At 34.5% G+C, this 144,179-nt stretch overlaps 1 protein-coding gene across 1 annotated transcript; it reads right to left on the bottom strand.

Annotated features, from left to right (window-relative positions):
• Window positions 1-5,261: 5,261 nt before the first annotated feature.
• Window positions 5,262-100,024, bottom strand: FSIP2 (fibrous sheath interacting protein 2). The gene is made up of 24 exons (XM_069469919.1): window positions 99,926-100,024; window positions 99,484-99,609; window positions 95,709-95,870; window positions 94,891-94,980; window positions 93,431-93,570; window positions 92,134-92,275; window positions 91,525-91,635; window positions 89,548-89,668; window positions 87,163-87,249; window positions 77,402-77,520; window positions 75,182-75,227; window positions 70,951-71,057; window positions 68,487-68,550; window positions 55,470-55,527; window positions 53,528-53,564; window positions 41,407-50,353; window positions 32,692-39,591; window positions 30,044-32,628; window positions 26,988-27,470; window positions 25,648-25,748; window positions 14,377-14,423; window positions 10,799-10,842; window positions 6,809-6,878; window positions 5,262-5,398 (listed from the first exon to the last, which is right to left on the bottom strand). The coding sequence occupies exons 1-24, from the start codon at window positions 100,022-100,024 to the stop codon at window positions 5,262-5,264; spliced, it is 20,823 nt and encodes a 6,940-aa protein (XP_069326020.1).
• Between the last annotated feature and the right edge of the window lie 44,155 nt (window positions 100,025-144,179).

Genomic DNA, 144,179 nt, shown 5'->3' on the forward strand with positions numbered 1-144,179 from the left:
CACTTGATCATGGTGTATAATTTTTTTGAGGTGCTGCTGGATTTGGTTTGCTAGTATTTTGTTGAAGATTTTTGCATCTTTGTGCATAGCCAAGATATACAATCAACTAAGTGTCCATCAACAGATGAATGAAGAAAACATGGTATAAATACAAAATGAAATATTATTCAGCCATTAAAGGAATAAAATTTTGTCATTTGTGGCAACATGGATGAGCCTGAAGGACATCTTAAGTGAAATAAGTGAGGCCCAGAAAGAGAAGTACACACGTTCTCACTTATATGTGGAGCGTAAAAAAGTCAACTCCTCAAAACAGAAAGTTAAATGATGGTTATTAGAGGCTGGGATGTGGTAAAATTTACATCTAGTAAATTTTTCATTTCAGTTATTGTATTTTTCAGCTCCAGAACTTCTTTGTGTTTCCTTTTTTTTATTATTGTGGTAACAGATACATTACATAAAATTTACCGTTTTAACCAGTTTAAGTGTATAATTCAGTAGTATTAAGTACATTCATAATGTTGTGTCATTATCACCTCTACCCATTTCCAGAACTTATTTAATCATTCCAAACAGAAACACTGTACCCATCAAATATTAACTTCCCATTCCTCTCTCTCCCCAGATCCTGCTGATGTCTATTCTACTTTCTTTTTCTATGAATTTGACTATTCTGTGTACCTTGTACAAGTGGAACCATACAGCATGTGTACTTTAGTGTCTGCCTTTTCACTTAGTATAACGTTTTCAAGGTTTATCCATGTTACAGCATATATTAGGATTTCATTTCTTTTTAAGGAGGAATAATATTCTATTGCATGCATACCATATTTGCTTATCCATTTATCTACTGATGGAAATTTGGGTTGATTCCACCTTTGGTTTTGTGAATAATGTTGCTATAAAAATTGGTGTACAAGTATCTCTTTGAGTCCTTGCATTCAGTTATCCTGGGTATACACTTAGAAAAGGAATTAACAAATCATGTGGTAATTCTATGTTAAATTTTTTGAGGAACCACCAAAATTTTCCACAGTGTATGTTTACTTTTTTTAATAATTCCTATCTTTTAATGAATGTTTTCATTTTGTTTATACATTGTTTCGCTGATTTCCTTTAGTCTTTTTCTATATTTTCCTTTAGCACTTTGAGTATATTTAAAAGCTGTTCTATAGTCTTTGTATAATTTTAATAGTCTAAAGTATAAAATTGCTTAGGAATGGCTTCTAGCTATTTATTTTGTACCTCTAAATGGGCCATACTTTCCTGCTTTTTGTATTCCTTGTGATTTTGTTTTGTTGTTGTTAAAAAGCAAGCATAAGGATATTATGTGGTAATTCTGGAAACCAGATCTCCCCCTTTCCTAGATGGCATTGTTGATTTTTCATTGTTGAAGGCTGTCGTAAGTCTATTTGTTTAGTGAAAGTGCCAGACTAGTTTTTTAAAGACTGTGTTCCTTACCTTGTATGATCACTAAAGTTTCCATTCCTGATGTTCAGTTAGAGTTTTGACAGAAATTTTCTTGAATATCAGGATTTAAATTACAAAATAAAACAAAACAAGGAAACTTACTAAAAATGCATCTCCCAATCTGTGTTGATTGGCCTGTGCCAGGACTCCACTTAAATTCTTAGTTAGGAGGCCGGGCATGGTGGCTCACGCCTGTAATCCTAGCACTCTGGGAGGCTGAGGCGGGAGGATCGTTTGAGCTCAGGAGTTTGAGACCAGCCTGAGCAAGAGTGAGACCCCATCTCTACTAAAAAAATAGAAAGAAATTAGCTGGACAACTAAAAATATATAGAAAAAATTAGCCGGGCATGGTGGTGCATGCCTGTAGTCCCAGCTACTCGGGAGACTGAAGCAGAAGGATTGCTTAAGGCCAGGAGTTTGAGGCCTTGAGCTAGGTGAGCTAGGCTGATGCCATGGTACTCTAGCCCAGGCAACGGAATGAGAATCTGTCTCAAATAAATAAATAAATTCTTATTTAGGCTTGAACTGAGCCAAAGGGTCAACCTGAGGTGAAATCTTGGGGTACGTCAATTATTTTCTGAATATAAGTCTTCCCTTGTGCATATGCATGGCTTTCTAGGTTCCTTCACATGGGAAATTTTAAACATTTTAATTTCTTAAAGAACTCCCCAGCTTTTGTTCCCAGGCTTTTTGCATCTATTTCATGTTTCTATCATAATCTTTTGTCTCAGAAATCCGCAGGCCGTTATTTGGCTTGCAGTGTTTTTGATCAACGTCCACTGCTTTTCAAGTCTGAATTCCCAGTTAGTCAAAATAGAGACTCATTCCTTGTGTCAGTGTTCATGTAGCCCTCAGACAGTTTAGAAGAGACAAATACAATAATTTTCCAATAGGATCTTTTCTGCTCTCTTGAAAAGGCCCCACACTGAGAATACAGACTCCTTTCTTCAAGACTGCTGCTGTGCGGAGAAGAGGGCTGGGAAAGGGCAAGTAAAAATACCACCAATATTTCCTATAATTTGCAATTAACCTTTTCTTGATTCAGTGTTTGCTTCATTTCTATAAACCTTTGACTGTTTTCCAGAGTTCTGGAAAAGTTGGTTTTGACAATTTTTGCTTATTTGCTAATGTTTCTGTAACTTGGAACTTCCCACTTCATTTTGCTGCAATGAAACTGAGATTTTGTTTGTTTGGTTTTACAAAAATGACTACCCAAGTGTTCTGATATTACATCTGTATCCATTTTGATTGACTATTCCCAAAGTAAGAAAGAATTTTTAACTAGAAATTTACCTTCATATTCAATCTTGATCTAACTCTTCTTTTAACACAAGGTATATTTTAGCAGCATGCTCACATGCTTTTTCAGCAGTAGTTTCAATAAACAATAAGCAAATCACTAAAGAGATCAACATTCGAATTTTATGAACCAAGTTTGTGTAATGTAATTTGAACCTTTACTAGTAAAGGTCATTATTTTTAGGCAATAATCTCTATCCTTCATATCTTAATAAACTTATTCATAGGTTCCAAATTATCATAGTTCAGAGGTGAGCATGGGATAAGTATGTCCTGTCATCTGGCTTTGAGTAATCTAAGAATGGCTTTTACATTTTAAAGTTAGAAAACAATTCAAAAGAGTAATAATATATTGTGATATGTGAAAACTAAATGAAATTCAAATTTTAATACCCATAAATAAGGTTTTACTGGATCACATCCACATTCATTTATGGGTTGTCTGCAGCTGCTTTTGTACTAAAATAACATAATGGAGTAGTTTTGACAAAGATCATGGGCCCTACAAACCTAAAATGTTTACTATCTAGCCTTTCACATAAAAAGTTTTCCAACCTCCTTTTCAGTGCCACATAAAAAGAATCAATAGCTAAAGATGTAATTTCAGTACTTTATGAATTTAGAAATCTTTTTTCTTTATCATTAGTCTTTAGTTAAAGACTAATATTACTTCTAGAAATTTCAGCTACTACCTATTTGATCAGATAATATGCATTTTTTTCAATAAAGTCTTTGATACTTTTAGCATATTCACTCCAGTTTAGAGTATTTCTCACTAGTTTAGTTGAGAATAAGAACAATCTTTCATCTAACACATTACATCTAACACAAAATCCTTTTGGTTCTTCCTGGGACTTAAATTTATCAACAATATTGACCATTTTTTCCAAAATTTTGAGAACTTCAAGGACTAATTCTGAACTTGATACTTCCTCCTCTGCTTGAGTTGGAGAAAATACGAAACTTCCTTCACCATTAGAAAACCTCTTATTTAGGAAAGTACATCACTCTGATATATTAAATCTTTAAATCCATAAGCATATGAACCAGACTGCTTTAAATTTTTACAGTGAAATCTTCTGTTATGTTGAAACAGCTTATAATAAGCATGTGATACCTAAGTCTTAGAAACACTAGCGATTTGGATAACATCTGTAATGATACTTTCAACAACACTCTCAACTAATGCACACTCATGTAGAGTTAGTTCTCCTGAAAATAATTCTGAACTGAATTTCTGGCTATTTCCCAGCAACTATCATTTTTTAAAAGGTCTGCATCCATATGTTACACAATTTCATATGATTTTTGAGATTAACTATTAATAATTTTAAGAGATTATTATAGATTAAACCATCAATTGAATAACTTCATTATCATTAATAAGTAAAAATTTGACTAAATACTCACTTTTTCATTAGAGCTACCTGTCATAACTACACTGATTAACTTCATTAAAAGGAGTTCAATTTTGTAAAAAAATTTTTTTTCAGATGTTTCTGCCTTAGCATTGGCCACTGTTAAGGAAATTTTAGATAAATGAGAAGATACAGCCTCTAAAAGTTCATGAGTAAACTTTTGAACAATGATATGTGACATTCTTTGCTGGCTATTTGGTCTACCTTTTGGATCTTTTTATTAATAACAACATCCTTGGATTCCAGAGGCAAACATGCCGAAGTTGGAACAATATCACAAAGCAGCAAGATAAGCTGATACTGAAATTTTCTTTTATCATTGACCTAGCTAGCCATCTTGCTGAATTTTCTCCATTTTTTTTATACAAATGGAGTCTTCATGTCTATATTCATATAAAATATTTATATGAAAGATTTAATAATTTTATTGACCAGTGATTTTTGATTGATAATATTTTATCATAAAAGTACTTTATTTGAAAGGGTTTATTTTTTCAGTTACAAGGGCCATTTCATGCATATATCATATTATATTCATAGTTATTATTCACTTTCAGTTAGGACTCTATCTATAGTTGTATCTTTTGCCTGAAAGATATTTTAATGAACTCATGAAACTTACCTGCAGGTGGGAACTACTGATTTTCTTTATCTGATATAAATACTTTTAATTGAACATCTAAATATGTAGTTAAGTGTGAATGAATCTGTTTCATAGTCTGATTTTCAGCCTGATTTTCTTCTCAATTTGATAACATCTCAGTAATAACATCCTCTAAACATTGAACAAAAAAAATTCATGTTCATTTTCTAGTGGGTGCTGTGAGTTATCTGGTTTACTAATTATACTTTTAGTCACATACTCTCATGGCACCCAGGTAATACTAATTATTAACATCTTCTTATACCAAAATTCTTACCAAAAGCATTTATTAAACTCTTCATTACCCTTTTATATTTCTTTTGCTCTTATTTTCAGTAGTATAAGAATCATCTTATAGGACATTGTGTTATGTTTTAAAAACCATTTTATTTATAAGAGAAGTAAGCATACTTGTATCGGGTAAAGGAACTTCAGTGTTTATCCTGGTGAGGTGGTGAAGAAGATTTAGAAATGTTGGTATTAGATCTGGAAAACACCTTTGACAGAGCTGAAGATACCTTTGCTAGCATTTTAGATCCTTGTTTGGAGGCATTGGCCTTGGGAGTTTCTGTGGACAAAGCAAAAAATAATGTGGACTTTTATTAGACATTTTAATCGAGGCAGTCATACTATAGTATTGATGGTTTAAAATTCAAAAATTGACATTTATAAAATAATTTATAGGATTTAAAAATCATTCACAAAGTTTTTTTTTTTTTTTTTTTTTTTTATTTGATCATTCCAACACTCCTAGGAAACAGGAAGAATGATGTCTTCATTTTTGGACATCGAAGTTGGTGAGGTCAAATACTTTGTTTAAGGTCATATAATTAAAAAGTGGCCAGGCTGGGAATGGGGTCCAGGCTTTCGGACTCTCATGTCATCATTATGTCCACTGCAACATAATGCTTCTCTGGTCAAGTGTGCAAAGTCCACCTCTCTTTTTCCAGCACAAAACTCTATGAACATGCCTAATGAGCTAAATGAGAAAGTAACTTTCAACTCTATACAATGAGGATGACTGTTTAAGAATTCTCAAGTGAAAATAGGAATATATTAAAAACACTGTAACTTCTCATCTGCTTTTAGTAAATTTTCCACCGACTGATCCCAAGTAATTATTTTTGTCATGTGAAACAGGACTGTATAGATAATAAAAGAGTCTCTATCTGGATTTTTTTGCATCACTTATTCAGCACTGGAGGCTCATTATCTCAGCTTAACAAAAGGATTATTTTATATGTAAAGACAGAAATAAATATGTATTTTTCTGATACTTCATGATAGGTTGTGATTTGATATGAAAACATACAACACACTAAAAACTCCATTTTCTTAATTATAGCACATAACATTTAAAAGTCTGGAATTTTCATATAGAACTTCTATATCCAGCTTCTCTTGAAAAATTGGAAGACTTCTCAACAATCTAGCATGCCAGTGATTGGAGCCAGAGTAGCAGTTCCTTCCTTCAGATGGAATATGCCATCTCTAGTGAGCCATAAACCCTGGCTCAACCTGCTGTTCTTGTTTTAGTACCTACCTTGCTCCTATAACCATTTGAGTGTGTGAACTATGATGATGCTGAATAAGCTTAGGCTTTGAAATCAGGCAGATCTGTGTTTGAATCACAGCTCTGCAGCTTACTAGCTGTGAGGTGACCTTGGATAATTTACTGTCATTTTTCCCCTTAACAATTTTTACTTTTCTCTTTAATAAAATATAGATAGATGGTGCCAAATAAATGTTAGTTACATTATCCACTGTCCCTTTGGTGTGAAGTTAAATCAAGAGAACTACATAATACACTGCAAATTGATATTTATATAAATAGCAAGAATATTATTTCAATCCCATGTTGATAATATGTAAGGGAAGAGCCACTCTTTCCAGGAGGGTAATCAAAAATTCTAAGTTTAATATGATGTAATTGAGAGCTTTATTATACTAATTGTTAAAAGGATAGTATATGTTGTACCTGAATTGACTTCATTTGAGGAAGACGCATTGCCAGGAATATCCTTGGTTCCTTCAAAGATGGTGATAAACTGCCAAGGCAAATTAAAATACTAACTTAGTCTTTCATTGGACACTAAACATTAGATATTCCTAGAAATCCTCAAGGGATAAAGCACAACCATAATAGCATCTTACAATAAAAATATCTGTGCTCTGTAGTCTCAAATAATTGTTACATGACACTTAGGCTCATGATTTTTTGCCAAGTATGATGTCTTGGCTTGACTACTAAATGATGGTCAAAGGCTCAGCTATGTTAACTGACAAAACATGTCAGCTCTATCTGCCCATCCCTCCGTTGACTGAATTGGGATAAGTTACAAATGCTTTTCTGAGAGTAGATATAATAATAAGGGGAGAAGGAAAAAGAATGTTCACTTCATAACCCTTAATTTCCTGTTATGGAAATCTTAGCCATTGTTGACAGTGCTGAGAACATGGCTCAGATATTGGCTTTACTCTGTAGACTTTTATCACTTCTTTGAATGCAGGAGCAGCAGTTGTTCCAGAAAGGTATAAAATAGCATGAGACAGGTAGTTGGGCTTCAGTGTTGCTGTTCTAATATCATCAGCTTAAAAAGAAAGTGAAAAATCAGTGAGGTGGGGCCTATACACATGTAACATGAGAGAAATGTGTTGTGTATAGATCATGTAAAGAGCAACAGACACTATTATAAGAGTTTTACCATAGTTCCTCCAAGAGGACTTGAGGGAGCTTATGTATTAAGCTCTTGCAAACAAGATACCTGAGAAATAAAGTAGAACAGAGACAATCGAAATAGTGGTTCTCAATCTTGGCTATACAATATAGTAATCTGTGAAAGGATATTTTTTTAAAGTAAGAATCCCTGGGGCCCATAACAAGGTTGGGGCAGATATTGATTTTTTTTTTAAATGCCCCACAAAATGCTAATGTGGGAGAATTAGGGCTGAGAATCCCTGATCTAAAAGCAAAGTGCAGATTCTACCATGTGTCAGGGATGAGTAAGTAGATATACAGTCGACCATCCATATCTGTGAGTTCTGTACCCATGGATTCAGCCAGCCAATGATCAAAAAAATTTTTTAACATAGATAGCTGCATCTGTACTGAACAGGTACAAACTTTTTGTTCTTGTTATTATTCCCTGAGCAAGGCAGTATAACAACTATTTACACAGCATTTACATTGTATTATATATAGGTAATCTAGAGATGATTTAAAGTATATGGGAGGATATGCCTAGGTTATATGCAAATACTATGCCATGTATTCTACATTATATAGGGGACCTAATATCTGTGGAGATTCCTGGAGCCAAGGCCCCACAGATAACAGGGGGATGACTACTTAAATTCTGCTGAGAACGTGTATCTTTTTGTGAGATTCAAGAATCTACTTCAGAATGGAACATTGTTATAATCATGGCTTTAAAGTTTTTACCTGAAAATTTCAAAATCTTGGCTACATTGGGGTTGGCATCTCTTGCCCTTTTCCTTGAAAGTTGTAGCTATTGTGTTTATTCTTTGTATGTTGAGTAACTTTGGATACTATCCCAGGCATTTTAGACAAATTATAAGATTCTCAGTCTCATTAGAATCCTCTAGAAAAGGTTGATATTTTTGTTTATTTAAGTAGGCAGTCAACCCACTTATGTTCAGACAGCACATCCTACCCTGCCTTCTATGGTTGTGGTTCCAGTGTAATTTCAGTTTTCAAAGTCTTTGTAGTGTTGAGTATCCTTATGTCTGCACTATCATTAAGACTATAGTTCAAGTTCTTAAGGGCTTTTGTCTATGTAACTTCGGATCAGTTCAACACATGTACAGCTCAGAGAAGACTTCATAAACAGATTTAGCTATCTCTTTTTCAAGATTCCTCCTCTCTGTGATTTCTCTCAGTGTCTCTGATTCTCAGCAGCCCCCTTTTCTGGTTCTATGGCTAAAATGCTGTGGCTCTTGCCTCCCTGTGTGTGCTGTCTCAAACTTCTCATGACTACATCCACCTCCAGGGTAAAGTGGCAAGAGAAAGCAGAGAAAAAAATAACAGGTTCTATCAATACACTTTTTTTTTTTTTTTTTTTGAGACAGAGTCTCACTCTGTTGCCCGGGCTAGAGTGAGTGCCCTGGCGTCAGTCTAGCTCACAGCAACCTCAAACTCCTGGGCTTAAGCGATCCTACTGCCTCAGCCTCCCGAGTAGCTGGGACTACAGGCATGCGCCACCATGCCCGGCTAATTTTTTGTATATATATATTTTTTAGTTGTCCATATAATTTCTTTCTATTTTTAGTAGAGACGGGGTCTCACTCTTGCTCAGGCTGGTCTTGAACTCCTGACCTCGAGCGATCCACCCGCCTCGGCCTCCCAGAGTGCTAGGATTACAGGCGTGAGCCACCACGCCCGGCCTATCAATACACTTTTAAGGCTACTGGGGACCCTTTTCCTATTTCCTCTGGTCAGAGAGACTTTTCTTTCAGAATTTTCGGTGGTGCCTCAGCAGCCTCTGCTGCCACTGCCATGCCGCTTCATGACTAAAAGTTGCCATGAGGCAGGGCCTGCAGGGGGAAAAGTGGTGGGAAATAAAGTGGAGACTCCCCCCTACAATCTCTATCCCACAGGAACCTCCTTTCCAACTAAGGTCAGAAAGCAATGATTTCTTTTGGAGCTTTATTCTATGCATTCCACCTATGCAATTTCAGGATAAGAGCCATCTTGAGTTTAAGCCAGGAAATATTGGAAGAAAAAATGCCCAAGAAACTCCCAGTGGTTTTGGTTGTTCTTTGAGTTTTGATTTCCCTGCCCAAATCCCTGCTATTATTTATTTTCCAGAATCCTCAGCAGCTGTGCAGAGTTTTTAGTTGTAATCAGTGAGAGAGAGAGGGTGGAGCGTGCTTATTCCATACCTCACTTGGTACTGGATTAGATAACAACTTTAACCATAGTTTTACCATGGAAAATGTAGCAAATGAGAAAATGACAAAGAGTGGAAAGGGTTCAGATTAGTCAGAAATTCCACTTGACACAAGGAGTTAATAGATCCCAGACTAGGGCCTCAGTGTCTCCTGTTTATTGCCATTATAATTTTACTTTTTGGAAAATATGATCTAAGTGAAGTCTAAGATTGTTAAATAGATATTTCATATTCATCAGTGAGGATTAAGTTGAGTGGGAAACTAATCCAGGATCTTTGGAAATTTGACAAAAATTAACTTAATCATGAGTTATAGGATTTTAAGAATTGGTTCTGAAAATTGTGCATATCGAGATACTGAGAAATGATTGGATAATTGATGGATTGTGTGTATGTAGAGGTGGGAAGACCTGTTTGAAGGGTGATTAAATTGAACCAAGAAAGAAATAATGTAATAAAAAGCAGAAGAGGATCTGTAGCTTTATTCCTCACTGGAAACTTTATAAAAAGGATTAAAGAAAAGGAAATGTCCTGGGCCCACACTGGGGAGTAGGTAGGCTTTTTAGGAAGCTGTCTGTAAAGGCTCAGCCTTTAGGAATACAGAGAAGTAGGTGGAATCAGCACTTATTTCCTGTGAGCCATGCTCCTCTATCTTTGAAGTTCCTGTTCTCTCTCTACCTCCCCAAGACCCTCACTTGGGTCTACCCTCTCTAGGCAGGGCCAAGTGACTCCTTCCCTCTAGGCTTTTCTCCAGAGACTGAAGGAACAGAGCCAATAAATGGAATTGTACTTAGGTGCTAGAAAGAATCAGTGGCTTACTCTGTGAACTTAAACAAGGAATACTAATTTAACCCAAAGGTCAGAATTTTGATTAAGAGATTTTCGTGTACCAGAGATAGGCGTCAGCTTGGGGGAGGGATCTGGGTGTGAAAGAAATGTGAACAGGTAATGCTTCCTGACGTCCCACAAATCATACCATACAGTCCCTGATTGGACTTTGAAAACTGGGTTATTCTCCACTAGACCTCAATGTATATTGGGCTCTTAAAAATATTTACCTTAATACTGCTTACATTCTCTGGATTTCGTTTCTGAGAATTTTCTGTGGGGGAAAAAAAGGAAAATAGTCTTTTTCTGACTCATATATATTTGTTGACACAAATTTGATCTTATCACTTTTATTTCACCTAAGAATCATAGACTTTAAGCATATAGAAGACATTATTATTTTTAATGTATAGGCAATGGGAACAAGACCAAAATAGGTGAGAGCCCTAGAATGCTGGAGCATGTCTTAGCCATTCACTTAAGAACTATGAGAGATGGAGTGTAATTTAGTAGGAGAGGCAGGCTCTGCAACTTAATAGCTACATGTCTACCCACAAGCATTCAACCTCTATGAGCATGTTTGTTTACCTGTAAAATGGGGGTTTACCCTATAGATGATTCCTAAGGGCCCTTTCAGCTCTAATATTCTTTGTACATGCCTAATTAAAAGCAGATAATTGGAATAAAGTGGAAGGTGATAGTATTATTAAATAGTAACTCCTGATAAGAATCAAGAGAGCTTTGATTAATACCCAGAGGAAATTTTGTGGAGTTGCTATAGAACTAGAAGTTTCCCAAGTTCCAGAGGAGGTCAATATACTAGTGAAAGAAATTCAGGCAAGGAGGTAGCAATGTCACTGTGAAGGAAGCTTCACAAAGACTCACTGCTAGGGAGGCAGCTAACTGCTAGAAAATCATAAAATCTGTGTTTGAGTCTTACTTTCACCACTTAGAGCTGTGTGAATATTGAGAAATCATATCTGACTTCTCTGACTCTCAGTTTCCTCATACGTACGTAGAATGGGGATGAGACTATTTTCCCTGTCTCACAAGGGGACACAATGGAATACTATATATTTAAGACATGTGCATTTTATACACATGTACTTATCAAGAGACAACACAAGCAATCACTCTCTGAATTACTTTTTGGGCCAACGTAGGTCCTACAAAATTTTTTTTAAAAAGTAGTAATAAAACCTCCTTTAACTCAAGAGTGATGGAATTATCTGACAAAATTGGCAAAATTTCATTGTTAGTTGAAAATATTTCTAAAGTATCTGAATCTACTTTATATAGCACATAATTGAAGAGACTTTTGCTTTTAAATGACTGAGGACTTTTGGGTTTACTTACTATCAGGGCCATTATTCTAAACACCAGTTTTAAACTTCTGGGCTACATGGGCAACAAACTTCCAGGAAAATCTAGAAAGTTGTTTTGATGAAAAGACACAGAAGAATTCCTGATATTTAAGGGGCTGAGATATTTAGAGATTTAAGTTACTTGAGATTTTATTGTATACTTTGTGAAACTAGAAATTTATATGTCCAGCCTTGACCTCTCCATTTAATTCTAGTCTGAAATATCCAATTGCTTATGTGACATCTCAACTTAAATTTATAATGAATACCTCAATCTCAACATAACCAAAAGAGAATTCTTGTGTTCCTCCATACCCTTAGTTCCTCCCACAGTCTCTCCTAACTTACTAAATGCTTCCATCTACTATCTGCCATGTACTGTTTTAGGCTCTTGGGGATACAGTTGCAAACACACATAAATCTCCACCTTCGTGGAGCTTACATTCTAGAGAGACAGTAAAAAAAAAAAATAATTAAAATATACTATCTTTCTTATAAGTGCTGGCGAGAAAAAGCAAAGAAGTGGAATAGGTAGTGCCAGGATGGGAATTAAGTTGCAATTTCAGAGAGTGTGATCAGAGAAAGTGACATTTGAGCAAAGATCTGAAGGTAAGGAATGAGCAATGCAGAGATAGGAAAAGAGTACTATAGGAGAGTCAAAAACTTCAAAGGCCCTGAATGCCTAAAATGTTTAAGGAACAGCAAGAAGGTTAGTAAGAACAAGGAAGAGTGAACCAGATAGAAACAGAGGAGCTCAGAGAGGTAATTGGGAGTTAGGGTGATGCTCCGATGATGCAGGGTTTAGTAAACCATTGCAATGACTTTGGATTTGGTCCTAAATGAGGTAGAGCTGCAGTCATGTGTTCCTTAGCAATAGGATACATTCTGAGAAATGCCTCAGACAATTTCACCATTGTGAAAACATCATAGCATGCACTTACACACACAAAAATGGTATAATCTACTACACCCTTAGGCTATATGATATGGCTTATTGCTTTTAGGCTATGAACCTGCATAGCATTTTATTGCACTGAATACCTCAGAGAATTGGTCTTTTGGTGGGACATTGTAGCATGGTGGTATGTATTTGTGTATCTAAACATATCTAAACACAGAGAAGGTACAGTAGAAATATAATATTATAATCTTATGGGACCACTGTCATACATGTGTCTCATCCTTGACCAAAACGTCATTATGCAACACATGATTGTACTTATCAATATTTGAAATTATCTTGTTTATGTCCTTATCCTTGGGATGAGACTTCCACCCCAAGTTAAAATGTAAATTTCATGAAAGCAAGGACTTTGCCAGTCTTGTTCACACATGGGATCTCAAAGTACAAAGGAGGTACTGAACAAATCTTTTGAATGAATGAATGAATAAATAAATGATTGAATTGGACAGCTGTGATATTACTAAAGGATATAAGAACTAAGCATGATCACTGCATCAAAGTTGGATAAAACATAACAAAACACTAAATTTAGGGGCAGGAGACTTGGGATGCAGACTAGACTCTGTTTTTGACAATGTTGTACAAGTCACTACCTTACTCTCAGCTTGAGTTTCATCATCTATAAAATGAGGAGAATTGTATTAAGTAGTTTTTGTCAAAGTCTATGAATCCAAAATTCAGACATCAGACTAGTGATTATTGTGACACCTACTGGTTAGAGTATGTTTGTAGAATTCTAGCATACTTAACTGCTATTCTTCAGATTATCTTAATAAAAATGATTTTCACTTCCAAATTAAGAGAGTATGTTTCTTGTGTTGGTTTCTTGTTTTAAATAATCACAATACCTGCGGTTTGACTTCAAAACTACTTTATAGTAAACATGACACTCTACCTCTTACACATGCTGTCATTGTCAGAACCACATTGGTTCTCTGAGGTCTCAACAAATAGGGAACCTAAAAGTCCTACAAATGTTCTAAGGAGTCAGTACTAATAGAAATTAAAAAAAAAAAAAAAAGAAAGAAAGTGAAGTCTATCCTGGCCATATTTTAAGGCGAGCAAATAAATTTAGCTTTAAAATCCTTTTTGCACGTTAGTAGGGTTAAGCTATGACATAAATTAAGCATAACCCTTGAAAGAAATTATTAAATTCTAATAGCATGAGTTCTGACACAGATATACATCCTATTTTGTGGATATTTCTCATAGGAGCATGGTAAATGTAAATTCATCATATCACACCATATACTTGATGCCAAAATAATTAGTGAAATCTTAACAGCAATTTAGACAAGGCAAAGTATTTGGCTAATTTTAACACCTGAGTGAGGTAATACTGGCACTTTCCAAAAGTAGATAAACTCATAGGAAAAAAAAAAACAATATTAGCTTCAAGTTTGATAACCAAAGAAGATATTAAAGTAGTAAATAAAGTTGCCTTTTGAATACTCTCTAATTTAAGAAAAAAGTATCCAACCTTCTAATATTTTAGCACTTGCATCTGGGTTATAATCTTCAGCCTCACTAAAACAAAAGAAAAGAACATCATTTTCAATGTATTTAATAAAGGAAGAAATTAAAGGTTATGCAAAAGAACAATCAGTCATTTCTCACAGGGAAGTAAACCTGGAATAGCATATCACTGAGACAAGTCAAATGAAAGTGATTTCTAAATTTACTTTTTCCCTCATTTTTAAAATTATGGTTTTTATATACACATATATATAAAATTTACCATCTCAATTACTTTTAAGTGTAAAGTTCTGTGACATTAAGTACATTCACATCATTGTGTAACCATCACCACCTCCATTTCCAGAACCTTTTCATCTTCCCCAATTTAAACTCTATGCTACTTAATCACTAGCACCCCATTTCCCTCTCTCCCTAACTCATGAAAACCACTATTCTACTTTCTTCTCTATGAATTTGACTACTTTAGGGACCTTATATGAGACACAATATTTGTCCTTTTGTAACTGACATTTCAATTAGCATATCTTCAAGGTTCATGCATGTCAGAATTTTCTTCCTTTTTAAGCCTGAATAACATAGTCCATGAATGCCTATCAAACATTTTATTTAGCTATTCATCTATTGGTGGATACCTGGGTTGCTTCCACCATTTGTCAATGATGAATAATGTGGGGCAGCAGGTGTACACACATCTGTTTTAGTCCCTGCTTTCAATTATTTTGGGCATATACCCAGAAATGGAATTTCGGGATCATAGGGTAATTCTATGTTTAATTTTTGAGAAACCACCATACTGTTTTCCACAGTGGCTACACCATTTTAAATTTCTAGCATAAATTCACTGGAGTTCCAATTTCTCTACACCCTTACCAACTCATTTTCTTCTTTCCTTTCTCTCTTTCTCCTTTCTCCTTTCCTTTCTTTCTCCCCTCCCTTGTCTTCCCATCGTCTACAGTTCCCTTTCTTCTGATAGCTATTCTAATAGGGTTAAAGTAGCATCTCATGATTTTGATATTCATTTCCCTAATGATTAGTGATATGGAACATAATTTTGTGTGCTTACCTATTAGCTATTTGTATATATTCTTTGGAGAACTGTCTATTTAAGTCCTTTGCACATTTTTAATTGGGTCATCTTTATTGTTGAGTCATAGAAGTTCTTTATATATTCTGGATATTAATCCCCTATCAGGTATATGATTTGCAAGTATTTTCTCCCATTCCATGGGTTGAACTTTCACTTTCTTGATAATGTCCTTTGAAGTACAAAAGTTTCTAATTTTGATGAAGTACAATTTATTTGTATTTTTCTTTTCTTGTCTGTGCTTTTGTTGTCATAATCATACATCATTGCCCAATCCAATGTCATGAAGCTTTTCTCTTATGTCTTTATATAAGAGTCGTATGTAAAGTTATAGCTCTCATAATTAGATCTCTGATCCATTTTGAATTAATTTTTGTGCGTAGTGTTCAACTTCATGTTTTTTGCATGTGGATATCTATTTTTCCCAGCACCATTTGTTCTAAAGGCTATCCTTTTCCCATGAAATGGTCTTGACACCATTGTCAAAAGTCATTTGACCATATATGCAAGGGTTTATTTCTGGATTCTCTATTCTTTTTCTTTGCTCTCTAAGTGTGTCTTTATGATAGTATCATACCGTTTGATTACTGTGGCTTTGTAGTAAGTTTTGAAATCAGGAAGTGAGAGACCTCCAGCTTTGCTCTTTTTAAAAATTGTTTTGGCTACTAGGGGTTCCTTGAGCTTCCAATGAACTCTAGGATAGATTTTTCTATTTCTGCAAAAACATTCTACCAACCCAGGAGCATAGGATGTTTTTCTATTTGTTTGCATCGTCTTTGATTTCCATCATCAGTGTTTTGTAGTTCTTGTGGAGATGTTTCACCTCATTGGTTAAGTATTTTCCTAGGTATTTTATTTTCTTTGTCTCTGTTATAAATGACATTGAGTCCTTGATTTGACTCTCAGCTTGACTGTTATTAGTATACAGAAATACAAATAATTTGTGTACATTGATTTTGCAATATGAGACTTTGCTGGATTTATTTATCAATTCTAAGAGTCCTATTGGTGGAGTCTTTAGGGTTTTCTAGATATAAGATCAGATCATCAAGGAACAGGGACAGTTTGACCTCCTCTTTCCTGATTTGGATTTTATTTATTTATTTATTTATTTTATTTGAGACAGAGTCTCACTCTGTTGCCCTGGGTAAAGTGCAATGGTGTCACTGTAGCTCACTGCAATCTCCAACTCCTGGGCTAAAGTGATCCTCCTGCCTCAGCCTCCTGAGAAGCTAGGACTAGAGCCATATGCTATGACACCCAGCTATTTTTTTTCTATTTTTTGTAGAAATGGGGTCTTGCTCTTGCTCAGGCTAGTCTCGAACTCCTGAGCTTAGGCAGTCCTCCCACCTCAGCCTCCCAGAGTGCTAGGATTACAGGTGTGAGCCACCACACCCCACACCTGGATATCCTTCATTTTTTTCTCTTGCCTGATTGCTCTGTCTAGGACTTCTAGTACTGCATTGAATAGAAGTGGTGACAGTGGGCACCCTTGTCTTGTTCTGGCTCTTGGAGGAAATACTTTCAACTTTCCCCCGTTTAGTATGATGTTGGCTGTATGGCTGTCATATATGGCTTTTGTATTTTTGAGGTATGTTTCTTCTATGCCTAATTTGTTGAGGGTTTTTATCAAGAAAGGGTGTTAGATTTTATCAAATGCTTTTCTGCATCTATTGAAATGATCACAGAGTCTTTGTTTTTGCTTCTGTTTATGTGGTGAATCATGTTTTTTGATTTGCATATGTTAAACCATCCTTGCACTTCTGGGATGAAACCCACTGATCATGTTGGATTATTTTTTCATGCGCTGTTGAATTCAGTTTGCTAGTATTTTGTTTAGGATTTTTGCATCTATGTTCATAAGGTATACTAGTCTATAGTTTTCTTTTGAGGGGGGGTCCTTTTCTGGTTTGGGTATCAAGGTGATGCTGGCTTTGTGGAATGAGTTAAGGATGATTCCTTCCTTCTCAATGTTATGGAATAATTTCTGTAGGATAAGTACCAGTTTTCTTTGTAGGTCTCATATAATTTAGCTGTGAATCTGTCTGGTTCAGGGCTTTACCTTATTGGTAGATTTTTTATTATTGTTTTAATCTTGCTGTTTGTTATTGGCCTGTTCAGGATTTCTGTTTCTTCCTGATTCAAGCTTGGGAGGTTGTGTGTTTCCAGGAATTTAGTCATTTCCTCTATGTTTTCTAGTTTGTATGCATAGAGATTTACATAGGATTCATGGATGATATTTTGTATTTCTGTGTTATCATTTGTAATGTCTCCTTTCTCATTTCCAATTGAGCTTATTTGGGTCCCTTCTCTTCTATTTCAGGTAAATCTAGCTAGACATTTATTGATTGTATCTTTTCAGAGAGCCAGCTTTTTGTTTTGTTAATACTTTGTATAATTTTTTTTTTTTTTTTTTGGCTTCCATTTCATTTAGTTCTACTCTGAGCTTTGTTATTTCTTTCCTTCTGCTAGCTTTGGGTATGACTTGTTATTTTTGTAGATCCTTGAGGTGTGACAGTGGCTTGTTAATTTGTTATCTTTCTGTCTTTTTGATGTAAGCATTTAAGATTATGAATTTTCTTCTCAACACTGCTTTAGCTTCATCCATAGATTTTGGATGCTTGTGTCATGATTGACATTCAGTTTGAAAAATGTTTTAATTTACATCTTAATTTCATCATTGACCCAAGGAACATTCAGCAGAGGCTGTTTAACTTCCATGACTTTGTGTGGATTTAAGAGTATCTCTTGGAATTGATTTCTAGTTTTAGTCTACTGTAGTCTAAGATACATGAAATGATTTTGATTTTTCTGAATGTACTGAGACTTATTTTGTGGGCTAACATATGATCTATCTTGGAAAATTTCTCATGTGCTAGTGAAAAGAATGTATATTCTTCAGTTTTTGGGTAGAATGTTCTATAGATGTCTGTGAGGTTCATTCGCTCTAGAGTCCTGTTTGAGTCCAGTGTTTCTTTGTTGATCATCTGCCTCAGTAATCTGTCCAGTTCTATTAGAAGAGTGTTAAAGTCTCCAGCAATTATGGTTTTGCTGTTTATTTCTTTGATTAGATGTAGTAGCATTTTATTTTTGAATCTGGGAACTCCTGTGTTAGGTGCATATATATTTAGGATTGTTATATCTTATTGCTGAATTGCTCTTCTTATCATCATGACCATCTTTGTCTTTTTTTTTTTTTACCACTATTAATTATAAGTTTATTTTATCTGATATAAGAATAGCTACTCCTGCTCAGTTTTGGTTTCCATTCACATGGAATATTTTTTTCCTTCCCTTTACCTTATGAATTAAATGGGTTTATTGGAAACAGTACAAGATTGGAGTGTATTTTTTCATCCATTCAGCCAGCCTGTATCTTTTAAAAGGAGTACTAAAACTGTTTACATTTAATGTTAGTATTGATTTGTGAGATACTGTTCTGTTCATCATGTTGAATGATACATAGTTGCTTTGTTTTCTCCTTTGTGTTACTATTTTGGAAAGGTTGAGAGCTTTAACTTTTGGGTGTTTTTACATTGGTCAGTATTCATTGTTCTTTTCCATGTATAGAGAGCACTTTTAAGCATTTCCTGTAGGGCAGGTCCAGTGGTGACAAATTCCCTTAATGTTTACTTGTCTGGAGAAGACTTTCTCCTTCATTTAAGAAACTTAGTTTTGCAGGATACAAAATTCTTGACTGGTAGGTATTCTGTTTAAGAAAACTAAAAACAGGACCTCAATCCCTTCTGGCTTTGAAGTTCTCTGCTGAGCGGTCTGCTGTTAGTCTGATTGATTTTCCTTTGTAACTCATGTTTTACTTTCCTCTCACAGCTTGTAGGATTTTCTCCTTCACTTTGACTTTGGTCAGGCTGATGCATATGTGTCTTGGTGATCTATTTGCTATGAATCTTCCAGATATTTGATGACCATCTTATATGTGGATATCTAAATCTCTAGCAATATCAGGGAAGTTTTCCTCTATTATTCCCTTAAATAGATTTTCCATTGGTTTTTCTTCTTCTCCTTCAGAGATAACTATAATTCTCATATTTGTTTTCTTTGCATAATCTCATATTTCCCTCAGTGATCATTCTTCTTTGTCCAAACTTTCTTCTATGGTTTTTTACTGACTGCGTTACTTTGAAATCCTTGTCTTCAGGCTCTGAAATTCTTTCTTTTGCTTGGTCTAATCTGTTGTTAAAGCTTTCTGATGTATTTTAAAATTCCCGAAATGACTCTTTCATTTCTTTAAGTTTTATTATCTTTTTTTAATGTTATCTATTCCTTAAGTAAATTTTTTGTTCATGTCCTGAATTATTGTTTTGGTTTATTTGAGATGGTTTTCTACAGTCTTCTCAATTCCATTCATCTTACTTGCCATCCACAATCTGAATTCCATATCTGTCGTTTCAAAATTTCCTTTTGGTTGTAGTTCATTACTGGAGAGCTATTGTAATCCTTTGTGGGTGTTGAGACAGCTTGTTTCTTCATGTTTGTGGAGTTTTTGTACTGGTGACTTCTCATTTGGTGCCACTTCTCTCAGCTCAAAGTAGGTAGCAAATATGGTACACATGTTCTCCTCTACTGAGACTTCTGTTGCTCAGTGAAGATAGATATGGGTCTCTGAATATAGTGCTTGGATCCTCTTCTGGAAGCTTGACCATGCAGGATAAGGGCTGATGCACTGTGAGCCTTTAACACTGCTGCTCTGCTGCATCTCCCCTGTTCCTTTGGGTTTATCATTTGCCCACTATGGCAGGGCTGGGCCCTTGTGCTTGGTGCACACAAGAGGTAAAACTGGCCAGTGCGATGAGGTGTGCGTGGGGATGCAGGAGGTCCACTGGGCATCGTGCACATGGGTGCAGGCCTGGAAAGCCGAGGTGCCAGTTGTGTGGGCTGGGTGAGGTCTGAGCAGGGTGCAACACAGGGTGAAGCAGGTGCTCAGAGTGTAGCAGCTCCACAAGTCCAAGGAGCATCGGGCGGAGTGGCCCCTGGTGCACAACAGACTGGAATGTCTCACCCCCTGTTTGAGGTGGAATGGGACCCCTGGACAGATTAGACCCATGGGGCAGGGTGCCTACTCAAGATGGAGCAGGTCTGTGGGAAACAATGCTCAGCTCAGAGTCTGGGATAGCCATGCACCAAGGGATATGAGTGGGGCAGGGCATGCTTAAGGTGCAACACCCAGGGTGCCTGTGTAGAATGGTGTGGGTCAGTAGCGTGCAGACCACTCAGATCCAAAGGTCTCAGCTGCACTGGTCATTGTCCCATATGAGGCCTTTCAGGCAGCAGTGGCAGTGGTAGTGGCAGTGGTCCTGCTATCTCAGCAGTGCGTCCTGAGGGCAACAGGTACATACTCTGCCTGGGTCCCACAGGAAGTGCAATTGAGCATGATAGTCCAGATCACAGCAGCAGGTGCAGAGCTCTTAGTCTCCTGGTTTGCTTAGGGTCCCAGTGGCACTGGTGGGGCTGGAGTATACGTCACCTGCCCATGAGGCACATGTGAGTGCTAGGATTTCCCACCCTCTCCCTGCCTGGCAGGTTCAAGCAGGAGGCTGCAGTCACAGATCTGGCCTCAGGGCAAAAGTAGAATTCCAAGGTTGGGATATTACAATGGTGCCAGCCACAGTGCCCAGGGCTCGCAAGCTGCACCAGAGGCCTGCTGCAGTGGAGGGGTCCTCCCACTGCTCTGGTTGCAGTATCCTCAGGGAAAGCATGGGGTCTGGGCTTTTTTCCTCCTTCCCTTTCCCATATGTGTACACTATCCCTAAGTACTTCCAGTTGTGCTGAGCAGCTTTCCCCAATTCCATCTTCTTCACTTCACTCCCGCCTTCTCTCTGTGGATTCTCAGTGCTCTTGATCAGACAATTAATCCAAAGGTGGGCATCTATCCCCCATTTTCAATCCTCTCCATTGGAATGGCATTATGCAAAGAGCTTCTAGTCCACAATCTTGCTACTTTTTCCAATTTTTTCTTCTTTTTTAATGAAGAATTAACAACTAAAAATTTTCCTCTTAATAGTCCTTTTGCTGTATCCCACAATTTTTGTTAAGTTTTGTTTTCACTTTCATTTATCTCAAATATTTTCAAATTTCCCTTGTGATTTCTTCTTTGATCCATTAGTTAAGAGTGTGTAAATTTTCACATATTTGCAGATGTTTTGGTTTTTCCTTCTGCTATTGATTTCTAGTTTCATTCCATTGTGATTGGGAAAGATACTTTGTATGCATTCAAACTTCTTAAAACTATTAAGACTCATTTTGTGGCCTAAGATATGGTCTATCCTGGAGAAGTGTTCTGTGTGCACTTGAGAAAACTATGTATTCTGCTATTGCTGGGTGGAGTGTACTGTGTATGTCTGTTAGGTTCAATTAGTCTATAGTGTTATTCAGATACTCTATTACCTTACCAACATTCTGTCTGGTTTGTTCTCTCCATTTTGAAAGTGGTCTATTGAAGTCCCCTACTATTTTTGTAGTGCTATCTATTTCCCTCTTCAATTCTGTCAGTAGTTATTTTATACAGTTTGGAGCTTTGATGTTTGGTGCTTACAGATGCTCCTCAACTCATGATGGGATTATGTTTCAAAAACCCATAGTAAATTGAAAATATCATACGTTGAAAATGTATTTAATTCACCTAACCTACGAAACATCACAGTTTAACCAAGCTACCTTAAATGTGTTCACAACACTTACATTAGCTTACAGGTAGGCCAAATCATCCAATATAAAGGTTATTTTATAATAAATTGTTTAATATCTTATGTACTGTATTGAATTCTGTACTGAATATGCCTTGCTTTCACACCACAATAACATCAAAAAATCACAAGTAAAATTATTGTTAAGCTGGAGACTGTCTATATATGTTTATAGTTGTTATATCTTCTTGGTGAGTTTTACCATTTAGTCATTATATAGTGTCCTTCTTTTTTTCTTGTAACAGTTTTTCACTTAAAGTTTGCTTTGTCTGATATCAGTACAGCTGCCCTTGCCCTCTTTTCATGCCATTTGCATGGGGTACCTTTTTCCATTCTTTCACTTCCAATGTGTATGTGTCTTTAGATCTAAAGTGAGTACCTTGTAGCTAATATATAGTTGAATCCTGCTTTTTAAATCTATTTTGTCATTCTACATCTTTTGATTTAAGTGTTTAATCCATTAACACTTCAATTAACTACTGATAGGGAAGAACTTTCCTTTGCCATTTTGTTATTTGTTTTATGTGTCTTGTAGCTTTTTTGTCCCTCATTTCCTCCACTACTATCTTCCTTTGTATTTAGTTGATGTTTTTAGTGACACATTTTGATTTCCTTCTTATTTCCTTTTATGTATATTTTATAAATTGTTTCTTTGTGGTTACCACAAGGATTACATATAATATCCTAAAGTTAAAATCTTTCTTAAATTGGTAACAAGTTACCTTAATTGCTTAATTGCTACTTCTTTACACATCTGCCCCCTACCCACTTTATGTTCCTGATATCCGAAATTGTGTCTTACATATTCTGTACCCATCCACACAGATAATCTATATTTTATACATTTGTCTTTTAAATCCTATATAAAGTAAAAAGTGAAGTTGTGAACGAAATTCTGAAAATACTGGGTTTTATATTTTCCATGTATTTACATTTACTTGAGAAATTTATATTTTCATATAGCTTTGAGTTACTATCTAGCATCCTTTCATTTTTCTTTTGAACTTGAAAAAAACTTTCTTCAGTGTTTCTAGTCAGATAGTTCTATTGTTAATGAACTCCCTTAGATTTTTCTTTTCTTTTCTGTTTTGTATGTGTGTTGGAATATCTTACTATTTCCTCATTGATGACACATTTTTGTTGGATGTAGAGGTCTTGTTTGACATTATCATTTTTCTTTCAGCCCTTGAAATATATCATCTCACTGCCTCTTGGCCAGCAAGGTTTTTGTTGAAATATCCACTAATAATCTCATTGAGATTCCTTATATATAATGAGTTATTTTTTTCTTTCTGCTTTTAAGATTCTCTCTTTGTCTTTTGACTGTTTTATAATTATATGTGTCCCTTGGTGTGGTACTTTTGTTTTTATTTTACTTGGAGTTCATTAAGCTTATGTATCCATATGTTTCTTCAAATTTAGGAAATTATCAGCAATTATTTCCTCAAATAATCTCTCTCCTCGTTTCTTAATCTCTTCTTCTGGGGTTCATCTAATGTTTATATTGGTCTGCTTGAGGGTGTCCCAAAAGTCCCTTACGCTCTGTTCACTTTTCACTCAGTCTTTTTTCCTTTTTGGTCCTTAGACTTAATAATTTCAAATGACTTGTGTTTAAGTTCACTGATTCTTTCTTCTGTCTAAGTTTGCTGTTAAAACTCTCCAGTGAATTTTTAAATTCAGTTATATTTTACAGCTCCAGAATTTCTGTTGAGTTCTTTTTTAAAAATCATTTCTATCTGTTTGTTGATGTTCTCATTTTGTTGATATATATATTTTTTCCCAATTTCATTAGTTTTTGTGCTTTCCTAAAATTCTTGAACATATTTAAGGCAGTTGTTTTGAAGTCTTTGCCATGTATGTTCAATTGATATACTTATTTAGGTACATTATCTGGAGATTAATCTTGTTCTTTTGAATGAGCCATATTTCTCTAGTTTTCTTGAACTGCTTTTAAATGATTTAACTTCACAATGGGTCTCTCCCTGCTCCTTCTCAGGGCCTTAGATATTCTGTTGTATTCTTCTTCCCATAATCTCTTTCCCAAGGTGTTTGTGGGTCTGCAGTCCCCCTATAGTTTTCATGCATTGTGGCACCTATCAACTATCTTCTGTGGTTTCCAGGCTTAGATCCAATCTATGCCACCATTTCCTATATCTGAGCTCCTAGTCAGATCAGACAAAAACAATTTCCTCAGGAAGCACATAGATAACCCAGAACACTGCAACCGAGTTCTACTCTGCTCCTTCCACCACAATGGAAGAAACTGGGAATTGGACTCCTTTATCCCTACTGTGATGTACCATGCTGGGAAGAGTTCGGGTACATGAACAAGTTAAAATCCACAGATTTTTTTTTTTTTTAATTTTTTATGTGGCTTTTCCTTGATTGAGTGTTCATTTGGTTGTTGCAGATCTTTGGTTTCCAAAGCTCTTTTTTTATATAAAGTGGATTTAGTCCATTTGTAGTTGTTTATTTTTTGTTTACATAGAAAACAAGGACCTGGTATCTATCATCATGCTCTGAATTTATTTTTATTTAGTATTATCTGTGCCCCTTTCTACTTCACTGATATAAACAGTAGAGGGGTACCTTCATTACTAGTTATGTATGTTATTAATAAAAGAAATAATATGCAGGAGAAAAGGGGCAATGGTGGGCCAGAAAGAGATGTTCCAAGACACTGTCATGTCAAAAAAATAACAATTCCAGCATGCTGAGTAGGAAAAAATATATAAACAACTTTTTCTCTGTATACCCAGTGCTTCTCCCCAGATAATAATGTACCTCTTCCATGTTATAAATGTTTTTATAAACTTAATAACAATTTTAGATGTTTTAACTATTCTTGATAGAGTTATTAATCAGATCTTAAGGCTACAGTACATTTTGCTCCTCTCTGTCCCATATAACTGCCATACAGTTCATATTTTGCTCCTATAGTCCCCCAAACTTAGATTGTCTTCTGCTCATGTTAATGCTATTCATTCTTAAAGCCCCACAACAAACTCTTTAGCTTTCTAGAATTCATCTCTGAATGCTCCAACTTATATTTCTTCCTCTCTTCTGTATATTCTTTTTACAGGCAGTAGACGTTAGAACATTTGGCTTATTTAAGAGAGACAGCTCTTAAGGCAGGAAGCGTTTTGTTCTGATAGTGCATATTCTTTTGCTGACCCAATGCCTATCTCTCAGGTTAAAAAGTATCCTAATCCATTAGCAAATACTTGATCCAAGATATGATTGCACTACAAACAGGTCTCAAAACAAAGGTGTAGAGGCCAGGTAACTAAAAATGGGGAGCTGGTAGCAAAAGGAGGCTTAGGAATTTTCCACAGTGGGAAGCCAAGGGAGGGCAGAATAAGAAGTGAGTAAAGGTCTGAAGCTGAATATTTGCTCCATTAAGTTTTACCAGGGACCCCATTCTTCCTATAAGCTCTACTTTCATCTCAGATTTCTACATTTGTATTGCCTTAATTTTATGTACCTGGTATATGGACTGAGGTCTTCTTGGTTGTATGAAGATGAACTCATAATTCTGTGTATTAAGTAATGTGTAGGTTCAGCAACAAGATTCCTTTCTTCTTCCTGAAAGTGAAAATCAGGTATTATACAAAGTAGAGTTTAATATGTACTTTCTCATTTTTTGGCATTATTTTGAAGTCTAATGTACACTTTAAGAAAACGTTTTAGAGATTACTTAAAAGGTGGTTGCATCCTATAATTTTAAGTAAAATGTCTCTTCCAATATAATTCTCTTGAAATGGCTTAGTGAGGATGATCTAAATTATGATATTGGATTTTGAGTAGATTTTAAACAAATCTAGAACAATGTTTAAAGAATATAATTTTCCATTTCTAAACTTTAAAAATACTTTTAGTCATGTTTTTCTGGGCTCAAAAGAAAAAAGAACAGAGATTCAATTCAACTCTGGTCAATTAGGAAGCTTGCCAGGTAAATTATCTTAACAAGTACTTTGATCTATTTGTTGGGAATCGTGTTCTTCTGAATTGACCAGAGGTATGTCTCTGTTCTTTTCTCTGGTTCATGTCAGCTTTTGTATTAACCTAGGAATCTCATCAAATGAATAATCAAAAGAATTATTTCATCAGGAAATTCTAAATCGTATATTCTCCAAAAACATGTCATGATATAGATATTTGGACAGGAAAAACTCCAAAGGCTCACTGAGGCCCAGACCATCATTTAAAAGTTTGGAATCAGTAACAAGAGCTCTGCACCATGATGATAGTGGAGTTTATGAGCTAATTATAGGGTGATAATTAAAATTTTTAATTAATTTGTTAAGTTTGGATAAGTTGGCTAAAACACTTTTAAGAAAAAAGTGGGCTATGTGACTTGCCCAAAGGTCCCTTAGCTATTGAGTCAGAGTCAGGATTCAAACCCAGAAGAATCTAAACTTCTATGGATCTTTTTTCACTTCCACCTACCTCAGCCAATCTTCTTGTCCTGTTCTACTGGCATGTGGCTCTCCACACAAAATTTCAATTAGTACTTACCAGCCAAAAAAACAAAAGGACTGGAATCTGTTGTTTTCAATAATTAGCTTACATTTTTCTTAACAGGTTTCCATTTTCTTTTTTCCTTGGACTTCCAATTAATCTAGGTTTCTTTCCATTATCTGCTTTCCCAAAGTTGAGTGTCATGGCTGTATCTGTTAATTATTTCCCTTATACTGTAAATATCACCAGGTTTGGGAGGAGATAATTCATTTTAGTATTCTTTTGTGTCTCACCAAGGTACATTCTTGGACCAAATTTGTGAAGCTCTCTACCTTTTCATTGACAGCCATTCTACTCACTTACCTTATGCTCTGGCTTTTTCTCCGAAGAGACTGTTTCCGGTGTGGTTTCTCTTCCAGCCATGTCAAGCTCAGCAGCAGCTCTTTTAACATGTGTCTCATCAAATTCTATTATCTGATTTGAAATTGGTTCAATACTTTCAATATTTGCACTGGATGTAGGCTGACAACATTTACTTAGTGACAAGAATTTTTTCAGGCTGCTTGTGCTTAGCGTTGGCTTAGGAGGAACTTTGCTTTCCACTGGCTTCTTGAATTCTTTCTCTTTATTTTTGAATGAGTCTTCTTGTGCAAAAACTTCTCCTAAAACTATTTCATCTTCATCAGAATTTAATTCCTCTTTTATGTCTTCATCCAAATTCACTTGATCAATATCATGAGCTACTAAACGAATAATAAGATCTTTTTTGCTTTGAACATCTTTTAAAAGCTCCACCTTGGTAATATCAGGCTTTCTTATATTCTGAAATGAATTTCTGCAAACAGCCTGAAATTAAAAATACAAATATTTTTTAAAAATGCCTCAATCACTTTTCTTGTTGCTCTAGTGCGATATAGCAATTTTGTTATGATTTCTAATTTCAATTTAAGTATTATCCTCAAATGTCACTTATTTGTATATTAGCAATATTTTTAAATGAAGAAATAAATAGAAATCTTAAGAAATATTTGCTGTTGTCCATCATTTCTTTACATTCAAATATATTAATTGAACATAACTTACTCCAAAAATCAGAGGAAGTTCTAATAGAGTTTCTTTTTTGCCTAAACTTTACATTTTGTCCAAAAATAAGTTAATAACTTTCTATTTTTGTCATTTATCTTGAAAGTTTTGTGACAGAAGTAGACATAATAATCTATTTTTCTAAAATCCTAGGTAAGGAATTATAGAGAAATCTGAATATACATATTTATAAGAAAAAAAAAGAAATTGTCTGATTTTGATTTTTAAAAGTAATGAATAGCCAAAATTTTGGTCTTAAATTTTTACTGCCTGTTCTTCCACTACTGATGTTCTGGACATATTTTCCAAAAGATTCTTCATTTCCTTTCATTTCCTCTGTCAAACTGCAATTTCATTGACAATGTTAAAAACAGATTAAAAAAAGATACTTATAATTAAATAAAATAATAGTCCCATTTCTATAACTTTTGACCATGTCACAAAACCTCAAAATTGATTTAATTTAATAATCTTATAACTCAAACTACCTTTGTAAAATTGTAAGCAAGGTTTTCAGATAATGGCCTTAAAGGAATATTTGTAAAAACAAAATATTAGAAGAACTTATTTAAAAAATTAAAACAATCAACTTTGAGTATCTGTGCTAGCAGAGGAAAACAATGGTTTAGAATATCCAAAATCATTTATATGGCTTTGGGGTTTGTTACTGCATGTGGTTTCAACATGCACATGTCTAGGGTGCTAAGAATATATGGTACTTCGAAACAGAGAATTGAACCTTGAGATACAGCCAACAAGAGTCTAGGGTATCTGACCTAATCTTCTGTTTTTCTGTCTCTTCTCTGTTCCTTTGCTGAAAATAGGCAACATTAGTACACAGATTGGTGCAAATCATATGCCTTAACTGAGTTCCCTATGTCTGCTTCTTTATTGTTTTATTTTTGGGATGGCTTTTCCTTCCTTTAAGAGGACAAAGGCATTTGTTTTGGTTTAAATATTCTCTTACTGTTTTTTGTGGTATATAAATGACTCAAGTAAAGAAAGCTGGTAACTAGGGATAAGATTTTTGATAGACAATTCCATAGATAGTTAAAAAATGATTTGGGGTAATGTTATTCTATAGTCTGTTCACAGAAATATTACTCCCAAGGGATTACTTATATATGAATGGAAACTACCAAGTATTGCTAATATAATGATGAGAATCCAGATAGAAGAAGAAATTTTGGAGCTGAAAGGGACCATCATCAGTTCCAAAACACTAAGGGTAAAGGTAAATAAAGGATTCCCAGACCACGATAGTCTCGGTATTTGCATTTAAAAACATAATGCATTAATTAACGTATTTGCCAATCTCGAGACTTAATTCAACGGGCAGCAGAAGAGTGTTGGAAAAGACTCACTCTGAGCTTATGCTCCAAGGGAAATGGTTCTATTAATATAAAACTTTGTTCAGTGTCCAGGCTACACAGGCTACAGACTACATCCTTAAGCAAACTCAGCCATCTTTATAAATGCACATCATCACAAAAGGGGCTTTGATAAAAATCAGAATGTCTGATGGATCAGTTTAACTCTATCTATTGGCAAACAAATCTTTTGTCCTCAATAGTATTAATAGTTTTATGGGCATTTTGAATTCCCGATTAGTTTAATATATTTGGGGCCCAAGTATGGGGCTACAGGGCAGTGGTAGGTGTACAGCAAGAGGAAACAGGTTCATAAAACAGCAGCATTAGAGCAGCTAAGTCCAGAACAAGGCAGAGGAAAGAAACTGGGTGCATCTTGAGAGTGCAGGGCAAATGGGAAAGACTAATATAATTAAAGTGAAATAATAAGGACAAATGCAATCTAAGAGTTTGCTGTCTAATGTTTGCTGATGAATGTTGCTTTTAGAAAAAAAGAGTACTACTGTAGAGCCTTAAATTTGAGAATTAAAACTATATTAGATAGTTCTATACATCCTGATATTCTATTAGCTGTTCCTTTTGAACTCTTGTAGATATTCATAATGAATAACTAAAGAAATTACACAAAATTGTTTCTTCTGAATTTTCAAATGACAATTATAACTTCCATCAGTCTGCTTTTACTGTAAAGGGTATGTTCTTATATTCTCATTCTTCAAAAAAATGTTAGTTCAAATGAGTTGTCTTGGACAAACTAGCCTGAGAATTTTAGAGTGAGCCACAGAACTGATACGGCAAGACCCAGTAAATCACATGATTAGATGGATGAACTGGTACAACCAATTCTATTGCACTGGGCAACAACAACAACAAAATGCCTTCTCATATACCTGTTTGAGGAAAGAAATCACAGAACAACCATGTCTCACTCTTCATTCATTTTTCTGCCATTACCTTTGCACTTACCTCTAAGGGTTTTACATCCAGTCGTCCAGACTTATCCAATGAGGTACGTCTTTCTTTCTTTCTCTGTCCTACATTATGTGAATCTGAGGTGGAATAATTTTTACCACTTATTGAGGCTTTTCTCAGTTGTGCTATGCTATGACCAGTTGTTTTTAAACACTCCCCCTTAAGTTTCTCAAGAGAATGAGTTTTTACAGAAATGACTGCTAAGTGTTCTGAAACAATCTTTGGATCTATTTTAATCGGTTTTTTCCCAACATATGGAACTATTTCAAATGAATATTCCTCTTCAGATAAATCTTGATCTGATTCTTCTTTGTCTAAGTCAGGGACCATATTATCAGAGTGTTCTTGTGCCTTTTGAACAATTCTGTTAATGTCTAGCTCTCCAAAGTTAGCAGCATTTGGACTTTTTGAACTAAATGCTTCTGCATCTAATGGAAAATTTGAAACTCCATCAATAATTAAACCAGCCACTTTTTTAGGGAAGACTTTGTTTGTATCTTTTATATTATAATAAAGTTCTTTGTCAGTTCCGGATTGCTGTAGGACAGCACTATAAACAGAATCAACAACTTGAGAAATCATTTCTATACTTTCTGGATTTAAAAAGTGTTTTTCAGGATAAGCTTTGACAAGACTAATGTTACTTCTGGAAATTTCAGCTGTTACAGATTTTGTCAGTTGAGATGCAAGTTTATTTAACTCAGGCTTTGATAAGTTTTTTTCATCTTTGCTTGAGGCACTTGGCAACTTTACTAGTTTAGCCAAGAACAAGGCCAATGCTTCCTCTAAAAACTTGGCATCTAATGTAGAATCTTTTCTAGATGAAGAATTTTCCTGGAACTTAAATTTATCAATAATTTTGACCACTTTTTCCATAACTTTGACAGCTTCCAGAACTAATTCTGTACTTGATACTTCTTCCTCTACTTGAGGTTGAAATTCAGAATTAGAAATTTCTTTCACCATTAAAAATCCTATTATATCAGAGAGGGCATTGCTCTTACCCATTAAATCTTTGAATACAGAAGTAGGAGAGCCAGAGTGCTTTAAAATACTGGTATAAACAGAATTAACTACTTTTTCAATAGTTGCATTGTCAGTTACAGGTACAGCAGGTGATTCTTTGGCCGATGCTACAAGTTTAATCTTACTTTTGGAGATAAATTCTTGGATTGAATTTAATATTTTTGAGGTTATTTTTTCCATCTCAGTTTCTAGGGACTTGGTTCTTTCCTTATGCAATTTTGGAAACATAGATAAAAGCTTTGATAAAAATTGTACAGCAATTTCTTCTACTATGTTATAAGACAGTTTATGAACATGTGATGGTTCAGGTGGGAGCACATTGGTAGTTTGGATAACATCTTTAAGGATACTTTCAACAACACTTTCCACTTCTGCACACTGATGTGAAGTTAGCTCTCCACAAAAGTATTTCTGCAGCTGATTGCCAGCCACTTCTCGTAGAACTAAGTCAACTATGGTTTCTAAAAGGATTCTGCATCCACTAGTTGTGCAATTTTGTATGATCTCTTGGGATCCAAATTGTGGCAAGAGATTATTATAAATAGACTGAGCCACTAACTGAATAATTTCATCATCATTGGAATGTAAGGATTCTACATACTGTATAATCATATCTTCATCTTTGGAGATCTCTGCTGCAACTGTACTTACTAACTTCATTTGAAGGAAATCCAGTTCTGCTAACAAATTGCCCTCAGACTGTTTTGTTTTGGTATTGAATATTGTTGAAAAAATTTTACATAAAAGAGCAGAAATCACCTTCTCTAAAAATTTATGAGGCAACATTATGGTATATGGTGATGATGTTTGACATTCTTTGCTGGCTGTTTGGGCCACCTTTTGGACCTTTTTAAAAACATCCTTAGATTCCAGAGGCAAACATGTTGAAACTGGAACCTCATCACAAAATATCAAGTTAAGCTGATGTTGAAAAATTTCGTTTATCACTGCACTAGATAGCTGCCTTGCTAAATTTTCTCCATCATTGTTTATATTCTTACAAATAGAGTCTTGTGATCTATATTCTTTCAAAATATTGCAAACAGAGGAGTGAACAATTTTATTGACCAATGTTTTATCAATGGCTGGTATTTTATCTTGGAAAGGTATTTTATCTGAAGAGGGTATTTTAGTCATTTTATGCACACATGGCATTTTATTCACAGTTTCTATCTTAATGCTGGGTGATACTTCATCTGTATTTGATTCTTTATACCTGGAGGGTATTTTAGAAACTGAAGAATCTTTACCTGCAGGTGGAAAAAACTGATTTCCCTTATCTGGCCTAAATACCTTAATTTGAGCATCTGAAAACTCCTTTAACAGTGAATCGATAAGTTTCAAAGCAGTATCATAGAGTTCAGCTTGGTTTTCATCAGCATTTACATTTTGACATCTATCGTGTGTTTGTGTTTCAGGTAAGGAAGAAAAGATCAATTTGTTAACCATTTCAGTAATAACATCTTCTAAAAATTTAGCAGGAAAAATTCCGGGTTTACTTTCTGAGAAGTACTGAGGAAGGTCTTGTTTACTAGGTTCATTTTTAATCTCTTTCTTTCTTACTTTATCTTTCTCTACCTCTTTTTCTCTCTCTCTCTCCGCCTCTTTTTCTCTTCCTCTCTTTTTTTCTTTTTCTCTCTCTTTCTCTTTCTTTTCTTTTTCTTTGGAAGGGACATTTTTGTTAATTGAGAAGGATAAATTTTCTGTTTTAACAGACTGTACTGAATCCTTGTTAACCTCTTGGATTACATTTAATGCTGTATCACCTGGGAAGCTTTCACTGCATCTTAATTTTGAAAAACCTGATGGTTCTTGAGAAGATATTTTTAAAACATCATCATAAATATTTTCAATGACATTTTGAACATGTTCATAATCTGAGTTTTGTGCATCATCTGTATCCATTTGAGCTGGCGAGTTTCTCCTCTCCTCATTACTTGGCTTTTGGGCTACTATCTGCAAAGTTTTCTTTTTTGCAGTCCCCATATTTTTCTCCTTGGATTTAAAAGAAGATATTTGAAAGGAATCATCATCTTTTTTAAATGATCTTTCTGTTGTATTGTCAATCTTCTCATTGTCTTTCTCAAAATCTGATCCGAACATTTCATTTTCATATTCCATATCATCAGGAGGTACTGAAAAATATTTGTGTACTGCTGGACCTTTCTCTTCCTTATCTTTTGGAGCTGATTTTCTTTTTTTCTCAATTTCATCATTTTTAAATGTTTCACTCAAATCTGGCTCCTCTTTCTTTTTCACGCTGCTACTTGGAGAAGAAACTTTGGAAACATTCTCACAATATTTTTGAATAGAAATTCCCATTTTATTTTCATTTTCTTTATTTTTATTTGTCACATCTGCAGCTGACCCTGACATTAGATTAATAATGTTGCTTTTCATAATGGTAGTTATAGAAGTAAGTATTGGATTTTGGATGTCACCTTTTTTCATTGATATGTCGTTGGTTTTGGAACTTTTCTTTCTACTCATAGTACCTCCATTTATTTCCAAAGTGCCCATCATATTTTTCTGTTCTGAGGATAAAGAAGTGTGTTTATATGATTGTTGTGGCAAAGTAAATTGGTTCCCTGTTAAGCATCTGATCATCTGTGTAGAGGTTTTTTGTGTTAGGTGCTGAACTCTTTGGGTGATGTTTTCTGGATTTAGAAATGAAATGAAAATGGAAGACCAGTCTCCTGAAAAAAGTGGTTGAATCTTGAATGCAGAGATTGCTTTCTGGGCTAAAGCAGCAATCATTTCTATAACAATGTCACTTTTATCATTTTCCTGAATATCATTAGATTCATATTTTCCTATGAATTGGTCATATACAAAATTGGATATTTTATCAACTGTCTCTTTATCAATTGGTGGGAATGAAAGCATTTTTTCAGCATTTGGTAATACTTTAATTTCACTTTTCTTAAATTCCCCTATCAGAGAGTTTGCAAATTTTATAGCCAAGCCCACAGTGTCTGACTCTGGCATTTCTTTTTTCTTAGAATCATCAGTAATAATGAGGAGAGAACAAAATTTGTGGACAAGGTCAACAATTACATCTTCCAGAAATGTAGCTGAGTATAGAGAAGGCTGTGTCTTTTCTTTACCAGATTTAGTAAGTAAAGAGACATGGTCATAATTAGATAAGTCACTGAAAGTTGATTCTTCACCATGTAAAAATGGCTGTAAATGATGATCCATGATTTCCTTCATAATGAAGCCAGCTATTTTACTGAGAAATGAGCCTCCCTTTTTGCCTGCACTTTTTTGTACTTCAGCTTGGAATTCAGATTTCTTCAAAATATTATTACATATGGAGTCAATCAAATTTTCAATAGCTTCTAATTGCATACTTTCTACATTATCCTCTCCCATGCAAAGTCGAATCTCATGTTCAGAAATTTCTTTTATAATTTCATCAGTTAGTTTTGAAGCTGCATCCACAAACTCATGATCTGGTGGAACCTCTTCCTCTTCTAGTTCATTTTCAGTGTCAGTTGAAGGGAAGATATGCACTAGGAGCTTGTAAACCATATTTTCTAAAAGAGAACGAGGCAACACAGTAATACATGATGGCAAGCCATGGCTATCCTTCATGATGATGTGGAGGACACGAGTGATGATATTATCAGCTTGAGGGGAAGAATAGTAAGAAGACACTAATTCTCCTGAAACTAATGACTGTATCTGGTGATCATAAATTTCTTCCAATAGCAAATGATATATTTTCCTTCCAAAACAGACAGTGTCACTTTGTATAGCCCTATATACATTAATCAAAGATTTATGTTCATCTAATATTTTTTCATAAATTGAGTTGACTGTTTTTTGAACCATCTCTTTATATCCTTCTGAAAAACACAAGTTTTTATCAAAGTTATCCGCAACTGAAAGCTCTGATATGGTGAACTCCATAACAATGGAATTTACCAGTGTTGTAACAATGCTAGTAATTTTGGCTTTTGCTCTATCTGGGTTTTCAGCAGCCAAAACATTATGTGAAAATGCATAAAGGATTTTGCATAAAAGCTCAGAAATTACTTCCTCCAAAAAGACAGCTGAGTTCACAATAAGAGACAATTCTCTTTGTTTAAGATCTATTGCTTTTGTTTTATAAGTTTGATCAACTGCAGCTGAAAGGAGAGATTTATCTCCAGATAAAAATGACTGAAGATGATGGTTAAAAATTTCTTTTATTATAAAACTTGCTATTTTTGAGGCAGGTATATTACTTATGCCTTTTTTATCTTTTGTAAGACACTGGTACAGATTTGAATAAGAAAGATCAGCATAAATGGAATCAACCATAGACTGGATATCTTTTTCTGAAATCATACTTTGCTTTTCATTCCCATGTTTAGTGATACATATTGCATGTTTTGAAATTATTGACATAATTTCATTTATGAGTTTTATGACTGTATTACTTAAGTCTGATTGAGAAGTAGCTGGATTTTCTGTGGTAGAGGCCAATGGACTCATCTTACATACAAGCTGAGTGATTATTTTCTCCAAATGAGTATGTGATAACATAGTCGTATATATTGTTGAAGATTGTCTTTGAAATAATGATTTACTAATATTGTGTTGAACTTTCTTTATCAAAGCATTTGCACTGAGTTTGGAATGTGACTTAAAAGGCAGATTTGCTATAAGATCTGGATGAATTTGTAAATCAAAAATTTCGGCCAGGATGATTTTAGTTATCCTTTCAGCCATTGTCTTTGTGTCATTTAGAAAATCTTTATTGGGTGTTATTTCCATTTCATATTCTTGCAAAACTTTGCTGTACACCATGTCAATAATTGTTTTTACTATATCTCTTTCCACTGGAGGCAAACACAGTTGTTCCTCAGCATTATCTAAAATGCTAACTTGGGCTTTTGAGAATTCCTCTGTTATAAAATGTATGAGTTTTTCAGCTTTATCAAACAGTTCATCTTCTGAATCTCTTTCTGATTTTGTTTGTACAATGCCTACCACCCTGTGAAATATTTTGCTTAAAACCCCAGAGACCACATCTTCCAAAAAAGTTGAGGAATAAATACTGGCATAAAATAACTGCCTTCTCTCATCATCAAAATATGTGTATGGTGAAGAAGATAATGACTTTCCATACACAAATGGCTGAAGATGTTGTTGACAGACATATTTAATGATAAAACCTGCTATTCTATCAATAAGAACATCATTATTGCTTGTGATATTTTGCTCAACTGATTCTTGAGACTCAGAGTTTGGTAAAATATTTTTGAATACTGAGTCAACAAGACGCTGAATATCATCTTCTGAATAAACAAACTTGGTTTCTTCTTCGTCTTTTGAAAATCGAATTTCATGTTGGGAAATTTTCATCCTAATATCACTAATTAGGTTAGAAACAATTTCATTGAAATTCACTCTTGATCTATCTTTTGGGGTTTCTCTGTTAGGAACCATGCTAGAGGCAGAAGGAAAGAATTTAGATAATAGTACTCTGATCATGTCTTCTAAAAATGTATATGGCAGCAATGTGTTATACAGAGGTAAACTCTGGCTTGACTCAGTAGATTTACTGATGTTACTGAGGACTTCCTGAACGATATTTTCAGCCATTGAAATAGAATAGGAAGAAGCTGACAAATCCCCAGAAAATAATGGATGAAGAAGATAATCTGAAATAGTTGCTACAATTAAATTGGTAATATTTTCCACAAAAATGTCACTGTCTTCAGACTGTTTATCAATGTCAGGATCTAGCCCATGCTGTTTTAAAACATTTTTATAAACTGAGGTGACAAGTTCATCCATAATATCTGTATTGGCAGAGGGGAAAAACTGCTCTTTGTTATCAGATAGAATGTGAATTTTAGCTTTGTCAAAATGCTTATATACTGAGTTTACTATTTTTTGGGTCAGGTTTTCCAGCTCAACTTCCGTGTTATGCTTTGAGCTGAAAATCTTTGACAAAAGTCTGGCAACAATCTCCCCTACAAATGTATCAGGGTAAACACCTAAGGGTGATGGCTTTGGGGGTCTGTGTAACTCTGTGACTTCACTGAGAACCTGTTTAACCATATTAGATACTGCATCCAGTGGAGTCCTTGGACGAGGTAAAAGCCCTCTACACAAAAATGGTTGAAGATGATTTTCAATAATCTCTTGGATAATTAAGCTGGCTATTCGGTCAACCATAATTGGGCTTCGGCTGACTATACTTTTCTGTATTGAAGCAAGAGAGTCAGACATTTGCAAAATATTACTATAAATAGAATCCACCATCTTTTGGAGGTTTGTTCCAGTACATAGATATTGATTATCATATATAGTGAACCATATTTTATGTTTTGAAATGGCTGACATAACCTTATTTATTATACAGGTGGACATTTCATTAAAATCTGAACTGATTAAATATTTTTTTCCCAAAGAGGAAGCCACCTTACTGGGTAGAGGAATGAGCTGAGATAAAAGCCTTCTGATGACACCTTCTAAAAATGAGTGTGATAACATGGTGCTATAGCCTCCTGAAGACTTGGGTGGGGAAGTAAATTCTCTCAGGTTATTTTGAAGCTTTTGCAGTATAATTTCTGCTTTGAGAGGGTAATATGAGTGGGGCATTAGCTGTGCCCTGAAAGAAGATGGGAGTTGGTAGTCTAAAATCTCTAACAATATACCATTAGTTATTTGTTCTGCTATTGAGGTATTGTCATATGCCAGATTATTACTACAGGTCACTGTCAATTCATATGGCTGTAAAACATCATAAAAAACTGAGTCAACAATCTTACTAACAGTTATTTTATGGACTGGTGGAAAACACAGCCGTTCTTCAGCATCCCGGAGAACAGTGACTTGAATATTATTAAACTCATTTACTATGTTGTTAACAAGTAATGTATTCATCTCACTGAGCTGGGCCACAGTTATGTTTTTATTTTTGGCCCACAATGAGGTAGAGAAATTAAAAAACAATTCTGAAATTATTTCTTCCAAAAATGTGGCTGAATAAACACCTGTATTCATACCTCCATGATCAAGGTTGTTTTCAGTGGCTACTGGATCTATTTCCTTTGTTCCTTGTCTTTTAAGAGGTGACACAGAAGAGCATTTTACTTTGCATTTCTTGCCAAATGGTGCTTGTATTTTGGAGCTAACAACACTAGGATTGTACAGAGATTCTGTCAAAGAATTACTGTCATAACTCATGCATCCTAAAGAGCTTTTACCGTGTCCTATTAATTCTGACCTTTTTGCTTTTGAGAAACTAGATTGTATTTCTCTTGTTCTGTAGTTTGAATGTGCATTTGCAAAAGGTGGACTTTCAGGATTTTGTTGTATATTGTGAGATAGTTTGTCCATCAATGATTTAACCAAGCTGTGGGAAATAATAGTAAGCATAGAGTCTGATGACAATAAACCTTGATCCATTTCTGCCAGATTTTCCAAAACGTCTGACATGTAATCTCCTTGAAGTTGTTCACAATTCATTGGTCTCTGACAATAATCAAATTCTTCATCTTCTACACTTTGAAATATTTTTAAAAGTTGACATTCTTCTGCTGATATTTCATTAGAAATAGAACCATTATCAAGAAATGCAGTGCTTGTGTATTTTTCCAAAAGTGTTCTGATAAGTTTCTCACACACAGTATTAAGAAGAAAAACTGATTTTGGGGAGAGCCCTAGGTTATTCTGAAGTATGCTATTACTTTGTTGATCATTTGGGGAGGAGAAAAATTTTCTTGCTATTGTACCAGAATCCGTAGCCCTATCTGGGCATTCATCTGGCAAAAATAAGTCTAAAACAATATTAAAAATTTTATTGGCTACTTCTTTGGATTCATTTGATTTTAGGTTACCAACAAGGGTGTCTAATTTATGTGCAAGATAATTTAATTTATTTTTTTGAATGAGTTGATCAATTTGTTGAGTAGATGACTGCCAGTCTCTGGGCCCTGTCTGTCTTTCCATAGTATTGGTTTTGCCACAATTGGAAACACTATTACTCTGAAATATGGAAAATGATTTGTTTCTTCTGTTGCTTTCAAAGTGATGATTTATTCCTATTTTTTTGGACAGTACATGAATCAATCCTATTACGAAATCCTGAAAGAGGTCATTAAAGTCAGCAGAAACTACTCCTGGACAGTAAATGAATTTTGTTCTTATGGAACCCATTTGCTGTGCATTGTCAGCCTTTATAATGTTACTATTACAAAGGATTTTAATAATGATTTCAGAAATACTTAAAGCAAGTTCTCCAATAGAAATTGACCTGCTCTCAAACACTTGAGAATGCACTGAAATAATCTTGTTAAATGCTGCTTCTTGGATTTCCCATGCTTTCTCTTTTTCTCTGCCTTCTTCGATGCCATCAGAAATGCTTGAAATTAAATGATAAATGACTGACTCAGTAAGATGTTTACATAGTTGATAAATTGAAGAATCACTGTGTATGCTTCTTTGAGGCTGTTTTGATTCACATTTTTTCCTTGACAATGTAGAAACAATAGATGATTTCTCCTCACTGGAAACTTAGAAAGAAAACATTACCATTAGCATGCATTAAAGGAAATACAGAACATTCAATATATTGGTAATTATTTGCATATGTATTTCACCTTTGGAGAACCTCACTAAAGAAAAAGAAAAAATCTAGTTAAGAAAGAAATTGAGTTTTCCTCAAATATTTATTTCTCATTTTGTAGAATCTTAATTTTAGCTAGTAAGTTGAGAAAATAGCCCCAAATGATTCAAACCTCTAAGCCAAGTGCTGGTGTCTGCCTTGATCGGATGGTTATGGGCTCTATGAAGCTGGAAAGCCTGGGGCAGAGAAATAATTTCCAGGTTTGCAGATACATCCTATCGTGCCTTCCATGATATCTAGAGACGTCATATAAGTCTTTAAAAATAGTTTTAGATAAAACATTTAATGTTAATGCTGTATTTTACTTTTAGGATGCTAAGGAATTGTGCTACAATATCAAATTGACTAAAATAAAAGTGTGGCAACACCAGAAAGGTTAGTGATAGGCTGCAACGGCAGTCGTATTGTTAACTCCTAGAAAACAATTTGTCACAAAGAAGGGTCAGCCAAGTTAGCCAAAGGACTCTGTTCTTTGTTCTGTTCAATAGCATATTTGTGACAAATCATTACCTACTTGGGATGGCCAACTTATGGCAGTGGCAGCTAAAGCAATACACTGTTCTCAAAATTTGCCTCAAAACCTATCAGGCAGGACTCTGTGGAAATGGGAGGCATTAAGCTGAGCTTTCACTGCTAAACAGAATTTGGCCATGTTGAGATGCAGGGAGTGAGGAAATTGTATTCCAAGTGGAAGAAGGAACATGAGTGAAGTCACTGGCAGGCACTGGACATGTCTGAATATAAAGAAAGAGCCAAGTACCAATGAGATGGAATCATGGATCTACTCTTGCTTGTTTTGTTTTTCTTTATTTTTCTAAGATCAACGAGGTCATGCCTAGAGAAAGTCTACTCAACAGTTTGTAATTGCAGATGCATAACTGTCCACCTTGAGAGAATACTGGTTTTAAGGATACAGGTGGATAGGATTATTAATATCTCCTATTTGAGTGATGGACAAGTGACATATCTGGACTGGTAATGTAGCAACTAACTATTGGTAACTGGAATTATTGGCCCAGTTCAAGGCTATAATAGCATGATTAGATTAAATCTTATTAAACTAGCAATAATCAATAGTTTTTGATATATAAAAATGACTATTACATAAAGCTTAGCCTAATATATACAGATAAGCATTCTTAGAAAGGGAATGTAAATATAATCCTTGTAAAGATATATTTAGATATTTAGAGTGTTTTACCTTCAAAGTATTTAAATCAGAATACTGGAATGCAAACAAAACAAGATATTTAATTCTATTGTTTTTATAAACTGTTAATAATTATAGAAAAAGCTTCAATTATACACTTTGAAAAAGTGTTGCATAACTTTGTATCAATTAACTGTGTATGCTATATGATCACAGAAGTCATGCATAAGAACTTTAAAAACTCACTGGAATTCATGCCTCCTGTTCAACTAAAATCTCCTGCCTTAAAATTGTCTCATTTTCTCTCATCTGCAGATATGGCAAACTAAGCAACACGACCTTCACATTCAAACAATGCAAATGTTTAGCTTTTTTTTTGTTTTGTTTTTTTTAGCATTGTGATAGATTAAAAAGCAACTAAATAGTCACAGCACCTCTAAGGCTATATTCAGAAAAACACTGAAGGCAGCTTCTTAGGACATCTTTAAAACATATCTTTTACTGTTTTTCCTAAATCATGCCAACTTTTAGAGTAAGTTATCTTTTGCTTACCTTTAGTTTTGAAGTTCGTTAAATGTGTGACCACAGATGTGGTGACATGTCTTGCTATAAAATGAAGTTCATTGAGACCCAGTTCATGATCAGCAAAAGCAATGACTTCCACTTCATTCGGAGTCCCTATTTTCTTTGTCTTTGGGTACCTATTTTTATGCCATTTGTGCACTAAAGAAGAATCTATCCCGCTGGCTTCAGGGTTTTTGTTTTTTTCCTCAGGTATACAGCTGATTCTTCTATGCCACATTCTAAGCAAACTCTTCTCCTCATTCTTTTGTCCTCCAGATACTTCTGATAAAGGGCTTTGCTTAGATATGAAAAATGGTTTCATTGCTTCCATGCTTTCATTAGTGTGTGATTGACTTGGAAAGCCATAGCTGGACAGCACAGTATTGACAATATTTTCTGCAGCTAGACATATTTTGAGTGGAGAAACAGTTGTCTGAATTTGGTTTGGCTCAGCAACTGGTTTTAGAGCCTCATAATGAAACGTTCTTGGATTTGCACTTTTTCCCATTTCTATGAATGACATAACTTGCTTCAATGATGCTTCTGTGGAGTCATTTGCTTTCTTAAACAGTTTTTGTAAAACACTGCCTTCAGGGAGGGAGCTATTTCCTGTCATGGCCTCATCAAAATGGTGAGAGTTAGATTTCCTTGGGCTGTGGTCTTGTACTTTGTTTAGCGAACACGATGGCATAGTTTCTGAATCAGGCCTTTCCATTGGCTCTAAGCTTTTAATTGTGTTTTCTACAGATGATCTGAAATATGAGGGTAAATTTGATGAAATCCTATACTTTTTTCCCCTATCTTCCTCTGAATAAAACACCAACCCAGGGACACTCATTTGTGGAGGATTATCCCCCAAATTGGCTTCCTCTAACTTTGATGTGGGCATTTTCATATTGGTTGCTAATTGAACCTGATTAACAATGTAGGCATTTTCAGCTCCTTGGAACAAACTTTTCTTTGGAAGGTTTTTGATCAAAGTCTCATTGAAATGAGTACACTGGTCCATTAGTGTGCCAATGATCTCACTTGCTACAAAGTTCTCTTTCAAAGTGCTAACTGAAGATGGTTCCATTTGGCTCATTTCTTTGTCTAGCTTGTTCTTAATTATACCTAGCATGTCACTGACAATATTAACAGCATAGTTAGGTAATTCTGAATGGAATGAATGAACCTGTAGAAGGGTACTCTGTATATCTTCCTTGAAAATAATAGTACTTGACTTGGATTCATCAGAAAACTTTTTCAGTGGTTGTAATCTTGGCAGCATCTTTTTGCTTAATAGTCTCTGTTGGACAGGGAAAAGGTTTTCTATAGGCATTTTCACTATTTCAGAAAACTCATATTTAGAGATATGTTTAAACTGCAAGTCCACAAATGACTCTAATGTGTTTAAAACCCTTTCTATGATCTCTTGAACAATCTGGTTACTAGAGCCCACAGAAAATTTGTCTTTTGTCTTTGTATTATAGAATGGTAAACTGCTGAAGATTTGCTTGTTTGGAAAACCATATTTTCTTTTAGCAGTAATATGTTCTTTACTGTTTGCTAGGGTTTCTTTATAATCTGGAGTGGGCATCTGGGACAAAAAACACAGCTGTAATTTTTCAAATAGCATTTCAACAATTTCCCTTCCAAATATATTAATTTGTGCTTTGGTATCCTCAGCTCTAGGAAAAGCTCCTTTAAAATGATTATAAAATCTGCTTTCACAATTCTCAAGAGGTGGCAAATTTAAAAGTGAAAGAGAATATTCTAATTCTTTTGCTTTTATTGAAATTTCAGTCAAAACATTTTCAGCAATTGTCAATAGCTTACATTTTTCATTTTCCATGTCATTTGATTCTGTCTGCCATTTGTCAAACATTTTTTTAAATATACCTTCTTTAGGAAAAATTTGTTCTAGCTGTGAAGAAACATTCTCCAAGTAATAACATGCTGGTTGTTTGGCAAGGGACCCTGCACCTGTGCTCCCCTGTGAAAGTTTGAGGTCATCCAAATGTGAGAATTTTATTGGATAATCAAAATTATGGTTATTTGTAGCATATAATTCTTTCAAAACTGTATTAACTATTTTATTTGCTGCCATGATTTGATCCGATGGTAAAGCTTCTATATTTACCATTGTTCTGGTTTGTTTTGCCTTTTCAAATTCTTTCACAGTTGTTTCCAGGATATTACTTATTATGTCCTTTGCAAAAATTTTTAGTTCTGAAGTGGGTAATTTTGTTTTCAGTAAATTTTTGGCATCTCCTATTGATAGGATGGCAGTCTTGGACCGGCTGCCTCTTGGAATCTTTTCTCCAGGACCTAACTTGATCTTGCTTTTGACCTTAGCACCACTTAGGCCTAGGTGTGGTTTTGTTGTAAATTTAGGCAAAGAGGTACCTCTTGATCTTGCTTTCAAACTTGTTTTAAAACTTGGTTTAGGGGGGTCCTTAAAGCTGACTTTAGAACTGCGTAGCCTTAGAAGTTGCAACTCATCAGAACAACCTTCAGAGGCCAAACTCTCATCTAGATGAAGTGAGATTAAATTTGTGATCTTATCGAGAACCATTTGAACTAAATCTTTCGCCACTTGCAATGGTGAATTTTGCAAAAAAGTGTTTTCCAACACAGAGACATTTTGACTGTCTGCACAGGAATAAACCTGTGGTGTCACATACTTAGAGGAATTACTTCCTTCTGCTTGTTTAGTTTCTCTAAACCGTGACGGTTTCAATGGTAAGGAATCATTGTTGTCAGATGTTTCAACTTCTCTACTTTTATTATTTTCATATAACGATGTCACAATTACAGAGTACATTTTTCCCAAAACACTTTCAACTATGTCATTTGCTACACTGTTAATATGTGATTGAAAAAAGTTTTTTTGTGTTATGTCTGATGTTTTAATTTTAGAATTAGATATAAAATGAGAGATTTCATTAAATGGAGGCAAATGGCCTATAATTTCCATTACTCTTTGACACAACTTATTCAAATGTTCTTCCACTGCACTGAGCAATTTGGTATTTACTTTTTGTTTTGAGTCTTTATTTCTCATAAATATTTCTTCCAAAACAATTCTCTGGTTTTTCTTTTCCAGTATCATGTTGTTTTGTTCTAATGGATACTTTGTAAACAGAGATAGTTTGGTGTTTCCTTCCTTCTGTTTATGTTCCAGCAATACTTCATTTGACTCAGTTAATTGTGAAATGTTGGGATTCTCTTTTGAGTAAAAACCAATTTCCTTTACAGATCTTTTATCATCTAAAATCTTTAAGATACTCTCAACAATTTCACTCACAATAATATTTTCTTGGAACAAAATATTGTCTGGATATGGATATATATTTTTGATTTCTAAGTCTAAATCATTTTTAATAAGCTTCAAAATGGCACTGGCAATGCTATCAGCATGTTCCTTAAGGCTAGCTTGTGATAGATGAATTGTGGATCCAAGTTTTTCTCTGTAACTGGCAAAAGTGGAATCTGTGAGCTCTTGGCTGGTTTCAGTTTCAGTTGTTGACATTCTCAGGACATTCACATTTGATTCCACTTGGCTGGATTCATGACAAACACTGTCATTTTGTTTACAATTTCGCAATTCTGGGCTAACAAATGACTTTTCTTTAGGCTGGGAAGCAAGAGTAATTAATGAATCCACTCTTTCTGTCGCAAAAGATTCTAAACAATTGAAAATAGATTTAGTAATGAAGTTAGCATTTTCCTCACATGGGTCAGGGACAGATTTCTTGATGTCTTCTTTCTTTACTATAGTTACCCGATTATCATCAGCATAAGCTGATTTCTGATTTCTTGAGTATGGAAAACACTCTGTTTTTCTTTCACTTTTTGAAGCCATAAGATGAGGCTGTTGACACTCTGTTTTGGGAAACATACCATAAAAGGTCAGAGGCAATTTTGCTGAAGTAGGATTCTTTGCATTTATGACCAGCATGACAGCAGAACTGAGATTATGGAGAACAATATTCACTATATCATTGGATATCAAGATGACATCTGATTTAGGAACTGAAACTTTTGGAATAATCTTATTTTCACCCTCATTGGACATTTCAGAATTTGCTTCTGAATGTTTACAAGCTATGCTACATTTCAGAGTGGGCGTGGCAAATGAGAGATTATTCTGATATAGTGTTTTCTCATAAATATCACACAAGATACCTTCAATGGTATCTTGTATTTGAAATTGAAGTACTTTTCGATATTCAGTCTTATTGAACAGCTTTTCAATAATACCTTCTTGCTGATCTGAGTCAATCTTTTTGCCAGAACTGGTCTTGTCACATTTGCCTTTACATGAGACAATATCTAACACTGTGTTAACAATTTGACTTGCAATACTATCAGAAACCACAATGTTATGCGTTAAGAAAGGAATTTCTCTTTCTTTATCTAACTCATGTTTGATACCTTGTAAAATTTTTCTAGCCACTTCCGTTGCATAACTATTTAATTTAGACAAAGACACTTGGCACAAGTTGGTCTTTCCTGACTTAATATAATCCACTGAGCAACAGGAAAATTGCTCATCCAAATATGAATCTTTGGCTGATAATGCGTTGCTCAATGTAGTGTTATCTTGCTCAGTAGGTAAAGGCACTGGAACTGTGAAGCTGACTTGGGGACAAAAGAGAGATTTTAATTTGGAAGTAGCGAAAGTTTCTAAATTTATTAATATTGCCTGTACAATATCTTCAACTACATTTTCCTTGGCCTGTTTGTCAACATTGAATCTGGACTGAAGAGTACATAGATTTCTGTCCATCACAGTGACAGAAGACTTTCCTCTATAGGTGTGTTCATGAAAAGTAACGTTTGTTGAAAAGGTAATCGTTTTATACTTATTTTCACTTACATTTCTTTCTGTCATAGCAGCTGAATAAAGTTTATGAAATATAGTTTTAACAATATTATCTGTTACTATGGTTACATCTTCTTCAGACACTAAAGGACCCATCATTTTGTCCATAGATTGAACAGATGTTTGAGCAGTTGGCTCATCAACATTGTGAGGCATGCCACTGAAATGAGAGTGGGAGAAAGAAAGCACATTTAATTGATTGATTAAAGCACTTTGAAAAATTTCATTCAAAATATTTCTTATAATGGGAGTGACTGGAGATTTATGTGGTTCTTTGAGTTTTACTTCAATTTTGTTTAAGGTTCTTTCTAGAACCCATTGTTCAAGAGAATGTGTTTTAGTTTCTTCTCTCAGTTGTGATGTCTCTCCAATAAGTATTTTCTCTGTATTTGCATCATCTTCTAGAAATGAATCTGATTCAGCTCCTCCAGGAAGAAAGTTTCCATAAGTTGGCCTGTATCGATAATTTTCAATGTCTCTCTCTTCAGATTCAGTTTCGTTAAAAATATTTGAAGATACAGCATCTAAAATTAAATTGACTATATTCTTAAACATTTGTGCCTCAGGTGGTGGATTTTTTATACTTGTGCTCAAATCTGATGAGTTCACATTTAATTCTGTTTGAATAGCCTTCAAAATAGCACTTGATACCTTCTTTGCATGCATGTATAAAACAGACTGCAATGATTCTATATCTGTGTTTGTAAAAATACTGGTACTTTCACATTCCCAATCCATTTTACTACTCTTCTTATTTCCATCATTATTAGCACCTATAGTTTCTAAATTTCTATTGGCAAACCGTTCCAGTTTAGCAAAGACCATATTAAGAATATCTGAAGCTACAGCTTTCATTTTATTTGGATGCATTTCTTTTGTACTCCCTGCTTTGGAAGGCACAGGAGAAATAGTTTTTGCATTGCTTTTGGTCACCTCTTTATCGCCTTCCTGAATTATCTGTGAAACTATGCTGGAGACTATGTTGGTGCATTTGGCCATTTCCTTAATAATTGAAGTAAATGATAGGTTGTCAATGTCAAGAAACTTAGGGAGAGCTTTAAATCCAGAACTTGCAAAACTGATATCCATGCCAATACTACATAATTTTGCAAGGATATATTCCAAAATTGCTTTGGAAATGAGCTGAATATTAGACTGCAATGCAGCAGCGCTTTGCTGATTTTCATTCATTTCCTCTTTGTTTTGCTGACTGCAAGATGGCTGAGAGTGAGGAGGGGTTCCTATAAGCTTGCTTAACATTTCATGTAGTGTTTCCCCAATTCTATCTAACACTTGCAATTTGGCATTCTCTTTAAGATCTTTTCCATCAATAACACTGTGGAGAGTACATGGAGTAGCCAAATATTTGTAAAAAGATTTTTTATCCTGCCTATTTGGCAAAGTATTTTGTTTATCAATATTGTCAGATGAAGTTGCAGATTCTGCCTTATCTGAAGGAAGTGAAATATTTCTTTGATCTGCATTTTTACTTGATAACATTTCACAAATACAAGTTAATAATGGACTTGCCATAATGTCATCATTGCTATTTGTGACAACAGATTTTAATTTTCTATCAGTGTCGGCAAAGAATTCTTTCTCTGTACGGGATTTAGTATGGTCAATTTCCCTAATATTTAAGTTTTTCTCATTGAGTTCCAGTTCATTCAGGATAGCACTCAAAACAATGTTTACTACTTTAGCTGTGTAAGAACTAAGTTGAGATTGTAATGAAGATTGCTTGGCAAGTGAAGGTTTGAAGTCCATTTGCAATTTGGGACAAACAAATAACTTCAGCTTTTTAAAAATTGTATTAATGATCTTGTCAGTAATGTCTTCTACATGTTTAGATTCACTTTCTCCAAATTCAAACCAGGAAGAAGCTGCAGAATCTATATTAGGTGAAGATAAATATTTCATTTTCTTTTCACTGTCAAACCATATTTTCAATGGCTTTTTATTTCGTGTTTCTTTGACTATGTGGCAAGTATCAGAATTATCTAGTGAAGTTTGCTCAACCGATGATGAAATGAAACTTGATGCTTTATGAAGTATATTTAACACAGCATCTGTTATTTCTTGGGCCACTGTGCTAATTTCTGACACAGAGAACATCCGGTCCATCCATTCTTGATGTGACAGTCCTTGAGGTTTTTCTGAAATAAGAACTGAAGGTTTTTTGCTGGCTTGGCTATCTAAGTGACCAGGAGGAACAGAAGATATGTCCTTGAGCATTTCTGTTAAAATACTTTTAACTATGTTTTGTATTTGATGCTTTTGATCTTGGCTAAAAAAGGAAATGTTTTTTTTCAAGTGGCGCTTTTTCTTTAAAATGTCATGATTATTAAGAGATGGTAGCTCAGACTTTAATTCCCAATCATGAATTACACCTTTGCTTCTAGAAGCAGGCTTTGGAGGTGGTTCGATATTTCTTTTGTATTCAAAACAAGTGTTTCCCTTTGTAGACCAATGATTAGGAATCTGTTTCTGTGATTTTGCTTTTTCCTCTTTGAAAGATGAATCAAGCACATTTTTTACAATTTTGTCTATCTCTTCATTATCATCTTCAGAATAAAGGGCCATGCCTGGAACATTAATAGGTGAAAATGTTCTTCTAGATTTAGGATGATTAGATAATCTGGTGCCAGTGAGTCTGTACTTTTCTTCAGTGTCAGAAGATTTTCTTATTCTAGGTTGTCTACATTTTTGAACACCTGCATCTACTGGTTCCCGATGGAGCTGAGTGAGGATATCATCAAATAGCTGAAGGAGTTCTACTGTTTCTTCAGATGCAGTAAGTCTCTCATTATTAAGTTCAGTTTGTATAAAACCTAGTATAGTGCTGATTGCTTCTTCTATAAAACCAACCAAAGGGGTCTGGGAAAAAATACTTGATATTAAATTGTGTATTTCTTCTTTGACAATTAAATTAGCTGCATCAGGTTCAGGACTAGATTTATGGCCAGCTGTTTGAAGGAACATACATGTTGGGTCTGTCTTATGTTGCTGATGGGAAAGGTTAGTTGTATCTTCAAGATGAGGAAGTTCATTTTGTTTATAAGATGCAAGAGTCTTTAGCTTTTCTAAAATATCATGTACCATGTCCTCTGCAATATCACACATGGGTTCCAAAGCATAAGGCTGTGAATCTTTTAAAGGTTTTTCATTTGATGATATGAGGTGTTCTTCACTGGATGTTAAGCTTGGTTTAATGTCAACTGACAAATCTTCCTGTGAAAACATATCAACATATCTTTTCTCAACTGCTAGTTCTAACTTCTCAAGCATATTTTCCACAATCTCAGAAGCTACTGAGCAGATATCAACATCAGAGAGCAAGTCTTCTTTTTCAGACTCATGTTGGTCAACAAAAACTTCAGCAGTAACAGAAGAAAGAGAGGGAATGGCCTGGGTTAAATCGGACGTTATTTCTTGAAAAATGCTTTCTAAAATCAATTGAGTTTCCTCTTTCAAGTAACATTTAAAGTTAACAAAAACATTTTTAAAATTATTTATTTCATCCATGGCTTTCACTTTTTGATCCCAAAAAAGTGAACTCCCTAAGCTATCTGTTTCAGTGGTAGCATCCTTAGATTTTGTTGTGCCTGTTTCAAATGATGCTAAAAGGTGACTATCAGACTTACAATGTCTGAGCTTATGGGATGAACATACCAAACTGGTTTTATCATATTTGCGTTTAGAGGATATAGATTGTCCTTTCGTGTGGTATGCTTTCCCCACAACTGTTCTTTCCATATGTGCAGAAGGAGGTTTTAAAGGTGTGGTTTGGCTCTTCTCTGACATGTCAACTGCAAATGGACAGGGCTCCTCCTGAAACATTTTAGTTGTTGCAGATGTGTAGTTTCCACATGTAAAGTCTTCGCTGCATGTGCTACAGAAACTTGAACTATCTGACGAAAGGGTGGACTCATCAGACACTGGATATGTTTTATGTCTCAACCTTTCTTCATATTTTGTGATGGCTGGGTATAATATACTGGTCACTGTAGCCACAACCCAGGTCATTATATTCTGGATTATACTATTCAATTCTTCAGAAGTTACCTGCAAAGGGGATAATCAGGAATGAAAAAAAAAAATCACCTAACAATTTACTCTATTTTCGGGGGGGGCAGAGAGTAACATTTCATTTTTCATATGAAACAATGCATAGGTGGATTGCCCCCATGGTTTATAAAAATATAAAGAAAAAACAGTAAAGGAATTTAGAAATGCAGATTAATTTTAAGTTGATTTATTTTGTATAATAGTGAAATACTGTTTGCATAAGATTTTATTCACATTCCCTCAGAAGTATACCCCCTCACCTCCAGCATTTATTACTGAAATAAATGACTTTTTAGTTAAAAAAAAAAAAAAAGAAAAAGAAAAAAAAATTACCAAATTGCTGTCTAGGCACGTGGGATGAAAATATTTTGGCAAGAATATGTTTATGATGCAGCTAAAATTTTAAAGATACATCAAATTACTTTTAACAAAGTGTTTCTCAAAACAGATGCAGTCAAAATATTTGGGTGCTTTCAGAAGCATCTGTCTAGCTGGGATATGAGGATGGAAAATAAGCTATGCTTCCTCTCTCCGTTCCCTGCTGTGAGGGTGAGTCAGTGGTCTGACTACTGTTAATTGTTAAGAATTATTTGATTGGGCAACAATAAAAGCTAATGCTTTATAGAGATGGAAGGGATTTGTACCCAACAAAAAAAGATAAATACAAACTATCTTAAGAAAGCTGAGAACAGATGACAAAGTGAAGAAAAAAATTAATTTAGATAAAAAATAAGGGCTAAGCTAGAACTGGGAATCAAAGATCAAGGAGGGCTGAATAAAGGTAAGAAAACTGGAATATTTCTCAGTTTGAGCTGGTACAGGAATCAGTTTTGAGTGATCATTTCTGTACTGGTCAATGGTGCCATCATAGATTTGAACTGGACAGTGGACAAAAACAGAATGCATCTGTAGAATTCTAAAAGCCTGTACTTACTTATTGCAAATATATTTTGGGCTTGCAAAAGTCATATTGCTTATATTAAAGTAGTAGATTGTTTTTAAATTGTTATAGCTCCTAAAACATACAAGCTGTACACATGTAATTGGTAGCAAAGCTTAGAAGGCTGATGCATGGGCATCACATTAAATAATATGATTTTTTTTTTCCGTTTTTACTTGGTCATTTTTTGTGTGTGTTTATATTTCCTCTTCTTTTTTTATTTTATTTCAGCATATTATGGGGGTACAAAAGTTTAGGTTATGTATGTTGCCCTCTCCCTCCCGAGTCAGAGCTTCAAGTGTGTCCATCCCCTAGACGGTGCGCATCGCACTCATTATGTATGTATATATATACCCATCCCCTCCCCACCCCATCTGCCCAACACCCGATTAATGTTATTCCTAAATATGCTCTTAGGTGATGATCAGTGAAACCAATCTGATGGTGAGTACATGTGGTGCTTATTTTTCCATTCTTGGGATGCTTCACTTAGTAGAATGGGTTCCAGCTCTATCCAGGAAAATACAAGAGGTGCTATATCACCATTGTTTCTTATAGCTGAGTAGTAAGTACTCCATGGTATACATATACCACATTTTATTAATCCACTGATGTATTGATGGGCACTTGGGTTGTTTCCACATCTTCACAATTGTGAATTGTGCTGCTATAAACATTCAGGTACAGATGTCTTTTTTATAGAATGTCTTTTGTTCTTTTGGGTAGATGCCCAATAATGGGATTGCTGGATCAAATGGTAGGTCTACTTGTATCTGTTTATTGTTCTTATAATATGGCAGTTCACATCCAAAATGTTGCCTATATCAATCCAAAATTATTCATATTTTAAGGCACCATTCAAAAAAAAGTTAACACCTCTGTTACACACTCTCTTGATTCATTTGAGCGCATTCAGGGAGCACCCCAGGGAAGGCCATTGTTCATCTCTAATCCTCAAAGATTTTAATATACTTTTTAACTTATTGTATAACCAATGGCTAGTGGTTTTAAAAATGTATTTGGGGATGACAGCCTATGTTGTAAAACACTTCTCTCATGGAAATACACCTTAAATCAAAGAATAAATCCTAAATTTTAATAGAGAAGATAATTATTTTAAATCCACTATAGCACATATAAAATATAAACTAAGATGTGAATATACCCATCCCCTCCTCCCCCCTCTCACCTTCCCAACACCTGATGAATGTTACTATTATATGTGTACATAAGTGTTGATCAGTTAATACCAATTTGATGGTGAGTACATGTGGTGCTCAATTTGGGGATGGACATGCTTGAAGCTCTGACTTGGGTGGAGCAAAGGCAATATATGTAACCTAAACATTTGTACCCCTGTAATATGCTGGAATAAACATTAAAAAATATATATAAACTAAGATATTTTATATAGTTTTTCTTACTACCAGAGATAATAAACAGACCTACATTACAACTCTTAGACTAGATATGGGAGTTTCCAACCTCAATATATAAAAGATGGACGTTCCTAAAGTTTTCTATATAGTGAAATATGATAGATAGAACCCTATTTTCTAATTGTTCTGTATTATAATATTAAACTGAAGAACATTCCTTCAGGTCAAAGCTTTTATATCTACTGCACACTCTGAATTGAGCAGATGTCCATGTGAAATAGTATGTCATAGTACATGTTGTTCCCCAAACTCTTTTTCTTTCCTGATTGTTCTGTCTAGATTCCAAAGTTGGGCCTTATAAAAACATACCATCTTATCTTTGCCTGTTTCAAGTCCCAATTATAGGTGACAAGGTAGCTTTTCATGTGACCTTCTTATATAACCAGGTTTCTTCCCATAAAAACTGTTAAAGACTGATCCAGGCATTTCAACTTACCTCCTACTGAATTCACCAGCAAGGTCTACAAAGCCATGTTTAATAATGGCTTCCCATTGTAGAATGGATTTGTGGAATTTGATGCTGTTCCTATGATGGCTAGATCTGTTAATGCTCTACCATTCTGTACCCATGAGAACCCTCTTTGAAGTGCCAACTTGATAATAATTTTGAACCACAGTAAAATCTAAGAATTAACTGAAAGTGAACTTCCTAGAAAAGAAAAGGGCAAAGAAGAGGGCTGACAAATATCAATAGCTGATTCCTAGTTATATAATTCACAATTTTTTTCTATTATGACACATTAGAGAGTATGACTAATATGCTGCTTTAACAGTGAATTTTATGATACATACTTTTTCTTGCGAGCAATTTTGTAGGAGACTCTGTTGTCTGTAAAGAAAGGTTGATCATTGAGGTATTACTTAGGGTCAAAAATTTGTTATTTTGCTTTTAATTATCATGGATACATAATAGTTGTCCTTATGTATGCTAATTTGGCCATAACATCCCCCCTCCAAACCATCAGACTGTCACCCAATAAAGAAACTACAAGTTTCTAAACAGTCTTCAAGGTGGTAGACTTATTGCCTTCTTTACTCTGTCACTCGTTACACCTTCCCTCCAAATAATAAAAGCTAACTCATTATCTAAATACTATGCTTAATTATTGCAACTCTCTTTACTGCCACTGCTCTCATATTTGCTTTCTCTTCATTCCCTTGGTCCTGAATATTCATCTTTATTTTAGAAACCATTCTGTGTATGTCCTTTGTATTAACATTTTAAAAAAGAAAGAAACCCAGAGAACTAATAATAGAGATAAGGGAGGAGAAAGGAGGTTAATGATGGAATAGATGTGATGCTTCCACAGTAAAGTCTTACGGAACTTGGAGTTAAATCAGAACAAGAGGAATGTGATATGTGTATGAGGGGCAGAGCCAGACCAGATAGTCCCATTAGCTGTGTTTTGTTTGTAGTTTGACCTGATGTTAGGCTGGTTGAGTGTGCAGGTAAAAGTATCTTACGCCTTTGAATTTAGGAGGTGTGGTGAAGAAGCTCCAGGTCATATATAGAGTTCTTCATTTTAGCTGACTAAGATTTTTAATGAAAGAATATCCAAAGTGTGTGTGTTGAAAAATTCAAGTAATTCTGTAGTTCTGTATTCTTGGGTAGGGGAAGTTATTATAAAAATACAGAAATTAAGGCTTTATTATGAGCCTCGTCTACCCTGTTTTTAAAGAGGCAGGTATATATATTTCCAATAAATAAAAAAATGTATTTATATTTTTTTATAAATTTTTTATAAATTTTTTTATAAATATATAAATATATTTATAAAATATATTTATATTTTATAAATAAAAAATTTATTTATACAACAAATAAAAATGGTCATTGTCTGCATGTGGTCACCATTCTTCCAACTTGTTTTATTGCTTTAAACTAGGCTAGTCGACTTCCTTTCTTCTTCATCTGTTACACTGCTATGCGTCCTATGAACACTCAGTGAGTCACACAAAGTGACATCCATCAGTCCTAAAGTCAAGATCCTTCTTCCAGGAAGCTTGGTCTGAAAATGTCAACACCATTTGCCACCACACATCACTTAAATTTACCCAGCCATTTTCATAGGAATTTGGGGTTTGTAAAGTCTATCCTGGACCTCATTTAGTTTGTTGATTTTTTTTTTTAAAAGATGATGGCATTGAGTCGAAAATTATAGTCTTTCTCCCTCTCCTTAAGTTGAGAAAAACATATAACTTCAGCAGACTGGGTGGTTACCAAAGTTTGAGGAATGAAAATTCTCCAGGTGTAAAAAACTGTCTCTTGCAAGGACCTGCAATTTTCATCATTCAAGAACATTATTTTAGATTAAACTTCAAATATACTTTAGGAGGGGAATAACTGATTATGTCATTAATACTGTATAGCAAACTATTTTACCATCTATGGGAAGTGAATAACCTCAAAAGACATAAGAAATGGTTAATGATTCAAAGGGGAGAAAAGCAAAAGGATAAATCCAGATCATGGGAAGCTATGAGGAGAGGGCATAGTGGGAACACACTTGAAAGTGGCACGACAGCTCTGAATATAGAGAGAGTATAGATTCACAGCAGGGATAAGGAAGTAGAGAAAGAGGAGGACAAAGATTTATTTTCTACAATTAAAACTTAGTGCTGAAAGTTTCCAAAAGACTAAGTTTCACTAAAGTACAACTACAAGAATGGGGGATTTCATGTAAGCATCTGTTTGTGAACAGCACTCTATGGATTAATTTTCTTAGATACTTACATATTTGAGAAGACAGGAGATGAAAAAATCCCCGGGGCCACAGCATGAGCCTGAGATCCTATTTATCAGAAAAGGAAAATTATAGTTTGTATCCATCCTCAGCAACTTGTTAAATGCTAATAACACCTTCCAGTAGGTCTTTATTGTTTGTGGTCACTGCCTTGTTTGCAAGGTTTCAGGGACTCTCCACAGTGAAGTCCAAAGTCCTTAGCAAGGCAAAAACTATACTGTAGCATCTGACATCCTTGTCTGTCTCTCCAGTGTTTTCTCTGGCTAGTCTTTCATACATATCTATGGTCCAGAGAAATGGAATATCTTGGAAGTCTCTAAATATATCATGTTTCCCATGTCTCTGGAGAGTGGTTTTTCCATTTCTTTTGTCTGGAGCACCCTGTATCCTCTTTTAATATCTTACCTTTTAGGTCTCTTTTGGCTTGTGTGAACTACTCTTGAAAGCCTTCCTTGAAACCTACCTAAATAAATAAATACCCTTCCTGCATGCTTCCAAAGCACTCTAAACATGCTCATATTATAAAACTCATTATATTATAATGTAATTATAAGGTTAGTCCTGTGTATCCCTGACTATGATATGATTCATACTATATTCTCAACATTTAACATAGTTAAATACTCAATAACGCTTATTTTTAATACATTATTTAATGTGTGTGTTTCCTTAATATTTATTCATTAATCTGTCTACCATGTATCTCTTTCCACTCAAATATTATCTAACTAGCATGGCATGTAATATAGCAAGATTTCATTACTTCTTTTAGTAAATATTCTGGGTATAGATAACATAGGAAGTCTTTATGCAAAACATCGGTACTGGTATACTGGATTGATATATGTCAATTATACAAATACACAAATAAGTGAAAGTCTTAGACAAATAGAATGCTCTTGTCACAGAATGTAGTGCTAGTAATTAGAGTATTTTTTAAAGCCAAGTTTAATTGGTAACTCTTGTTTCTCCCCCAAAATGAGTAGCCAATAGGTACTGATGATGTATATAAAAAGTTTTAAATTCTATGAACCTTTTGAGTTTGTGTAGGTATTTTTTTATGGGTGTTCAGTTTTAGAGAGGAAGTAACTGAGGTTAAGAATGCACAGACCTCAGATATTAAGTGTAAAGACTATATTATTTTTAAAATAAACAAAAACTCTTCTGTTGGTTCCAGCAATATTCCAGAGAAATATCTTTTAAAATTTTAGCCTAGAATTCTGTACAGAACATTAAAACCATGCTCTTAAAAATGGCTGAGGTTTCAAAGAGGTAATAGAACTCCCTGAAGATAAAACAATTGTAGGAACACAAATCCACAGTGGAAAGCAAATCCTGAAGCTGATGTCTACCTAGCGGTATTAGCACACATGGAAACTTAATGTCTAGTCAGAGGATTTAAAACAAGACATCAGGCTCAAAAAAAAAAAAAAAAAAATGGGGAATTAAAACTAAGAATATACAGATGCTCCTGAGTATATGATGGGGTTATGTCCCAATAGACCCACCGTGAGTCAACAATATTTTAAGTTCAAAATGTGTTTAATACACCTAACCTACCAAACATAATAGCTTAGCCTAGCCTACCTCAAACACGCTCAGAACACTTACATTAGCCCACAGTTAAGCGACATCATCTAACACAAAGGCCATTCTATAACAGAGTGTTGAATATCTTGTGTAATTTATTGAATATTGTACTAAAAGTTAAAAACACAAAGGTTGTATGGGTATTTGAAGTATGGCTTCTACCGAATGTGTATTGCTTTCACATAATCCTAAAGTCAAAAAAATCATGTCTAACCACTGTAAGTCTATCTGCATGGGATCCCAAAGAGCAAAACCCTCAGTGAAAGAAATCATGCCACAGAGAAAGCAGCACAAATAAATTATGTCTTAGCTTTTGGCTATGGGTAGAGGAGGAGGAGGAGATCAGAATATTTCTTAAGAATTCATAATCACAGACTACCTCTTATATGATGTCGAGTTTCAAATTCACAAAACCTGTATTGTCCATAAAACTCCAAGTGAGAATTTAACTTAAAATGAGCCAGTGTTTATAGCTCTTCCAGATACCTGACAGTAACATATTAAAATTTTTTCTAGAAAAATACAACCCATGCAAATATTATGGAATTCCCAACAATATGTTTCTGTTAAAAGTGAGGTTCTCTCACATACATAATATAAACTACTAACTTCTAGCAGAAAAAAAAAAAATAGCAGAAAAAATACATTAGAATTAGATCTCAAAAATGTCAAATATATGAATGACAAGATATATAAAGAAAGAATTTAAAAAAACAGAAATGGAATAAGAGCCTATCAGAAAAGCACAGTGAAATTTGAAAATAACTATTCAGAATTGTATTATATATATAATATAAAATTGTATTTTATGTATAATATATAATTTAATATTCTATAATCAAATGAATTTTAAAATGCAATAATTTATGAAATAGTAAATTAGATATAACCAAATAACTAAAGAGAAAACTGGAGAATTGGAGACAGATTGGAAGAAATTAACAAGAATGCAACAGAGAGAAGTGGCAAATATAGTTATTAAAGGATATAGAAGGCATAAAGTTCTAACATATATATAACTGGAGTTACAGAAGAAGATAATAAAGAAAATGGGGAAAGGCAATATAGGAAAAGAACGTGGTTGAAACTTGTCAAGAACTTCTCAATTATTGTGACACTAAAGAAAAACAAAGAAAAGATCCAGCCTGAGGTGAGGGGAGGGAAGAAACACTTACACAGGAATAAGTAAGTAGAATAAAAAGTATAATAATTAAATAGAAAAATATGGGTGTGGTGTGTGCTGTCTGGGGTATGGGCATATTTGTAACTTTGACTTGGGCGGTACAAAGGCAATTTATGTGAACAAAGTGTTTGTACCCCCATAATATTCTGAAATAAAAATAAATAAATAAATACCAAAAAACTCATAAAAAAGAAAAATATCTTTAAAGTGCTAAGAAAAAAATAACTATCCCCTAGAATTTACTTGTATACCCAGATATAATGACATTCTAGAACAAGGATTTTATCAAATAAACTCTATGAATTTACTCCTAAAATAGATTCACAAAAGACCGTTTTACAGAATGAAGTACTTTAGGAAAAATAATAATGATCCTCAAAAATATGAAATGCAAGAAGACATGAATAGTGAACAAATGAAAATTATAAACACATGGGTAAATATAAATCAAATCTGACTGTATAAAACAATAATAGAAAAGTAATTTGGCTGATAAAAAACTCAAAAATTCAAAATTCAAATTATTGGATAGCAATACCATGTATGATATGTGATGATGATTAGAAGTAAATCATCCTAATTAACTTTAACTTTTACTTTAAGTATACTTCAAAGTAACTAGAAGAGTAGATTTAGAATGTTCCCAACACAAAGAAATAATAAATGTTTGAGGTAATAGGTAACCCAGTTATCCAGATTTGATCATTATTCATTATATGCTTGTATCAAAGTATTGCATGTGCCTCATAAGTATGTACAACACTTATGTGTGCATAAAAATTAAAATTAAAATGTAAGAGTAATTGCCAAAAATCTCAAACTTCCCTGGAGACCTTGAGAGTAGTGTTTGTTTACTAATGGCTTTCAACTGGACTAATCAGTTATACAACATGGCTTAGCTCTATAAACAGAGGGGCATAAAAACACCCCACTGGGCATTTCTATCTTGAGTTGTCCAAAAGCCAAGATTTTTCCATACAAATCTACAGATGAAGTATATCCATATGTGAATATGGGCTCTGGGGAGGCTGTGCCTTTATATCTGTTGGACTCTTGACACTTGTCTATAATCTTCTTCTCTTGCCACACAATACTCTCTTTGCTTTAAATTAAAGCTTATGGGAGTATGATCAATGTAGTCTCATGAGTCCTTTCAAATATCTAAACTTGTACAATGTTTTCAATGGAGTATTCATTCAAGGAAATATTAAAAGAACAGCAAAATTAATTAAATAGACTACAAAGACGCTAAAATTAAGAAAATAACAAGCAACTAGTAAAAAGTTAAGTCAATTTAAAAACTGAACTTCTGAAAATACCAATGAAGTAGATACGTGCTTTTGAAAATACTAATAAAATAAAAAGCATGATTAAGGGAAAAGAGAAAGAGAGCAAAGGCTAGTCAATGTTAGTGTTAGGTGACATAACCACAAAAATAGGATAAATTAGAATTGTAAAAAGAATAACTTCATGTAACTCTAGGTCCATAAGTATAATTAGTGATTTCCCAGCAAAATATTATAAAAACTAACAAAATTAACTCAAGAAGGATGGCAAACTTGAAAAGGTAATCATCATGAAAAAACAAAAAACCAGGGGATAAAGATCTGTGAAAATAGTTAACAGAATCCAAAGGATTAGCTGATGAATTTTATCTAAACTTTAAAGAACAAATTATGAAATGTTATGTTCTTATTTCAGGGTATAAAATGGTAGAAAGCTTTGCATTCATTTTACAAAACTAGTACAACTTTATTATCAAAACCATTGAATAGTAGAATAACAAATGAAATAAATAGATCAACCATACTTATAAATAAAAACATCTTAAATGATGTAATAGCAAACAAATTCCAGCCATGTATTAAAAGAATAATACATGTGATTTATCTCTGTCAGTACTGAGAAATCCTGCTTGAAGGCTGCCAGTCATGAAGGGATAACTGGTACTTGACCAGCTCTCTTACCATAATCAAACAGGAAATTAGAAAGAATATATGAAACATCTTTTTAGACATGTACAACAGGAATCACAATAATGTGGTTTCTCAGTAAAGGGATAAAAATGAAGTAAGGCCTGTAATTACCACATTAACTGCCATGTGAGTTGTATTTAACTCATGTTAGTTTTGAGCCCAGGGCCTTGTGAAGCAAAACCTGGGTAAAACTCCACAGTTGGTTCATGAAAATCCTACTTGTTGATGTTCTTGTTGTTATAATTAATATTGAAAATTTAATTCTAAAAACATGAATTAAATGAAAAGAAGTCAATAACAAATTTTTCATTAAATTAGAAAGGATCATTTTGTTTTTAAAGTTTTTATTCTATTTTCATAATATGACACCATGGTCCCAAAGAAAAAAAAATTTTTCTAGTGTGTCAGTCAATGTGTTGCTATACATTTTTACCTAAAGATGTTTTTCAGGCAATGCCACAGCATGGTGATTTCACTAATTTGAGGAGTTAGAAATTATAGAGTTTAGGAAGTTGAGGTATCTGCAAATTATAGAGAATAATATCAGGAAAACATAGTAATATGTATAAGAACAGGTCTATGTATCTAAAAAGGTATCTTCTTGATTCTTTAGCTCTATATTAAGTTGCATGTTCTAGTATGATAACCCAAGCAAATGGCAACTTCTGGTGAAAAATTTAAAAAAATAAGCTTATTATGGAGATGTGTAACAATTCTCAAATTTCACACAAGTCTGGGAAATATTTCATATCCGGCTAGTCTTAGAGGAATGACTTTGTTGAATATCTAGCATGTCTTATAGAGACCCCAGAAAATTCACCCTTTTCACCCTAAAGTAAAATTGACATTATACATCCCACAACAAACTTTAAACACAAGTATTTAATAAATCATGAACATAACTAAAACTTGTTAAAACAAAATTATTCAATCTTTAAAAGTAGCCAAAACCAGAAACTAAACAGCATAGCAATAAAAAATGTTCAGTATGCAATAAAATATACAAGACTTAGAAGGAAACAAGAAAATGTAACATATATCCAGGAGGAAAAATAGTCAATATAAACAGGTCCAGGAATAGCAGAGATAATGGAATTATCAGAAAAAGACTTTGGAGACATTTATTAATGAATACATTCAAATATTTAAAGGAAAATATGGTTAATGAGGAGAGAATGAAAGATAATAAAGAACCCAAATAGAAGTTATAAAAAAACCAAACAATATCTAAGATTAAAAATCCATTGTTATGATTTGATACTACAAACAAATAAAATGATCGCAAAGACAGAGCACTAAAAACTATGTAAACTGAAGCACATGCATTTTTAAAAGCTTGAACAATAATTAAGAGAAGCTCAGTGACCTGTGAGAAAATATCAAATGATTTAATATGTATTTATGTTGGGGTTCCAGAAGGCGACGAGGGGACAGTATCATATTTAAAGAAATAGTAGCCAAAAGTTTCCTAAATTTGGTGAAATCTTTAACACAAAGATCCAAAAGTTAACAAATCCAAAGCAGTATAATAAAAAGAAATTCACACTAAGTCAAATCATAATGAATATCATTAAAAATAGTATAAAGATGGTACTAACTGCCAGATAGAGGAAAAAGACACATAGAAGGGAATAAAGACAAGAAATATCACTGACTTCTTAAAAAATAATGCAAGCCAGAAAACAATGGAATAACCTCCTTAAAATGCTAAAAGCAAAATAGAAAGCAAATAAACCTGTCACCCTAGAATTCATGCCCACAGATACAAAACTTAAAAAAGAAAAGCAAGTTACATTTGAGACAAGCTAAAGTTAAAAAAAAAAATGTCACCAGCAGACCTGCTCTACTAGGAATGCTAAATGAAGTTCTTTAGAGACTCAGATCTACAGAAAAGAAGAAAGAGTAACAGAAACAGTAAATTTGCCTAAATATAAAACATTTTTAAAAATCATTTTTAAAATTATTAAAAGATATTTGACAGTTTAAAGCAAAAATAATGTATGCATAGGTTTAAAAATGTAAGATATATAATGACAGTAACAAAGTTCTGAATAGTTGAAGTAAACATATACTGCTGTGATATTCTTACATAGTGGCATAAAATTTTGTTGATGTAGAATGTCAAAAGTTATAGATAAATGTTATGCCCCAGACAAATTGCTGAGGATAACAACAAAAAGCAATAATAAAAAATACTCTATCCAGTTAGCCAGCAAGAGAAGATAATACTGAATGCCAAAGCATATTCAATTTAATAGAAACGAGGAAATGAGGGGAAAAAATGATCATAAAACACAAATGAAAATAACAATATGGTAAACCTAAACTAACTAAAATTGATAATTACATTAAATATATAGGACTTTCCCTCAGACCATTCACAAAAATCAATTCTAGTTGGATTTCAAATACAAATGTGAAAGGTAAAATAATAAAGGTCCTAGAGTGTGACGTAGACTGCTACCTTTATGACTTTAGGTAGACAAAGATGTCTTAAATGGGACAAAAGATTAAGATATTAGACTACATTAAAAAAAGACTTCTATTTGTATTAATAAAAATATACCATTAAAAAAAGTGAAAAGGCAAGTCATAGAGTGGCAGAAGACATTTTCTGTACATACAATAGACAAAGAATTCTTATTTGGATTATATAAAGAACTCACACAAATCCATAACAAAGACAGACAATCCAATTAAAATGGGAGAAAAATGGAAAAGACCCTTTAGAAAATAGTATGATCAAATAGTCAAAAAACACATAAGGGATACTCAACTTTATTAATCATCAGATAATTAATCATTAAAACCACTATAATACTGCATAAAACATCCATATGAATGAACAAAGTTAAAAATATAGAATAGCAAAGTGTTAGAATGTGGAGCCATAATAATTCCCACATAATGATGAACATAAAAATTTATACAAACCATTCTGGAAAACTACTTAGCAGTCTCTACTAAAGCTGAATATAAATATCACATATGACACAGCAATTACACTACTAGGAATTCCACTAGGAATATACCTAATGGAAATGAATGTGCATGTGTGCCAAAAATACATAAATAGGTATGTTCAAAGCAAATTCTTACATAATGTCCAAAGACATGAAATAATCAAATGTATGTATATAAACACATAATTTCTCAATCTGTTTTGTGTTGCTACAACAGAATAACACAAACAGGGCAATTTATAAACAATAGAAGTTTATTTGGCTCATGGTTCTGGAGGCTGGGAAATCCAAAATCTAACGACTACATCTGGTGAGGGCCTTCTTGCTATATCATACATAAGATGGCAGAAGCATCACATGGTCAGACAGCATGCAAGAGAAAGCAGAACTTGCTTTTATAACAAACCCACTTTCTTGATAACAAACTGACACCCACAATGACATTACTCCATTAATGAGGGTAGAACCCTCAGGACCTAATCACCTCTTAAAGATCTCACGTTTCAATACTGTTGCATTTGGGAATAATTTCCCAACATGTGATCTTGGGTAGCACATTTACACTATAAAATGATATTCAAATGTAAAGGCACTCCGTCTTCAATGAAAGAGAGTACTTAACATGAAAAAGTGTTAATTTTCTCAAAATCACAATTTTTTTTTTCTGATTTGGATACATTTCAGTTTTTGTTTAATTGCTAATTCTTCTGACTAGGATTTCTATTACTGTGTCAAAAAGAAGTGGTGAGAATGGACATTTTTGCCTTGTACCTGATCTTAGAGGAAAACTTTTAAGTTTTCCCTCATTGATTTTGATGTTAACTGTGGGATTTTCATATATGTTCTTAATTGTACTGAGGTAGGTTCCTCTGTACACATTTTCTTGACAGTTTTAATCATGAATGGATATTGAACTTTGTCACATATTTTTACTGAATCTGTTCACGTGGTCATGTAGTTTTTTTCCCCTCATTTTGTTAATGTATTGAATTATATTGATTGCGTTGCACATGTTGGCCCACACAAACAGCTCAGGAAAAATATGACTTGGTCATGGTGTATAATTTTTCAAAAATACTATTAAATTTGGTTTGCTAGAATTTTATTGAGGATATCTGCATCTATGTTCATCAGACATACTGGCTTGTAGTTTTCTGTTTTTATAGTGCCTTTGTTTGATTTGGGTATCAAGGTGATGCCAGCCCATGATGAGTGGAAATGTTCCTTATCCTATTTTTTGGAAGAATTTAAAAAGGATTTGCATTGATTCTTCTTTGAATGTTTGGTAGAATTCACCAGTGAAGCCATCTGATCCTGGGGCTTTTCTTTGTTGGAAGATTTTTGATTGTAGATTAAATCTCCTTATTTGTTATTGTTGTGTTCAGATGTTCTCTTTCTTCTTGATTCAGTTTTTGTAGGTTGTATGTTTCCAAAACATCCAACTCTAGGTTATCTAGTATGTTGGTATAATAGTCCCTTATGATCCTTTTTATTTTAGAGACAACCATTATAATACCTCTCTTAGTTTCTGATTGTATTTGAATCTTCTCTCTTTTTTCTTAGTCTAGTTAAGTGTTTGTTGATTTACTTATTTTTTTCAAAAAATAAATTCTCAGTGTTGTTGATTTTTCTATTGTTCTTGTTTAATTTTAGACCTTTATTATTATGGTTACATATTAGTTGCATATATTTATGGGGTACATGTGATGTTTTCATACAGGCATACAATGTGTAATGATCAAATAAGGGTAAATGGGATATTTATCACGTAAAGTATTTTTAGTTATTTTAAAATATACAATAAATTATTTTTAACTATACTCTATTGTGATACTCATCTCATTCTATCCAACCATAATTTTGTTTTTAAAAATTGTGTATTGAGGGACAAGATGGCAGACCAAAGACACCACCAGTCAGAGCATCTCTGTAAGGAGAAATTTTAGATGAAAGAGAACTAACAGACAGACAAACATAGATTGGAAAAGGATCTGAAGGAAGGGTGCCTGAACCCACAGGAGATTCTACAGGAAGAGGCTGTGGAGCAGAACTGGAAGGAAAAAGGCCATCGGTGGGGATTAAGCCCAGAGAAGTTTGGAGACCAGAGAGAAGGGTAGGTGGATTGGCTAACATCCTCCTCCCTTGCATCTCGGACTGTTGGTGGGCTCCTGAGCTGCTGGAGAGACCTTCTGCTGAAGCAAGCCCAGAGACCACTGCTGCCAGTGAGCAGAGAGCTTCTTGTAGACAGGGCACCAGGTTCTCACCTCCCGCAGGGTGCCTCCCCCATCATAGACCTGAGCAGGATGGCAGGCACCATATTGCTTCTCTACCCACTGGGTGCCTTTGCCCTCTCCAGAAGGCCTCAACCCCTCAGGCTCTGTCATGCTCATCCCTACACAGACATTTCTCAACTCTGGCCCAGACTGCAGGAGCCACAGGGTTCCACTGAATCCCAGGCGATCTGTGTAACTCCAGAGCCCTGTCATTCTGGTGGACTGCCTCCAGGAGAGAGGACTGGAGATGACCAGAGGGTGGACTTTCTTCCACCTAGACTTTTTTTCACCGCTTCTGCTCCCCCACCCACAGCTGCTGAGAGAGACAATTTAGCCACCCCTTGGAGGCTTTCACAGGATACGGGGTTCAGACCTTTCCTTTTAGGGTCTGGTAGCAAACTGAGGGGAGCTCAGACTATGAGCTCCCTGCCTGCTGGCTCTCCCTGGTGCTGCTTACCCAGCAACTCCAGCAGAGCGAGGCACAGCCTGAAGTGGAGGGACATGGTATCAGGTATCCTTCTTTATGGCATGGTTAGGGTTTGATCTCTGGGGCCCAGGGGACAGACCCACAGGCCAGATCCTATACACCCAGGTCTCGATTGCATCACTCGGGGGCACCAGAGGGAATATTTGTGAATTAGTCTCACAACTTGCAAGGGCAGATCAGGGGTAAGAGTGCTGAGTGGGTTCTAGCTGCAGCATGCCCATGGGGCACCCTTCGTCCCACAGGAGGGCTGCTCTCCTAGCTCAGGCTGGGATCCTGGACAGAGTACTTCCCAGCCCACATCACAGTCATAGGGGAGCTTGGGTGGCTTGAGGTCCTGCCTGCTGGCAGAGGCCAGGAAGAAACCATGGAATAGGGGATACTGTAAAGGAGCAAGTCCTGCTCCAGACTGTCAGATTGCATGCCTCAGACAGCCCAGCCTCCACACACAGACTTTCTGGTTGAGTGGGGCCACTTCAGCCCCTCCCTGGAAGCTTTGTCCAGAGGCAGGTATCAGATCTTTGACCCCTTTTAAAAGCATTTGTGGAGCTTGAGGGCAGAATCACCCAACTCAGCCAAACTCAGCATCACTTCCCTCAATGCCCCTGCTGAGGTGGAGAATAAGGACACACCTGGAAGTTCCAGGGCCCCACCCACCACCTAGGGCATCATAGTACTTCTCCTGAGGCACTAGAGCTGGTCACAAGACCCAAAACAACATGCAGTTTCTTCCTTCCAACAAGCACTACCTCCTGGCAGGGAGGTTAATTTGCATGCCCTTTTACTGCATTTTTTGACTCATACAAGCTGTGGTTGATTCTCACCCACAAACACCACCTACTGGCTCAGATATTAAACTGGGCCTGTCAATATCTAATAAAAAGAAAATCCAAAGGTAAGAAGCAACAGATGCTCAAGATGAGAAGGAATCAGTGAAAGAACTCTGGAAGTATAAAGAATCAAAGCAAAAAGACACCTACAAAAGGGAATGCCAGCTCTCTAGCAGTGGAAACAAAGCAAAATCAGAGTATGGAAATGACAGAGCTCTAGGCATCATACTCTCTGATTTCAACCACAGTGATCAAAGGAATATGATACTGGCATAAAAACAGACATATATACCAACAAAACAGAATATAGAACGGAGAAATAAATCCGCGCAGCTCCAGTCAACTGATCTTTGAAAAGGGTGCCAAGAAAACACAATGGGTATTTTGAAAAGGGGGATTTTGAAAATTCTCATCACAAAGAAATGATAAATATTTGAGGTCATGGATATTCTAATTTGCTTCATTTGATTACTCCACAATGTATACATGTATTGAAACATTACAATGTACCCCATAAACATATACAGTTACTATTTATCAATTAAAAATAATACAAAGCAAAAAAAAATGTGAAAAGGATAATCTCTTCCGTAAATAATGCTGGGAATACTATACACTCACATGCAAAAGAATGAAATTGGACCCATATCTCACTCACATCATAGACAAATGGGATTGTATCAAATTAACAAGTTTTTGCATAACAAAGGAAATAACAGAGTGACAAAACAACCTACAGATTTATGGGAAAGATTTGCAAACAATATATCTGATAAAGTGTTAATATCTAAAATATATATATATAGAACTCTAACAACTCAATAGCAAAAAATATAAATAACCTAATTAAAAAATTAACAAAGGACCTGAAAAGATCTGAATATATCTCTTAAAAAAGACATATAAATAGCCAAAAATTATATGAAAATGTGGTCAACAACACTAATCATCATGGAAATGCAAATCAAAACCACCAGATGTCACCTCATACCAGTTAGAATGGCCATTATCAAAGATACAAAAGACCAGTGTGTTAGCAAGACTGTGGAGAAGAGAGAACCCTTGTACATTGTTGGTGGAAATGTAAATTTGTATAGCCATTATGGAAAACAGTATGTAGATTCCTCAAAAAATTAAAAATAGACCTACTCCATGACCCAGCAATCCCATTTCTGGGAATATATCCAAAGGAAATGAAATCGCTATGTTGAAGACATATCTGCAATTCCATGTTTTTTGCAGGATACAAGAAATCATCAAGTTGTATATAGATGCTTCTGGACTTAGAATAGCACTATATCTTGACAAATTCATTGTTAAGTTGAAAATAAATTGAAAATGTGTTTAATACCCCAATAAACCCATCATAAATTTAAAAAATTGTAAGTTGAACAATCATAACACCAGATGCTCCTCAATTTGTGATGGGGTCACATCCTGATAAACCCATAGTAAAATTGAAACATCATAAGCCAAGCCATTGTAAGTTGGAGACTGTACCTTAAATACACACAATTTTTAACTACCAACTGTACTTCAATAAATTTGGGGGGAAGTTACTATAAGGAGTAAAAATTATGGCTTGTCTTCTTTGTATGTTCAATATATAGGGCCATGTCTAGCATGAAACAGGAGCTCAGTAAATGTTAATCAAAAGAAAAAGTTGACAGATTATATGACTTACTCAATAATGGTTGCAAATATTTACCTGATTTACACACATAGCTTGATCTCTTGGTTGGTCTTCCATTCCAATGAGCATCAATCTCCTTCTACATAATTCACAATAAAAAAACCCAGATCCTTAGAGAATTATATTTTTTTTTTTAGAATTTGAACATCAACCATTATTTCTATATATAAAATAGAGAAACTTAAGATTTTGAAAATATTTTATAATAAATGCACACACATTTATGATGCTTGTATTACATGTATTATTTACAGAATTCAAAAGTTCACACTTATATCAGAGGGTGGCCACAAGACTGCCCACACATTTGGTGATTTGTTAAGATTTGGGTCTCAGCATATAGTTATCTTCACATATAAGATTTATTACAATGAAAGGATACTCATAGGATAAGTAAGGGTAAAAGACACAGGCTGAATCTGAAGAAATACATGCACAGTCTTCCTTATGCTCTATTTCTCCTGTGAGATGACAACTTGATCATGTTTTTTTCTCCAACAATAAAAAAAATGCAGTAACACGTGCAATATTTCTGCCAAGGGAAATTACTTAGAAACTCAGTGAAGTTTTTATTGAAGGTTAATCATGTAGATACCCTCTGCCTTAGCACATATCATAATTCCACACTCTCAGAAGAAAAACAGGTATTCAAAAAGGATCATATTCTGTGTACAGTCTAGGTACAGTGAACCACCCAACTTAGCAAGAAAAAGTTTCATGTTAGTGTAGAAAAATGTTTCGCAGTCAAGTTCCCACACACCAGCCAAAGGCCAACGTTGCACGAGGGCCCCTTTAAAGATAGAAGTCTCAAGCCTGCTATGTTACCTCTCTTTCCTGCACAACAGTATTTGCAGGTATCCTAAAATTTACTGCCTGTGGAATACATTAATTAGCAAGGAAGTCAATCAACTCAATGGGAAAAGAATAGTGTGTTTTTTAATAATGCTAACAATAGGAGAAAACTGTAAGTAGAGCTGGAAGGCAGAGAACAAATTTCTTTCAGTACATGGATGCGGCTCTTCAATCTTGTCAAAGAACTCAACCTGCTCTGGGAAGCAAATCCAGTATAATAAATTTATCTATTTATTTTTTTCCCCACATCTGAGAGCTCAAAACAGGCCACCAGGAATACATATTCTGATAGTGGGAGGCTGTGTACAATATGTTGGAAAACAGAATATAATACAGTTAGCCCTCCATATCAACGGGTTTCACACCTGTGGAATCAACTAATTGCGTATTGAAAATATTCAGTAAAAAAATGCCTCTGTACTGAACATGTACAGACTTTTTGTTCTTGTCATTATTCCCTAAAAAATATAGTATAACTGCTATTTGCAGAGCATTTACATTTACTAGGTATTACAAGTAATGATTTAAAGTATACAAAAAGATGTACATAGATTATATGCAAATGCTATGCCATTTTATATCAGGGATGTGAGTATCCACGGATTTTGATATCTGTGAAGGTCCCAGAAAAAATCCCCTATGGATACTGGGGAACCACTGTAGTTATATTAAAAATGCTCACTTTTTCTCATAATAAATTCGATATTTGTGAACATCAGGTACTCATTTGAGAATAATATGGATGGCAAAGTTAGTAGTACACACTACTCCAAAAAAGGTCAATGGTAAAATTTAGATGTAGTTTTTAAAGGAGTTTTTTTCTTTTTTAAAGTTAAGAACATAGCCTTTGGAATATTTTGGGCAATATGACTACTTGAAACGTCAAAGTTATTAAAAATTTCCTTTCCTGATTCTTAGCATATTTAATGTGGCTACTGACATAGGAAAATAGTGAAGTAAGCCCCAATATGCACTTGTTAAATATTTATTTATAATAAAACTGTACTACAGAGAAGAAGGTTGTGGAAAAATACTACATTTTAGAAGTTATTCATAATTTAGTATATCATTTATTTTGTATTATGGAGCATGTAAAGTGATACCACTTTCTACCTTAAACATTAAGAATTCATTTGGAAATAATTTAGTACATTTCCAGTTTGTTGAAATCTATTTTAAGCCATATTAACTCTCTACTACAGTTGAAGAAGTTAACATTATGCTAATAATAAAACCAAGGATGTGTATTTGATTCCTGTAATAACAAGTTGGCAAACCATACAGAAAATCTATTTCATGTCTAGGAGCTATCCCCTGAATCTTTGCTGCTAACTTTCCAACAGCAGGTAACTGATCACTGGTCAAGAGTACTGAATCAGTACAAGTACAAGGCCAATCAAAAAAGCCCAATTTGATACTTTCTCTGAAGGCTGCAGATACATAGTTGTGCCTTACATTTAGATGGACTGTCCTAGAGCTATTAAAATGTTGTTACATTATGACTAATTTCAGTGATAAAACTGTACTGTATGGTCACTTAAAATGACATTTTTATATACCAGTGATGACCATGAGATGTTATCTCATTTATTCTTTTTGTATTTGGAGTAAAAGAAATATTATTTACCTCTACTTTTGGAGGACCAATGAATGACTGTGAACATTTGGGAAAAATTCCTGTGGGTGAATTTTGAGCTGAAGTAACTGAATCTTGAGCTGACATGTTTATAACTCCTAGAGAAAGAAAAGGTAACTTTAAAGATGAGAAGATAATATTTCTGGAAAAAAGGTGAATATTAACTTACAGAAAAAATAAACAAAATTGACATGGCTCTTCCTAGATTAACAAGAAGCAGAAAAGAAAGGACTTTAATAAGCTCCGTTAAGAATGAAAACGGAGAAATTACAACTGATATCACAGAAATACAAAATATCATCTATGAATACTATAAAAACCTCTATTCACATAAACGTGAAAGTGTGGAGGAAATGGACAAATTCTTAGAAATACACAGTCTCCCTAGGCTCAATCAGGAAGAAATAGCATTCCTAAGCAGACCAATATCAAGTACCAAAATGGAAGCAGCAATAAAAAACCTTCCTAAAAAGAAAAGTCCCAGACCAGATGGTTTCGCACCCAAATTGTACCAGACCTACGAAGGAGAACTGGTGCCTATCCTGCAGAAATTATTTCACAACATTGAGAGGGAAGGAATCCTCCCCAACATGTTTTACAAAGCCAACATCACCCTGATACCAAAACCGGAAAAGGACACTACAAAAAAATAAAACCAATATCCCTTATGCATATAGACACAAAAATTATCAACAAAATCCTAGCAAGCCAAATTCAGGTGCTTATCAAAAAAATAATCCATCATGACCAAGTGGGCTTCATCCCACAGATTCAGGGATGGTTCAACATATACAAATCTATAAATGTAATTCACCACATAAATAGAAGCAAAAACAAAGACCTAATGATCCTTTCAATAGACTCGGAAAAAGCATTCAACAAAATTCAGCACCCTTTTATGACAAGAATGTGTAACACAATAGGCATAGATGGGACTTACCTAAAAATTATAAAAGCCATACATAATAAACCCACAGCCAACATCATACTGAACAGGGAAAAATTGAAAGCATCACTGCTTAGAACTGAAACCAGACAAGGTTGACATCTATCGCTGCTTCCGTTCAACTTAGTGCTAGAAGTCCGAGCCAGAGCAATCAGAAAAGAGAAGGAAACCAAGAGCATCCATATGGGGAAAGAAGAGGTCAAACTATCACTCTTTGCTGATGATAAGATCTTATATCTAGAAAACTCCAAAGATTCTGCCATGAGACTACTGAAATTGATAAAGAAATTCAGCAAAGACTCAGGTTACAAAATCAATGTACAGAAATCAGTAGCACTCGTATATGCCAACAGTCAAACTGAGAACCAAATCAAAGATCCAATACCCTTCACAATAGCAACAAAGAAAATAAAATACCTGGGAATTTATTTTAAAAGAAGGTAAAAGATCTCTACAGGGAGAACTACAAAACACTGAGGAAGGAAATAGCAGGGGACATAAACAGGTGGAAAAACATACCATGCTTGTGGTGTGGCAGAATCAACATTGTTAAAATGTCTATACTGCCCAAAGTGATCTACAGATTCAATGCAATTCCTATTAAAATACCAATATCATTTTTCACAGATACAGAAAAAATAATTCTACACTTCATATGGAAACAGAGAAGACTCCGTATAGCAAAAGCAATCCTAAGCAAAAAGAACAAGCTGGAAGGCATTAATTTACTAGACTTCAAGCTATACTACAAGGCTATAGTAACAAAAACAGCATGGTACTGGTACCAAAACAGAGACATAGATTAATGGAACAGAACTGAGAACCCAGATATAAAACCATGCTCATGTAGCCATGAAATCTTGCACAAAGCAGACAAAAGCAGAATCCTTATTCATTAAATGGTGCTGGGAAAATTGGATAGCCATATGTAGAAGACTGAAACAGGTTCCACAACTCTCACCACTCATGAAAATCAACTCATGGTGGATAACAGACTTAAATCTAAGGCATGAAACTATAAGAATTCTGGAAGAAAATGTTGGTAAAACTCTTATAGACATTGGTCTAGGCAAAGAATTTATGAAGAAAACCCAAAAGGCAATCACAGCAATAACAAAAATGAATAAATGGGACCTAATCAAATTAGAAAGCTTCTTCAAGCCAAGGAAACTATCACAAGAACAAACAGACAACCTACAGAAAGGGAAAAATATTCACATGCTACACATCTGATAAAGGACTGATAACTAGCATCTATATAGAACTCAGGAATATAAGCAAGAAAAAAATCAAACAACCCTATCAAAAAGTGGGCAAAGGACATGAACAGAAACTTTTCAAAAGAAGATAGACTAATGGCCAACAAACATATGGAAACAATATACAACATCTCTAATCATCAGGGATATGCAAATCAAAACCACAATGAGATATCACCTAACTCCAGTGAGAATGACCTTTATCTAGAAGTCCACAAACAATAAATGTTGGCTTTGATAGGGAGAGATAGGAACACTCACACACTGCTGGTGGGACTGCAAACTAATACAACCTCTGTGGAAAGTAATGTGGAGATACCTCAAAGAGCTACAAGGAGAACTACCATTTGATCCATCAATCCCACTACTGGGTAACTACCTGAAGGAGAAAAAGATATTGTATAATAAAGACATCTGCACTCAAATGTTTATAGCAGCACAATTCACAATTGCAAGGTGTGGAAACAACCCAAGTGCCCATCAGTACATGTGTGTATTAATAAAATGTGTTATATGTATACCATTGAATTCTACTCAGTCACAAAAAACAATGGTGATCTAGAATATTTTGTATAATCTTGGATAAAGGTGGAGTCCATTCTACTGAGTGAAGTATCCCAAGAATGGAAAAACAAGCACCACATGTACTCACCATCAAATTGATATTAATTGATCAACACTTAAGTGCACATATAGTAGTAACATTCATTGGGTGTGAGGAAGATGTGGGGGAAGGAGAGGACGGGTATATATACACCTAATGGGTGCAGTGTGCACTGTCTGGGGGATGGACGTGCTTGAAGCTCTGACTTGGGTGGGTCAAAGGCAATATGTGTAACCTAAACATTTGTACCCCCATAATATGCTGAAATAATAAAAAGAAAATAACTTGTAGCATTGCTCCAAAGTTCTCCCTGCTGAGGTGCCATAGTAATTGGAATTACTACTATAGGTGATTTATTTGACTTAAGGAAGTATCTCCAAAAATAACATGATTTTTTGAATGTTTGCTGCTTATAAATTTGCAGTGATTGACCATTGCCTTGAGAGACAAGTATGAAATCCTTAACTTCTGATCCTTATTTACTTATTAAGACAGCTTAATCTTCTGCCATTAACCACAGCCTATTGCCAAATTTAACTGTTTGCATTCATTCAGTAGGCAATGAGAAACTGCTCATGACTTAAATAGGAAAATAAACAAAGCTGTGTTTTAGGAAGATGGATTTTATAGTAAAATGTATAGTGGATTAAAAAGAGAAAGAAAAGATTGGAGAAAGGTTACTTCCGTAGTCAAGAATAGAGAAAACAAGGACAGGGGCAATGGTCATGGAAAAGAGTGGAAGACAAGATAAATTAAAGAGGTAGTATACTAGACAGAAAGTGGTAACTTTTAGATGCAAAGTATAAGAAAGAATAAGCGTCAAAGATAACTTATATTTTGTGCCTCAGTGAAAGTAAGAGAGGTCAGGAAGATAATGAATTTGGTTTTGTATAGAATTTGAGGTGATCGTTAGCCATTGGCTGGAGATATGTAATATTTTCTGTGGGTGTGTATGTAGGATATGCATGAGAGTGTATTTAGTGACTTACAGGAACCTAAAAAGGCCAAAGATCTTAAGTAGTGTATATTTCATTTAAGGGGAAATGTACTGTTTGTGGGAAACTGGTAACAGTGGAGTATGAGAACGTTCCTGGGGACAGTTTTCTCTACTGCAACCTCCTGAACCCAGTATCTCATTTTAAGTATCACTCTAACTAGTCACAGGAGGGACACTAATTTTCCCACGTTGCAAATTCTAAAAAGTACACTGCTCAAGCAATCACTCAATATATGGGATAATTATAAAATCTATATTCATAAATAATTTTATATCATCTTTTATTTTTCAGAATAAGTATAATTTTTATAATCAGGTAAAACAACTTTAAAAGCTGCATAACTATATGATAAAACTATAATAACTATAATTATGTACTTAATAGCAAAAATTATGAAAATTTTCTATCTTCTTACCTCTATCATCAAAAATACTTGATTTTTTAGTTATCAATCCATTTCCCTATATGGTAAAATGTTAAAGAGAAAAATATTCATTAGTAAATGTACTTCCAAAAGAAATTTGTACCTTATATCAATTAACTAAATCAGTACAGATGCTTTTCCTCTTTTATCTTCTAACTCTATCATAAAAAAATTGTTAAAGGATGATACTTATCATCAACCTCCTGGGATACCTTCCACACAATTTCAAATTTAACTAATTCCAAATTGAGTTCAACATGTAGTAATGTACAAACTCACTCCTCCTACAATATTCCATATTTTCCCTAAACGTATGGTAATCAATTCAATGGTTCATTCTAAAATGTTTAGACTCATTCAGTTTATCTCAGAGAAATTCAATACAACCTATTCATACTCAATCCAATCAGATGTGATGCTTATTGAAAACATTACTTAGAACCAAAGTAAAATTCATCATTCCAGACACATTTTGCTATAATAATATTTTTCTGTGTCTGTTGCCTCACTAGACAATGAGTTATTTTTTGCCATAATTTTTATTTCAAAATATTAGAGGACACAAGTGTTCCTTGTTACATGGATGAATTGTATAATGCTGAGGTCAGGACTTTTAGTGTGCCCGTTACCAGAATAGTGTACATTGTACTCAATAGGTACATTTTTATCCGTCACCTTCCTCCAACCCTCCCCACCTTGGTTAGCTTCCAAGGTCCTTTACCCTACTCTATGACAATGTGTACCCACCATTTAGTTCACACTCATTTGTGAAGAATTAATGGGTTTGTTTTTCCATTCCTGAGATACTTCACTTAGGATAATGGTCTCCAGTTCCATCCAAGTTGCTGCAAATGACATTATTTCATTCTTTTTAATGGCAGAATAGTACTCCATGGTGTGTGTGTGTGTGTGTGTGTGTGTGTGTATGTGTCTATGCACACATACCATATTTTCTTTACCCACTCATAAATTTGTGGACACTTAAGTTGATTCCACATTTTTGAAACTGTGAATTTTGCTGCAATAAACATTCAGGTACAGGTGTCTTCTTGATAGAATGACTTCTTTTCCTTTGGGTAGATATCCAATAGTGGGATTGCTGGATCAAATGGTAGGACTACTTTTAGTTCTTTGAGGAATCTCCATACTATCTTCCATAGAGGTTGTAGTAATTTACAGTCCCTCCAATGGCATATAAGTGTTCCCATTTCACCACATCCACACCAACATCTATTTTTTTTTTTTTATTTTTTAATAATGGCCATTCCAATAGGGGTAAGGTGGTGTCTCATTGTGATTTTAATTTGCATTTACCTGATCATTAGTGATATTTTCTCATATGTCTGTTGGCCACTTGTGTATATTCTTTTGGAAAAAACTCTCTTCATATATTTTGTTCACTTCTTAATGTGGTTGTTTTTTTCTTGCTGATTTGAGTTTTTTGTAGAGTCTGAATATTAGCCCTTTTTCAGATGTATAGTTTGCAAATATTTTCTCCCATTCTGTAGGTTGTCTATTGACTTTGTTGATTATTTCCTTTGCTGTGCAGAAACTTTTTAATTTTATTAAATCCCATTTATTTATTTTTGTTGTTGCTGTATTTGCCATTAGGGTGTTAGTCATAAATCCTTTGTGTAAACTGATGTCTAGAAGAATTTTTCCTATGGTTTCTTCCAGAATTTTTATGGTTTCAGTTCTTACATTTAGGTCTTTAATCCATCTTGAGTTAATTTTTGTATATGGTAAAAGATAGGGATACTGTTTCATTCTTCTGCATGTGGCTATCCAGTTTTCCCAGCACTGCTTATTGAATAGGGTGCCCTTTTCCAGCATGTTTTTGTCTGCTTAGATAATGAGTTCTTAAAGGAAGTGATTATGTCTTATCTTTGTTTCTTATGTAACCCATTATTTTTGTTTTGTTTTCTTTCATTCTGTCTTAGCATAGCATCTGGTCAAAATCACATGCTCAATAAATACAAGCTATTGTTATTATTATAATTGCTAAATGTTTGGATTATTTTCTGCTGTATTGCATAGTGCATTTAGTACAAAGCTAACTCAATATTTTCTCCAGGAAACAAGATCAGGTCACATGAACAGAACCCAATATTCCTATCTAATCAGTATCATGTCAGTAAAGGAAATGATTCATAGAAGTCAAGTTAAGTAGGTAATAATAACTATATAAAACTTTGAAATATAATTTCATACCTTTTGATCTTTACCATTATTCTGTACATCTGGCTGATTAACAATTGAAGTTGCTGATGTTTTCAAAACATTCTTTGAATTATTTTGAGACTGCATTTGAACACCATTTGTTCCATGTTCTAAAAGTAAATGAGAGAAAACACTACTGTTTTTGTTAACAATTTTATTAAAGTATAATTGAAGTACAATAAAATATGATTATTTAAGTTTAATTATTGAATCAATTTTGAAATATGTATACAACTGTGAAATAATCATTACACACACACAATAACATTTCCATTACCCCTAGAAGTTTTCTAATGCAACTTTGCAATCTATCCATCTCTCTTTTCTAATACTACAACAACAATGATCTGTACCTTTAATTCAAAAGATTAGTTTGGATTTTTTAGAATTTTATACAATCAGAATCAATCATACAGTATGTACTCTTTTGATTTTCTTGGCTTCTTTTACTCAAGATTATGATGTTACATTTATCAATAGTTTGTTCTTTTTTTTTATTTCTGAGAAGTATTCTATTGTATGAATATCTTACAATTTTTTATCCACTCATCTGTTGATGGACATGTGGATTATTTCAATTTTGATATTTTATAAATAAACTTCTATGAACTTTCATGCACAAATCTTGTGTAGAAATATTTTTTTTTCATTTTTATTGGGTAAATACCCAGTAATAGAATGACTAATTAATACCATGTTTCATATGGTGGATATATGTGTAACTTAAAGAAACACCAAACCTCTTTTTGAAGGTGGTTGTACCATTTTACATATCAACCAGCAGTGCATCAGAGTTTCAGTTTTTTCACATCCTAGCTAACCATTAGTATGCAGAAGACAAGAAATAATGAAGATCAAAGTAAAATGTAAAAGAAAAGAGAGAAAATAATGAAACAAACAGCTGGCTCTTTAATACATTAAGTAAAGTGATAAGACAGATTTATCAGAAAAAAAGAGAGGACACATATCAGCACAATAGAGTCTACAAATGATTACTAAATGTTACAATAAAGGGGAAAATGTATAGCAATAAATTTGAATACCTATGCAAAACTACCAAAGTTCATTCAGAAATGAAATTTGTAGATAATATGAAGAACTCTTTATTAAAGAAATTGAACGTGAAGTTAAAAATTTGTCCACAAAAATGCCTCTCGCTCAGATTACATCACTTCTTAATTGTACAAAATATCTAAGGAAGAAATTACCCTAATTCTACACAAATTCTTCCAGAAAAATTGAAGAAGAGTGAACAGTTCCTAATGCATACTTTGACAGGAGGATCAGTCTGATATAAAATATCATTACAAGATATTATGAGTAAATGAAATTGTTCAATTCCCCCATGAACAAAGCAGCAAGAATTATAAACAAAAACAAAACAAATGCAACAAGATATAGTAAAGATGATACACTGTGAATAAATAGAGTTTATCCCAAGAATGAAAGATTAATTTACCATTCAAAAATAAAAGTAATTTTCCATTTTAACAAAATAAAGGAGAAAATTCATGTGATTATCTCAAAGATTCAGGAAAAAGTATGATATAATAAAACTCAACACTCATTCATGACGCAAACCTCTTACTGAACTAGGAATAGAAGGTGATGTTTCTCTGATAAACATTATCTTCAGATCTCTAGAGCTAATATCCTGACTTATGATGATCACTTTCCTTTAAGGTTTAGAACAATCTTAGGGAGTACATAATCACCATTTTTATTCAACATTATACCAGAGGTCCTAGCGAACAAAAAACAGAAATAAAAAGTGAACACAAACAAAATCCCAGCAGACTAATTTGTAGAAATTGTCAAGTTGTTTCTAAAATTTCTATGAAAATGCAAAGACCTAAAATAACCAAGTCAACCTAGAAAAACAACAAACACTGGATAACTCAAACTGCCAAATTTTCAAAAAAGTATAAAGCTACAGTAAGTAATGAAGAGAATACTGCATTTGAATAGGGACAGACAAATAGATCAATACAATAGAAGAGAATGATTAGAAATAGGCCCACCTATCTAGATCATTTTATCTTTTCAGATTTGCCAAAGCAACTCAATGGTGTTAAAGCAACTGGATGTGTACGAGATAAGTTTGCATCTTCCTTTGTTTCCAGAGAGCAAAGAAGCTATCAAAGACCACTTGAGTTATGCCAAAAAAGACTCTGCAATTATTATGAAGGGGCTTCCACTGGCCCAATGTGTTACCACTTTCGCACTAATGAGTTACAACTTCCGCACTAATGAATTCGATAACAGCAATGTATAGAAGCACATCAAATTTATTTGAATTAGTGAATTCATGACACTAAACAAAACAAACTGCATACTGATGGAGGGTGGTACTTAAATAATTCATTACTTTGAAAACTAATGAATGATAGTAAAATATTGAACATGTAGTTTGGTTTTCCTAAATATTCTGTATCACAATGTAACGAAATAGTAGTTGAGGAGAAGTTTTATTTTATAAAAGTATTCTAGCTAATCTGTGAAGGAATGATAGAATTAAAATATCTCAATTTTGCTACTGCTAAATAAAACTCATGGATTTAGGCCTTGAGCACAAATGGGCATTAAAATCACAGAGACATAAAAAATCAGATATTATATGTCTCCTGATGGATCAGTCTTGCTAAAGAAATTCAACCAGAAAGCCTATAGATTTAACTAATACTCTCCAGGAAATACAGGGGAGAGAACATGCAGACCTATACCACATAGATGCAATCAGCAAAAGTCTAGAGTGTAAGAAACTCAACAAAACAGCGACTAAAATTTCTTCAACAACAAAAAAATTGTAATAAAAAAGAAGGGAGGGAAAGGAGGAAGAGAGAGAAATATATATAAGAGGAATCTATAGATTAAAGGTTACTCAAAAGACATATCAACCTTATTGCAACACGTATCAATGTAGATTCAAACATCAAAATATTTTTGCAACAATTATGAGGTTATGGAAAATTTGAATAGAGATTAAATATTTGATGATATTATGAAATTATTGATTTGAGTGGTATGATACTGATATTGTAGTGAACCATTTTTAAAAAATAATCCTTATCTTTTAGAGACACATATTGGCATATTGATTAATAAAATGATATTATATGTGGGAGGTACTTCAAAACAACATGGCAGTATGGAATAGTTGAGGGAACAGGCAAAACAAACCATTCATGATTTGTTGAAATTGAATGATAAGGGTTCATTATCCTATTCTGTTTGTTTTTGTTTATATTTGAAGTTTTTTTTTTTTTTTTTTTTTTTTGAGACAGAGTCTCACTCTGTTGCCCAGGCTAGAGTGAGTGCCGTGGCGTCAGCCTAGCTCACAGCAACCTCAAACTCCTGGGCTCAAGCGATCCTCCTGTCTCAGCCTCCCGAGTAGCTGGGACTACAGGCATGCACCACCATGCCCGGCTAATTTTTTCTATATATATTTTTAGCTGTCCATATAATTTCTTTCTATTTTTAGTAGAGATGGGGTCTCGCTCTTGCTCAGGCTGGTCTCGAACTCCTGAGCTCAAACGATCCGCCCACCTCGGCCTCCCAGAGTGCTAGGATTACAGGCGTGAGCCACCACGCCCGGCCTATATTTGAAGTTTTAATAAGAAAATCTCAAAATATCATTAAAAAGCTGTGCCCATATTACAGAAACTATTTCATAACATCGAGAAGGAAGGAATCCTCCCCAACTCATTCTACCAAGCCAGTATCACCTTGATACCAAAGCTAGGAAAGGACAGTACAAAAAAAAGAAAACTGTAGACCAATATCCCTTATGAATATAGATGCAAAAATCCTCAATAAAATTCTAGCAAACTGCATTGAGCAGCACATCGAAAAAATCACCTGCTACAACTAAGTGGGCTTCATCTGAAGAGTGCAAGGATGGTTCAACATATGTAAATCCATAAATGTGATTTACCACATAAACAGAAGAAAAAAAGAAAGATTATATGATCATCTCAATAGATACAGAAAAAGCATTCAACAAAATTTAGCACCCTTTTATGATAAAAATTCTTAATAAAATAGGCATAGATGGAACATATTTCAAAATTTTAAAAGCCATATATTACAAACCCATAGCCAACATCATAATGAATGGGGAAAAGTTGAAAGCATTTCCACTCAGAACTGGAACAAGACAAGAATGCCCACTTCTACCACTTCTATTCATCATAACAGTGGAAGTCCTAGCCATAGCAATTAGGCAAGAGAAAGAAATTAAGGGTATCCAAATGAGGAAAGAGGAGGTGAAACTATTGCTCTTTGCTGATGATATGATCTTATATCTAGAAAACCCCAAAGATTCCACCAAGAGACTCCTGGAACTGATAAATAAATTCAGTGAAGTCTTAGGTTATAAAATCAATGTACAGAAATCAGTAGCATTCCTATACACCAACAGCTGTCAAGCTGAGAATCAAATCAAAGACTCAATACCTTCCACAATAGCTACAAAGAAAATAAAATACCTAGGAATATATTGAACCAAGGAGGTGAAAGATCTCCTCAAAGAGAACTATGAATCACTGAAGAAGAAAATTGTGGATGATGTAAAACAGATGGAAAAACATACCATGCTCATGGATCGGTAGAATCAACATTATTAAAAGTGATTTACAGATTCAATGTAATCCCCATGAAACTACCAACGTCATTTTTCACAGATCTAAAAAAATAATTCTACACTTTGTTTGGAACCAGAAAAGTACCTGAAAAGCCAAAGCAACCTTAAGCCACAGGAACAAATCTGGAGGCATCACTTTACCAGAGTTTAAGCTATACAACAAGGTTACGGTAACCAAAAGACCATGGTACTGGCACAAAAACAGAGACATAGACCAATGGAACAGAACAGAGAACCCAGATATAAACCATCCACATATTGCCATCTGATCTTTGGCAGCATAGATAGCAATATACACTGGGGAAAACAATCCTTATTCAATAAATATTGCTGGGAAAATTGGATAGCCACAGGTAGAAGACTGAAACAAGATCCATATCTCTCATCAGTCACAAAAATTAATTCATGATGGATAGCAGACTTAAATCTAAGACATGAAACATTCAAAAATAGAGAAAATAGAAGCAAGCCACAAACTGTAAGATGATATTTGCTAGACTATAGATAAAGATATAGATGATACAGATATAGATATATCTAATAGGTATCTATTATGACTAAAAATTCTTCCAAATCCATAAGAAAATCAACCAAGTAGGAAAATGGCCAAGATACAAGAAATGGTAATTTCTCAGAAGAAACATGACTCAGAAATCCCTGGAGAATCACTTGTATCAGGTTATCTATACCTACAAGAATGTTCAGTGCTTTGTTGGTCAAAAATATTTCCATCAATAAAAAATAGGTATATAAACTGTGTTATATTCACACAATGGGATACAATTAATAGTGAAATAAACTAAAATTTTAGGCAACACATGAAAAAATCTTTTGGAACATAGTGCTGAGTATAAAAAGTAAGTCATAGAAGACTGAGTATAATATCATATCAGTTATATTACTACATCTTATTAATGGTGTCTATATGTATCTATATCTATCTATATAAGCAGCTTAAAGATATACACTCACATTATAAATATGTATTTTTAATTGGTTATGGTAATCACCAGATTTACATAGCAGTTACCTTTGTGGGAGAAAGAGGTCTGTTTCAGCAAAATTTGTCAAAAGATAAAAACTTACAGTTTAAAGAGTCTCAGTGAATCCCAAAGTGGGGAGAAGGAAAGAAAATCCATGCTTAGACACCTCATAGTCAAACTGCTGAAAACTACTTTCCCCCAAATTTAAAAACAATTAGATAAAAGATGGCACATTCATTATAGAGAAACAACAATTAAAATATTGCAGATATCTCATCAGACCATGGAGAAAACGATAAAGTGGAATAACATTTTTAAAATTCCAAAAACAAAATAACTATCAGCCTATAAATCTATATCAAGTGAAAACAACATCCTTCAGGAATGAAAATAAAATTAAAAATATTCTCACATAAATTAAAAAAAACTAAGATAATTCAGTGCAAGAAAATCTGTTCTAAAAGAGATGCTATGAAAAGTTCTATAGACTGAAAGAAAATAATATGAGAAAGATATCTGGGATCTCAGGTATTAAAAGGCAACCAAAATGGTAAAAATCTGAGTAAATAGAATGGACTATTTTACCTTATTGAGTAATACTAAATATGTTTGATGATTCAATTCAAAACTTATTACATTGATTGGATGTTTGACATATGTAGATGTAATACTTAAACAATTATAACATAAAAAGGAAAGGGGTAAACAGACATAAATATTAAGGTAACCACATTCCATTTAAAAAAGTAAAATATTTTTTATTATTGATTGTGAAGAACTAAGTACACTGTAGTCTAGGACAAACATTACAAAAAGTAAACAAAAAGATATAGTAAAAACAAAAGCCACAGGCAATTGAACACCAATGTTTTCAAAAACATGTAAAACAGTACCAAAAAATAAAGTACTTAGATATAAATATAAAACAACATATATAGAATCTATATGTTGAAACTATAAAACACTTATTAAAAAAATTAAAGATAATCTAAACAAATGTTAATAGAAAAACTTATGATGTTCATGACTTGGAAGACTCTGTGTAGTAAATATGTCTTTCCTTCTCAAATTAATCCATATATTTAATGTACTTCATTAAAAAATTCTAGCATGATTTTTATAGATGCAGGTAAGCTAATTATAAAATGTATATGGAAAGGAAAACAAATTAAAATAGCTATAACAATTTTGAAAAAATATTAATACTACCTTATTTTAAATAATAAAAAGTTACAGTGATGATTGGCAAAGGAACAGACACATAGATCAGTGGAACAGAAAATAAAAAGGCAAGTTATAGAGTAGGAAAAAATATCTATAAATCACATTTCTGAAAAAGAGTTTTCTACAGAATATAGAAAGAACTCCCATAACTCAATATAAAAATGACCCAAATAAAAATGAACAAAAGACTTCAATAGGCACTTCACCAAATGGGACTGAAAGAAGGAAAATAGCATATGAAAAGATATTCATCATCATTAGCCATCAGGGAAATGTAAATGAAAACTATGATGAGGCAACACCACATCTAATAGAATGGCTACTAAAACATACCAATAATACTGAGGGGAAAAATGTACCCCAAATGGATTTCTCATGCATTACTGATGGGAATGCAAAATGTTACAGCCACTCTGAAAGATAGTTTGGCAGTTTTTCATGAACTTAAGTGTACATTTACCGTATGACCCAACAATCCCTCATTTACAAAGAAAACTATTTATAAATATAGTTGACCCTGGAACGACATGAGTTTGAACTGCATGGGTCCACTTATGTGCCTCTGCCACCCCTGAGACAACAAGACCAACCCCTTCTCTTCCTCTTCCTCATCCTACTCTATGTGAAGACACTGGGATTAAGATCTTTATCATGAGCCACTTTCCCTTAATGAATAGTAAATATATTTTCTATTCTTCATAATTTTCTTAGTAACATTTTTTATACCTTATCTTTTGTAAAAATACAATAAATAATATACATAACATACATAATATGGGTTAATCAACTGTTTATGTTATCAGTAAGTCTTCTGGTCAATAGTAGGCTATTAGTAGTTAAGTTTTGAGGGAGTCAAATGTTATACGTGGATTTTTGACTGCACAATGAGTAAGTACCCAACCCCCGCAATGATCAAGGTTCAACTATATTTCTGGTCATTCTATTTATAATCACCAAAAATATGGAAAGGACCCAAATTCCAAATTTCCTTCAACATAAAAATGGATAAACAAACTCTGGTGTATACATACAACAGAACACTCATTAGCAATAAAAATAAACTATTGACACATGCGACAACTTGATGAATTACAAAGGCATTATGCTGTGTAAAAGAAGCCATTTTTAAAAAGTTAAATACTGTATGATTCCATTTATATGACATTCTTCAAAAGAAAAAAAACTATAGTATTGGAGAACATATCAGTGGTTACCTGACGTTATTAGTTAGGGGAAGGAAGATGTAATGGAAAGCGGATAGTCTGAGGGAGATTTTTGGAATTTTGGGACTGTTCTGTATGTGATTGTGGTAGTGGTTACACAGATCCACACATGGGTTTGTATTAAAAATTTTTCCATTTTGTTTTAGGATAATCTAAAAGCCAAAATAAATGCCTCATGATCTTTTTGGGGAATTAAAAGATACAGAGACAAGATCAAAAGCAGGAGCTGTAGAAAATTCAGGGCTTTGAACTCTGCTCAAAGGGTTGCTCGCTACAAAACTGTGTGGAGCAAACTGCTTGTAAGAGTATAGAGGATGTGACATTGAACCGAGTTCATACTCATAGCTCAGTGATGAAATGGAAACCAAGAAGGTTTGATTATGGTGAATGGGAAGGAGAGGCACTTCTAATAATATATGATGACAGTGATGTCACTACTGTGCATTTCTAAAATTCACAAAAAAGATCAGAATGACTCACATGCCACTCCATGAAAGTGGAGAATAGCTATAGAGAGATCCTCCCTCTCCCAGATATGAATCAATGTAATTTCACAATTCATCTTTTAATAGGTTATTTCTCCCAACTATACTTAATTAAATTTATAGGTGTGGTCCCTGGACAATTGTCACAGACAGACTGGCTAGCACAATGAAACTGAAAGCAATATTTTCCATCTACCATCCTTTCTTCAGATATCACTGAGATTCTTTAACAACAGTAAGACAGTCTGGCCTACATTAAACATCAGACTTTTTTTAGAGGATCACTTTGCTTGAGATAACTACTCCAGAAACTAATAATTTAGTTTTATTGTCTACATTTAGTATAAGATGTAAAGCTTGTGTTGCCATAATTTTGCATGTTGTAATAACCCTTTGGTGGGTTGTAAAAACTGTTTGGACTTTAAAAATGGGACCCATGAATTTTAGAGTTGAACTAACTCAACCTTAGTGATCCTGAAGGAGGAAGAAAGCCTAGATGAAGGCAACCCTATCTCTCCCCAGGTTTCTGAGTCTTGATGAGACTAAGAAAATTGTATATTCAGGGAGGAAAGATTTTGGACTTTATTTTCTTTAGATTTTAACCTCTAAGGACAAAGAAATTTAACATTTATACTTTAATTGGTCCTTTGAAATTCAATAATGGGAGGGGAGTCATTGTTCAATTTGAATAGTATACTTTTGATAATGTATTTTTGGAGGATTTTTATGTTGTTATTTGGGCTCATGGTCTACTATAGTGAGCTGTAATGAACAGCATGAAGTGACATAGTATGATAAATAATAAAGAAAGTGACATTTTAATAAGGTCCACAGTGGCTTTGGAGTTAATGTATTTAATTTTTGATCCATTTCAGGGTTTTATAAACTCATTTTGAGCACTAAAAATTATTTTACAATTTGTTAAGTATCCTGTATTATATATTTAGTAGTAACAGACCATTTAATTTTTCTAAAATGATAGTATAATGTCAAGTTCAAAACACTAGTTCAGTTATCTAGGATCATATTCTGAAAGTGAGAAAGGCTGCATAGTTGTTGGTAAGCATCACTCCAAACCAGGCACTTGACAAAAGAGAACAGAGGATTTACTTGCATTTAAGTGAAAGAGGCCATTACCAAACTCCATCTTTCCCCAAATTACTATTTAGTATTTCTTATCATAATATTCAATTACCATATGTTCCTCCGTATGCTTTCTGGTCACCAGGAGAATAAATTAACTTTATATCATCAGATAATTTCTTTTTCGTCTTTGAAGAAGCTTAAAGAAATATAATAAAACATTTATTTTTAATAATGGCAATGACAGAATTAACCAAAATAGACTATTTATCCTTTCATGCCCAAGAAGAGGTGAGCCAGATGCTAACCTATATATGGGATTTGGGGGATAAATTGGGGAAGATGGGAGAGACATGTAATGGGAGAAAAGACAATTATTCTGGAAATATTATCCACTCATGTTAAAAGATATACTTGGAGAAATATAATTTTCTTTCTGGTAGAAAGGAAAATCTGCACCTGCCTCATCTGGGAAATGTCATTCCCTCTCTGTGCAGCTACATACAAACATAGTGACAGGGCTGAAGCCCCACCAGCCTACAGGATCTTTTTCTAACTATTAAAGTGACAAAGGATCCTCACTGCATATATGCTCAATGGGCTTTTATTGGAGATGTAACAGGTAAGAGTGATCTATTTTTCCATTCACTCTTCTGGTATTCTCTCTTTCTCTTTCTTTCTCTCTGTCCTTCTAGAAGTTGTCTACTTGGTGGAAGATAACAACATTCTTATAGCAGTATAATTCAGTTTAGTTTGAGTTTATTCTCCTGTCACTTTGCTAATATAAGTTAAATTCATTTATATCCTACTTCTTCAAAAGAGGATTTGAGGTAAAAAATGTTTCAGATATCTACTTGAAACTCTTCCTATTACATGAGAAAGTTAACGAAGATGTAAGAATATATACAGTTTTGATGTGATTTCTTATTTAAGGCATGATGTTGCTGCCATTGCCTCAATGAACTAAATAAACTGAATAAATCTATTTAGCAAACATGCACTGATTACATATATATATCTTGCTTGGTGCTCTGTTGAACACAAAAGGTAGGAGTTTACTATTTTGAGTTATTAAGGCAGTGGAAGGTACGTAATAAGTGTTTTAGAAATGGTAAAAACTAAAGAGATTCAAAGAAGAGGGATATTCCAATTAGTGTTATGAATAAAAACTTTATGGTCTGTAATTTACAGTAGGGCTTAAAGAATTATAGTATTTTGATAAATAAAGGCAGTGATCTGGTCGTTCTAAACTGAGAAAACTGGATAAAGTGAGGCAGAGAAGTGGGAAAGGTAACCTGTGTTTTAGAAATGGCCAGTAGTGTCATTTAACTGAACAATGAAATAAATGAAGTTCTTACCATGTGTTAGAACTTTTGTGCTCTTTATGGCAATTATTTAGGAGTATTATTATAAATTTGTTTTCAGATGAGGAAACTGGCTCAGAGACGTTAAGTAATTTGCCCAAGTCATTACATGACTAGAAAATGATAAAGCAGGACTTGAACTTCAGCAGTCTGGCTCCAGAGCCTGTAAATATCACCCTTAGATCACAGATGCCATCAAAGATGTAGTGTAAAATAAAGTTAAAACGTTAGGTGGGGCCTGGACTCTAGACACTGATGAATGCTTGCCTAAGCACTCTGAGCTTCATTTAATAGGTAACAGGGGCAGGGGAAGAAACGATCAGAACAGAATTTTGATAAGGAAGTGCACAAAATAACTTTGAGGTTAGTAAAAATAAGGGCCAACAGAGACCAGATAGTAATATATACACTGGAGTGACACAGGCAGGTTCAGACTTAGAAATAGGATTGATGGGACACTGTGATGACAGGTGCATGGAAAATGATACTTTTCTTTCCTGATACTACAGAGTCACAGTTAAAACAAGTCTATATTTTTGCATTCTGGCCATGAAGTTTTAACTATTTTAAGGGGAGAAAAATCCATTATATTAATGGTTTTCTAATGTTATAAATAAAAGGAAGCTGGTAATGATTGGGCATAGCAAAGTCATGGCTCCATATTCCTCCTTTTAGGCTTTCTTCATTTTCTTTCTTTTTTTCCTTCCTTCTTCCTTCTTTTTCCTCCTTCCCTATCTCCTCCTTTCCTTCTTCCCTTATTTTTTATCTGGTAGTATTCATTCTTACTGATTGGCAACATAGTAGAATACCATGTTGGAATATAATAGCAATTAGCTTAAAAATAAGTTTTTATAGTTTCAGTATTAAAAAAAACATTAAGTAAAAGGGAGTTGGTTAGAATTGCAATACGGGCAAGTTTGTCTCCTGAGACACTTGGTAAGATTGTTTTAGTTTGTTATAATTTTTTACATATATGTCTACTTTTCAGTTTGAACCATAACGCGGAAATGCCTAGAATAGCACCTGGCACAAAGTAGGTAGCAAGTGTAAGCACATAGAGGATTATAAAATGATTTTTACATAAATAAGCATTTCCTACTTAGCTACATCATCTTTAGTTTTCTCACATTCACAAAATGTTCCATCTTGTGCTTTGTATTTAAATGCATTTTTTTCCATATCTTCTCCTTTAAAGCCAGTATCTTGCATTTTTTGTAAATGATAAGCCATTTTTTTCTCTAGAAGGGCTTGTTTCTACAAAATTAAAGAAAATACATTGGTTAATATCAACTTGCCATTTAAAAATGCAAAACAAATATTTAAAATGTGATAGTATATTGGAAGTGGACAATCACTCCTGTCTCATGACTTGTAAAGTTACAAAAATGGGAGGGTAGAAATGTGGTAATATTCCATTTGTGATTAAACACAAAGAAAAAATATATGTATATACATATTTTATTTTATTTTATTTGAGGCAGAGTCTTGCTCTGTTGCCTGGGCAAGAGTGCAGTGGCATCATCATAGTTCACTGCAACCTCAGGCTCCTGGGCTCAAGTGATCCTCCTGCCTCAGTCACCCAAGTAGCTGGGACTACAGGTGCACATCACCATGCCTGGCTAATTTTTTTCCTACTTTTTGTAGAGACGGGGTCTTGTTATGTTGCTCAGGCTGGTCTTGAACTCCCGAGCTCAAGTGATCCTCCCACCTTGGCCTCCCAAAATGTTGGGATTATAGCCATGAGCCATAGCACCTAGCCACAAAGAATATATTTAACACTTATATGCAGTTTATCTCACTGGACAGTTTCTGATAAAAATGAGTCTCTCATCCATAGCTATCCTGGCAAGTTTAAACAATTTCTCAATCATCTTCAACTGGAAGATTCCTAAGGGCTTAACCAAATGTCACTCAGGCCTACCATAAGTAAACATAAAATAGTAGATGAAATGTGACTCCCTTTGTGAATCCCTATGCTAGTAATGACCCTGGATTTACCAGAAAAGAGTTAACTACACAGAGGAAAACTGCAGAGATTCTCAGAGGGTTTTATGAAATATTCATCAAGAAAATGAATCAGTATATGTGTGTAAAGGAACTACCAAAAACCACAGAAAGGACCATCCTAAAGATTAGAGGAAACAGTGCTTAGAACCTACCTAGGGATGGAAATCATGCCTATTCTTACCAGTTGCACTGGAAAAACTTACATGAGTCACAGGGCTCTAGGTAGAGCATTAAGACGGGTTTTGTGTTAGTGGTAGGGAATAACTAGATTAAACATGGCTCTTGACCCATCTAACAAATTGTAAAAAGCAAGACCTGTATAAAACTGTTTTCAAATAAATTATCTGCATCTGAAAAAAAAAAGCTAAAGAATACATATAAGAATATAAAAGTATTCAGGACAAAGTAAAATTCATAATATCTGGTATCCAAACAAAGAATGCCAGGCATGTAAAGAAGCAGGAAAATATGACCCATAACAGAAATAAATCAATCATTTAAAATCAACTCAGAAATGACACAAATATTAGAAATAAAGACAACATTAATACAGTTAATATAACTACATTTTGTATGTTTACAATGTAAAGAAGAGATATGGAAGAAATAAAAAGAATCAAAATAATTTTTGTAATATGTTAGCTCACTAATACAATGGATTCATTAAGGGCAGAGTAAACACTGCAGAAGAAGAGATTAATTATTGAGAATTCAGCAATAGAAACCATACAAAAGAAAACACTGAGAGAAGAAAAAAATGAAAAGATTTCAGTGAGATGTAAGATAATTTCAAGCAGCCTAATATACCTGAAGAGAGGAAAAAGAAGATAAAAGAAATATTTGATAATAATTACCTAAAATTACAAGTACAGTTTATGGTGTGAAAATAAAGCCAAAGTAGTTATATCACTTAATAGGACAGTATTTTTTATATTATAGTCAAAATATAGGAAAAATGTTCATAACATTCAATTCTGTATAATATATATCATTTGGGGTAACTGGTCCATGGTCATCTCACAAAATACTTTTTCCTTTGAAAAATCAAAATAACAAAAGCTTCTCTTCAAATAGCCCAAGTTAGAGGTTAAAGCTCACCCTACCTTCCTGTCACTCTCTTCTCTGCTTCTACGACGTTGTTGTTCTATCCTTTCTTCTCTTTTAACATCTTCTCCAATCTTTGTCAAAAGTAACATCTCTTTTGTCTTCCATTCCTAAAAAGCACAATGTTACTATACTTGGTGTGTGTCCCCTTCACTATAGTATCGTCATATTCTGTCTTATAGCAAATTAGACAAGTCAGGGCCTAACAGAAATCAAGTCAAGCATAATGGGAGTCATATACTGGGTTTAGAATGGGCTTTTCTTATTGTACTCTTATTAGGAATGTAGGTATGATTATTTTTTACTACAGCTAAATTTAAAAAACTGTCCTCTCCATACTGAGCACTATAAGGGAGTTAAATAGTGTCTAGTAACTTTCTTAAACTGCTCTTTATGAGCAGAAATTGGCTCATGCACATATAGTTTGTGGTATTGCTTCATTATTTTATGTAACAACTTGTATATTACAGCTATAATGAAAGATTAATGGGAGTAAATTCCTTAGAACTGAATGACTTAAAGAAGTATGATGTACAGCTATAACTATTTACAAAGGAAACAACTGCACAGAAATTTTCTCTCCATATTTTAAATTTGCTATCTCTCACCTCTTCAATTTTTCTACGAAGAATGAGTTTTCTTCTTGTGTGTTCCCGCTGTCGTCTTTCTTCTCTATTCATCTGGAGTAGGCGTTGCTCTTCTGCTGTGCGCTCAAGTTGTTCTAGTTCCTTACTTATCATATCCAAATATCTGAGTAAGAGTGCAAATATTACTGAAGGTGAATTGAGCATTTCCTTTATGACAGTATCATCTGCTTTGATATTCCCAAACCACCTCCTTGCTTTTCATTTCTTGAACTGTAGGAATTTTACAGTTTTTCTATCAGTCCTGTTCATGAACCTTTAAGCCAGCCTAACCCACAAACTCACCATGTTTTACTCATTATAAGGTCTCTCAACTATATAAGTATCTGTTCTCATGGCCAAGACAATGGTAAAATGTGAAACAAACTGATTAAAAGCATTTTGCACAATAAGCGTTCATAACTCAGCAGGTTTAAGAACATGAGTTTGCAAAGAAGTCTGAAATCACTGAAATCATAACTTGGGAAATGTGGGAAAAACATAACAGTATATTTGAATTTTTCTAAGAAAAAAGTGATACTGGGTTCCTTGTAATTCATAAATCGAACAAATCTCCCATCTCTAGTCTGTGTGTCTGGTATATCAATATGTATTATGGCAGTACCATAAAATGAAACCATGGAATTACAAAAGCCAGGTAATGTAGCCCAATTCTCATCCCACCCCTAGTTAAGGAAAAAGAACTATAATACCCCTTAACTTTCTAAGAAATGGGTTTGACCATGGAATGTCAATGAATGAATGTGACTGGGTTACATCTGAATGAGCACAATTTTTTAGAGACAACACCCATTTATACTGGCATCAGATAAATTTATATAAAACTTCATTTTTTGACTTTGCACTAAATTCCTAAAACTTAATGATGTCAGTCCTTAAAGGTGAATTATAAAACACTGAAAAAAAAAAAAAAAAAACAACACTGTTACTGGTTCAGGCATGTTCTAAAGATATCTCTTCTCCTTCTCTTACTACAGAAAGAATTTTGGATTTTTCCTTCAGTTATCAGTTTGGCTCATCTCTTGGGCTCCCAGAAACCCTGACTTGTCTTGTAGAAATTACTCTTAATAGTCTTGACAGCAAAGTTCCCAATCCATGGACTTCTTGGTTTCCCTTCCTTCGTGTTCACTCTGAGAGCTACAAGGGAATTAGTGTCTAATACTTTAAAAATAAAAATCCTGCCTTCAATTATTTCTAGTATTTTTCCAACTTGTTTGGGTCCAGAATATATACATAAAATTTGAATTAACTTTACTCTTACCTGTGCCTTATTAACCTCTCCTGGTCATTAATAAATTGAGGGCTCTCCATTAACAACCAATTTTGGAACTGTGCAACATCAGAATGTTCAGGGATTTGATGGTTTTCCTGTAGTTTATGTAGTTGTCTTGCAAGCATTTTCTATTTAAGAAATATGTATAAATTATATATATATATGTAATGGTTTTTACATTTCCCAGATATAAAGCCATTTAAATTCCTATATTGTATAAGTGATTAATTCTCTTTAATTGCATTTAAGTCTGTTTTGAATACATTAAGGACATTAAGGATAAATGAACCAAAATAAAGATTTATCTCTCTGGAAATAAAAGATAGATATTTCAGTTTATTTGTCTACCTATTCCAAAGAAATTAAATGAAAACATTCAACAAGTAAAGGAGAAACTCTAGCCACAGAAAGGGAAAGTGGGGAAAAATATAGAATACTTAAAAGTATAGGGAAGTCATTCTCATTTTTATCCAACCCTATTATCTTTATAATATAAATTGGTAAAAACACACATACACACACCATTCTCATTTGATCCAACTCTCTTGACCCTAAATCTGAATTCACTCATATACACACCCAACACACACTATCTATAACCACACACTCTATATACAATCATTCCATTTCATCTTTAAGAACAAGTTTTTTACTGGATGAATATAGGTGCACATAGATGGGTGCAAATATACAGTGTATATGTTCTTTGAATCATCTGTAGGACACTACAGCTATTCTTTCTGTTCTTCTCCAATTGCTCAAACTGTTTTGGGTTCCAGTTTAAGAATCTTGCTGCCACAAGAGATACTTCTTTTTTTTTTTTTTTTGAGACAGAGTCTTGCTTTGTTGCCCAGGCTAGAGTGAGTGCCATGGCGTCAGCCTAGCTCACAGCAACCTCAAACTCCTGGGCTTAAGTGATCCTACTGCCTCAGCCTCCCGAGTAGCTGGGACTACAGGCATGCACCACCATGCCCGGCTAATTTTTTTTTTCTATATATATTTTAGTTGGCCAGATAATTTCTTTTTATTTTTAGTAGAGACAAGGTGTCACTCTTGCTCAGGCTGGTCTCGAACTCCTGACCTTGAGCGATCCACCCGCCTTGGCCTCCCAGAGTGCTAGGATTACAGGCGTGAGCCACCGTGCCGGGCCGAGATACTTCTTATTGGTCCCAGATCAGGTAGAAGGAACACATCTGACTTGCAATTTAATTACTGAATTATGCCAGTTACCACTGGTGTAATGACAGATGACTTAGTCCCTTTCCCATTCTTGGCCAAATATAGCAACCTTCAAATATTGTTTATTCCTGCTCTAAATTTTCATTTGGAAAAAACAGTTACTTTTTCAATAAATTATAGGTCAAAATATTATTTAAAAAACTCTACATATAACCAAACCTTTCTTCCAAACCCTATGTAAAGAAACCAAATTTAAGTATTTAACTTACTTGTTCTCTTATATAGTTTCTTTCAAAGTCTAATTTTAAACTGGTAAGATATTGCCTGTACTTATTCAATTCTCTCAAGGTACATACAATCTAAAAACAAAAACAAAAATATAGATATATATTAAATATATAAATATTTTAAAATTAGAGTACTTTCCAGAGGATAAATAGTAATGACATAAAATTTGTTGACATTTTGGTATCAAGAGTAATAAATTGCAAACATTTTTGTAAGTAGTACCTCTTTAAATTTGTTGTTAATAATAAACAGGAAATTTCTATCCAAAAATATTACTTCATTAATATGACCTATACCATAATCAGGAATTTGGTATACACAATTAATTAGAATTATTCTGATAATTTTAATTAATTATAATTGGATTATAATTATAAATGTTATAACATTGTTCAACTCCCAAAAGAATGTATTCTATCAGGGTTCTAACAGACTGAATTTTGCTAGGTTCCTACTTCATTTCAACTTTTTAAAAGTGTATGAAACATAATCCTTCATAAAGACTATGATACTGCTGGGAAAACTAATGTATATTTACATCTTCAAATTATTTGTCAATAACCATTTTATATTACAAGGAAAAAAGGTGAAGGAAGAAGTTGGTTTCATTTATTATAGAAACAACTGTTGTCTGATCTCCCTTAACATAAATAACTGAGTAATTTATGGAATTTCCCATTAAGTATCATCTCCTGACCAAGTTAAAGGTATTACAGGCCCCCTAGTGAGGTATAGAAGCAAGCTTATATCAAATTTTGAAGGTTTTCATTGATTACAAAAGAAGTAATCTTCAACCAACTTTATTATTTCTGGTTACGTAGCCCCCTTTCTTCAATCTCCTCAGGATATCTTTGCGCTTATGGTATGCTTTTAAGTGTGGATCATGGAGACTTTTGTACTGGTTTTCCAAAAGTTGACAATAAGGATCAGTCAGGTTAAAACCATAAGAAGGCTGAAAAAGCTGCAAACACAAATTCAAAAATATTACAAATGTAAAATTAATGCATTTTTACTTTTAAATAATCTATTGAAATGACTAGAATGTTCATTGAAAATAAAACATGCAACAAGAATCTAAAGTGGGGAAAAAACAGCAAAAGAAAGATTTGGCTCGGGCAACCTGCCTTCTTCTTTTCCTCACCTACATGAATTATTCTAAAAACCTTTCTGATGCTCGTTGAAGTTGGAAGAAAGTAAAAATAAATAAATAAATAAATAAAAACCCACCCTCCCTCCATTAGTTCCTCCTCTAATTCTCATCAACCCCTGACTCTGAGTCAAATAAAAAAAGAGGAGAGAAAAAGAAAGGGAATAGAAAATAATTTGTTTTAAGGTATAAGCCAATGCTAAGATTCTCTTTTTTCCTCTTCCCTCTCACAGATCAAGGCACTATACTCAAAAGATAAAGGGATAATATTAATTATGATTATTATACTTCCATCATCTGAAAATGAAGAAAAAAATAGAAAATATTTCACCACGATTCATGGAAACAACTTTAAGAAATAGTAGAAGTACAACATAGATGTTAAAGATTTTCAGTTAAAAAGCCATTGTATTAATTAATATCTTAGGGTCTTTAATGCAAGAAAACCAATAATCTCTGAGAGCTAAAGTCAGAAGATTATTCCAGGTCTATATCATGCAGTTCAACATATCAAAGAACCAATTTTAAAGGATATTTATAGTAATTAGGGTTTCTCCAAATGTTTAAAGACCATATACATCTTTATGCAATGGCCATTAACAAATAAAGGGAGGAAAAGACAATTGGCTAATAGTTGTATTTCTATATCTGTTACTTTAGAGGAAATAGCTGATTTACTTAAGCTCATTTATGAACTAAAACACTAAAGTGATTCTTTTGATGTGAGTTCTCAGTTAATCTTTCAGTAGTAGGATGGTGATAATCACTTAAGGGGGACTGCTGGAGGAGAAATAGGGGAGGAGGGAAGTAGGTGTGGAAGTTGTGTTAATGCTGTCTTTGCATTCTTTCTTTGTGTTTTAAGTTTGGCCAGAACACCGTTAAGTTTTATTCCAAAGCAATGTCAAATCAGGAACTGGCTCAGGTGAAAGACAATTGGAAGATGTGGGAGATGTGGACACCAGAGAGCACCCGCCCTGTTTGCAGGCATCTGATTCAATTTATGCTACCACAACATTGAGCACCTACCCAGACATGCCTACAGGTACCAATTTGCCACCTCTGTGTTCAGTCTGACTATACCCACAACTGCAGTACAATTCTTGAATATTGTGAAGCCTGACTTAGTGGGACCTTAAAAAGAATGCCCTCAAGATAGGTAGAAGGATGCTTTGCAGGCAAATGGGAAGATAAGAGGAACAGGCCAGAATCCTAGTTCTCACTTTACATTTAAAAGTATCTTTGTTAAGTTTCAGACCTCTTGAACTAGATTCCCTGATTACCAATGCTTCCCTGAGAAGGCAAAGAAAGGAATTTTACAGGGTAAAGTCTTGAATTCAGTGAGACCAGATAGGAAGCCCAGATCTTTCCTAGAAGGGGAGCAATCAATATTAATAAGTCAGTGAGTGGACCGATTATCTCTTTTAAAGTTGACATTCAGCTGTCAACTTCTTTTACTTGTTGTCTTTTAGCTGTGTCAGGCGTATGTCTCTCAAGAACAAACCTGAGCTACTGACCTGTAAACAGAGAATACCTTTAAACAAATCCATTCATTAGAGCTAGGGCAACCATTTTATTGTCAATTGAAATAATGGTTTTCCCTTAAAATATATAAATATAAAACATTACTTCATCAAGGAGATTAAAAGAGACAAAAGAATCTCACAAAGTCAGTCTTCAGAAAAACTAGTCTGGTGCTAATTTATTATTAAATGAATAGATATGAGGGGAGTTAATGTAATAAAGAATAGAGATAACAACTTTTAAAAAAGTAATAGATAAGTAAATTAATGGTTGACAGAGAAAATGACAATACAATAAACAGTATATATTTGAGCAAGGAAAAAAGAGACAGAGCTAAGTTTATACCCTAAAAAGAAATTATAACACTTGTAATGGAAGAAGTTTCAGGCACCTTTGAGCAAATCAAGTTTGTGTGAATGCCACTCAAATTGTGTGAGGTTGGCATATTTTTAGTGAGTTTGCTTCATTCTAGTAGAACAGATTTGTTTTCAAAAAGGGAAATTATATTTTTTTCTAGAAACAACACTTGCTTTAAGAAATCATGTTTATTAGGTGTTACAGACTGAATTCACCTAAAATTCAAAATTCACATATTGCAATCCTAATCTTTCATTTAATGGCATTAATTAGGTGGGGCCTAATTAAGTTGTGAAGGTGGAGCCCTCATGAATGGGAATAATGCCCCTATAAAAGAGACCACAGAGAACTCTCTAGCTTTCTTTCCACCATGCAAGGATGCAAGAGGAAGACTGCAGAGGGCCCTCACCAGAACCTAAGCATGGTGGCAGCCTCCTTTCAGACTTCTAGTCTCTAAAACAGTGATAAGTAAATTTCTGTTGTTTTTAAGCCACCCAATCTTTGGTACTTTGTTATAATGGCATGAACTGACTAAGGTATTAGGCAAGTATCAAATACCAAGTGGTCTTACTTATTGATGACATCATAGACAGTAGAAGGGTAAGTGGATCATTTAGAATTCTTCCTTGTAGAACTTTTTGCAATATTTATCAAAGCAACCACTCACCAAGAATGTACTAAACCTCCTTCAGTGTTGGCTACTTAGTCAAGGGCTAGGGTGGTTTGGGGCTAGGGATAGCACTGAGGACTAAAAACATAGAAAAGTTTAAGGAAAGTACACTCAATAATCCAGTATAATTAAGTGTTGAGTGAGATCATACAAACCAAGGGTAATGTGTATACCAGGTTTGGGGGTAAGGCAGACAAAAGCACAGAAGTATTAGCATGGTATCTATGGGTAGTTATAAAATACATCAGCTGGAAGTAGCTGAGGCTCTGGTTGGAGAAAACTCTGGATGGGAAGGCTCGGGCAAATTATGGCATCTCCTTCTCATTGAGGCATGGCCCTCTTTCATTAAAGTGAAGTTAAAGTACTAAACATATAACTGATTTTAACTCCACTTTTTTTCCACTCCACTTTTTTGCCCACCCTCTGAGTAGAATTCAGCTCAAAACAAAATCATTCACAGGTATGTTGAGAATCTAGTCCAAGTTACTATTGATTAAAATCCTAACGCATAATTAAATGGCAGCCAATATTGATAATCTTTCACCTTTCAAACATGTTTTTAAGTAAATCAAAACTCACTAAATAGTTACATGTAAAGTTTTATTATAAAAAATGTTAATATGCTTCCATAAATTATAAATTAAGAAAGGACTGAGAATCTTAACTTTCTAGCCCATGATTCTGTCCAAACCATATTAGATGAAACTGCTTCATATGCATTCCTAACAATACCTTCAGTTAGGTGTGGATTGGATTATTTTTTTTCTGTGAATGTTAGTGCAAATTCCCTTAAATGGACTTTGTATAATGTAGCCTCTGAATTTAACGGCAAGTAGTAAAGGGTAAAGAAACTAATGTAAGACAATAAAATTAGTTTACCTTTTCACTTAAATTTGTAGTAAAGAATACAGTATCACTACCTGGGATCACAGGTAGCTTGACCCCAAGAGGCAGATCCAGTAGGTTATCCGGTCCAACCCCTGCAAAGTGGTTTTTGTGCACGCCCTGTCAAATACAATCGGGAGTTTTGCCTCACTTTTTAGGTAGTACTTGTTCAGGCCAATCCACTCCCACTCCAGCGAAAGAAACAGAAAAGTCACACCGTCAGGGTCGAAGGGGCCTGGCCTGCGGGACACCCCTGAAGTCCTCCCGCTGCCCAGGTCACCGCTCTCCATGTTCCGCCCCAGCCACTTGGGCCCCACACGGGAGCCGCCGCCGTTACTGCGCGGCAGGAGGGAACAGCGGCTGGACAGTTAAGAGCCAGGGACCCATGTCTGGGGAGGCGGGCCCTGCTCTCCCCACCAGGCTTGCGGCCACTCACGTCTCCACATTGCTGGCTGGCTGCAGACAGGCCGCTGCTGGCCGCCCTGGCGGCGGCGGCGTTGGCAGCCTTGGAGCAGGCGCTGAGGTACAGCTCCATGGCGGGCCCAGGCCCCTCTGCCCCTCCCCTGGCTTCCCCTCTGGCCTTCCTCGCACCCCTTCCCGGTCGCCCGACCGTCCCGACCGGACCGGGAATGACCAGTGAACCGCGTCTCCGAGCCCACCCTCGCGCCGCGTTCCAGGGTCCCAACGGCAGGGTCCCAGAAGGGCGGTGCCCCCTCCCAACGGGTGGCGGCTCCAGCATGGGGCTTGAGCGCTGCCCTCAGAGTTAAAAAAAATCAGCCCTAGCGGCCTGGCCTAAGAGGGACCACAGTGGAAACTTCATTCCTCCCTGAAACCATCACCCTTCAGCCAATCCTAACTAAAACGTATCAAGTTTTGTTGGTGGGTAGCTGGCTGATTTCTCCTAGCAGCCAAGGAGCTCTGGTTCCGTTCCATAAAAATTCATTTGTATGGCTCTTTGTACATCTTCCCCGTTACAGACATTGTGACCATACTCCATCCCCAAGCTAGGTCCCACATAGTGCTCATTTGCTCTCCTGTGGGTTCATTGCTTGTCTGTTGCCTCCTCCCTCCTCTAGTCTTTTTTTCCTTTCAAGCTCTCTTCACCTCTCTCCCACACCTTCCTCACTGCTTTATTTTATTTTATTTTATTTTTATTTCAGCATACTATGTGGGTACAAATGTTCAGGTTACGTATATTGTCCTTGCCCCACCAAAGTCAAAGCTTCAAGCATGTCCATCCCTCAGACAGCAAATATACCCATCCTCTCTTCTCCCCTACCATCTCCCCGACACCCGGTGAATGTTATTACTATATGTGCACTTAAGTGTTGATCAGTTAATACCACTTTGATGGTGAGTACATGTGGTGCTTGTTTTTCCATTCTTGTGATACTTCGCTTAGCAGAATGGGCTCCAGCTCTATCCAGGATAATATAAGAGGTGCTAGATCACCATTGTTTTTCGTGGCTGAGTAGAACTCCATGGTATGCATATACCACATTTTCTTAATCCACTCATGTATTGATGGGCACTTGGGTTGTTTCCGCATCTTTGCAATTGTGAATTGTGCTGCTATAAACATATCATTGCTTTATTTTAATTCTCTCTCTTTCTCTTGTCAACCATCCAGCCAAAATTTACACAGTGCCTGACTTCTTTGGGCCAGTCATTAAGTACTGGGATACAGTACAGTGAGTTAAATATGGGCCCTGCCTTTAAGAAGCTAGACTCAAAGTTGAGGGCAGAGACTGTATCTGATCTGCCAAGAGTTTGGCTATAGCTTCATAGATTCTTTGGGCCACTGCTGTTCCTTATTATTCCTAGACCACCTAGTAATAACACCTACCATTTATTGAGAATTTACTAATTCCATATACTGTGCTAAACACCCTTTTAAACATTTATTTCTTATAACAGCTTTGTCAATAATTACCCTTTTTATCAAAGATTAAGGAAGAATGATAATTACTAAGAAATGGTGGCCCTAAAGGTTGTTTTCTTAATCAGTACAGTTTACTCTGTTTCTTTTGATTCCACTCATGTCTTTAGGACTCTTAAATTTGAAATCTGAGCCTGGGATATAGTTTACGGGCAGGTCTCCACATGGATGTCCCACAATCATCTCAAATTCAAAGTACTCAAATCTCAACACACACACACACACACACACACACACACATTCCTTTCACCAAAATAGGAAAAAACAAGGGCCTCCTTCTCCTTCCTGCCTTTCCCATCTCAGTGACAATAGCAGCATTTACCCAAGCCAGAAACTGGGGAATACTTCCAGACACTTTACTTTCCTCTTATCCCCTACATTCAATTGATCCCTAAATCCCCCACTGATTTTATCACCAAAATTAATTGGCCCCCTCCTATCTATCCTACACTACTTCCCCAGTTAAGCTACTCATCGGATATTTGTGCCATTGCCACAGTCTTATAACATCTCCCTGCCACCATTTACCCCCAAAATCCATCTTTTATCAAATTTTTCTTTGATGCTAATCTGACCATTTCTCTTCCTTGCTTTAAACCCCTAATTGCCCTCAGAATGACTTAACACAAAACATGCAATATTAATAAATAACCTCTGTTACTTGGTTCCTGTATTAGTACCTTATTGCTGCTGTGGCAAATTACCACAAACTTAGTGGCTTAAAATACCACAAATATATATATTATAGTAATGGAGGTCAATAGTCCAAATTGAATCTCACTGGGCTGAAACCAAGTTGTTGGAAGGTCTATCTTCTTTCTGGAAGCTCTAGGGCACAATCTGTATCCATGCCCTTTCACATTTCTAGAATTTGCTCCTTTCTCCCACTTCAAATCCAGCAACATAGCATCTTCTAATCTTTCTCTGACTCAGAACTCTGCCTCCCTCTCTTCTACAATTGAAGAATCTTTATGATTACATTGGGCCCACCCAATGTAGGTGATCCAGGCTCATTTATTATTTATTTTAAGATCAGCTGATTAGCAACATAATTTACATCACCTATCGGCTACCTTAGTTCCTCCTTTCCATGAAGCATAACATATTCAAAGGTCTTGGAAATTAGGGCATAGACATCTTTAGGATACTATCTATCATACGGCCTACCATAACCCTTTTCTCCCTTTCTGAGACACAACTCCCCTATACATACCAAAATTGAACCTCAAGCAACACAGAACTGTTTGTGGTTAGTTCCCTACACCAGCTGTCACCAACCTTTTTGGCACCAGGGACTGATTTCATGGAAGACAATTTTTCCACAAACTAGAGGGTATGGGGATGGTTTTGGGATGATTCAAGTGAATTACATTTCTTGTGCAGTCAAACCTCTCTGCTAAAGATAATCTGTATTTGCAGCCATCCCCCAGCACTAGCATCACTGCCTGAGCTCCACCTCAGATCATCAGGCATTAGATTCTCATAAGGAGCTTGCAACCTAGATCCCTCGCATGCGCAGTTTACGGTAGGGTTTGCACCCCTGTGAGACTCTAATGCCCCCATGATATGACAGGAGGTGGAGCTCAGACGGTGATGCAAGCAATGGGGGGAGTTGCTGTAAATACAGATGAAGCTTTGCTAGCTGCCTGCCACTCAATCCCTGCTGTGCAGCCCAAATCCTAACAGGCCACAGACCACCAGTACTAGTCTGTGGCCCAGGGGGTGGGGGCTGCAACCCTACATGGAGCCTGCTGATTCATGATTTTATGTTTTTGTCCATGCTGTCCCTTCTCCCTTACAGTTCTTTGCACTTCTTTGCTTAGCTAATTTCAGTCAGCCTTTAAAACAACTCAAGTGTCATTACCTATAGGAAGTCTTCCTGACAAGTTCTAAGCTTTTGACAAATGCTTTTTCTCTATGTTTCCGTCAATGTTAGCATCTTCACATTATAGCCAGAATATCTATTTACCTGTCAGTCTCCCTTTACTAGAATGTAAACCACTACATAGCAGAAGTTGGCTTATTCAACTTTATAAGCACAGCATCTAGCATAGGGGCTAGCAAGAACTTAGTGAACCCTAAGTGCAGTTTCCTGACCTAGTTAGACGTGAATGAGAACCCACTGAAGGATTTTAAGCAAAATATTATTTTAGAAGAACACTCTAGCAACACTATGGAGGTGGGTTTTGGGGAGTGAAAGTAAAGGCCTGGGAGACTTCATGACTTGTAGTCACATAGAAAACAGATTTGAGAAACAGTAAAGAGGAAATATTTTAAAACTTTGGGCTCCTTCTCATCTCACTTACTGTAAAAAGAGCAGAATTGGAAGGAATGGTTGCTATGGGAATTTGACAAAGGTGAATGAGAAGCATGGAGTCTGGAGGGAATAGGTAAGCCAGAAAAGTAAACGAACTCTCAATAAGTAAATAAATAAACACACATCGAACAGGAGAGCTCTATTTATAAGGAAAGCAATTGGAAAGGGAAACGTCTAGAAGCTGAAAGCCTATGGTAGTTATATGTAAAGAAGGATTTTTTTTGTATTCTTAGAGATGTTAAAAGAGTGTGTGTCTGAGGTTTTATGAACTTTGAAGATCTTTTCAAACACTTTATTTATTGTCCTTTGCTACATAACAACTTATTCCCAAAATCAGTGATTTAAGCAATGATTTATTATTTCTCACTGTTCTCCGAGTTGTCTGGCTGCTCTTTAAGTCTGGGCTGGCTTAGCTAGAGCTGGATCATCTAGGATGGATTCACTCACATGTCTGGGCCCTCAGCTGAAAAGGCTGGAATGGTTGGGTGGCCGGACCCCCTATGTTCTTTTTATCCTCCAGGAGGTTAGGCAATGCCTTTTTACATGTAGTCTCAGGGGTCCCAGCATCAACAGGAGTCATGAATGGGTTTTGTGCTTTACAAGTATTTGATTGCATCACATTTGCTATCGCCCCATTAGCCAAAGCAAGTTACATAGCCAAGTGGAGAGTCAGCATAGAAGGGAACTACTCAATGGTATACAGTAAGGCTCTCATCCTTGGGGGTCATTGCTGCAAGAATCTATCACATCACACTCTGATCCCAATGATTTATGTTCTTACCATATTTAAAACACACTTACCCCTCCACAGACTACCAAAAATCTTATTCAATAATTTATCAGACTTAAAATTTAGTATCTTGTAGTCTATAATTATGTCTAGGGGCAGCTCCTTGGACTCTGCCTTTATTAATTTGAAGACCTGTGAACTTCACACCAAGCTGCATTAATAATTTATAGATGAGTAACAAATTTCCCCAAAACTTTAGGCTTTCAGCATTAATTGCTGAAACAGCATTAATCGCTCTTATTATCTAGTAGTTTCTGATCTTTAAGGGATTCAGATGAGGCACAGAGGAGACAGTTTGTCTCTTCTCTGTGACGTTTGGAACTTCAGCTGGAAGACTGGAAAGCTGATAGCAGGAATCAGCTCTTTCTAAAGTTATCAGTAAACAGCTTGCTCCTTTTAGGTCTTACTTTTAAGAGCTATTAGGCAAGACCAGAATAGTTCTCAGTCTAGTGTTAATTATTGCTCCATTCTGAGACAAGAACTTCCTAAATATTGTACCCAATGCTTCCTCAATCAGGAGATTTTCCAGTCTGGCTTGTGGAAACAAACACTGTTTTCAGCTCTATGTGAAAGCCCAGCACTCTTTTTGAGTCGTTCTTTCCATGCCATAGAGTAGTTTCATCACATAGTATTCTGACAAATACGCAGGAAATACTCAAAGATGACATAATCACTCTAAGAAAAAACAGAAAGTTTGAAAGGTTTTAAGTCTTCTTTCCAGAAATGTATAGTGATGATTGCAATGTAGTCTAACCAAATACCTGAGAAACAAACAGGAAAGGAAATAGAGATACACAAATCTGTAGTAATCAAAGTGGAATGCTAGAGAATACTGTTAAAGGCTGTGAATTAGGTATAGGTAGCTACAATAAAGGGCAGAATAATACAGACCCCATCAGAGAGATATTAATATAAACAGCATGCTATAAGAGTATATTAGTTTATTAGGGCTACTGTAACAAAGTACAACAAACTGGGTGTCTTAAACAAATGAAATTTATTCTCTCACAGTTCTGGAGGCTTGAAGCCCAAAATCAAGTTGTTGGTAAGGCCGTGCTTTTTCTGAAGGCTCTCTGGGAGGATCTTTCCTTACCTCTTCATAGATTTTGGTGATTGACGGCAATCCTTGGTGTTTTTTGATTTATAGATATATAATTCTAATTTCTGCCTCTGCTTTCACATGTTTGCTTCTGTGTGTGTGTGTCTCTGTGTTCAAATTTCTCTTTTATTATAAGGATACCAATCATTGGACTAGGGCCCATGCTAACCCAGTATAACCTCATTTTATCCAGATTACATCTATAAATATTCTGTTTCCAAATAATCTCATATTCCAACGTTATGAGTAGACATGAATTTTAGACTTTATTTTTATTTTTTTTTTTTAAACTTTATTTATTTATTTATTTTTTTTTGAGACAGAGTCTCACTCTGTTGCCCAGGCTAGAGTGAGTGCCGTGGCGTCAGCCTAGCTCACAGCAACCTCAAACTCCTGGGCTCAAGCAATCCTCCTGCCTCAGCCTCCCGAGTAGCTGGGACTACAGGCATGTGCCACCATGCCCGGCTAATTTTTTCTATATATATATTTAGCTGTCTATATAATTTCTTTCTATTTTTAGTAGAGATGGGGTCTCACTCTTGCTCAGGCTGGTCTCGAACTCCTGAGCTCAAACGATCCGCCCACCTCGGCCTCCCAGAGTGCTAGGATTACAGGCGTGAGCCACCGCGCCCGGCCTAGACATGAATTTTAGGAGGACACCATTCAACTAAGACCAAAGCGTTACAGCACATTCTGCTGTTGGGGTTAGATTAACATATTGGCATGCTAAGAAAGACTTTGTCAAGGATATTCAAAGTAGGCAAAAAGCATAAGTGAGTATCACCCACCTGTACTCCCTGTAGTGGTCTATTTCTGCCAGATAAAAGCTTAGCTTCTGAATAGTTACTGCTTCTGATTAACCACTTCTCCTTAAATTGCTGACAAAACTGACTCAAAATTTTGAAGTAAACCATCTTATAAAGATGAATAATTCATCAAATGTCACATAACTACTAATTGAAATATCACAAGAATGGAAAAACAAGCACCACATGTACTCACCATCAAATTGGTATTAACTGATCAACACTTATGTGCACATATAGTAGTAACATTCATCGAGTGTTGGGCAGGTCGGGGGGAGGGAGAGAGGGGTATAGTCACATCTAATGGGTGTGGTGCACACCATCTGGGGGATGGATACGCTTGAAGCTCTGACTCGGGTGAGGCAAAGGCAATATCTGTAACCTAAACATTTGTACCCCTGTAAGATGCTGAAATTAAAAAAAGTAAAAAAAAAAATTCAAGTAACTTTTTTTTTGTAATCTATAAAAATCCAAGTGAAATATAAAATAAACAGTAACGTTAAAACATAAAAATATTTCCAGTTTAGTATTAACATTTAAGGTAGCCAGACATACAGCACATCACAGGTGGAGAAAATTTCTTGGTAGTAAGAGACATTAGGAACATACAGCACAGTGTTAGTAGTATAGATATATTAAGTGTAAGAGTGCCTGGGTTTAAATCTTGTTTATTTCAACTCATGGCTTCAGTTTCCTTCTCTCTAAAATTATAGCATGTGATATCATTGATTGAGAAGCATCAATTGGAACAGTGACTAATTTAAATAGTGAGCAGTCATCCCCAGGTCCATGTAGTCCTAACTATTGTCTCATGTTTTCTAGCTTAAAATCATAGATAGAGAACTGGAGAGGCTGAACTTTGTTTTTTATACTTTTATTTCTTTTCATTTTAATTGTTGTAGTACATTGCCCCCACAATCTCAGTCACTGTTATCATATGTAAATGTGTTTTGGGGAAAACAAGTTTAAAAAATAGCTAGAAAATATTCTGCAAAATGGGCATTTTTGTTTTATTAATCAAGTAGCTGCAGTTTGTTTTTAAAATACCCACCTTATCTATTTCCAAAAACAATACTAAAGATAGAAGTCTTTCAGTTTAATAATTTTATATATAAATGAGTAAACAATTTACTATTATGTATACAATTTACTATTATATAACTGTCAGTAAAATTATGTTAACATAAATGATAATATCTCCCACTTATTTAGGGTCTAGTGTAGAAAGCTTCTAAAATGATTCCCAAAAATCCCTGCCTTCAGTATTCATTCTCTTGCATACTCTCTAACACTTAGAAGTGGGCTGGACCTAGTGACTTGCTTCTAACAAATAGAATATGGCAAACATGATGTGATACCACTGCTAAAATATTCCTTCTATCTTGCTCATGTTCTTCTACTCGTTTACTTACTGTGAAAGAAGCCAGCTGCCATGTCATGAGCTAGCTATGAAGAGGATCATGTGGCAAGGAACTGAGGCAGGCCTCTGGCCTACACCTAGGGAGGAATTGAGTCCCTTAGTCAAATAGCCGTTGAGCAACTGAATCCTGCCTACAACCATGTTGTAATCAAGTTGGAATCAAATACTCCCTCAGTCTGGCCTTCAGTGGAGACCTCAACCCTGGCTGACAGTTTGAGCATAGCCTTGTAAGAGATCTTGAGCCATATGCACACAAAACCTGTGCCCACACCTACACATAGAAACTGTGAGATACTAAATGTTTGTTATTTTGAGTTGTTAAGTTTTAGAACAATTTATTATATAGGAATAGATAAGTAATGCTTACTGTAATATGTACTGGTAGTCAGTGAGCAAAGTATGCAGTCCTTTCAGTAACATTGTGGGACAGTTATTATGATCTCTATTTTTCAAAGATGGACTTTGGGATTAGAGAAATTAAATGTTTGCCTGTTATTATAAAGCTTTGAAATAGGCTCAATTATAAGGGATCATTTTAAACCAGCAAACAGTTCTTTCTCCTTACCATTTTTTTTAATAAATTTATTTCTTACATCTTAAATTTTTAAAAACTATGTACATATTTTCTTTGGGATGTTGGATTTCACTAGTACAAAATTAGAGAAAATAATAGAAAACCAACATTAAAACCACCTGCTTGTATCCTCATCATCTATACTGTGTACCATGACCCTGACAAAGCCTGACAGGCATGAAGGGCAGGTTATAAAAAGATTGATGTATTGATTTCTCCACTTGATTCTATCTCAGATGTTAAAGATACAATCCCTAAACTATTTTGCATACTTTAATAATCCATTACAATCCCATTTATCTATTTATCAAAATCCATTTTTGTTTTCATCCATTTCAGTAATTTTCTGTGCTTAATATATAAGAATGTAAATTAACTATATAGTATATTAAATACTAATTACTAAATTTCTTTCTTGGCCCCTAAGAATTGACCACCTCTCTCCTCATCCTAGGGTAAATATATTTGAGCGGCATGTCCATGGAACTCATCCATACCATCTGGAAAGGAAAAAGTTAAGCGGGATTTCTGCAACACATTCTCTCCATTCCCTGGAGGTGCTTCAGGGAGAGAAAGAAGGCAAGTGGCCTGAACTAATCCTCTCATAAACATACTAATGACAAATCACCCAGCAAGACAACAATAACAACCATAAAGTTTTTGCTAGCAAAAGAGTGTTTTGCTATGGGATACTTTTACCAGGATATGCTTAATTGTCTAAAATTACTTAGGGTAAACAAATTGAAATATATGGATTTATGGATAATGGCTCCTTGGAAAATGTTATATAATTATGTAACTCAGTATAAAATATAAATATTTTGTAACTTAACTGGCTCCTTCTGTGCTAGTGAGGTAACTGCATAGAAAGTGCATCTGTTTGCCTGGGCCAGAATGCATATGACATGGTATTAATATGGTAAGACTTAGTGAACTGCACTAGACATCCCGGACCTCTCTTTGCTTTACCTATGCTTTACAGTTACATGTATCCTTGAAATTACTCGTGAGGCTTGATACTGGATAAGATCTCTAAGCCTATTAGTCTGAATTATCAATCTGATCCTTTATGGCATCATAAATTCCAAGACGTATTGATTTCTATGATAGCTTTTCTCAAACTTTATCCTTCTATCAGTTGATTTAATCATTTTTGGTACCCCTAGTGGCATAGGAATCACATTTTATCTTGGTAAATTAATATACATGTGTGGGCAAAAATCTACACCGTAAAAAGAAAAATAATTCACACTTTAATTCTAGATCCTAATACTCTCAACTCAGAAGCAAACAATAGTAGTTTGTGTATCTTGATATACTTGTAAACATATCTTACGAAATATTAAGTGTTCAGAGTTCCACATGTTACACTTTTCACTGAGCAATATATCTTGAAGATCCTTCCATATGAGCACAATGGGATTTAATTTAGTTTTTAACCATACATATGTAGTATTTAATGCTATAATTACCATAATTTATTTAACTAGTTTTCTATTTATGAATGTTTAAATATTTTATGTTATAAAAATTCTACAATAAGCATCCTTTTACCTAGATTGCTGGATTAAAGGATATGCCCATTTCTATGTTTTTTTAAAATAAATGTTGTCATGCCTTCCTCAAAGCAGGTACACTAATTTATCCTTCCACAAATTGAGATGTGAGAAGGTATGTACCTGCAGTTAGTGTCCTCTTTCTATTAATATAGCAAATAGAACTTTCTCATAGGTTGTGGTTTTAGGTAATGGCTAAAACTAGTTTATATGATTATTTTTTGGTGTCAGAGATAATAGAGACTCTCCTCTTCTTTCCTTCAATTTTCACTCTGTATTTTTGACCATGGTAAAGAAACTTTTACTCTGCTAACTTTAAACAAAATCCCTAGACAATTGTCAGTTGCTTTTTAAATTATATTAGTTTAGGTGATAGATAAAAGGACCAAAGGTGATCAGTAAAAGTGACCAAAATGCTTATTATGGACTGCAAAATTTTATAATTTTTGTTTTATAAAGATCAAAGCAAAATTAAATAATCACAATAAATAAGATGTATATATTTGACATAAAGATATATCACAAATTGAAAATGACTGTGTAATTATCTGCTTGACTGTGCACAAAAAATTTAACAAAGTAGGTCTGAGACTGCTCTCTTTTAGAAATACCTACATGCACAGTTTGGCTTTGGCTGGTGCCTGGGAATTTGTCAGTTTAACTATTCATAAACTGATAAGGCTAGTTCATGGTGTCTACACTATTTGTATTAACAATGTGGTTTATGCTGAATGCCTGCCATATATCTAGGAGCTTGAAATTTTGGTATTTACTAGGAGCAGGTGCTTAACATGATCAGCCCCCATAAAAACCTTGGAATCTATTATTGGATAAATTATGCCTCCAAAACTTTGTATGTTGAAATCTTAATTCCCAGTATCTCAGAATGTGACAGTATTTTCAGAGAGGGTCTTTAAATAGGCAATTAAGGTAAAATGAAGTCATTAGGATGGGCCCTATTCCAATATTACTGGTGTCCTTACAAGAAGAGGAGATTGGGACACAGACCTGACCAGAGGGAAAATCATAAAGACATCAACCCTACCGACACCTTGATTTCAGATCTGTAGCCTCCAGAATTGAGAGAAAATAAATTTCTGTTGTTTAACCCATGCAGTCTGTAGTACTTTGTTATGGCAGCCCTAGCAAATTAATACAGCTTCTGAGTCTGTAACAGGCTTCCCTTGGCAGAAACATTGCATACATTTTACTGCACTTTTCACTGCCTAGGAAAGGAGTGTTTGGTGTGTTCTCCTATGGGAGGAAGAGAACATTCCAAGACTGTGTATGGATTTCTGCAGACTTCATCTGTGTCTTTTTCGTTTGCTAATCCTGTTGTATATCTTTTTACTGTAATAAATTTTAGAAGTGAACACAACTTTCTGCAGAGTACCATGTGTCTTAGTGTTAGGTCTAGGTGGAGGGCAAGCAGGTGGCAAGGCAGATAGAGGAAGTGGCTAAAGGTGGAGGGTGGGAACCAATCAGAATGCAGAAAAGAAACCACAATATCAGATATTTGTGGCCAGAGACTTTTTCTTAGACTGCGCATGGTGCAGTGAGGAGGTACTAGGGACCTTAACTGACCTGAGGCTCATTACCATCTAATTAGCATTTCCCCCCCCACCCCAGTAGGTTTTTTGTGAAGAATTCTGGGAAGATGCATGCATAGAAAGGAAACAGTTATATATAACCTCAACCTGTTATGTAACATGTTATGTAACCTGTTATATAACCCCAACATGTCAATCACCAAAGTCAGGAAACGGCAACCAATCCCACTCAGAGGAAAGGCAGGACACACTAGTGAGCATATAAAAGACAGTGTGTGCTAAGACTTGAGTGTCCTCTCCATTCACAGAGAATGACTCGTCTCTCCCTCTGAGATGTACTTTCACTTTGCAATAAAGAATGTGTGTGTGGGATTGCTTTGTGTTTGTGATCACTCTGTCATTGGCTTAACTCGGTACCAGTACTCATTCCTGACACTGGGAACCAAGGACCAGGGAACACTGAGGCAAACCTAACATTAGTGAATCACCAGAAGTCTAGGTGGTGGTCTTAGAAATCCCAGAAACACTGACCCAGCCAATATAGTATTCTGATGAATAGTTTTGATAACCAGAGTAGAGTTTTTAATTATTTGGCTCACAATCACTCTTCTTATTTGGGTGAAATCCTGAATATATGAATTTTGGTGGGCATTCAGCCGCCCTTTTGGATAAATCTAAAGATGGGGTTCTGCATACAGTTATAAAAGGCAGAGTCCACACCTCTCGTCACTCACAAAAATTGATTCATAATGGATAACAGACTTAACCCTAAGGCATGAAACTATAAGAATTCTAGAAGAAAATGTTGGAAAAACTCATATAGACATCAGCCTAGGCAAAGAATTTATGAAGAAGACCCCTAAAGGAATCACAGCATCAACAAAAACAAATAAACGGGATCTAATCAAATTAAAAAATCTTCTCCACAGCCAAGGACACAATCAACAGAGCAAATAGACAATCTACAGAATGGGAGAAAATGTTTGCATGCTATACATCTGATAAAGGGCTGATAACCAGGATCTACAAAGAACTAAAGCAAATCAGTAAAATCAAACAACCCCATTAAAATGTGGGCAAAAGACAGTAATAGAAACTTTTCAAAAGAAGATAGACTAATGGCCAAAAAAAACTATGAAAAAATACTCAATGTCTCTTAATCATCAGGAAAATGCAAATGAAAACCATAATGAGATATCATCTAACTCCAGTGAGAATGGCTTTTATCAAAAAATCCCAAAACAACAAATGCTGGCATGGATACAGAGAGATAGGAACACTTATACGCTGTTGGTAGGACTGCAAACTAGTACAACCTCTATGGAAAGTAGTATGGAGATACCTCAAAGAACTAAAAGTGAACTACCATTTGATCCATCAATCCCACTACTGGATATTTACCCAAAGGAAAACAGGTCATTTTATAAAAAAGACAGCTGTACCCAAATGTTTATAGCAGTCACAATTGCAAAGATATGGAAACAACCCAAGTGCCCATCAATACATAAGTGGATTAATAAAATGTGGCATATGTATACTATGGGGTACTACTCAGCCATAAAAAAAATGTTGAACTAACATCTCTTGTATTAACTTGGGTGGAACTGGAGACCATTCTTCTAAGTGAAGTATCACAAGAATGGAAAAACAAACACCACATATACTCACCATTAAATCAGAACTAATTGGACAACACTTATGTACACATATGAAAATAAAACTCATCAAAAATCAAGCAGGTGGGAGGGGAGAGGAGAGAGTAAATTCACACTTAATGGGTACAATGCACATTATCTGGGTGATGGGCACATTTATAACTTTGGCTCTAACTGTACAAAAGCAATTTATGTAACCTAAACATTTGTACCCCTGTAATACTCTGAAATAATATAAAACTAATATAACAATACTTTCAAAAAATTAAAAATGCATTACAGCTCCCTCTCTCTCATTCACTTATCTATTTAATGAATATATACATCACAAATTTGTAGTAATAACTTTGTTATATACTTTATCACAACACATTTTATTTGTGATTGTTTAGTCTTCATGCATAGATACCCACAAAATCTATCAGTATCTACAAATTAATCAAAGTACAGAAATTACAGATCTGCATAAAGATGTAGTTATTTTGTTAAATGTAGGATCACAAACTGTTAGTAATTTATGATATTGACTCAGTGATTCAAGAGTAATATTTTTAAAAATAAAACAAAAGGGGAAAGAACAGTAAATAGGTCTTTCAGACTTAGCAAGAGTATTACTTTATACAAATTTGTTTTAGTTATTGATGTATAATTCACACATTTTGCTTATGTAAATATATAACATATGTAATGTGTGTATTATAAATTTGAGGAAGGAAAGTTTGAAAGTAGCAGAAGATGATTAATTTTGAGCATTTATATTTCAATAAAGGATTCTAAAAAGTTAAACCCTTCAAAATGTTAGAACAGAAATTACTACCTGAATATAATTTAATTGAATATTATATTTTATAAGTAAGGATACGGGGGCTCAGTAAAATAAAATTGTTTTCTCCAATTAAAAATTAGATTATTAGGAGACTTAAAATTACAAGTCAAGTCTTCTGTCAATCTTCCATCGAATCATAAGAGCTTAAAAGAATACAATGCTAACAGTCTAAGCAGATAACTTTGAATCTCTTCTGCTTACTAGACTGAAACTGGCATGGAGTTAAGATTAATTTTTTAAATAAACACGTGTTACACTAAAGTGAAATTACTGCAGAAATGTAGTTCTTCTCAATTTTTGTAAGGAATTCACATTCATTTCAATAAGGTTCCCCTAATTGTGATTATATAATTTTTTTTTACTTTTTATTCTTATAAATTAAGAGAAATGTGAATTTTGTTAACATGTAATAATTGTCACCATGTAATAATTGTCACCTATTCATGTAGTTGATATTATAACTATTCTAATATAAGTGTTCAGAACAAGTGCCAATTAAAAATATGACTGCATCCTTATCATCTTCTGCCAGCTGGTTGTTCATATTAGCATTGCAGGGGATCTCAGTGTTATTTCAGGAAGCTGCTTATCAGTTATGAGGTTTTTATTTGTTTGTTTGTTTGGTTGGTTGGTTGTTTAATTTTTTTACCTAATTAGTGAACAGTCTGAGAAAAGCTTTATCTTTCGTATGGTTTCAAAATAATGAACATGGGAATAAAAAAGACCTTAGGAGATCTTTTTTATTCCCCCCTGCAGGGAAGAAAAAATACCTCTCCATTATCTGAGGCTTTTTTGTCTGAATTTTACCTTGTCTGAGATCAGGAGCTCACTCTTGTTGTATTAGTATTTGCACATGTTTGTAATACTATTTCCTAACTCTTTATTTTAAATGCTTTTGAATCACTTTGTTTTGGATATATTACCTACATATAGAAAGGTGTTGTATTTTACTTCATGGGGCAATTTGAAATCTTCTTTTTTCTAAATATAATAAATTAACTTATTTCACTTATTAACATAAATATTATGTATTTTTCTCAGTAAAATTATTTTATGGTATATTTACTAAGTTTCTTTAAGTCTCTCTCACTTGGTTAACTTGTTAAGGTTCTTAGCTGACTTGTAGATATTTCTTCTAAATTTCTTCGAGATCTTTACAGAAAAAGTAATAATGAAATTATTTTCAAGTACTAATTCACAAGGATGTTGTCTTAATAGTTTCATTCTGGCTCAGGGAGTGCAAATGGAAAAGGGAGTAATTTTTAAAAATTCTAGCCAAATTTAAAAGATCATCAGAGCCATTGTTTCTTGCTGTAATTTTGAAGATACAAAAAATAAAATGTTTTCTTCGGCCGGGCGTGGTGGCTCACACCTGTAATCCTAGTACTCTGGGAGGCTGAGGTGGGAGGATCGCTTGAGGTCAGGAGTTCAAGACCAGCCTGAGCAAGAGCGAGACCCTGTCTCTACTAAAAATAGAAAGAAATTGTCTGGACAACTAAAAATATATATAGAAATAATTAGCCGGGCATGGTGGTACATGCCTGTAGTCCCACCTACTCGGGAGGCTGAGGCAGGAGGATCGCTTGAGCCCAGGAGTTTGAGGTTGCTGTGAGCTAGGCTGACGCCACGGCACTCTAGCTCAGGCAACAGAGCAAGACTCTGTCTCAAAAAAAAAAAAAAAGAAAGAAAAAGAAAGAAAAGAATAAAATGTTTTCTTTAAATCAGAGAGAGAAACAAATTCTGAGAAAGTTTGTCATTTATGGATTAAAAATACCTTGTGTCCTCATTTTCATGGGTGCTTCATTTCAAATATGATCTTATTCTCTAATAGGTCTAAATATTGTAAACATGTTTTAGATTTGTTCTCATTTTAAATTTATTGTATGCTGCTTTGGGTAACCTTGATAATCACTAAAACCATTATTTTTTTAGGTACTTAATTTTGTAAAAACAAGTATGTCCTTCCTCAAGTGGACCCAGCCTTCCCTTCATTCAAGAGATTCTTGGTATGTAAACTGCTCAAGTCTGGAAATGATAAGGGGTCATGATTTTGTTCTGATTCAGGTTATATTCTGATCACTGAATCTAGAAGTCTTCTACTTATACAGATCAAGTAAGAATTTAAAATCTATATTTTTTCCTAGGGAAACCATGACCAACTAGCCAACATCTTAAGGTCTCGGTGAGTCTAACTATTCTGATCACTGCTTTGTGTCTGCTGTCCCTTACAGTAATCATGGTAACTTTGTGTTTGGTAGTTGAGTGCCACCACTTGGACTCTACCACTTAGGATCCTATTAATCCCAGTGCATTTAGGAATCTTAGTTTTATTGTAGCAGTTACATGGTAATTTCTGACCTATAGAGAAGAGTGACCACAGAGCTCTTCTAGGATGCTGGGATATTCCTCACAGATTTGGGAGGATGAGAAGATATGAGCAATAGTGAAGAAAAATCTCAACAATTTTATTTTTATTTTATTAAAAGTTATAGTCTGTGAGAGTTTTTATATGATACAACATGTTTATTTTATAATATTCAAATTTTAACTAACATCTATCAGCACTTTTAAACACAAATGAGCAATATATACTTAGCACTAAATGCATTTATATTTCAGAATTTAATATGTTATTTTTACATATTCTAGAGCACCAGTAAGGTTTTTATGTGGGTAGAAGATCACAGCTCTCCATATATGTTATGTAATTATGCTTGAGTATACATATGGCATAGTTCTAAATGGAATAAATATGCGAGCAGATCTTGTTTTGTGTAATATATACATTAAATCTCTACTATGAATGCCAGCATTTAATCAGTTACTAAAACAAATGCAACAAGTAGTTATTTTCACAGGAAATTGATTTTTTAAATGAATTTTATACTTCTAAAAAATTAGATCAAAGCAAATGCTCATTTTTGTGTTCTCTAAAACAAAAAGGCTGCTTCAATCTGGAAATATATATATCCCAATTGAAAACATTTGGAGGTGAATTTTACCCATGAAAAATCATTTTTAGATCTCTCCATTTATATTCATCATTGCCACCTCCCATAGAACCTGATGCAGGGACCTAATTCTATATAGGATCCTTGTTCTATGGTACAAAATAATTTTCAGAAGATAAATTGCTTGATATCAAAAGAATAAACCATTTCTCTTAAAATGACCCAAGAGACTTTTAGGGAAAAACATTTTTGCAGTCCTCAGGCTGGAAGCAGATAGAGCCTTTATGTCTAAAACATCATGTTTTGTTTAATTTTTATTGGCAAAGCAGTAAATTTTCTGAGATGACTAATCATGGCATCTCTAAATTTTATTTTCAGTACTAAATTTGTATAGGTAACTAAATAAAATAAGGAATAACCAAAGTCACTTGGAAAAAAGAAAAATAGAGTTGGTTTCAAATATTTTAAGCATGGGACACTTTTTTTTTTTTTTTTTTTTTTGTTTGTTTTTCAGCTCATTAAGGGGGTACAAAAGATCAGGCTATATACATTGCCCATGCCTCCCCTTCCCCCCGAGTCTGAGCTTTAGTTGTGTCCATTTCCTAGACAGTGCACATCACTCTCATCATATAGGTGTGCACTCCTCCCCTCCCCCCACCCCATCCCCCCCAGAGAGAACTTCAAACGTGTCCATTCCCCAGGCAGTGCGCATCGCACTCATCAAGTAGGCATACACCCATCCCTTCCACCCAGCCCCGACCTCTGTCCAATACCCAATTGGTGTGAATCCCAAATGTGCACTCAGGGAAACCAGTTTGCTGGTGAGTACATGTGGTGCTTGTTTTTCCATTCTTGGGATACTTCACTTAATAGAATGGGTTCCAGCTCACTCCAGGAGAACCAAAGAGATGCCATATCGCCATCATTTCTAATAGCTGAGTAATATTCCATGGTATACATATACCACATTTTGCTAATCCATTCATGAATCGATGGGCATTTGGGTTGTTTCCACATCTTTGCGATTGTGAATTGTGCTGCTATAAACATTCGGGTACAGGTGTCTTTTTTATAGAATGACTTTTGTTCTTCTGGGTAGATGCCCAGTAATGGGATTGCTGGATCGAATGGTAGGTCTACTTGAATCTGTTTAAGGTATCTCCACATTGCTTTCCACAGGGGCTGCACTAGTTTACAGTCCCACCAGCAGTGTATGAGAGTACCTGTCTCTCCACACCCACGCCAACATGTATAGTTTTGGGACTTTTTGATAAAGGCCGTTCTCACTGGAGTTAAGTGATATCTCATTGTGGTTTTGATTTGCATTTCCCTGATGATTAGAGATGTTGAACACTTTTTCATATGTTTGTTAGCCATTTTTATATCTTCTTTTGAAAAATTTCTATTCATGTCCTTTGCCCACTTTTTGATAGGGTTGTTCGATTTTTTCTTACTGATTTTCCTGAGTTCTAAATAGATTCTTGTTATCAGTCCTTTATCTGATGTGTAGTATGTGAAAATTTTTTCCCATTCTGTAGGTTGTCTATTTACTCTTGTGACTGTTTCTTTGGCTGTGCAGAAGCTTTTTAATTTGATCAGGTCCCATTTATTTATTTTTGTTGCTGCTGTGATTGCCTTAGGGGTCTTCCTCATAAATTCTTTGCCTAGGCCAATGTCTGTAAGAGTCTTACCTACGTTTTCTTCTAGAATTCTAATAGTTTCTGACCTAAGGTTTAAGTCTGTTAACCACCGTGATTTGATTTTTATGAGGGGTGAGAGCTGTGTGTCCTGTTTTAGTCTTCTACATGTGGATATCCAGCTTTCCCAGCACCATTTATTAAATAAGGAATCTTTTCCCTAGAGTATGTTTTTTTCTGCTTTGTCAAAGATTAGATGGCTATATGAGGATGGTTTTATATTTGGATTTTCTGTTCCGTTCCACTGGTCTGTGTCTCGGCACTTGTGCCAGTACCAGGCTGTTTTTAGAACCACAGCCTTGTAGTAAAGTTTGAAGTCTGGCAAATTAATACCTCCCAATTTGTTTTTGTTGTTTAATATTGCTTTTGCTAAACGGGGTCTTCTCTGGTTCCATACAAAGCGTAAAATTATTTTTTCTATGTCTGTGAAAAAAGATGTTGGTAATTTAATAGGGATTGCATTGAATCTGTAGATAACTTTGGGCAGTATAGACATTTTAACAATGTTGATTCTACCGATCCATGAGCATGGTATGGTTTTCCACCTATTTACATGTTCTGCGATTTCCTTCCTCAGAGTTTCATAGTTCTCCCTATAGAGGTCCTTTACTTCCTTAGTTAGATATATTCCTAGATATTTTATTTTCTTTGTTGCTATTTTGAAGGGTATTGAGTCCTTAATTTGGTTCTCCGTTTGACTGTTATTGGCGTATATGAATGCCTCTGATTTGTGTGTATTGATTTTGTATCCTGAGACTTTGCTGAATTCATTAATCAATTCCAGGAGTCTCTTGGTTGAAATCTTGGGGTTTTCTAGATATAACATCATATCATCAGCAAAGAGTGAGAGTTTGATCTCTTCTGTCCCTATTTGGACTCCCTTGATTCTGCTCTCTTGCCTGATAGCTCTTGCAAGGACTTCCAATACTATGTTGAAAAGTAATGGGGACAGTGGGCAGCCTTGTCTGGTTCCAGTTCGAAGTGGGAATGCTTTCAGTTTTTCCCCATTCAGTATGATGTTGGCTGTGGGTTTGTCATATATGGCTTGTATCATTTTTAGATAGGCCCCGTCTATGCCTATTTTTTTGAGTGTTCTTATCATAAAAGGGTGTTGAATTTTGTCGAATGCTTTTTCTGCATCTATTGAGAGTATCATATGATCTTTATTTTTGCTTCTATTTATGTGATGAATTACATTTATAGATTTCCGTATGTTAAACCATCCCTGCATCTCTGGGATGAAGCCCACTTGGTCGTGATGGATTATTTTTTTGATAAGCACTTGGATTCGATTTGCTAGAATTTTATTGAGAATTTTTGCATCTATATTCATAAGAGAAATTGGTCTATAGTTCTCTGTTTTAGTTGCATCCTTTCCTGGTTTTGGTATCAGGATTATGTTGGCTTGGTAAAAAGTGTTGGGGAGAATCCCTTCCTTCTCTATATTGGAGAATAGTTTATGTAGGATGGGCACCAGTTCTTCTTTGTAGGTATGGTAGAATTCAGGTGTGAACCCATCTGGTCCAGGGCTTTTCTTTTTGGGAAGGTTTTTTATTGCTGTTTCGATTTCAGATCTAGATATCGGTCTATTTAGGAATTCTACTTCTTCCTGGTTGAGCCTGGGAAGGCTGTGTGTTTCTAAGAATTTGTCCATTTCCTCCAGGTTTTCTAATTTGTGTGCATAAAGATTTTTGTAGAATTCATATATGGTATCATGTATCTCTGTGGCATCAGTCGTGATTACTCCTTTTGTGTTCCTGATGGAGGTTATAAGAGATTTTTCTTTTCTGTTCTTGGTTAGTCTAGACAGAGGTGTGTCAATTTTGTTTATTTTTTCAAAGAACCAACTTTTGGTTTTATTAATCTCCCTTATGGTTTGATTGTTGTCCTTTTTATTTAGTTCTGATTTAATCTTAATAATTTCTCTCCTTCTGCTGGGTTTGGGATCGGTCTGTTCTTCCTTCTCCAGCACTTTGAGTCTATTCATTAGATTGTCTAATTGTAAGTTTTCTGTCTTTTTGGTATAAGCATTTATGGAAATAAATTTTCCTCTCAGGACTGCTTTAGCTGTGTCCCACAGATTTTGATAGGTTGTATCTCCTTTGTCATTTAATTCAAAAAATCTTTTGATTTCCGACTTGATTTCTTCATTTATAAAATGATTGTTCAGGAGAAGGTTATTTAGCTTCCATGACTTTGAGTAGAAGTGAGGATTTCTGTTAGGGTTCATTGTTACTTTTATTCCACTGTGATCTGAGAAGATGCATGGTATAATTTCTATATTTTTAAATTTTTTAAGGCATGCTTTATGTCCTAAGATATGGTCAATCTTGGAGAATGTCCCATGAGCTGATGAGAAGAAAGTATATTCAGTGGTTTTTGGGTAGAATGTCCTGTAGATGTCAGTCAGGCCCATTTGATCGAGCGTTGTATTTAAGTCCACTATTTCTTTGTTTATTTTTTGTTTGGAGGATCTGTCCTGAACTGTCAGTGGCGTGTTAAAATCTCCGGCTACTAACGTGTTGTTATCTATCATTTGGTTGAGATCAAGTAGGGTTTGCTTTATGAATCTGGGTGCACCTAGGTTGGGTGCATATATATTAAGTATAGTTATGTCTTCTTGTTGAATTGTACCCTTCACCAGTATATAGTAACCATCTTTGTCTTTCTTTACTTTTGTTGATTTAAAAACTACGTTATCGGAGATTAGAACCGCCACACCAGCTTTCTTTTGGGTTCCATTTGCTTGGAATATTGATTTCCATCCTTTTATCTTCAGCCTAAATGCATCCTTGCAGGTTAGATGAGTTTCCTGAAGACAGCAGATACTTGGCTTATATTTTTTTATCCATTGGGCCAGTCTATGTCTCTTGAGTGGGGAATTCAATCCATTCACATTTAATGAGAGAACTGATAAGTGAGACAGATTGTTTTTCCTCAAGTTGGGTTGAATTTCATTGATCTGTTTTCTCTCTTGAGCCATTATGATAACTGGGTTTTTATATTTATCTCTTGATTAGTTTTACATTCAAGGGTCCTTCTTGTGCTGGACCATGTGTAACTCTGTTTTGAGTACTTCTTGGAGAGCTGGTCTTGTCTTGGTGAATTCCCTGAGTTTTTGTTTATCTGAGAATGTCTTAATTTCACCTTCATATATAAAACTGAGCTTAGCTGGATACAGGATTCTAGGCTGGGCATTATTCTGTTTCAGAAGAGTGAGAATGGGGCCCCAATCTCTTCTTGCTTGTAAGGTTTCAGTTGAGAAATCTGGCATGATTCGGATGGACTTTCCTTTGTATGTTACTTGATTCTTTCTCCTTACAGCTCAAAGAAGGGCCTCTTTAGTGGATATTTTGGTCAGTCTAATGACTACATGACGTGGTGTCTTCCTATTTTGTATGAATCTCCCAGGGGTTCTGTGAGCTTCTTGAACCTGTATATCTAGAGATTTGGCTAGGCCTGGGAAATTTTCCTCAATTATATCTTCAAATAGTTTATTCAACCCTTGCTTATTGTCTTCTTCACCCTCAGGAATGCCGATAACTCTGACGTTAGGCTTCTTCATATAATCCCACATTTCTTGTAGACTGTGGTTATTTCTCGTGTTTCTTTGTTGTAACTCCGTAACTGACTTATTTAATTGGAAAGTGTTATCTTCGATCTCTGAGATTCTTTCTTCTGTTTGATCTACCCTGCTCTTGAGACTTTCCACTGTGTTTTGTAGCTCCTTGAATAAATTCTTCATTTCCAGGAGTTCAGTTTGATTTTTCTTCAGTATTTCAATTTCTTTGGTGAATTTTTCTTCCAAGTCCTGGATCTTTTTTGTGGTTTCTTTATGTTGATTATCCATTTTTACTTGCATGCTGTTCAGCGTGTTTATGATCCATGTTTGAAATTCTTCCTGTGACATGTTGCTATTTGGAATCTGGTTTGTGTTAATTGGTGGTGAACTAGTAATCCTCTTTGAGGGTGAAGTTTCAGCTTGATTCTTTATACTTCCAGAGTTCTTTCGCTGAGCCCTTCCCATCTGGATGAATCCTTAAGATTCCTTCTTTCAGCTTTAGTCTGGAAAGGGGTAGGCCATGAGCGCCAGGTAAGCTGCCTCCTCTGTCGCTAGGGGGAGCCCTTCGCGTGTTGTTCAGGATTTTGCTACCTCCGCTGGGGGGGCTGCTCCTCTTCCTCTCCCAAGGTGGTTTCCGTCTCTCTCTGCGAGAAAGACAGTGGATAGGGGGAGGGGAGCGGCGCCCTCGTTTGCCCAGCGCCCCAGCTGCTGCAGTTCCCGTGGGCGATGGTCCTCCCCGCCCCAATGTCCGCAAGGTCCACGCTCGACTCTCTCATGACTGGGGAACCACTCAGTGTTCACACAAAGGCTTAGCTCCTAGTCGGTCCATGGACTAGGGAAGGGAGCCGCCCGGTGCCCAATCGCTTCGCCGGGTTTAGGCTGCAAAACCCAACAATGGCGACCGCCCGTCTGCAGCACTGTCACTGGGGTTGAACGCTCAGCGACCGGCAGAGGCCAGAGGAGCCGGGACCGGGAGAATCCAGCCGCCCGCCTAAACGAGACAGATCGGCGTCTGCTCGAGCCAGGAGGGAGGCAGCCCTGCAGCCCGCGTATAGGAGACAGTTGCTAGGCGCCTCAGCCGCGCACAGCGCTCTAGGGTCCAAAATGCCTCCCACCAATGTCTCCTCTGCAGAGCTCACGTCTCCCGCGGCAATTCTGTGCCGACTTTGGGCAGATCCCCAATTGAGTGGGTGTGGAGGTCAGAGGGGGAACAAGATGCTTTCCTGTGGGGCTGAACCCACCCCACTCTCTGGTGGGGTGCGTACAACCGCCCCGCGCTCCCTTCTCTGATGACCCTCTGCACTCTCTAGTTTTTCGCGATGTATTTCCCGATCACCTCAGTCCTTTCTCGCTCTCTCTCTGTCCCACGCTGATTCTCCGTGGGTTCACACCGCCGTTCTTGTGGAGGAGTGAACCTCTAGCGTTGTGGCAGTCTGAGACCCATGCCTTCCACTCCGGAAGCACGAATCCAGGAGGTCACCACCATTCCGCCATCTTCCTCTCTCGGGGACACTTTTAATATCAAAATATTTCAAAGATTTATCATGCTATTAGTTGAAATTTTAGATTCAGCTGATTGAAGGAACACATGAATAAGAGGTATATACATTCAATAATACTTTAAACATATTTTATATTTTATTGAACAAAATATTAGCTTATATTTCAAGAATAGTAGTACATAGTTTATCATGTACAGTCATGAGTCCTTTAGCAATGGAGATACATTCTGAGAAATGTGTTATCAGACGGTTTTGTTGTGTGAACATCATAGAATGTACTTACACAAACCTAGACGGTGTGGCCTACCACATACCTAGGCTATATGGCATAGCCTATTGCTCCTAGGTTACAAACCTGTACAACATGTTACTGTATTGAATACTATAGGCACTTGGAATACAATGGTATGTATTTGTGTATCTAAACTCATCTGAACAGAAAAGGTACAGTAAAATGATAGTATAAAAGATAAAACATGGTACATCTATATGCAGTACCTACCATGACTGGAGCTTTATTTTCATATGTGCACATAAGTGTTGTCCAGTTAGTTCTGATTTAATGGTGAGTACATGTGGTATTTGTTTTTCCATTCTTATGATTGTCCTCCTTGTTGTGAATCACCATTAATCCATGTGATAAACACTTAAGCAGAAAATAAAACTTGAATTTGTAAGATACTCAGACAAAAGTCGTAAAATAACCTTGTACTCTATCCTGTTAGCTTGTTTTCCAAGGAAATATCTATTGGGCCTTGGGCTTTCTGTAATATTTTGGAATAGCACTAGCATTTATCTCTGGATTTAAGACACGGTTCTTGCCTTCCTTGAGTCTTTTCCCCGGAAATGATGTAATGGCTCTCTTCCCCATGACATGCCCGTTTGGACATGGACTTACTTTTATATCAAACAATTGCTTTAGCTTACTACCAGATCAAATCAAGTTTTACATTAACAAAACATATTTTTCCTTCACTTTGATTAATTTATTTAAGCATTTTGAAATTTTATTGGATAGATATTTCATATTTTTAAACACTGATATATATTTCATTTTTGTATGCAGTCAACAGATCATGTGTGTATGTTGCTGTGTCCCTGTGTAGGAATAACTTGGAGTACTACATAATTTTTCTGAGAAGATTTAAGTTCATTTAGGGGAACTTAGGTAGATATGCCTGAAAAATGGAAAGAAATACTACACATGAAAGTAATATCAAAAGATAGCACATAATCGATTCTAAGTGAATGACATGCCAGCAGAAGAGGTGAGGCTTTATGAAAGCAGGCTGGCTAAATCATAAAGAATGATTGGATTTCATTAAACAGAAAGGACTTTTTTCACTCTGATCTGAAACTTAATGTGTTTTTCAATGTATTAAAATACTAACAGGACCAGACGCGGTGGCTCATGCCTGTAATCCTAGCACTCTGGGAGGCCAAGGGGGGAGGATCGCTAGAGTTCAGGAGTTCAACACCAGCCTGAGCAAGAGCGAGACCCTATCTCTACTAAAAATAGAAAGAAATTAGCTGAAAAAATAAAAATATACAGAAAAAATTAGCCGGGCATGGTGGCACATGCCTGTAGTCCCAGCTACTCGGGAGGCTGAGGCAGAAGGATTGCTTGAGCGTAGGAGTTTGAGGTTGCTGTGAGCTAGGCTGACGCCACAGCACTCTAGCCCAGGCAACAGAACAAGACTCTGTCTCAAAAAAAAAAAAAAAAAAAAAAATACTAACAGAATAACTTGAAAGAATAATTGCATTCTTTTCACTCAATTTATTACAAAATATATAAGAATGACATAATCACAGATATTATAAAATAGTTTATCATTTAAGTTAAATAATGTATATTATTTCTAAAAACTGGAGATGTACCATCACTAATTCATGAGATATAAAATCCACTTGATATGAAAATGGAAAGAAAGAAAGTTAACTATTGAAATAATTTTAATCAGCAGGTTAAACAAAGGTTCATAAAATATTAACCTGAGAAAAAACTTAAGGCATATTTATTCTTGCTGTCATATTATTCACAAATGAAGAAAATCATATCTTCTTAAATCTGTTTTTTTTGCAGATAGAAATTATTTTGTATATTGTACTTATGTACCCATTTTGTCTTCTATTTTGTCTCCTGAATTATGTCTTAAAGTTCCAGCTTACTTTGTTTACAAATACTAAATTACCATGGAAATTTTTTAATTTGACAGTCATGTAATGAATAGATTTTTTGACATCTTTTTACTTGTACTAGCTTAAGTCATATTTGAGAATTCAAAGTCCAAGCTTTCATTAATCAGAGCCACTTAGAAAGATTCAGTAGGTAGGATAAACTTAGGCAGAGCCAATATTTGGGGTTCATTTCTCTAACAAAAAATTTAGTGCATTGTAGACACAATAATGTTATTTTTTTTCAAGTCCCCCTACTTGAATCATATATTCTCTTTTTAAATTTCTGATACTTGTCTAAACAGTACCATAATTGCAGAAATGAAAGAGACCAGTGGAATAATTGGACTAATGGAGCTGTTGCCTGTAGCAGATACAGGAGAAATGCCCTGAATTCATTTGATACTGGTTCAGTAGTGTCATTTAAGTGGAAAAAAACCCATAAAAATACTTTTATATAAGACCTCTACTTCAATTACTGGCTGATATTTGTGAAACTTTAAAAGTCAGAGTTTTAGTGAGACGCAGTTAAGTCTATACATGATGCTACCAGAATTTCATGCCTGACGTGGAGGAGTGAGCATCTAACATACTAGTACTCCCACAAATAAGTTGTTAACAACTTTGGGGAAAAATAAAGCAAAACATAACACTACCTGGGAACTCTGCAGCTTAAAAAAGTAGAAAATTTGGGGGAGAAGAAGGGGGAAGGCAACACTTGGAAGACTTAATCAGCATGGAGTGATTTCCATGTTTTTGTGGCTTTTTCCTGAAGAAAACCAGTCACAAAAAATGGCAGTACCTGGTTTCAGAAGTCTAAAAGAAAAACAATTCTTTCAAGCTGGAGTAACCAAGAGAAGGAGCTCCAAGAAACCAGATCTGCTGAAAAGTAAGGGAAGGAGTCCCCAGTAAGGAGAGAGAAAGAGGGAATCCCTAATTCTTTCTCAAACTCATGTCACTGCATGATCCCTGAACCAGATGGATGAAGGTCAAATTGAAAGAAGCTTGCCACTAAAGCATAAGGAACTAAGTGATGATATGAATTGCCACTCAGTGCAGGCATGAAAATTGGAAATTTGTCTAATAAGTTAGTTTCCTACTAAAACAAAAACATCAATATTCTTTAAAGCAATATAAAGGAATCTAGAATAAACCCGACATACTATTCACAATGTTCAGGACAAAATTAAATTATTCAACAACTGGGAAAATGTGAGCTGGTAGCAAAGAAAAAAAATATCAACAGATGGTAATTACTAAATAACTCAGATGTTGTAATTATCGGACAAAGACACTAAAACAGCTATTTTGACTATAATCATTGAAGTAAAAGAGAATATTCTTATAATGAGTGAAAATATAGAAAATATCAGCAGAGGAATAGCAAATATAAAAGAAAATCTATTGGAAATATTAGTTTTGAAAATAGAGATGAGAAGTTCCAAACCTATGTATAAATTTTGACAAAGTCTGTGACTGACTCTGGAACAATGCACACCTGAGGCCAAGTCAAGGGAGCACAGATCGACATCATTAAGAAAATACAAATTAAAACTAATGAGATACTGCACATCCATCAGAATGTCCGCAGTGAAAATGCTAACATCAAATGTTGACAGGAATATGGACCAGACCTCTCATATAGTTGGTTGAATATAAAATGGTAAAACCTCTTTAGAATACAATCGAGAAGTTATTTTTTCTTTTTTCTTTGAGTAAAAATAAACTATCCTGTGACCCAGGCTTCCCCTCTTAGGTGTTTATTTAATATAAATGAAAACTTATTTTCACAAAAATAACTGTAGATGAATATTCATAGAAACTGTATTTCATCATAGTCAAAAATAAAAAAGAAATAAAAATAGAAACATTCCAGGTATTCTTTAATAGAATTGTTTTAAACAAATATGTTAATTCATATAATGAAATACTACTCAGCAATGAAAAGGAACAAACTAGTGATACATACAATGCCATGGATAAGTCTAGAAAATATTTTATTGCATGAAATAAGCCTTCCCAGAGTGAATACTGAACGATTTCATTTACATGAATTTGTAGAACAGATAAAACTGATGTTTATGGGGAAAAAAATCATAATGATAATTGCCTTTGAAGGGGTGTGGATAAGAATTGAGTGGGAGGGGAAATTAAGAAATGTATTAGGTGATAGGAATGTTCTCTATCTTTATAAATATTTCAGTTATATAGTAATATTCATTCATCGCAACTCAGACAATCGGTCAGGTGTGGTGGCTCACGCCTGTAATCCTAGCACTCCAGGAGGCCAAGGCTGGAAAATTGTTTGAGCTCAGGAGTTTGAGAGTAGCCTGAACAAGAGCGAGACCTGTTTCTACTAACAATAGAAAAATTAGCTGAGCATCATGGTGCACACCTGTATTCCCATCTATTCAGGAGGCTGAGATAGGAGGATCGCTTGAGCCCAGGAGTTTGAGGTTGCAGGGAGCTACAATGACGCCACTGCACTAGACCCCGAGCCAGAGCAAGGCACTGTCTTAAAAAACACAAAAACAAAAACTCAGCCAATGTACACTTAGAAATTGTACATTTTGTTGTATGTAAATATTATATCAACAAACCAATTAAAAAACTCAAATAAATATTAAACTTTCTATATACTGCAGGATGCAGAGGTAGATACATGGATATTTGTATTTACTTCAAAATGCATCCAGGAAAAGGTAAAATGAATTAATGGGGAAGCTAGTAAAAATAAATAACCATAGTCTAATAGCCAAATGAGATGAAAATTATAAACAAAAAACCTATAAACATTTGATTTAAAAAGTTTATTTTATTTTCACACAGTCTCCTATATCATCTCCCAAAGGACAAAAGAAAAAGTTTTTAGATTGATTGAGAATAATAAATAACAGTCAAGTAATTACCAAATATTACACATTTTAAACAATTTATTAAAACACATCATGAATGTCCTTTTTTGTAGCAGAACTTTAAAATACTAGAAATGTCTATGTATAAAGCAAATTATGGTTATATAAATTCTCATAATGTAGCATACTGACAGATTTAAGAAAGTCTAAATAAAGGTGAAAGATTTTACAGTTCAGATCTGTGAAGGAGGGCTCTGGAATGGACAAAATGTGATCATCCAGAGAGAAGAAGAAACTGGGAAATCAATTTATGTGATTTCATACAAACTTGAGGTTTCTTGAAGAAGGAGAGTGTTTTAGGAATATTGATTTTATGCATGTCCTCAGGTAGAAGATAGGTACACAGGTGGACTTTGAAAGATTTTGCCTAGAGAGCAATGTCTATGTGGAATTGACTGCTTCGTATTCCTTGGAAAGCATAAGCTATTTTTAGATAAAAGAGGTTCTATTAGTATCACTGTACTGAGGAACACAGAAAGAAGTTATAAAAGAAATGTTTTGACCTGAGGCAGACTATGCTGGCTGCAATTCTGATTTCCAGTGTTCCTGTTTTCCTTTACTAGGAGCAATTTTGTTGAGAGAAGCAATATTCACCTCCTCAGACTCTTCTGCAGCTAAAGTGGCCATGCACCACAGTTCTGTACAGAAATATGTGAAGTGTCAGTAGATGTATGCTTCTAGAAAAGCCTTTTTGAAAAACATATCCCTCTGGCATTTTGCTTCACCTTTCCTGTTCCTCCCCGCCCCAGAATACAAATAGCAGGCTAAAGGAGAACAGCCTTCTCGGATAAGGGGAAAAAAGTTACAGAAACTTAAATACTGAAAGGAGGAGGATTTTTTCACAAAAATAGCTGAATGAGATCTGGACTTTCCATTCCAGGCTTCTAATTACATGAGAAAAATAAACTCCTATCTTTTAAGCTTGTATAGTTGGATCCCTTTTTTGTGTAGAGAAGTCCAGTTTGTAAATTGATACAGAAAAGATGGCTAAATATTAAAAAAAAAAAATACTCAAAGAAGGAGAGTATGAAGTCAGGATTCCACAGATTCAGAAAGGCAATAAATGATGTGATTCTTAGAATCACAAACCAAACCAAACAAAACAAAAACAAAAATAAAAACAATAGCATGAGGTAAGGCTAGAGAGTTGTTTTAAAATAAGACCACAGAAACAACTTTTAAATTTACTTCTCGCATATGGGGGATTATAGTATAAATAATAATAAATACTTAAACCTAAAAAAACATAAAAGAATATCTGTAGGTTGGATGAGCACATGCAGGATTTAGATGAGGCGTATATAGAGTCAGGTAATTCAGTGTTAACATAAAAGCATATTTCATTGAAAAGGAAATTCCCTTTACAGCTAAAGGAGCTAAATCCTGAATTCTCAAGAAGTAAGGGATGGGGTGGAGATGGGGAGAGATGGACAATATAGACCAAAAAAAAATGAATAGCTTTGGAACCTGAGACAACTGAATACATCTTGAAAGAAACAACACTAATGCTGGAGGAAGAAACATAGAGGTGAGGCAGTATTGGCCTGAAAAGATAGTATATCTGGGATTCACTGTCTGGCTCTGATTTTCTATTTGTCCCATCTATTATTTGTTTTTTCCCTCTTTTTCAAATATTTTTAGTGTCCTATACTTACCTTCTCTATGAATTCCTCTGTTTATTTGACTTATTTTTAGTGGCAGCTCTAGGGTATATATAATGCATTATCTTGTCATAATCTACTTATAAACCACTAAACCACTTAATGTACAGTGTAAGAATCTTTCATCAAAGTTTCTCATATAGATCCTGTACATATTTTGCTAGATTTTTACTTAAGTATTTCATTTTTGGATGCTAATGTAAATGGTACTGCATTTTTCATTTTAAATTCCAAATGTTTGTTGCTAGTGTTTAAGAAAGCAATTGACTTTTGTATGTTAACTTGTATCTTGCAAACTTGCTATAATGTGTATTAGTTCCAAGAGTTTTTCTGTTGATTCATTGGGGTATTCTAATGTTACATGTGAATAAAGACAGTTTTGTTTATTTCTTTCCAGTCAGCACACATTTATTTCTTTTTCCTGTTTTATTGCCTTAGCCTAGACTTTCAGTATGATATTAAATAGGAGTGGTAAGAGTGGACATGCTTCCCTCATTTCTGATCTTAGCAGAAAAGCACCAACTTTCTCACCATTAAATACAATGTTTGCTGTAGGGTTTTTGTAAATTTTTTTAAAAAAAATCAAGTCAAAGAAGTTCACCTCTAATCCTAATTTTCTGAAAGCTTTTCTAATGAACCTATGTTAGATTTATTTAAATGTTTTTTCTCCATAAGTCAACTTGATCATATAATTTCCATTCTTTAGCTTATTGATGTGATGGCTTACATTTATTGATTTTTTAGTATTGAACCATCCTTGCATATCTGTCATAAATCCCACTTGACTGTGGTATGTAATTCCTTTTTACACTGTTGGATTTGATTTGCAAATATTTGTTGAGAAATTTTGTATCAATTTTCATGAGAGATATTAGTCTGTAATTTTCAATTGTTATAATTTCTTTGGTTTAGGTATTAGGGTAATCCTGGCTTAATGATTATGAGGTATGTCCTCTGCTTCTATTTTCTAGAGGAGGTTATAAGAATTTTTATAATATCTTCATTAAATGTTTGATAGAACTTACAAGGGAACCCATCTGGACCTGGTACTTTCCATTTTGCCAGGTAATTAATTATTGTTTTAATTTTTTATAAATCTATGCCTGTTAAGATAGTCTATTTCTTTTTATGTGAGTTTTGATAGATTGTGTCTTCCCAAAAATTGATGCAATCATCAAAGTTATCAAAATTGTGGGTATACTATTATTGTTCATAATATTTCTTTATTATCCTGTCTAAATCTTTTTATTTGTTAATTGACAAAAATTGTAAAAAACTTGTCATGCACCATATGTTGTTTTGAAATATGTATACATTGTGTAATGGCTAAATTGAGCAAATTAACATATGCATTACCTCACATACTTAGCATTTTTTGTGGTGAGATTTAAAATCTACTCTCTTAGGAATTTTCAAGGGTGCAATAAATTGTTATTAACTACAGTCATCATGTTTTACTATAGATTTCTTGAGCTTATTTCTTCTGCTTGAAACTTTGTATCTTTTGACCAATATCTCCCCAATCTCCCCCCACCACGCAGTTTCTCATAACCACCATTTTACTCTCTCTTTCTTAGTTCAACTTTTTTTGATTCCACATATAAGTGAGATCATGTGATATTTGTCTTTCTGCATCCAGCTTATTTCACTTAACATAATATTTTCCAGGTTAATCCATGTTGTCAAAAGTGAAAGGATTTCCTTTCTTTGTAAGGCTGAATAGTGTTTCATTGTGTATATATGTACCACATTTTTTAAAAAGTCTATTCATTCATGGATAGACACTTAGGTTGTCTTTATTCTCCTTTTAATGGCCATATGATCAGTAGCCCGGCTTTCATTTCTTGTATTAGTAAGTTACGTGCTCATTTTTATAACTTAAACAGATTTATCAATTTTATCAGTCTTTTCAAAGAATTACCTTTTGTTTTTTTTCTGTTTTTAATTTCATTGTTCTTTGCTCTAATTTTTTTCTTTTTTCTTTTCTTGTGCTAACTTTGAGTTTAATTTGTCCTTCTTTTTCAAGTTTCGTATAGTAAAAGCTTAGATTATTGGTTTTAGATCTTTCTTCTTCTCTAATGCGTGCATTCAGTACTAAGAGTTTTCCTCTACATATGTGGATGCTTTCATCACATCCCAGATAGCTTGAAAAATTGTATTTGGATTTTCATTTAGTTTGAAATATTTTTAAATTTCTCTGAGACTTCTTCTTTGACTCATGCATTATTATTTACAAATGTGTTGTTTAATCTCCAAGGATGTTAGCGTTTTCTAGCTATTTTTCTTTTATCAATTTCTAGTTTAATTTCACTGTGTTTTGAGAGCATACATTGTATGGTTTATTCTTAAATTTGCAAGATATTCTTCTTATGGCCCATACCTACATTTTTATTTTTTTAAGAAAAGTATAAGACTTAAAGAAAAATTTAAACACTTTTTGATATAAAAAACTGTATGTCCACACCCAGGTTCTCCCTTAACATTTTACTACACATGCTTTTGTCTAGTAACTTCTCCTGACATACTCAACATCCTTAAGTGTCTCTATTTTATTGTTTTCCTCTATGGTCATGAGAATTTACTTGGCCTATAGTTATAATAAATAACTTGAAAATTATCTGGAAATATATCTTGTAAAACAGGAAAATTATCTGGAAAATTATCTTATAAAACTTATTTTTAAGCTTTGTTAATTGGAGACCTAAATTAGTCTGTACTCTAGGCCTCTATTAGCCCTACTAAGGAATCATTGAACTTCTGCTGTCTCTATTTGATGTCTAGGTATTCGAAGAGGTACTTTCACTCTACCTTGTCAGAATTTGAACAATTCACTTTTTGTATGAGATCTGGGAATGATTCAGCCCATAGTTGCTTATAATTTCCTGCCCTGGCTAAGGAGTTTCACTCCCTGTGTATGTAGGTAGGCCCTCACCAAGAGGTTCAAAGGGACCACTAAAGAAATCTTTGGAATTTTCTTTCTTTATAATTCTCTTCTATATATAATTCATTCTGGGTAAAATTTTTTCATGGTTAAACTATAAATATATTTCTTCTAGAGATTCATTTAATATCAATCCCTAGGGTCAAGGGTAGCTGCTTCCTATCCTTATTCCTGCATATTTTGTTTTAATAGACCAAGTTCTCAAATTGATTTATTCTACTAGGTAAAGTTACTAAGGATGGAAAGACATTGAACTTAAAAGTCTAAAATAGCATTCAAAAACATAGAAAATGTGTTTTTTTCCCCCATAAATTCTAACATTATAGAAACATCTGCAAAATAATTTTAAGTTCACTTTATTGAAATATTTTAATACTATTATTAGAATGTACAAATACTGTCAAAATTAAAATAGCAGTGTTAATTTCCAATATTATAATTTTACAAGTATAAAATAAATAATTGGTAGTTAATATAACTCATTAAATGACAAGTGGTCTATATTAGGTCACTTTTTATTCCTTCAAATTTAAATAAATAAAAGTCATACCCTGATGCCAATAGCACATAAAAATTCATAAGCAATAATCCCTTAAAACTAGAGAGATATACATATTAATAATTTTTACTTTTTTCTTACCTGCCCATATTATTATTCTGATTAGTTTATCTCCTGAAATATTATTTTTTATACATTCTGAGCAAGGTTATCATGAATAATTCTCTAAAAAATATTTCATATTCCCTTTTATGGCACTTTTTTCCTCCAAATGTTACCACCGTGGAACTGATGCTGAAATATCACAGAAATTTTAATGAAAGTTCTAACTTACCATGATATATTAAAAAATAAATATTCACTTATTTTTTAAGTAATGAAATGAATTTTACCTGGCAGGTTTGAAAATATGTTTCGTGAATGCATACATGAGCACATTTACCATATATTAATGCTTGATTCTTTTGCATAAGATACCTCAACTTTATAAAAAATAATTACTAGCATAAATGTACTCATATCTAAAAGTTACAATTATGCAGGATTAAAAAAGAGAGAGAAGGTATACAACAAAATGCATAAATACAAACATGATGAAGTCATTTTATTAAGTCTGTGTTGCTATTTACTTAGGAAAATAGTTAATATTAACTATGGGTTAAAAATTTCAGAAAGAAAACCAACATATTTCTGACTACAGTGTGTAAAATTATTTAAGTAAGAGTAATGCAAATAACCTCTCAGAGGATTGAAAAACAAGAAAAGTTGATGATATGAACTTAAACAATAGCAATGTAAAATAGAAAAGTGGATAGATTTGAATGATGCAAGTGACTCCATGAATTAATTAAAATTTGAGACCTAGGGAAAGGAAGGATTCAACAATAATTTCCATATTTCTGGCTTGCACAACTTATTAGTAAGTGGGACCATGAAAGAGATGACTGGGAGGAAAAATACTTTAGATTAAGAGTGTATTAAGAGATGAGAAAAGGGAGAGTGAAAGAATAGATGAACAATGATGTACTTTGACAACAATAAAGAGAAAATAAAGATCTAAATATCTATGCAATTGTAGACTGTAAATGGCAAGCAAAATTAGCTATTATGTTTGATAATGAAAATGCATAATGTAAGCTAAAGTATTTTACTGTTATTCATCAGCAATAAATATTTTAGACTAAATAATCAGGCTCTAGAAAGCAGTAGGAGATTATTTGAGGATTGGTCAATATATTTGGTTTTATTTATGATTTTGCTGATTAGCATAATTTAGTTTAAAGTAGGTTTAAATAATCAAAAAGTCTTTCCTTTTAAATTTAGTAAAGTTTAAAAAACAATCCACATTTTTCAAAAATGAAACATGGTTCATAAATAAAAACATGTAAAGAGCAAAAAAAAAAAAAACCCTAAAACAAATATACTGAATCAAGATGTCAAGTCCAAATATAGCACTCATTTTATGAGTAATTAAATGAAGATCCCCTGATGGTGAAAGACAAGAATTCTTAGATAGGTTTTAATAAACTAACTACAACATGAAATTTTTATGTGTCATACACAGACAAAATTAAACTGAACATTTACTTTTTAAAAATAGACCTATGAAAAGGAAAACTTAAAAGAATCACATATTTTTCCCTGCCCTCCCAAGAATCACATATTGAACAAAGAAAAAATCATGTCATAAATAAATTAAATTGAACATAGAGTATTCAATACATTGCCACAAAGAGTTTAAGAGAATCCAAAACACCAGAGTCAGAATGTAAAACAAAAATCCTATGCAGTCTACATAGTGACTCTCCTTTTGAATTTATTTGGTCTATTTTGGTAAAAACCAGGAATAGGAAGATTGTAGCAAGAGCGTAATTCTTCAAGCTAGATCACACATGAACCCAGGAAATGAGTGCCATCATTTCCTAGCTCTAGAGTTTTCTTCCAGTATACAATTTCCCCAAATAGAGCGTGTTAAACATACAGATTTTTAAATATTTAATTTATTTACACTGATTATAACCCATGGCAGTTGGGAAAACAATAGGATTCTAATACCCCATAAATACTTTAATTGCATTCTCCTTATAGTTTAATCTGCTTAAAACCCAAGTTCACATCATCTTGCTTCTATTCTTTGTTCATTTACAAAATATCCTCCAGAACTCCACCCTAATTCTTCTTCCAAGTGGAGCTAGATAAATTACAAGTTTATGCCTATAATTATTGTGTAATCTTTTGCTCATTGTGTTTCTCATTGTCATATGGAAAGATAAAAACTTGACATAATTAAAATGAATAAGAAAGCACTATGTAGCACTGGGTAGGTTAAAATTTTCCTAAGAAAATCTACAAAGACAAACAAAAACAAAAGATAGTTCCAGATTTATATAAATGTTTTAAAATGTGTGGTCTAAACAAACAATGAAAAATAAAGATAAAAAGCAAATGAACATCTGTTTCAAGATGGCAGAGCACATAAATTTACACTTTCTCCTCCATAAAATTCAACTGATGTGAGAGTTGATATATACAAAATATTTTAAAATATTAATAACAAAAGAATAAATCCAATCAAAATGAGAAATAATGCCATCAGTAGAATAGAAATGTTGACAAATTTCTGGAGGAGAGAGAGCAGATGATTTATTGACTTAGACATCTAAGGAAAAGAATGTGTAAGTCTCAAAGAAGAGACTACAGTAAAGAAACTGAGTGCAGTGATGGACTGTTAGAGAAGAAATCATGATAATGAATTAAAGAACTGTCTAAATAATTATAGGTTTTGTGTTACAAGGAGCAACTGGCTGTAGCATTTCCCCTTAGCTAAACCTGAGAAGTACTTTCTAAATAACCACTCCACAGATGGGTCCTAGAGTGGGAATTGGAGAGCAGAAGTTAACATAATTTCAATTTCCAAATTAGATAAGAATTTTTATTTGAAAAAGGAACTCAGTGCTGCTCAGTTTTGAAATAAATGTTAAATATGCCAATTCCAGAGAAGTATCATTATTATAGTGATTTTCAGGGTCTTAATCATGTCCCTGTCACATACCTTAAATGGAAGGCTGCTTCCCCTTCGAACCTGCCCACTTTCTCAGAACCTATGTTCATTCCACACATAATTCATCTGCAGTTCTCACAATACTGCAGAAAAAACTAAGTGGTTTTCAATCTTCCACCATTGCAAAATAAAATATCAATGCCAATACTAACCAACATAATCCTTCATTTATAAATATGGGATACTAGTCAAGGACTAACAGATGTTTGAAGAAGGCCAGTAGCAGCCAGAAAAAGATCAAGATATAAAAACTGAACCACAGATTCCAAAACATATAAAAGTAATACAAAGAATAGAAGAGGCTTAAAAATGTAATTAAGTCTTTAAAAAGGATTAAGAATATAATATCCAGTTTTTTAGGAAACTATAAAATAAAATCAAAAACAACAAAATGGTTAAATAATATAAGGCATATTGTCACGGGAAAAATAATAGTATACATTATTACTTAAATATTTTGAAATTAATATAATTTGTTCAATAAGATAGTAAAATTAGCAAAAGCTTTATGTTTATTTCATATATTAATGAAATATCAAGTAACAATTTAAATTTATTAAGCCCTAATATTTGAGAATTAAATAACATGTTGAATAGCAACATTTTATTAATGACACTAATGTGAGTGATATTATTGACATAGAGAGCACATTATGATGATGGAAGAGAGACAGCATGTTTCAGTGGAAAGATGATGAGACTAGGAATTATGAGATGTAGGTTATAATTTCAGTTGTGTTTCAAAATTTATTGTATGCTTTGGCAAACCATTTTCTTTCACAAATGACAGCTTTTCTCCTCTATAAATTCAGTTTCCATCATGCTTGGGTTTCTTAATCATTATACAATTCACAGTAATACTTATACCAACTACCTGTAGTATGTTTTAATTCACAAGCTTTGCTTATCTAGGTATCTAAGAGAGTGAGTTTTAATTTTTGTCTTCTATGTATATTTTATGCCTTTTTTGTTTTGCTTTGTTTTGCTTTTTGTTTCTGTCTCTGTGTATTCTTCCAGCACAGCATCTGTGGTTTACATTCTTGTAGCTCAGAGTTCTTTCTGGCTGCTGGGCCCTTTTTACCTTGGTGCAGCAGCCAGCTCTTCCACATCTGCAGCTCTCACAGGGGCGGCAGACTGGAAAGAATGGGTGAAGTGGAAGTGCCTGATGGCAGCCTTGGCACACTCAGACAAGCAAGCTTCCCATATTCTTTTGTTTGCTTAACAAATCATGTACAGGCAAATTAAAGCAGCAGGCCAAACATGCCTCCACACTCCCTGGGGTGCAGTCCTCAAATTCACACATGGGCACATGCTCCACTGTGACCCTTTGCAGTTTGTCTAATGACTTATCATTTTTACTTATCCTATATGCCAGCTGTGCTCTAAGCATTTATGACCAAATTCAAATTCTCTTCAGAAGATAAATAGGTTCATGTACTCCAAAATAATCCAATCTTCAATAATCATTTTCTGCCTTAATACAGGAGAGTACAAAAGAATGAATTTTCAGCCCCCAATCCTGATTTTAACCAATTCTAAGAATTCCATGTTGAACAGCAGGTAAATTTAATAAGACACAGAGAATGTCTGTATTATTCAGTTACTTGGATGTGTAAGGAAATTAATAAGTATTTATTATAAATTAAGAAACCATCAAAATCTCTCAGATTCAAAATATAAATAATTAGTTGATTTATCATTTAAGCAATTGGTAGTCAAATCCCTTTCCTAGACAGTGATGTTTTTGGCTCATTAAGGAGTCCCTAGCAGAAAAGAAAGTATCTACAAGAACATCCAAATAAAGTTTTCCATTATCTACAGAAATATAAAAAAAAATCTTCCTTCAGTTATGAAATATATTTTATTTCAATACTATATTTCTAGAAACTATAATATAGTTTTAAACATGACACTGACTTATCTATTTGTGCCATTAAAAAAAGTAAGTAAAAAATGTGAAATAAAATGGTTTATTGGAATAATTTCTCTATTAAACATTTGCAAGAAGAAATGTTTTTCTGCCTTTTTATAGGCAGAGGATACTTTATGTAATCTTATTTCAGCACTAAATATAAAATAACTGAGAGCTGATGGCGAATCAAGTGTAATAAACTCTCTTTCCTTTAAAGCCATTTTGAGGTAGTTTATCTGGGGTAGAATCTTTTTATTTTTATCGGACCATATCCTCAAGTCAGTGCTACTTTAGTGTGCCTAAGAATCAGCTGGGAATATTAACTATGTAAATTTTCATAGACTCAGATTCATCTTTCAATCATCATTGATGCCTTGAGCTATTAGCCCATCAGTATGAGTCAACAGTGCCTCATCTCTAGAAATCTTTTGTATTCCTTCAGCTTCACTTATTCACAAAGATAAAACCTCACTCAACTTTTCCTCTATGCGGAAGAAAATTCATCCTAAAGAAATGGATGAAAATTTCTCATGACTCCTTATGTTACCTTGCTATGGAAAATAAAAGTAAAGTTGAAGTCATTTGAATTCAATGAAAATTAAAAACTCATTTAGTAGAATGAGCTCCACCTCTATCCAGAGTAATACAAGAGTGCTAGATCACCATTGTTTTTTTGTGGCTGAGTAGAACTCCATGATATACATATACCACATTTTATTAATGCACTCATGTATTGATGGGCACTTGGGTTGTTTCCACATTTTTGCAATTGTGAATTGTGCTGCTGTAAACATTCTAGTGACAGGCTTGAAGCCCTGACTCAGATGGGGCAAAGACAATATATATAACCTAAACATTTGTATCCCCATAATATGCTGAAATAAAGAAAAATTTAAAAAAGAAAATAAAAAAATTAAGAACTCAAAGGCTGAATGATAAAATAAGAGAACATCATGGATGTGATATTACAGAGAGAAGCAACTAAATTGAGAATAAAATAAAAAAAAATAGAATAGGAAAAAATATTCCAAGATGTAAGAGAAGAGAATTTGCATGAAACTAGGGAATAAATTACTCTACACACCAATGGAGGACACATTCCAAGGAAGATTGGTATAGAACAAGCATAGCTAATACATACCTTGGAAGAGAAATAATTAAATAATTTCTTCATGTATGATCACCTACTTCATAAGGGAAATGTTAGTGGTACTTAAAGATGTCTCCATATCTCCACAATCACTAGAAGACAGTGAGACAAGGTCTACAAAAGAATAGGGCAAAACAACAGCCAAAGAAACAGTCACGAGAATAAACAGACCACCTACAGAATGGGAAAAAATTTTGCATACTACACATCAGATAAAGGACTCATAACAAGAATCTATTTAGAACTCAGGAAAATCCAGCAAGAAAAAATCAAGCAACCCTATCAAAAAGTGGGCAAATGACATGAATAGAAACTTCTCGAAAGAAGATATAAGAATGGCTAACAAACATATGAAAAAATGCTCAACATCCTTAATCATCAGAGAAATGCAAATCAAAACCACAATGAGATATCACTTAACCCCAGTGAGAATGGCCTTTATCAAAAAAACCCAAAACAACACATGTTGGCGTGGGTGTGGAGAGACAGGAACACTCATACACTGCTGGTGGGACTGCAAACTAGTGCAACCCCTGTGGAAAGCATTATGGAGGTATCTTAAACAGATTCAAGTAGACCTGCCATTTGACCCAGCAATCCCATTACTGGGCATATACCCAAAGGAAAAAAGGTCATTCTGTAACAAAGACACATGTACCCAAATGTTTATAGCAGCACAATTCACAATAGCAAAGATGTGGAAACAACCCAAATGCCCATCAATACATGATTGGATTAGTAAGCTGTGGTATATGTATACCATGGAATATTACTCAGCTATAAGGAATAATGAAGATACGACATCTCTATGGTTCTCCTGGAGAGAGTTGGAACCCATTATATTAAGTGAAGTATCCCAAGAATGGAAAAACAAGCATCACATGTACTCACCAGAAAATTGGTTTCCTTGAACATCACCTAAACACACATCTGGGAACGACAGCAATCGGATATCAGACTGAGGTGGGGGGTGGGGGAGGGGATGGGGGTATGCCTACACAATGAGTGCATTGTGCACCGTTTGGGGAATGGTAATGCTTGAAGGTGCTGACTCGGGAAGCGGGGGTGGGGAAGGGAGGGATATATACCTACATGATGGGTGCATCGCGCACTACCTGGGGAACAGACACGCCTGGAGCTCTGACTTGGGGGGAAAGGCGGTACATGGGCAACGTATGTAACCTGCAATTTTGTATCCCCCATAACAATAAGATGAAATAAAAAAAAAAAAAAAAGAATGGGGCAAAACAATTGTGAACCAAGATAATTATATCCAGTCATAGTATCATTCCTGATAATGGCAAAAACAGACATTCTGAAATATACAAAAGCCCAGGGAATTTTTATGGTTTCTTCTCGGGAAAAAGAAAAAAAAACTTGTTCAAGAAATCTATCCAAATTAGAAAAGTTTCAGCGTAAAAACTAAGGAATTGAAAGACTTGATGAAAGTAATACCAGTGGGATTTAAATACATTTACCTAGTGAATTTTAATTAAATATAGTTGGTAATTATGCTTCTTACCTTGTTAAGAATTTAATGTAAATATACTATTGCCATAAAGTATACAGTATGAGGTAAGAAGTATGTAGATGAGGTAGTTATTTCACATAATAGGGAGAAATTGACTATATTTGCTAAAATAAAAAGTATAAATAAAGAGAAATTTAAAGTCTACAAATTTAATTATTCTCTAAACATAAATAACAGTAAAGGATTATTAAAAGAAATAGCTTCTGTCAAAAAATAATTACCTAAAATTCACCAATTTAGTTATTTTCTTTTTAGTTTTTTCTTTATTATCTTACGTTCAAATAAATTAAATATAATACATTTAATATAGTACCATTTATAATTGATTTAACATTAATATTTTATTCTATTTTTTTACCTATTATCTCCTATCTATTTTTATATGTGTCTCGATGCATAAATAGAACTCTAGTATAATGCTTTTTTCATGAAAGTGGAAGTCATCTCTACTGGTATATTGTTAGATTTTTTTAAATGAAATGTGTCATAAAATACTCTTAGAGAAAAGAAAATAATATTAACTATTAAAATATATAACTATTAAAAGAATAATATTTTTCCATATTGGCCTCATTTTTTAATTAAATAATAAGGTGTAGCAGATAGGGTAGATGTCCTCTTTGGAAGCTTCTCTGTTCTGCTGTGTTCCTGTGCCAGTGCTAATGAGGTGCTATTAATGGAAGTTGTAATGGTAATTAGGGCTATATGCTTACGATTGGCCTGACAAATATTTTGCAGAATAGAAGAAAAAGTCATGGATGTCTAAATATAACACTTCTATTAATTCATAGTCCTATTCAACATTTCAAATTCTTACAAGATTATCATTACTTTGTACATGAGCACAAACAAAAAATACCAAGTTATAATCGAATTCAGTTACCAGCACAGGCATTCTTAGATTCAGGAAACTTCCTTTATCGTTGTTTTCACTTGTTTTTTTAATACACTAGAAATACAGATAACTTCGTAACCATCCATCATTCTTAAACAACTGATGTTTATCGTGAGACTCAGTTGTTTTTCTTTTAATTCCGGATGAATGACTCCTCCTGGGATTGAGTGTGGAATCATTTTTAAATTATATTTTTATACTTATTTTTCCCTTCTTTTTCAATTGTTTCATAAACATAGTTGAACAAAATAAATTATAAAGACAATTTTCTAATTTTTGCATGCCATATTATGTTTATAATGAACTATTTTCAGATTCTAAGTTCAATATCATTACATTGTTTATAATCATCTTTTGATAGTAGAAGTTATATAGAGAGATTCTAAACTTGGACTATAAAAACTAGCATATTGTTTATAATTTGTTTGATATGAAAGAAAGTCTTTTATTTAAGGCCTACAGTAACACATGTATATGTGCTATATTATCTTTTAGAATTAATCTCTCTTGGTTTTTTCCTCCATTAAAATGGTTTTGTCTTAAAAGAAGAATGGTGAATTGTTTATAGTGCATAATTTTATATATATGTGCACTCTTATTTGGAAAGAGTTATAGCGGTTTACTATTTGCTAATTCATGAAATCTAGTAAACATGAGAATATTTCTGAAACATATTTTAATTGATCTAATTATCCCAGAAATTCATTAGCTATTGCCTTACAGTACAGCGATAATTATTGCATTCTTTGGCAGATAGGAAGAGATCTATGGCCTTAAATCATTTCCTGTATTTTTAGTATGTAAGTTTTTTCTGTATTTTGGTTGATCAAAACTTTATGTCTGAGCAAAAAAAAAAGTGGTATAATGGACATTGGAGACTAAGAAAAGGGGAGGGTGGGAAAGGGGTGGGGTATCAAAAACTACCCATAAGATACAATGTACGTTATTCTGGTGACGGTGCACTGAAAACCCTGATTTCACCATTATACAATTCATCCATGTAAAAAACTACTTGTACCCCCTGAATCTATTGAAATAAAAGAAATGGAATTGAAAAGAAAAATGAATATGGAAAATTTACACAATGTATATATGTAGTGTTTTTATGTTCATACATAATTGCTTGCTAATCCTCAACTTGTAATAAGAAAAGATGACACTGCTTTTCTTGATATCTCCATATTCTGAGACAGGTCAGAATTATTCCAACTATATATTCTGATGCTTGGGTGCTTACATATCTAGTTTGTGGTGTGACTATATTTATGAAATGATTTTAAATTTAAAGCTACAAAATTTTCTGTGTTTAGTTTAAGACAAGTAGTTTGCATCTGTTCAATTTATTAAAATATCAACCTAGCAAAGTAATATGACAGCTATATTATTCAACATAATTTTAAACCATTCCTAAAATGACATAAGGGGAAGCATAAGGAATAACAAACAAGTTTTTTTTTCAAAACTGGGTTGTCTTCATTCTTTGAACAGACCATTTATTTGCACAGCTGTAAATTAGCTATATTGTGTTAATTTAATATTTGTTCAGTAAATATATGTAAATAAGCACAGAAATAAGATGCTTCTTTCTCAAATATCATTGTATACTGATTAGGGAAAAAAGGAATCTTTGAAATAATTCTGAACATGTTGTAAATCCAGAGATACAGAATTGCTATATTCTATATATTGCTGTAGAATGTAAAACT

This window comes from Eulemur rufifrons, chromosome 1 (genome assembly GCF_041146395.1).
Source record: "Eulemur rufifrons isolate Redbay chromosome 1, OSU_ERuf_1, whole genome shotgun sequence".
In the NCBI taxonomy this organism is placed as follows: Eukaryota; Metazoa; Chordata; class Mammalia; order Primates; family Lemuridae; genus Eulemur; species Eulemur rufifrons.

Excerpts from the sequence above, each read along its gene's own strand:
- FSIP2 (XM_069469919.1), bottom strand. The coding sequence starts at position 100,024 with ATGGAGCTGTACCTCAGCGCCTGCTCCAAGGCTGCCAACGCCGCCGCC. Across the intron at positions 95,871-99,483 it reads CTACAAATTTAAGTGAAAAG|CTTTTTCAGCCTTCTTATGG; the intron begins GTAAACTAATTT and ends TTGTGTTTGCAG. Across the intron at positions 32,629-32,691 it reads AGAAAAAGAAAAAAAGAGAG|AAGAGATTAAAAATGAACCT; the intron begins GAAGAGAAAAAG and ends AAGTAAGAAAGA.